General features: G+C 34.6%; 5 protein-coding genes across 5 annotated transcripts; 3 read left to right on the plus strand and 2 right to left on the minus strand.

The window, feature by feature from the left end:
• Positions 1 to 355: 355 nt before the first annotated feature.
• On the plus strand, positions 356 to 15,759 carry LOC113397121 (uncharacterized). The gene is made up of 4 exons (XM_026635279.2): positions 356 to 669; positions 11,455 to 14,467; positions 14,766 to 14,827; positions 15,169 to 15,759. Exons 1-4 carry the CDS (start codon positions 655 to 657, stop codon positions 15,205 to 15,207), a joined length of 3,129 nt encoding a protein of 1,042 aa, XP_026491064.2. The 5' UTR covers positions 356 to 654; the 3' UTR covers positions 15,208 to 15,759.
• LOC113397516 (monocarboxylate transporter 9-like) lies at positions 15,720 to 22,985 on the minus strand. Its single transcript, XM_026635905.2, has 6 exons — positions 22,645 to 22,985; positions 22,148 to 22,418; positions 21,154 to 21,492; positions 20,397 to 20,993; positions 17,948 to 18,139; positions 15,720 to 15,893 (listed from the first exon to the last, which is right to left on the minus strand). The coding sequence occupies exons 1-6, from the start codon at positions 22,720 to 22,722 to the stop codon at positions 15,766 to 15,768; spliced, it is 1,605 nt and encodes a 534-aa protein (XP_026491690.2). The 5' UTR covers positions 22,723 to 22,985; the 3' UTR covers positions 15,720 to 15,765.
• A 6,934-nt stretch (positions 22,986 to 29,919) lies between these two features.
• LOC135194234 (uncharacterized) lies at positions 29,920 to 42,670 on the minus strand. The gene is made up of 7 exons (XM_064219470.1): positions 42,523 to 42,670; positions 36,278 to 36,388; positions 34,103 to 34,229; positions 32,458 to 32,601; positions 30,704 to 32,239; positions 30,435 to 30,626; positions 29,920 to 30,340 (listed from the first exon to the last, which is right to left on the minus strand). The coding sequence occupies exons 2-7, from the start codon at positions 36,383 to 36,385 to the stop codon at positions 30,198 to 30,200; spliced, it is 2,250 nt and encodes a 749-aa protein (XP_064075540.1). The 5' UTR covers positions 36,386 to 36,388; positions 42,523 to 42,670; the 3' UTR covers positions 29,920 to 30,197.
• Positions 42,671 to 45,624: 2,954 nt separating this feature from the next.
• LOC113397167 (monocarboxylate transporter 9) lies at positions 45,625 to 97,580 on the plus strand. The gene is made up of 8 exons (XM_026635390.2): positions 45,625 to 45,992; positions 73,306 to 73,442; positions 80,950 to 81,220; positions 89,725 to 90,008; positions 90,430 to 90,786; positions 91,023 to 91,392; positions 92,097 to 92,288; positions 96,688 to 97,580. Exons 2-8 carry the CDS (start codon positions 73,329 to 73,331, stop codon positions 96,822 to 96,824), a joined length of 1,725 nt encoding a protein of 574 aa, XP_026491175.1. The 5' UTR covers positions 45,625 to 45,992; positions 73,306 to 73,328; the 3' UTR covers positions 96,825 to 97,580.
• Positions 54,337 to 57,903, plus strand: LOC135193910 (uncharacterized). The gene is made up of 2 exons (XM_064218349.1): positions 54,337 to 54,869; positions 57,897 to 57,903. The coding sequence occupies exons 1-2, from the start codon at positions 54,337 to 54,339 to the stop codon at positions 57,901 to 57,903; spliced, it is 540 nt and encodes a 179-aa protein (XP_064074419.1).
• Positions 97,581 to 102,859: the final 5,279 nt, after the last annotated feature.

The following is a 102,859-nucleotide window of genomic DNA, read 5'->3' on the forward strand; positions in this document are numbered from 1 at the left end:
TTACCTAACACCTCATAAAAATATGACTTTTAATATATTTTTATTTGCAAATATTATTTAGAAAGTTAATATATTTAATTATCGTATATGATTTACAATTTTCTACTTAGTAAATTACTCTGGCGGTTTTCTGACGTGATCAGCGTCATTTCAATAAATAGCGCACATTTAAGTAAATTCTATGATAATATATATAATTAAATAAATGATTTATTAGTTCGTCTAAAATCTACAAAAAATTTTTTCGATATTTGTAAGGCTGCCGAGGTTCATGATTTGTAAATAAATCGTGCTGGACGAAATGGGTCAGCAGGTAGGTAAACTCCCGCTCCACCGTGCGCGCATCGTGCCCGCGCTCATTCGCTTTTTGCCCACCTTTCGACTCGCGCGCAGCCTCCACCATTGTTCACTCGAGCATTTCTCTCACGTGGGAACCATTGACTTTTTCGTGCTTTACCAGAACGCTTATACCTCCGCAACTCCGGGAGCGTTAACACGTTAAAAGTCGATTATGGGTGAACGTTTTTAGTGTTATGTGATATGAAAACTGGAGTGCAGTATTGTAACATTGGAATCGTCATTGGTGATCATATTTGAGTGATGATCAAACAGACAAAGTGATTATTATATATACCTATCAGATAATCGGAGATAATGGCGGTCGCGCCGGTGAGTTTTTTGTTGACCTTACTTCAGGAACTTTTGATGTACCTTTAGATAAGTTACTTGCCTATCTTTGTTTACATTCATTTTATCTTCTATGGGCATAGATAATTTCGTGCTTCATATTAACATTGTGGATTATTAATACTGAATTTTAAGATTTATAAGCGTATGATGGTAGACGTTACATGTACGTTACCTGTTACATTTGAATGAGGTTCTATAAATTAAATACCAATAACTATATTAAATAAAATGTTAGAGCGTTTAGAATTTTACTAAATTTAAAATGTATGTTTCTACAAGACGACTTCATTCTGTGAAACGTTTTATTTGCAAACCTTTTCTTAGTAAATAAATTAAGTAAGTTTTATTTCTCGTTAGAATAAAGTTTTTGTAACGAGTACCCCAAGCAACCCAAATCCTTTTAAGGTGATAAGTACAGTATTGTCTTACAACAGTAATTTATATCGGTTTCCATTAGACTTTTAAAGCGACGCATTCTGTGTTTAATGATGGCAAAGTTTTACTTCCTAAAAACCTAACACTTAAGTTGATAACGATAAACGAGGGACGGACAATGAAAAATATTTATAGTTTAAAAGTGGTTAAAATGAATCAAAACAAAAGTTGTCGAGAAATTGACCGAAATTATGACGAAAGTTAATTGCTGATTCTCTGAGAAATCGCTTCAAAACAATCTAAAGGAAATGATGACGCTTACCAGGCTTTTGCATGACCGAAGTATTTTTTTTTGTAATTCCAATAAGCGACGTAAACGCTTGAATAAAAAGCAAAGCTTGCTTAGGGAAACTAATGGCTCATCTCGCAGCGATTTCGTGGAGATGATTTGACGAAATTTCATCGTTTCATGATTGTATTCTGACACTAAGAGAAATTCGAAAAAAAAAATGTTTTCGTTTAAACGGACAAGACGTCGCCGTCGAGTTCGTTTAAAAGAAGGAAAAATCAAGACGCATGCGTGATGCAGTAATAACACGTCTAGTGTTATGAGGAAGTTCGCCTGGATTGTTTGGAAAATGAAAGTATTTAAAGTGCGCGGCCGGTAATCGTGAGTTTTATTCAAATTACAACTAAATTAGCGGTAACTAATTATTATTATGTTTACAGTTTTATATTTGTAGTCTCGTTTTGTATGAAAAGCATTGCTTTTTTAATTATAAATCCTAATTAATATTAGGTATAAATGCGAAAGTAAGTTTGTTTGTTACGTATTAACTACTAAGCCGATCATGATGAAATTTTGCATAAATGTTATCAGCGGTATAGTAGAGGATATTAAAGGGTATCTAACGCATCATTCACACGCGATCGAATACTCGGGCAGAAACTAGTTTTTCTATAAATAATCTCGTAAACAAATTGTGAGTTTTCATTATTACTAATATATTAATTACGTAATCAATTAGTTGTTTTTTTTTTCTAGTTCTGCAACAAACTACAGTTTTATAATTGGTAATATATTTCGAATAAAAAAAACGAAAAAAACGTTGGCAATATTTACGAGTACTGGTAACCATTGTTTTTTTTTTTAAATTAACATTAAACCAAGTAGCGTAATGGTTACAATAAGCACAAATAAATTGGCATATATTTATTGTGTTTTGAAAATTTAATACAAGAATTCTTAAATCCAAGAATCGTTACATAATCCAAGTTATATTATTTAATTTAATTTATAATAAATGTCACCAATAATAATATTTCCTATCGATTTTAAGTAGGATTAAGTTTTTTAATTAAATTTGAAATGCGTTTGGGTCCGATTCATTTATTATTTACTACGTGCGCGTCTCACTTTCGTTTTCGACTTTGATGTTCGAGACACACAGACATCGAGACGCTTGAGACACACATTTTCTTTAACAGAATACACTATTAACTTGTAATGTTCTTATATTTACAATACAATGTCACCTTGACGAACTAATATTAAGTTTTTTTTTTTAATTTGATATCGGTAATCAAAGGGCGTAATTATTGTGTTTTATGGATTTTTTTTAATTGTGTGGTTATCAAATGTGTGGATGGTATTTGGTCTTTATCGTCATTGCCATGATGACGTGACGTGATAGAGACATTGGCATAGAAAATATTACTATATACACCATGAATGCTCCCGGAATGGGAACTAATACGTTATGTCCCCTGTCTGTAATTATAAAAGCCTCAATCACGCTATAAACAGAAACACAGATATATATGTTTATTGTAATAGATTTCTGGAATTCTATTTCAATATTTTAGCAGTATTGTTTTGAACAAAAGCTAAATAATCGCTCATATACGGGAATTCATTGACATGATCATTTGTCATCAATTTTCTAAAACCTAATACGGTTTATTGGGACTCTTAATGTGAGGATCATGTCCCCAACATTAAACGGCTCATGACCATATCTCACGACATCCGCTAATGTCACTGAGCATAATACATCAGTGCTCTTGAACTAATCATTGTTCCATGCAATTGTTACGTCTGGGAATGTATTCTTTTAAAGTTCGTGAAAGCGTATTTTCTCACCTATCACTATAGAGCGGTTGTGGTGCTTATTTCGTAAAATCCCACGAGTTGTGTAATTGTGTTGTTGATTGAATGAAACCATCCACTTAACCTTTGGATTTCGATGATCATAATATGAATCACAAGTTTATAATTACCATCGGGAGTGTATATATGAAAGTTCATTTTAATCTTTATGTATACGACGCGTTATGCGTTAGTGCTTCTTCTAAATCTTTAAACATATAGTTTAAGTGCGTGTTCGTAATCATTCTGTTAAATGGATTGACAGATTTCGGTGATTTTTATTTTGTGAGTGAGCGGTTCACCAGGTTTCGGTAACGTGCTGCCACATCCTGAGGATAGCTTTCTCTTCGTACTATAAAAACATCTGAGCGCTTAACTGACTGATTAATCTCTCATTGCTTAAAATTTACCCGACAGAAGTTGGGACGGACAGCTATAAAATTATAAAACGAGTCAACACCCTTGTTGTTACTTATATTTGTTCAAATTACATTGGACAGTTTTATGCAATTGTACGTAATGAAAAAGAGTACGGAATAAGTGCATTTAATGTAAATCAACACGCAGTTGATCACGATAATTACTCGCCGGCGTTAAATCGCATTCAATTAAAATTGCGCGATGGTCGTCGCGCTGCAGTTATTTCAATAATACTTTAATGCGATATTATGTATACGGTATTACAACGATATCAATGAAAAGTACTGAGTGTTCTTCAAGTGAATTGTTAGTAAACAGAAAAATAAATAAATAATTTAGTCTTTTTTTTTTCGTATATTTCGTATATTTTTATTTCACCTGGATTTCCGTAAATCGGTTCCTTTATCCAAGGGACGTCAGATTATTCATCGACTTAATGTACAGCTCTATATTGTTAACTTTTAATTTAAGAAATGCAATGATCTCGACTTATTTTGCACTCTGACCGCACAGACAGTTCTATTCCCAATTCGAATATATCAGTTACTATGAAATTATTTACAGCTAAGTTTAAACCTATTTTGTTACATAATTTAAATAAATAAAAACCACGATTACAATTTTTCATCGTATCGCTTTCTTAGTAATGGTTCATAATTGTGACATTTACGTATTCTTAAGCAATTTGAATCATTCGTTAATAAACGTTTTGCTCTGACATGGTCATCTGTTGAATTTCTCTTAAACGATATTTTAATGTCTTGTCATTTATTGTTGGATACGTTAAATTATTTGTTCTCTTCATTACGAAACATAAAAATAAACGATGGGTTCCTCCCTCTAAATTACAACGGTTTATACTTTCATTTTAATTAGTTCTTTGACTAGCTATTAACATTTTTAATTGTACGACATTTGAATTGCCGTAACTTATAACATGTACTTGTAAGTTTTATACATACTCCATTGTAAAAGAAGAAGTTAAAAAAGAGCAAACCTTAGATTTACATATTCCATGAGATTTTCTTATAGCTTTATTGTATTATGTACTAAAATCTGAAACTGAGCTGGAATTATCTCCAAATCCTTAAGAAGGGAAAATATCTTAGTCAAGCAATTCGACATTCACAGGTTGTAAGTTTATTTTTTATTTGTGCACAAATAATTCATAAAGGCTTTTTTAAATGTATGATTAAATATTCATACCAATTAATTTTATTAAAATGTATTACAAACTACTTGTTATAACTGCCTAACACTATATTGGCCAAGATGTAGACAATATATATTTACTGTATATATAATGTTTTTTTTGTGTCTTTGTCACCGTAAACAATCTTGAAACACATAAAAACTAATGATAAGTCCTACTAAGTAATATAATAATATGAGATCTCAAATTATCAGAGCAAATACTTTTATATGGGGTGTTTGAAATGAGTTTTGCTTGCAAAAGCATAGAGGTAGTCTAGACTGGAAACGTATAGTTATCGTCATTATAAACAGTTCATAATATCAGCGTAATATGTATAATAGACTTTATTAATCTAAGTTACTTGGCATATAAATTACAACAGTATTTGTAAGAACTTATTTCGTATAGTATAATCAACGTCGTATATAACTTGTTTGGCCTGACGGTACTTTGATGAGATTTTAACTTCGTTTGCGTAATTTTCCAAAAGTTTTTAGTGTGTTAAGAATATATCAAATCACATTAAAAACTAGTAAAATTGTGTATATCTATATGTCATTGTCTATGATGGTATCTATAATATTTGACAGTACGCCAGAAGGCAATGTTTGGGTCTACATAATATGTTATAATACTTATATAGTGAATAGTAGCAGCTTTCAAGTAGCTAACACAATAATTAATATAGCATTAGCAGCCTGTAAATTTCCCACTGCTGGGCTAAAGGCCTCCTCTCTCTTTGAGGAGAAGGTTTGGAGCATATTCCACCACGCTGTTCCAATGCTGGTTGGCGGAATACACATGTGGCTGATTTCGTTGAAATTAGACACATGCAGGTTTCCTCACGATGTTTTCTTTCACCGCCGAGCACGAGATGAATTATAAACACAAATTAAGCACATGAAAATTCAGTGGTGCCTGCCTGGGTTTGAACCCGAAATTATTCAAAATACATAATGAAGGAAAGCATCAAATCTGTAGCAGTAAATTTATAATTCGAATATTGTAAAAAAACTATATCTAATCTTTTAGACATAAGACACAGTATCCGTGTGAAAGACGATATGGTTAGAAAGAATGTTACTTGTGAGATGACGTCCGACAGAGAAGTATGGAAGAGGAAGAAATGCTGCGCCGACCCCAAGTAAAATCGGGATAAGGGCAGGAGGATGATGATGACACAGTATCCGTGTGATATATAAAACAGGAAATATTATGAGTAGTTCTAGTTTTACCAGGGTTATAGTTATAAATAATTCATTATTAAGGTATTTAATTATGAGATGAAAGACGCGGGTTCACCAAGTTCGCGCGGATTGCGAGCTTATTATATTATATAAAATTACCTAAAATGTATTTAAGACGTTTATACTTAATCGTTAAAAAAGATTTTCAACGATTTCTTCCTCTTCGCATGACGTATGCATAAAAACAAATTTACTTATTTCCTGAGTCTCTCGTTTATCATCTGTGATAAAACCGGTTACCGGTGTTTGAGTTGAACTTCAGAGTATGTATAAACGTTTACTTTCAATTTTACCGCTTTGTGATGCAACTACGATGCATGTATGTATAATAAGACCAATTACAGTTTATAGTTCAAATGTATTTATGAACCCCGACTCTTGGTTAAGAACTAAAGTGATTGCAGACGTGTATGTAGATTTTACACATACTATAACATGTCCGTCTGAATAAAGTGTTATCAATGTGTGTACACGAACTTAGTTGCACTCTTTATTACCTTTAGTCTATCGTGGGAATATGTGGGACTAAACAGCGCTAAGTGCGCCCGAATGGCCTCCTCCCATCTGTAAATCAGGGCTTGCTAGATCAGAGCCCTGACTCGATCCACCTACACCTTGAACGGCCGCCGCTTGACCTCGCTTCCAACCTAAACCTGGATTAGTGGCGTGAAGTGTTGCCGTCGTTCACGACACCGTGGTGTAGCCTCCTCTAACAACTATGACTCTCTGTGGACTCGGCAGAAGAGCTCTATTGCGAGCGGTCGGGGTTCTAACCAAATGGGTGAACAGGTAAAATACCGGTATGGTATTTTCAGCCCTAAGGCACAGGACCCTGTCAACTTCCTTACTTTAACATTAAGATTTTCAGAAATGCTTACTCTCAAGACCCGGTTTCATAGTATTGATATAAGAAAGTGTTTTAATATTGCCAAATGTATCCATATATCTATGTATTTTTTTTTATTACAATTATTTTATCATATTTTAAAGAAATCCGAAATTAGGTGTCATTATGAAAAAATAGGAAACGCTTTATTAAATATAAAACAAAGAGGATATCACTCAAGTTGTTATTTAATGGTTTGTAAGAGTTTGTAAGAGTCATACAGCGCGGCCCAATTATCCGACTCAAAAAGCAGGAAGTCATCAATTGGGCCCTTTTTAAGTATTTTCCTGCGATTATAGGTAATACTTATTTTTAGTACTATCACTTTCCCTTTAAGTAATAAGGCACTTGTTCTCTGCTCCGCACAACTGATTTAGCTCAAATTTGACGTTTGGTTTGGTGACAATACATTTAATACTCTAGATTTTTCACATATATATTATATGGATTTTATTATAGCTTGCTAACTCTTCTTGCTCATTCTAGTCGAGATTTTTTCACGTGAAATTCCACGATTTGGTTTTTTCGAAATCACAATCTTAAAACCCGCGTGTTTTCGGTGTCGACTAGCAGCTTATCGTTACGGGTAGAAATTTAGTTATATATCAACATAAACCTTCCTGAGTCGGCGTGATCTTTGGCCCTTAAAGGGACTGGTGTTATCGTACCATCTTAAGCACTGTAGGGTCATTTACCTTGGTCTGTTTATTTTTATTCTGAGGAATTATAAGATAAACATTTTTGAAGAGTTTAGATTTCAATTGATGTTTCGAAACTGAGTGTTTCCACTGTTATTCAATATATGTATATAGTTAATATATAATATTTTTATTGATATGTTTTTCCCTTTTTATATTTATTACACAACCGTAGCTTTCGTGTCAGATTTAGGTTTCCACCACTATATAATATGCAGCTCCACTATAATAAGTAGCTCCACTATAAGAGCTCAATGTCCGGGCTTCTTCGAATGTCCCCTGCGAGTACCTACTGTACACAAGCTGTAGATCTTTTCTCTAAGAATCTCCTGTCTCACCGCAGAATATTAGTGAAATGTCAAAAAGTAATATACGCCATTGATTTAAAGGTACGTTTACTTGGTATTAGGGCTTCGTGCGAGCCCTTCTGGGTACATTCATCATAAGTTCTACAGCCAAACAGTAATACTTAGTATTGTTGTGGTCGTTTTGTAGTAGTGCGTCAGTGTAGCTATAGGCACAAGGAACAACATCTCAGTTCCTAAGATGGCGCATAAGCGATGTTAGGAATGGTTAAATTTTCTACGGCATTAATGTCTAAGGGCAATAGTGACCACTTAACATTAGGTGATCCATATACCAGTTCGCCTACTTATGATACAAAAAACGATAACGAAATAACTTTCCACCGTAAAGTAAGTCGGTGTTTTTGACAATATTTTACGAGTTCTTACGAAATAGAACTATATACTGTTGTTTATTACATGAAACTATTTAAAAAACGCTTTCTTCGCATTGTTTTCTATTACTACAATGAAATAATATCGCACACTAAGTTTAAGTTTATACACATAAACATTTCGTTTCTTATATAACTTATATTTTCAATCGAATTTGAAAAGTGTGATTTCTGTTGCGTGGAACATTAGGCGGGAGTTCGACTCACACTGGATCGGTTTTTTGAAACAAACCAATATTAGTCATTCCTTTTATTACTACTTCTATATTTCGTTTTTCCTTCGCATATCAAAAGCTTTTGTTTCGTTATAAAATGCGTCTAAACATCTGCTTTAGTGGAAAAGAGTCTTTGGTCTAATTGCGGAACTTTGCTATCTGTTTTAATCACTAAAAATCAAAATATACCTTATCGACGTCACTTCACCTTCGCCTTTGATTGCCATTTAATAATTTTACAATTCAATTGTTAATTAAAATAAAAGTTACTCGTACTGAAGGATATTCTACAAGGAAGAACTGTCAAGACTCAGTAGTGAGATTTTCAAAAATTAATACATGTTATTTATCAAATACAATTAAATCGAATACGATCTAAACGCATATGTTTTTATCGTATGTAATCTTATATCGAGCGAAATTTTACATGCGGAATTTGATTATAGAAACGAATCTTCCAAGGAAAGGATGAATAACAAGCGGAAAAAGAAACTCGATGCAATAATATCATGCCTCGGTAATTAAATTAGATTTAATCATAATATTGTAATCGTTGTTTAACGATACGCACCGTATGATTTATTTATTATCAAGATTAATTTTGATTCCTGAAACTAAATTATGAAGTGTTAAAAAAACCATTTATAGACAAGATTGACTAAATGTTAACAATAGTTTTATGCTAACGTTTGTAACTTTCACTATTTAAATGACCCTTGTACATTTTCAATGTTCGTGTCATCGTAGTGAATGTCGGTAAATTGCGTTTCACTAATATGTAATATGTAAAACCGATACTGCTGCTAATTTGTATGTTTGTGACACTGTGTGTATGTTAATTTATTTGTATCATAGCAATATAAACAAGAACACTGTTACATTACCAAATAATGTATTTAAGCTTCTAATAGAGATAGACAGAGATGAACTATGACGATTCAGAAATGGTTTATTGCAAAGTTTACTGGAATATAACATTTGATTGGGTTTGATTTGATTTAATAATAATTAATTATTATTGTATTAATTCTTGTTAAAGAAAATTCTTAATATTTTTTTTTTATATGAACCGACTTTGATGATTATTTATGTGTTTGGGTTCAGTATAGCTTCTGTTTTTCGAATAAGAGCATTCGAATAAATTACGATGACCTTTTTTTTTATATTGATCTTTCTCAATTTCATTTAACTGAAGTATTTTACTATATTACATATTTATTTTTAACCGACAAGCTATTAGACGAAGAAAATTTATTGACATAATTTTCGTTACATTTACTAAAATATATAATTTTTTTTAAAGTAAATTTCAACTCTTTATACTTCTAGTTAGGTCTCTTTATTGTTATAAGTTATAATGACGATTGTAACTTTTTATATGAGGTTTTTTAAATAGGATTCCATCTTATTTAGCAACGGATCGTAAGACAATAGATATGCTAAAATAAGTTGCCAACAAAGCAAAATGACGAAATTCTTTATACGACAATTGAATCGGTTATTGCTATAAATGGTGACACTCAAATTCGTGTAAGACATATTAATTAAAGTTTATGCGCATACAAGGCTCTTCAAGAGACTACACATTCAGTTACGTAAGAGTATCATCTGTTTCTACTATAATTGCGACTTCAAACTTTTTTAGTTAGTAAAAATATTTAACAGACTAACATACTTACTACTAACAAACTTTTCATTGAATTCATGAATGTAAATGTAATAAGACATTTTAAACTGTAAGATATTGTCAGTTTTTTTTATATCTGAACTTATTAAGCTCGTTTATTTAGTGTATTTACTGATACAAAATGTAATTATATTTTCGTTTTTGGTCGGTGAACAGTTTATTTAATTAAAGAAAAACAAAATATTTTTTATTTAAAATTAATCAAACATTATTAAAAATAGTAGTTTATCAATTTATATATTATTATATCTTTGGACACTTTAATACTTTGTATTCATTGTGAATAATAATATGATATGAAGTAGGCACTTATATAATAATATTATATACTGAATCCAACTGAGAAGCACGCAGCATCTTCTAGTATATACTCTATTCCAACCATAAGAGGAGAAAAGCCCAATAAACCACATTTGACAGCAAAATGGACGCGATATCATTGGTCGAGAGCTGGATTAATCTATGATATTCACTATGGTTTTGGCGTTTTGAACGACGACGAAACTGTTATCGGAAGTTTGGAAATAAGTAGTTAAGTGTAATAGTGTTCTATTATAAATAAATATATATTAATCATAAACTCCTAGTAGTCCACAATATAGCGGAGTTATTAGCAAATTGCATGAAATACGGTTTGTTTCTCTTTTTTCCTACTTCCATTGGAATAGAATATACGTTAAGTACGGTATACGGCAGTATTTTCAATTGGACGTTACAAAAAAAAAACGCAATAATTTATTGGTCTAGATACTTAGATAAGAAATGATATTGGATTTTCGGATTTTTTTTAAATTCATGAATGAGGCATGAATGAGAAAAGAGAAAAGTGCTGGAATACTAGTTCGTGGGAATTGGACACAATAGTTTGTGCTCGGCGGGTTTCACTGTATTTTCTAGCTAATTACAGCTACTAAGCTGCGCGTAGTTAAATGAAATAAAATTACAAAAATAATTATCATCAGTCAATTGTTATGTATATCAGATATTTTACATTATTGAACTTAGATTATAATGACAATATTAGTACTCATAATGAGTTGGATTAAAGAACGTATTCCTAAAGCATTTCTGTCATTGTAATTTCTTAATAAAGCAATAATATCAACCGAAATGTTTATTATGCTAATTGAAATGTTTCTTTGTATGCTTTCAGATACTTCCGGTTTTATTGATCGCAATACTAGCCAAATGTCATTGTGAACCAACGAATATATACAATTATAACAGTAACAATGGAAAAACTGCATCACATTTTGGAGACATATTGAAGCCGCCGCCGCTGTTGCCAATATTACCAGTACCATTCCACGGAGGAACGGGGAAAATACGACAGAATAATGACTTCGGATATCAGTACCAGCCCCCCCCGCCGCAGCCGCCTCCAGCGCCTCCTATAGCACCAGCGACAGATTTTAAATTCCCTGCGCCATTTTACAAGCAGTACAATTTTAACTTTGTACCGGCACCTCAGCCATTTACGACGACACCATCGCCAAATTTATTCCAAAAAGTTTCTAGCTGGCTTTTTCCGTCTCAACAAACAGCATCCGAATTAGAACCACAAATAAATTACAATTATAACATAGCGCCTTTAAAGAAAGACTGTAATCCATGTAACTTAGTGCCCTGGATCCCGGTTATACGATATGACTTAGCATCCGATAGCGGACGTCAAAGTAATAATCCTACTTACGGACCCCCAAGTCCAACAGCCAAAGCTAATGCTTATTCAGGGCAAAACGTACCAGTACCCTTCAACACTCAGAATAATAACGTTAAACACGTTCAAATTTCAACTGGTGTACCTCATACCAGCTACGGACCACCAGGTCTGTCTCAATTTAGAACTCCAAGTTCTACTTACGGGCCTCCAAGTCCTACCCACACTATAAATATTGCTAGTCAAACTCCACCAAGTGCTCCATATTCTGATAATTCTTCACACGAGCCACCAAATACATCTATCGGTTCTGGTTCGAATTTCCAACTACATAATTCACCTTATAGTACACAAGATTCAGCACATCAATCATCCCCTTTCATATATACAAGTCCTTCATTAAATTATAGAAATCCCGTACCATCAACAACACACAACCCAGTTTCAACGGTTTATAATCCCGAAATATTAAATCAGCATTTGCCGGTACAAAATAATATAGATGAATTTAGGGAAATAGAACCAGCTACAGAATTTCAACTTCCTAAAGTTACACATCCTACAGGTTTTAGAAATTCTTATGGAGAACCTATTGTCAATACGTACCATTTAGATTATCCATATTCCGTGTCAGCTGCTGGTGCTGCATCCTCTAAGATAATGACTGAAGTATTACCTGACATATTTACAAAAGCCCAAGGACCAAACACAACTATGGCATTATCTAACCCTGCACCATTTAGCCTAAATAGAGGAAGAAATATTCACACACTGCAACCAGTTGCATTACCTAACCTCAGTGTTTCGCCGCTACCTCCAATTTTTAATGCACGACCGTTTCGGACAGTATCAACAAAATATCCCCCAAACATTGTTCAAGGTATAAACCATTTGCAGTCTGGACAAAACAAGGTTAACATAGCGAAGAGTGTTCCTATTGCAGAATATACACAGACTATAGAGTATCCTACAACTTTTATTCAGTCACCGGTTATTGATATCGATCAACTTAGAAATATGAATCAGTCTAAAGCTTATAGAAACATAGCTAATGGGCATGAAATAGATGAAATACGGGATATATCTCCTCAAGCTTCCGAAGATCACATATCAGCAGCAAAATCAAACCCAGACATGAGTTTTGAAAGTATCGGGTTTACTAATGATTTATATGATGCGAGTGTACCTTTCGACTTGCAGCAATCTTCCAAAGTTCCGTTTAATCACAAAGTTAGCTTTGCTGATTTGCGAGGAGTTAAAGATGAAGATGTAGACAAATATCGCACTGAGAGCAATTTGCAATACATCGATTCACCTCTACTTTATTTAAAGCCTAGTGCACCACATAAAAATTATAAAAACTTTGCATTTTCGAGAACAACTCCAAGTAAAGAAAATGAATATGAAATATACGATGATATTCCAACAACGTTATCACCAACACAAACAACTTTTTTAAACACTTGGGATACAAGTAGGACACGCGACACTGAAGATTTATCTCACGCAACTGCCGAGGAGGAAAATAAAAATCATCCTAAAATAGTTCAAATTATAGTGCCTTATACGAACGGTAAAAAAATATATGATGACATTAAAAATAATTTTTCACCTAATCAGATTGATTTCACGAATAACGACCAGGAATATCAAGCTAGAAAAATTCAATCAAATACCGAAAACAGTTTCCTTACTGTCGCAACTGAAGGCTACAGCAATACAGCAACAACTGAGACACCGATGGCAACTATGACCGACCATTATGACACAGAACGAATAAATACACCAGCTATCGATTTTTATGATGTTAAAGAGCCACCGTTTGACATTATAAAATTACAGCATACAATAGATGACTGGACGGAACAAGAGTATTCCAAGCACTATAGCATCCCGCAGAAAACGCGTTCCAATGAAAAGTATGCGAAGCAGATACCTGATGAATACTTTACAACAATCAGTCCTGTTACAAACTTCGATACTGAAATTAGTAATTATAATTTTGATTCTTACGATCACGAGGGTTCGAGCAGTATACAATACACAGTCACCGAAAATCGGACAAATTCTTTTCCTATTAAACGTAAAGAATATAATGTTATTGAAATGACAAAAAATAGTTATAACAGTGACAAGAACGAGGTGTCAGAAGGTCCTAAAAAGTTACATATTTATACGGCTGCTTCTACTTTTCGGAGCGCAAAGACCACGACCCCGGCTCCATGGGGACATATTCAGACCTCAATATCACCCTTGACAAATGAAAAAGTATACGTCGTTACATCTAAACCATGGCGGGAAAATAATATCACAAAGGAATATGATTACGGGGGTGAAAATTTGGAATTAAAAAAAGAGGAATTCGATGATGACTCTTCTTTAGATGATCTATCATTTCATTCACCTCGCTTTTCTAACAGACCTTCGTACGGATTTACAGCAGACTCAGTAGAATCTACTAAGCTTGAATCACCGTATGGTTATTCTAAAGGATGGCATCGAAGAAGTAAGTAAAACATAAAATTAGTAAATGATCTAGAATAACTAAATTTCGATCGTATTACTGGCAGTATTTCAATACAATCATCTAATCAGTTCAGGCCAAAGTGCAATTTCTTCGCTATTTTTTGTATGATAATCGTTCTGGTTTCATTACACACAATCAACGTCACACAAAAAAGGTAATGTTGACGTGAAGCTTATTACATAGACTAGTGATAGTATACATATATTGAGAATTTCGCGATTGAGAGTTAGTCTAAAAATAATATTTGTCATATATTTTAAATTGTATTTTGTTTCAGTAAATAACCTGGAGTATCCCAATTCTTCATCATTCGAAGAAGACTCAGATAAGGAAACTAAGGTAAGTTCATTTTAATTTGTCTACAAATAATTTTTTTGATTGATGTGAGCAGGCATAATTTAGGCAGGTTATTTGATTATTGTTACTTGACAATGCAAGTCTATAGGTACCCAGGTATCATCTATGAACCATCTATGAAGTAAAGATAAATCTTAAATAACTTAAAAGTTTCGTTTCGAGCTATTTTAAAAAGTCCCGTAAGTATCTAAAGATAAAATCTTATTTAACAAATTAAAGTTAAATCTAAAAAAAAAGATTAGGTATAATTTATTCATTCTATGACACTGTTTATAACAATGATCTCCTTTGTTAATTAAACTAAAATAATCCCCTCATTTCAGGAGGAAAAATCTTCAAAAGCTGATAGTGTTGACGAGTGAATGTGAAGGACCTCATCAATGGTAGCAATGCCATACAGTGTTTACTGCTATATTTTATACAAATAAAAGACATTTATATTTAATTATCACAGACTGATTAAATAGTGGTTAGTCAAGTAGTGCAATTATAATAGACACATGAGCAAATTATGAAGTATACGTAGTTGTTTCCTTCATAATTTGATCAATTAATAGTAAATACATTTTAAAATAACATAAACCAAAGTAAGGTCTTTGTCTTCGTTTTATTTACCAAACTGAAACTTATAGAAGCTTTCCTTAAGTTTAAGGTTGTTGCTATTTGGTATCCAAAATGTAATAAACCGATTATCATAATTACTAACGGCCCATAATTGTAAATATACTTTGTAAATAAATGAGTTTTTAGGTTTAAAATTATTGTATTGTACAATTTATAATACGAACAGTTTTGTACATAAGTTATAAAGCATGAAGTGATGTATATCTTAGTGAATAATATTTACATCGTAACTAAAACATTTATGTATAAGAAGCTAATGTAACATCCAACAATAAATCATTCTATTCAGATATTTGTTAATTATTTCTGTTCTTTATCCTGAAGTAGATAAACTCTGCACTCCACAAGATGATTGTTAAAAACGTAACAAAATTCAGAATAATTATGGGCATCCTGTAAGATCCAGACAAGTCACGGAAGCGACCTGGAAAAAATAAAAAGATTGTGTTCAATAAAGTATACATTTCATTAATTTATAATAAATTATATCAGAGTTTGTTTGCGCTAAATGAGGATTATCAGAGGATATTTAAAAATATTAATGACAATTCCATCTCATATAATATGAAAAACAGATTTTTGTATTTTTATTTTAATCAAAATCCATATTGATTGACTCGTTACTTGCTGAATTAGTGTTTTTCGGTGAAGGAAAAGTTTGTGCGGAAAACCTGCGTTTGTTGGATGATATTATGTTCCATGTGTTTCTATGGCCTCTGCACAGCACTACATTAGATGTACAGTGCAAATCACAAGCAAATATCACGGGCAGTTTAGTGGTGGACGTTGAGGAAAAGGATTCATGACGATACGGGTTTGTATTTATTTATTTATACCTATTTTCTAGAAGTGTGCAGTTATACTTCTAGAAAATAGGGCAATCAATGTTAGTACAGAAAATGGTACGTTTATTTAAATTTGTCTTAGATTTTTCCAAAGTTTAAGTAATAAAATCGTTTCATAACATACATAAACTTTAGACTAAAAGAATTACAAATATGAATATAATAAATAAATATGTTTTAAAATATAAGTAGATTTTTCATCCATACGAATCTCCGGCGTCTGTGTTATGTAATTATAACTTCTAATATATTTTTATGAGCCGCTATCTCGACCTCAATTTATCTGATAAAACATTTATGACAGATAATTGTTTGACGATAAAATTCGCTACTGATGTGTCGCACTTCTTTTTATAAATATAATTGTTTTCTTATTACAAGCAGTTGGTAGCAAGTACTTTCAGTTTTGCGTTCAGAGCTAGGCCCAGCGTCGGCTAGTCTAATTAACATTAAACAACAAAGTCTAAGAGAGACTTAATGAATTGACTGTAGATGTAACATTTATTTAATCCGCATGACAACAGACGGGAAAATATTATTTTTATCTTAGGTTACACGATTCTTCAGAATTACTTTAGTTTTATCTCTGAATTAAATTAAAATAATTTTATTTTTATGAAGTATTGATAAAATATGATGGCTTCAGCTTGTGGTTTTTAGAAACAATATAGGGTATCCGATGGGACGAGACAAACAACACTACTATATACATTAACATTTTTTGTACCTAATAAATATATATATTGTATTATCATTTTTATATACATAAGTGTTCATCACCGCTCATAGACACAGTAAGAATTGTTTACCATAGAGTGGTTCGTACCTGCCCAGACGGGCTTGCACAAAGTCCCAACACGAAGTACGTCAGTAAGTAATTATGGTAATTTATTGTATTAAAATTTAATCAGATTAATGCTATTTTAAACTCGGCCTCATGAGTAAAGCAAATGCAATATAATGTAAAATGTAATCGTACAAGATAAAAATATCAATTTAAAACAAGATAATAAAAGAGTACGCTTAACAAAATGACTTAATAATTAAATATATATAGCATGTAATATAATATCTCTTCGATTTTAACATATATTTATTAATTATATTAATATATATATATATGGCATAGCATTTTACGTATCATATACATAACTTGAATGGCCAATTTTGTAATTTGGTAATTCGTGTTCACACATATCATAAACAAAATAAATTCAAAATTAAAAATGTATATAAAATAAAGACAAATATATATATATATATATATATGTAATATGATACGTAAGACAAAAAACGCAATTTCTATTTCAGTATTCAATCGTAGTATTTTTTTAAACATTTTAAATTAAGATCTAATAATAATAATAAATACTATAAAGTAATTACAAAGATTCCTTTTTTCCTCAATGCATAAAGTTAGATCGAATAACGGACTGCACCAGCTAATGTCATGTTTTAACTTATAACAACAATTTTAAAAGACAAGGAAATGAGTAACCGTTGGGCAGAGACACCTTCTCTCCGGAATAATTAAAGCTAATTGCTCTAACAGGGATTGATGGAGTCACATGCATATTTTCAAAAATACAAAATACAAATATAATAATGAAACATAAGTTGAAAAAAAACGTACCTAAGAGTGAACCGATGGTGGTTATAACGATCCCATTACAGAGCATTTGAATTCCAGAAGCGAAGGGCAGCCGCTCCAGAGGCACATAATTCGGGATTATGATATTCATGTACACGGTTCGTATACCCTTAGTCACTCCTATCAAGAACGCTACAAAGAGCATGCCGCTAAACGTCGTCGTGAACAGCATTACTGGAAATAAAAACATAAACAAATTTAACAGATTATGTCAGTTTCGTTTATGTGTATTTTAGAATTTTCGTTTGTGGGATTTATATTAAATTCATTAAAACCTAGTTCTGATCGCTGCATCGAAATTACATACCAGTATATGTTAATCGGGTTGATAATCTAAATCATCTGAAGATTGTACCGAGATTGTTCTTATGTATTCTTTATACAGCGTGTAGAAATAAATATATTTTTTATTTCCAATGTTTACAATAGTTTCTTTAGATAATTTTTTCTAACGTTCCGTTTTTATTCTATTCGTTGCCTCAAGAGTTAGTAGAAGAAATCACATATATCATATATTAGGCAAATGTTAATTATTGTATATAAGACTTATAAATTACTTTTTAGATTCAAGTTAACATATTCTTGTTACAATTACATAATAAATACACATTATCAAAATAAATGTTTTGAGTATTAATTATTAGGTATTATTAATATTATTTATTATTGTTTTAGCAAATAATGCAGACGAATAAATTGGTTTACTGATGTTGTGAGCTAATATAGAAATAATTATTGATGTTTGGGCGTAGAATAACTGATAATGATATCAACATCGTAAAGCTGAACTGGGTCAGCATAGCAATATGATATAGAAATTAATTGATAATTGATAATTAATGAAAGTTAATATTAGCCCTTGATTTGGAACACAAACGTTGCCAATTATAATTGTTAATCCGAATTATGATTAGCAAGAGTTGAATCAATCGAGAGATACTTGTGATATTACATAATATCACAAGTAGTATCATCAATAATAATTAATCAATCTACTCGAAACACAAAGGTAAACACAAAGCACGAATTAGAGTTCGGGCTTAAATACATAAGGGCGTAAGTCCAGAAAATCTAAGTCATTGCTAATCAATTGTAAACATTGTATACATAAATATATAATCTAAAATAATTAAACTAAATAACTCCATCCATGAGGGTACTGAACCTGGTCTGAGGGTACTTTGTGCGGCGTGTAACTTTTATGGATATATCAAAATAAACTGTCGGTTGCGCACCAGCTCGGTTAAACCTGTGCATGTATTCTCCGCGCTGAGCTTCACGACATGTGCATGTCCTGTAGACTTTGTATTACAATGTTTCGTTTCAGATAGTTATACTTGATTGTACGGCTTTATGCAAGCCCATCTGGTTAAGGGAGCCAGTGTAAATTTATGTAGAAACATGACATATTGGTTTGCAAGGTTAGTGCAATGACAATGTAAGGGATGGTTAATATTGTTAAGTGCCAATAGTGATGACCACTTTGTTTACCAGCTGTTTTAAGTAATAACAAAAGGCACGGACACGTATTTATATGGCACACTTAATTATTTTATAAAGTTTGTTTGGATTTCCCTCACCTTCGAACGTCTACAGGTCGGATGTAATTTGGCAAAGAAGTCCACAACAGTGAAGTTGGCAACTATTTATGTATTTATTAATTAAATAATAATAAATTTTATTTTATTTTAAATCGTCAACGCTACATAAATATTTATAGAAGCTGATTGCGTCGTGTGTATGTCATAAAATACTTTTTATTATTAATACGTTTTAATTTACGTCTAGCGAAGAGTGATACATATTTCATCTCAGAGAATGATTTCAAATTAAGTATTTTCTAAGCGACTACATTTTTGCGCAGACAATTAACATAATTTCTTATTTAAATAATTTTTATGTATATAATAACAGCGTTCATGCCGAGTGGATTTTTTTTTGACAAAAATAATATAATACACCGTTGCCAATATATGTCGCGAATTAAATGTATTAAAGTAATTATATAGTGTTATAATTAATAAATAACTTTTTTTTGAGATTCCGATGTCATAAATATGTAATAGCCGGTGATGTAGAAAAAATGTACCGAAATATTATAAAAAATTAAGGTTTTTAGAGCAGGCATGGGGTAAGAGATGTTTTACTTTTCTGGAAACAGATGGTTAAATTTGATTGAGGGCATCAAACAAATGGGTAGCCCATGGTAAGTGATGACCACTGTCCATAAAAATTTACGTTATGAGAAATATTAACTATTTCCATCAATAGTATGCTGTCAACCTTGGCAACTAAGATGTTCCTTGTTACTGAAATTACACTGGTTCACTTACCAGTCAAACCGTAACACAACAATACTAAGTAAAGTTAGCAGTTTTCCTGTTACTTAGAACAGTTAATATATTATTTTAAAATGACTAAAAGTACTTACTTGTTCTCGTGAAGATGATTATCATCAGGCATACTAGGTACATAACTCGAGGAGGCCTGTGACACCACTCTCCGATGAACGCTGATACAAGCCGAAACAGAGTGTCGGAGAACCCTATTACGGCCATAATCTTAGCAATATCGGACGTCTCAAAATTCAACATATCTTTGAGTATAATAGGCAGCAACAGGGAAAAGTTTATTTCGACGCACGAAGCCAATGATAACCCTATTAGTATATTTATAAATATTGGATCTTTCAGAAGAGTTAGATCGAAGAAATCTATAAATTTTTGTACAAATCCTTTCGATTTTTTTTCTTCAGACAAGTCTTTTGTTAATTCTTTCTCCTTTTTATCATATTCTGTTTCATTGAATATATTTATGGAGCTACCCAAATTAATTTCTTGAGATTCCCACCACTTATATTTGGATTCGGCAAGAGGCATTTCGTATGTTTCTTTTCGTATATCGGGATGCGAAATCGCATTCCTATTGATAATACCGTTAGAACCACTTAAAGCTCGCATAGAAACACTTTTGGGTGGTGGTAGACCATTTTCAATAGATTCGTCTAATTTAGGCAGTGAATGAATTCCTAAAAGAAGAAATAAAACAGTGTTTTCATTAAATATTAACAGATTATACAATTCATTTAATATTCCTATAGTTGGGTGATAAATATCACCATCATTATTTTCTTGCCCATATATTTGGGGTCTGTACGAGGATTACTTTAATTTGAACGAACTCCTTACCTTGTTTAGACGATGTCGTAAAGCTGCCATTTACTAGCTCTATGCTAAGATCTTTGTTTAATGGAACCATTTCTTCTGATATTTGGGGATCTTTTAAGTACCACTTAGCCGGTCTAAGTAAACATGCTGCTAGGAGGGAATGAAGACATATTGCGCTTAAAATTAGAACGGCGTATCTCCAACCGTACGTATAAATAAGAACGCTCATTAGTAATGGCATAAAAATAGCTCCTAATCCTGTTATGGACATGCCAATGCCAACAGCTCGTGCTCTTTTTTCTTTAAAGTACGAATTTATTGCTAATGAAAAGGCTGCCATAACTGCTGCAACCCCCATAGCTGTAAATGAAGAGTCAGGGAATAAATCTTATGCTATTTCTCTTTTGTAAAGCAGGCGGGCAAGTCATAGAGAGTTAATTATTCATTTACTTTTCGAGGAAAACATACAATTTAATCACAAGTAATAGATTAAATATATATACACAAGACAAGTACTATATATATAGTATACTAGTGCGTTTTCATTACTTCATTTTGCCTCGATATGTTTAAAATTGTGACTTTATGAAGGAGTCGACTTGATGTAGTCGAAAATTGAATTTGAGTTGTTTAAGATATTATGAAACATAAATCTACTTTAAATTTCAAGTATTAGTATCTTTGCCTTTTACATAATTATATATTGATTATATTATACAAAAAATCATTTGTGGCATGCTTAGTTGACACACTTGTAAGGCGAGGCGCGAGATGATCCTTTTGTTCTAATATTTGTTCAAATGTCGGTACCGATTATTATCATAGGCATTTTCTTATGATAAAACTATAAGCCCGAATTAATGTATTGAAAAAAAAAATTGATGCTACTTATTTTTGTCTAGTTCAAGAATATCGGAGCAAAACGGTTACCTTAGGAAATATAGTGAAATGCTATGAGTAAAAAAACAGACTTCAATATCGAATGAATGTATTATTGTGAATGCATTGTACTTACAATTAATAATACTGTAAGAGATTATAAACAGCCAGAAGTTGGTCGCAAGGGCAGTTAATATAAGGCCGGATGAGACCAATAAAGCCCCGACAACTGCTACTTTTCTGTACCCAAAGCGATAAAGTACGGGTCCTCCGAAAAATGACAGAAGCATTCCGATTCCATGGTTTAAGACGATAACGAGGCTCCCCTGTGTTGCAGACAAGTCAGTTTCATCAAAGGCTTCTTGAAAGACCAAGCCGAAGCTTACTATAAGAGGCAGTACCACCACCTACAACAAAAAAAAATATTTTTGTATAAATGCTAGAAATCTCGGAGGTAAAGATAATTTAATAATATTTTTTTATAACGTTTCATGGTCTAATGACCACATATAATCTTTTTATAAGATTCAATGCACATCTGTATTTCTCACAATTTAGGAGACAAGAGACGAATAATTATCTCAGTTTGGCCTTAATTTTTTTCAATTATACGATTTATATATTCACACTTACATTATTTAACGCGTAGGCGGAAGTGACGACCCATCCGTACCCCCCATCGGGTGGCACTTTATTCATTGCACGAGACATTTTAACGAAAGTGATTCCGGGTGGGAAACCGTCACATTTCTTGAACAATAAGAGTTGTCCACAAAGTCCGTCTTAAGTCGAATCACTTTCACAAGCTCACTCAGCCGCCATCACGGCGTTTATTATTAACCATTATTCGTAATCACTACCCGTTCAATTTATCTTTTCTATAGAGGATCTGATGGCACTAAACACTGTATTATTTCGTAGTTCGTGGTAGGCTCAGAGCGTACCCGCACGTATTGTTACAAGGCGACGGCTAGTAAGTAACTATACATTCAGACACTTGTTATCAGAGCGACTAAAATGTCCCTGTTATCAAATAACGTACTATTGGCACTAAGACTAACATATTTACATAGTCTTTTGTAATAATAAACATTTTTCACACAGATGATAATTATATTTATTTTGTGAAATTAATTTTTGATACACTCTCGATTATTTAAAACATATCATATGTTTTTTTAATTGTTTTAGCATCGAACCAATAGGCATTAGTTAAACAAAATATGTGTCTATAAATAAAAATATATTATTTATTAATAAATATAAATTAGTGTTCCTCCGTCCTATGCGTTCTATTAATAGTAACAAGTTTGCACAGTGTCGAAAAAAGTTTAAGGTTTTGTAATATTTGCTCAGCTCAAGAAAAAAGCTGTTGAAACAAAACAGGTGAACCATTAAAATCAAATCAAATCAAATAAATTTTATTCAAGTAAACTTCACAACGAAGCGTTTTTGAATCGTCGATTTTAAAAAACTACCACCGTTTCGGAAAGCAGCCTCCAGCTAGAAGAAACAGCAAGAAACTCGCATAGTTGCTCTTTTCAAATAATAGATTTATTTATTAGTGTCCTGTGATGGAACCCGAGCCTAAATCCAGGCGTTTTTTTCTAAAAAGTACTCATTTAATGAATAATAAGACTTGTTTATTAATTTAGTCTTAATAAACTTTTTAAATTTCGTAAATGGTTTCCCGGTATCTTATTATATACGCGTATACCATTGCCCAAAAACGTTCTCTGCACCGCATGCAAACGGAAAGTAGGGGTTACAAGTTTATTCTTATTTCTTGTATTAATAGTATGTATATCAGCTTTTATGGAATACTTTTGTATATTCTTCTGTATAAACATTATATTATCATAAATATATTGTGAAGCAGCAGTTAATCCACCTATTTCTTTAAATTTTTCGCGTAATGATGTCCTAGAGCTAATATTGTAAATAGTTCGGATAGCTCTTTTCTGCAGAATAAATACTATTTCAATATCTGCTGCATTACCCCATAACAACATTCCATATGACATAAGACTGTGAAAATTACTAAATTAACTAGTCTAGCAGTACTTATGCCCGTGAGTTTTCTCATTGTTTTTATTGCATAAGTGGCACTACTTAGTTTCCCTGCTAGAACATACAAATGGGTGCCCCACTGAAGTTTGGAGTCAAGGGTTATCCCTAGAAAGGCCGTCGACTCAACAAACTCAAGCCTTTCATTATTCAAAATGACGGCAGAAGAATTTGATTTGACATTTGGCAGAGAAAACAATATACATTTAGTCTTTTTGGCATTTAGTACCAAATTATTTATGTCAAACCAACCAAGAACCCACGACAGAACATTATTATTTTTCTGTCGAGTTTAAAAATAAGGGATGTATCATCTGCAAACAGTACAATGTCGCAAGTCTTATTTACAAAATAAGGTAAATTTAAATATATATAGAACAGGAGAGGTCCTAAAATTGAACCCTGTGGTACACCCATTTGCGCCAACCGTTAACAACAACCTTCAAAATTCTTTCATTAAGGTAGGAGAAAATTCAATGCAGGGCCCTAGATTCCATAATATTTAAGTTTTTCTAGAAGAATATCATGCTTAACGCAATCGAAAGCTTTTGATAAGTCCCAAAAAACTCCAATAGCATTTTGTGACTTCTCCCACGCATCATAAATGTGCTCAACAAATGCTATACCCGCATCAGAAGTCGAGCGACCTTTAGTAAAACCGAACTGTTGAGAATGCAATAGTTTATTCGAGTTAAAGTATAACAACAATTGATTAAGCATGATTTTTTCAAAAATTTTACTTAATACAGGCAAAATAGAGATCGGTATAGACCGATCTCTATTTATATATAGACAATTCAACAATTCTATAATTGTTTGGGTCATTTTTATCACCGGACTTAAATAATGGGATTCCTTTACTTAATTTTAATAGATCTGGAACAATACTAAATTGTATACATTTATTAAAGATGATAGCTAAACAAGGAGCCAAGTCGACAATTACGTTGTTAATAATTGTAACTGATAGATCCCATAAATCGCTGGTTTTTTTAAGATGAAATGTTTAAAATTATTTTAATACATCGTACGGAGTTATCCTCTCAAAAGAAAATTCTAACTCATTCTGGGGAACGTAACACTTAAGTAAGTCTAAGGCGTCATTTGGTGACGCATTAAGTCCTTTAGTAGTATTCAAAGGAATATTAGAGAAATATCCTTCGATTTGGTTGGCCACATCCAAATCTTCACTTACAATATTCCCTTTTATATTAAGGGTTAATTGCCCTGCATCAAACTTCATTCTGCCTGTCTCCGAACTTATAATATCCCAAGCAGTTTTCATTTTATTTTTAGATTTTAAGATTCTACTTTTAATATGCAACGAACGAGCTGTTTGACAAACTTGTTTAAATAACATGGAATATATTTTAACACAATTGAGAAATTTATAATTACGATTATATTTCTTAAGTTCATATAGCTCATATAATTTATTTCGACTTATATAGATACCGGTAGTGGCCTAGTCTGATAACTGTATTTGATCGTTTAGATAAAAAGATTTAAACTGAAATATTTTATTAAATTCGTTATCAATTAATGTTAAAAGTGAATTATATAAAAAGTTGGGATCGTGTGAGCTAAAATTCAAATTTCGAAGGTTGCATTGTATAGCGTTATTGAAGGTAATTAAGCCTTTGAAAGTAATTGGCCTACAAGTGATTTTCCGTTTCTTTTGTTTTTCTTTTATACCTATTGACACCATTTGGCCACAGTGATCCGATGTTAGGTTTGACAAGATTTCCTTATTAATGGCCTCACAATTACAAAACACGTTATCTATACAGGTTGCGGAAGTTGCCGATATTCTTGTAGGTTCAGAAAACATATTATTTAGATTGAAGGACCGAAATAAATTTATGAACCTTGTACTTATGGAAGATTGCACTAAAATATCAATGTATTTTAACATCTATCTCCACAGATAACACCATTCTTTCGACCAGTACAAACTCGCTTAAGGGCATCCTCCAGGACACATTTAAACAGATTAAAATCTGATTGTGGAGGTCGGTACACGCACATTGCTATAGTATGCTCGAGTTCCACACATGACAATTCAATAGTGCGCTCTATGGAAAGATCCACAATGTCTTTTTGGTCTTTACAGTTTATATTCTGCTTTGTGTATATTAATGATCCTCCATGTTTAGCTGATTTTCTAAAGAACGCACTTGTCAATTTATAATTGTTAATAATAGGCGGTAGTTGATGTAACAAGATCCAATGTTCTGTTACACAAAATATGTCAATATTGAAGTACTTTAAAAATAATTCTATTTCATTTTCTTTGCTGGATAAGCTCTGTATATTCTGATGTACAATATTAATAATATATTTACAGTGCTTATCCGTTGTCTTATTACCTAGTTTTTTAATTTATTATTGTTAGTAGCACAACTACGTAAGCGGACTGGCAATTACAATTTATTGGTTTATCATAGATAAGCATTTATTTATTAGAATATCTATTCGAATTTATGTAACATATGTTGATGCTCTTTGCACTGTAACCGATGAACCTTAGGTATTTAACCTAATTGCTAAGCACACCGCTCTAGACTACGTAAGCATATAATTATACATTATTAATTATAGCATTTATAACATTAGATAAAGATATAATTATAAAAGGTTAATTTATCCAACTGGAAAATATTGATAAAAGAAGATCAACTTGATACATCGACGTGAAATGTAATTCATATATATTCTAGTTACTTTCTTGTTTGAAATTTAATTTTACGCATAAACTAGTTTAGTAATTTTTTCAAATTTAAATTTTAGTAGTTGTAGGATTATTTAAATATAATAATATATTCTTCTTATTTTTAGTTTCATATGATGATGTTATATTTAATATAGTATGAAAATATAGAGCGATCATTGGGTAAATATTATATGTACTTGTAACCGTGAAAATATATAATGAGAATATTTAAAAAAGTTACGGCTTATGTAGTTGTACGATACTGAATATTAATTGTGTCAAAGATAACAGTTTATATAAACAATGAGTGATCTAAATAAAATATTTATTGTAATAAAAGTATCATTATAACAGCAATAGGTATCTGTTTAAGAACATATTTAACGTTCACATATAAAAAAATATATATTATATATTATCATATAAAAATTGCAGGACGATTATAATTCATAATTGATAATAAAATGTTGTTTTTTGACTAACAAATTTACATCGAACCTCATTTTTAAAATTGTTTCTTAAAGTTAAAAGAACATAACTATTACTGAATGAAAATTAAATTAAATTATCAATCAATGAGCGCTTAATCTACATATGGTTCACAAAACAAATGGTTTTAATTATTTACGTACGAAGCGAGATTACATGAATTGTACTATTGATGTAGCGCTTGGAAATCACGTAGTGATAACTAATGGGAACAGGGCTTATGGAGAAAACTAACGTACATAGTTACTAGCGGCGGCGCAGTGTGTTTGATTGTAACGAGTAATATCGGAATCCAAGTGGGAGTCGATGTGCTTGCGCAATGAGGTTTCCGTACAATATTTAAATTGATTATTTACAAGATGTTGTAGTACAAACAATAAAAACGAAAATCAATAATTATTTTTTTTAAATCACGGTTTCCTCGTAAATTATCGCCACGGCGTAGGTGCGCAGGTAATCTTTCAGATCAGCTGCCGATGAGATATTATAGTGTACAAATTTGTTTGCAAACTCAGGTGCACTTGCTATACCCACACCCTCGTAGTCCTTTGTAACAACAATCTGAGACGCCCCGAGAGTCTTCAGGTGCACGGCCAATGGTTTTAAATGCTTTCCGAGGGACGGAAGTGTAACATTCTCGACTTCTTAACTCTGGCCGCTCCACGTAGCATATGAATCTGTGACTTTCGGATTTTCAGCTCAATAAGTAGTTAAAAATATAGACATACCCGGCTCATTAGGGGAACCGGGCAGTGTGGGATTTTTACCCATCTTCGATACGGATCGGGGAGCGGACTCTCGGCTGTGGACCCCAGAACTCAGTTCTGCATCAGCGGCCCTTTAGTCACTGCTATTGTGTTGTTCTACAGGTTTAGGAATCTCGTTACCTTCTCGATCCTGGAGGTTGGCTCTAGCAAGTTGTCATCACTATTAATATATTTAATAACTATTACCTAGAACCTTGGAAACTTTAGTATAGCTATTTCGCAGTAGAAGAATTAGAGACTAACGAACGGTAATAAATAAAGGTATCCGTAGATAATCGTTGGCCATTAATTAAAAGTTTTATCCTTAAGAAACCCTAAAAATATATTTAAATCGACACAACGACATTTTAATCTACAAAGTATAAAAATCTTATCAAAGATAAACTGGTCACGCAGTGGATTAAATTTATCGTTAAAATGATAACATCGATCGGATTATGAGAATTTAAGGCAATTAAAAAAATTAATTATTTTTAATGTAATGCATTTATATTTATGAGTAATACAGGCAGTTGACGATTCATATATCATTCGTATTAAAAAGTAACTTCCGAGTTTCTTTAATTCCGATTTTTTATCTACAATTTACAATTCTAACCGATGGTAGCCTTACACTTAAACATAAAAGCAAAGACAACTTTTTATTTTTATTTAACGAGATTAACATAGGTCCATTTATATTTGAAATAATGATGTATATATTTACTTTATCTCAGATATTAAATAATATAATAAATGCACACAATTCAATTCAGCGCTAACAATCTTTAAATACTGATAAAGCAAATAGAAAAGCAATGTTCATAATTCCGCTAATCTAAAACACAAATAAATATAATATACCTATACCTAACTGCACTATATTGTCATAAAGTATAAAAAAAAAACAAAAGCTTTCACTCTTGGGTTCATTTTTCGATCCTAAATAGCTATTTTAAATAAAGAGTATAAAAAAGTGTGAATTGGAAAATTCGTTTCGTGGGATAAATTATAAAGTGCCCTCGTAAACAACTACGCATTTAATTATTTCATATAAAGGTGTTTCATAAAAAGACAAATACAATTAAATAATGATATTTAAAAGTTAAACTTTAATTTCATGTTTCGTATATGTTCTTATAGTTATAATAATTACTGGAAAATAGCCTTTGTAGTAAGAATTTACTTAATTTTGAATTGCAATTAAACGAAATGGTCTTATTTAGTTTGCTCGATGTGTAAACTAAGCAAAACGTAGTATTGCTTGTAAAATTTAACGAAATACACCGTACATATTGCATAACATATACCTATAATAAAATATTTTCCAACGAAAAAAGCACAACGGATTTTATTTTTGGATTATATTTTTACGTACTTAGTTTATTATTACTTTTATGAATAAATTTTTAGTAACCTATAATTATTTTTTTCATTTACATGAATGTTTGTTTATAAACATTTTGCAATTAAAATAATATGTATTTAAAATTGCAATTTAAGCGATAATATAAAAATGTGTGTGTAAAGATACTTGTATAGAGCTGAAGGAATACACTTTTAACAGTTCGAGAAGGATCAAGCATCGCTGTTACTATTATTTCTACTTTAACACATTACCTCAATTAGCTATTAATTATTGTAAGGCGCTTTTAAATTTAATAAAAAGTATACATTTGGGCGTTATAACTTTCGTTAAAACATACTCGTGCTATTTGTTTTAAAATTGTCCCCTAAATACATAAATATATTTTCGTGAGGTACTTTATTTATCCACTACATACATTTTGAATATTTTCCGCAGATAAAATTTTTATGTCACTAAAAATTTACGTTTATTTTACACTTGTCACTTGTTCTAGAAAAATGCAGATGTCAATGAAATTCAGTTGAAACACTTAACACTTTATTGAGACGCTAACGACAATTTATAAACAGATAAAAAGTATTAATAATAATATTGATAGGTGTTATCGCGACACATGTAACGAAGTTAAAGCCGACACTGACGGTCCGCTTGACCTCAACAACCCGGCCTCTGTCGACACTGCTAATCGACATCATTGGTTAATAGGACCCATTTATTCGGGCATTATTCACTTAAACTTTACAACTTATTTTGAATATTTATATTGTATCTAACTATGCTTAGGGCTGTTAAGTGTTTCATGTCACGCTTTTATCGATGTAGCTTCGATTTTCTGTTTTCTCACTATGAAGTACTTCTCTATGCCCCAGGAAATCGCAGTGAGCCATGTAAATATATTGAGACAATGTAATATGACAGTCGTGGAAGCACCATCCTTTATCCAACCTAGAAGAAAGCAGTTTTGTTATTACACCTTTTTAAATTCGGTATTTTATAAACAAAAAATATGTTAATATTTATATTTTTTAGAAAATCTTACCAACAACTGGTCCCAAGGTTAAATAAACAACTCCAGCTGTTAACAGTTGTATGCCGGTAGCACCTGGCAGCTTATGTAGAGGTACATGGGTAGGAATTACAAGAGCCATAAATACTGTTCGAAGACCCTTTCCAAAGCCAATGATTATTGCCACCATAAGTACTACGCTATAATCTTGACAATAAGCTAGTACTGAAATCGTAAAAAACAGTTCTTAGTATAGAGATTTGGCTTAAAATTTTATTATTAATTAAGAAAAATATAATTACCTACTCTACCCATGGCCATTGATAAGACACCGAATAAGAAAAAAGAATTGTTATCCCATCCAATCTTCCCAGCTACAAATGGAATACAAAATCTAACGCAAATATCTACTCCCGCTAACAGTGACATGAAGAAAGCTACTTGAGGTTTGGTCATCCCATAGTCGCCGAGTATAAACGGCGTCAGTATTGAAAAGTTTAATTCATTAAAGTTAGCCAACGTAATGCCCAACATTAGGTTAATAAATGTAAAATCTTTAAGAAGATCCAAGTCAAAGAACATTGCAACCTTTTGGCAGAACGTTAGTTCATGGTCTTCGGCTTCTTGATCTTCTTTTTTTGGCTCAACTTTTTCTTCGAAAACGTCATCCTCTGAAGGACTATTTACAAAAAGTTTGAACTTATTCGATTGGTAATCATCTTCACTTTCTTTTAAGTATTGCTCTAATTTTAAAGAGGCTTGCTTAAGCACTTCACTTTCATAATTAAAGTTATTAGATTTCCTTCTATGCTTCGTGCGATATGACTGGTTGCTGTGATTGTCTTTTAGATACTTTCGTTCTTCTGATTCAATTTGATTCTTTAATGATATATTGCTATGATTATCCTTGTGATATTTTTCGCTATATTGTCCATCCATTTTAAAAGATTTGAGACTTTTTGTTCCCGCTAAATGCTTTTCTGCTTTATCTGCAATATATTTTGCTTTTTCGGGATCTATTTTTTCTACTACAGCTTTTTCATCTGCTTTTAAATCTTGAGGGGCTTTTAATGTTGGACAATCTTCTATTTCTGATTCTTCAATCTGAGTATTAAGTGTAATTGAAGTTTTACGTTTGGGCTTATTTGTTTGTTTGGATTCTCGATCCTGCATCAGAGCGCCTAGATTAGCGGAGGAATTTTTTTTAGATTCATTTAGATATAATGTTGATGATTTTCTTGATCGATTTTCTAATAAATTAGACATAGATGGTTTTTTTGAATTAAGGCGAGATGTTTTAGCAGATCCTTCTCTGGAAGAGAGCTTACTTCGGGATTGTCTTGATTGACTAAAATAACCGTCATTTGCTCGTAACATCATCGGCACTCCTGGATCAGTTATTTCATACCCAGGCGTCACTGGGTCATCTTCATTATACAGATACTGACTCGAAAAAAGACTAAGGTTTTTTATCTTTGATACTTGACTGAAATATCCACTTTCCTCAACATTTTTATCATTAGGTAAATTGTCTGTTTGTGGATTTGGAGTTATTAATCGCTCCTCATCTTGATCTTTAGAATCTGTAGATTTAGAATGCCATTCCACAGGCTGTAGTAAAAGAGCGCAAGCCACTGAATGTAACGCAAATCCACTTATAATAAAAATCGTCCCCGTTTCGCCAAAGGAAGCAAACAGTGCAGTTATTATATGCGGCCATACTATTGGACCTAGGCCTGTCGTAGTCCATGATAATCCCGTAGCTAATCTTCTTCTATTTCTCCAGTAGGTATTTAGAGCTAAGGCATTGGCGGAACTGCTTATACCATATCCAGCACCTGAAAATGTAGTTAACATATTTTAAATTAAATATTCGACGCTTAAGGTTTTATTAAACGTTTATGATTTATTCAATGTGCAGGTATGAATCCGAATCCAAGTGTTATTTTACAAAAAATAGCATTCAATTTATTTTGTAATAGAACTTCTACGTTATAATTTTAGTAAATAATATATTAATAATTAGGTCATTTGTATTTTTTTGTTCTGTACTTACCATAGAGAATTGAGAAACATATCAAATACGTGATAAAATTGTAGGAAAATGCGGTTAATACTAAAGCTATGAACACCACAATCGTTCCAGTTAGTGATACTTGTCGATAGCTGAAGATTTTAAAGACGGGGCCATTAGCTAATCCTGTAAATAATACATTGTTTTAAATATAAAACGAATAACTAATAAACTATGACCGGAAATTAAAATTATAACATAAATTATTTTCATTTAGTTAGAGTCAGAGCGTATTAAGCAAATATCAGTAATTTGATTGGTAAGCCGCATGATCGGGCTAATAAAAATCTAAAGGTTTTTAGATTTGTGTCTTTAAAATTCACAATAGCATCGCCTTGAGTTTGCCCTCATAGGTCATATTTCCGCCAGGGCAGTTATTGTATGCAGTCGGAGATTTCGTTTGACGTTACTTTTGGCATTCTTATAAATAGAAATGAACTATGCGAGTTGCCGAAGAAAGACCACAGTGGCGTGCATTTGGAAAGGCCTATGTCCAGCAGTGGACAAATATCGGCTGATGATGATGATGCACAATAGAGGTTAAACAATGTGTGATCATTAAAACACCATGTTAGAAACACAGTATATTATCATAAGTGTCTCTCAACCCATAGCTATGAGTGTGACTCATAAGTACTATGATTAATTATTTTTAGAATTCAATGTTAAAAATAGTAAGCAATCATATTACATGTCAAAATAACTGAAGTCACATAGAGAACGAGATAGACCACAAGAATAAGTATAAACTGAAGATCTTGGGTACCATTCCAGACCACTTCCAATCAATTTAAACAAAGCTTCATTAGTCTTTATAAGTCATCTCGAGCTCGTCGGTGAAGGACAACGTCGTAAGGAGACCAGTATCGTATCGTATGTATGCGCATAATATCCACCATATAATTCATACAGAGTTGCGTGGATGAATATTCTCCAAAACTTCATTTTAACTGAAGTGAAGGATTTTGCCCTCCAGTGGGACAAATAAGAGCTCTTTCTGTACATCTAACTGTACTGTAACTCTTAAAACTGATGACTATGATTATGTGAAATAAAATTGTAACGCAAAATGGAACAGCTACTTAATAAAAAATGTTTATAAATATATATGTGTTTATAGATTACATGAAATTGATATTCGCTACTATGGCTGTAGCAGACCTAATGGACAATCCTCTGTTCTGATGACCTTGGAGGACAAGGAGAGTCTATCACGATACGTTTTATGCTATTATTATTCATTTTTATGTTAATATTATATGTAATTTAAATACTCATTTTACACTAAATTGAAATGTTTTAAATAAAAACGGTTTCAGTAAATATTTTATTTCAAAATAGTTCATGATATAATGATAAATTAACGTATAACAGGATATTTTTTAAAGTTAAAATAAACATTTAAAGCCATGTTTATTTCGACTATTTAATACCTAGTTCATTATTTATGTGCGATTGTTCTAGCTGGAATCGTAGATTATTATCGACGTCACAATATCTAAAATTGTGACTGAAGAAATTCTACATTTAGGTACGGTCTACGTATCTTTGGCACAATGCCCGATCATTAAAACACTGAAGTGCCGGTATGGTATCAGAGAGTTACCATGCGAGGCGCGTCACGCACCGACGCAAGAGGTCAGCGCGGCATTCATGTTGATGATGGTCGTCGTCTCCGAGCTGGTGATGCCCAGGCGGGAAAATTTGTCCCGGAACAGCAACCCAAACTGTTGTAGCATAGGCAGCGTTGATAACTAAAATAGTACCATATTAAGTGTTAATTACTTTGCTGAATAAAAAATGTTTTTTCAATTAAAGTTTAAGTTTTTTTAATGTACTTAAAAGTAAAATGACAAGTCGATGGACTGGGATAAAACACTTAAGTTTGACCTCAATTAGGATTGTAAGATGACTTTTCATTGCCAATTTACTATTTAACAATAGGAAACAAAGATATAGATTTTTAATTTTGTATTTTATCATTATAAGACTAGTATTTAAATAAAATAAAATGTAAATTATCATCATCATAAAGGCATTAGTTAAAATTTGATATTATCTATGATTTCACGTTTTGTTAATTTCAAGGATAGCCTAAAAACGAATTTACACATCGCCCTTAAACTTTACATCGCCTGCTTATCATTTATCAGTAAATCATAACAAAAACAACGTCTAGACACTTCTAGACGCTGTATTTTGCATTTATGATACCTCACATCGGCGGTGAAGGAAAACATCGTGTTTAATAAAATGCCACATCCACCAAATTTAAGGGGAGCATCCAGCAAGCGTGATCCTAAACTTTCTCAGCGGGACCGCGGAGTTGTTATTATATTTTTCATATTTTTATTTAATTAGATAGAATTAGACTGACTTTTGTCAGGTACTAACTACGTTCCTGAAGTACAGATTTAGAATAATACGTCCAATAGTTTATTGTACTTTGTATATGTTTGTACAAACATAGCAATTTAAAGCAATTGCTTTGTTCCATAAATATTACACGTAGAAGTCGAACCTCTTGTCTAATACGCGCATGTCTGATAGATATAACTAATATATTCAAGAGCATTCTATGAATTAGTTGCTCGCAGTCGCATACTGATTTTAACTAAACATAACTATATAATATAATCAATGGAAATATTCAAACGCATATATAAATGAATTTAAACATGTGTTTTTTAAGCCAGGTTGAAGATAATTTGTATAACTATACAAATTTATCACGAGAATATAACTTTTGGAACTACACCTTAATCTTTATATCTATAGAATTTATGTCGCGATTGTTAATTTTTATGGCGTTTAATAAATTTTTTGTAATTGTACGTGCATGTTTGAAATGACTCAGACACGCGTCATTTTAGTTCGTGTTGTTAAAACTTTTAACAATGAAAGAACTTTACAAATAAGTATTATATTATGTAAATAAATAAATACATCAACAAGAAAACTTGTCGTACATATATTTAATTTATTTGATTTTTGTGCGTCCATCACGTGAAAACTACTGAACTTATCGGTATGACATTATGGCCAATCTACGCGGAATCATCCATAGACCGTTATAGGCTATAATTTTTTGGAATTTGTTGATTCTTCCCCCCTTTTTTATTTAATATCCAGCGAAAGTATAACACCTAGTCCTGTTAAAGAATAGGCGTATGATGTGGCTGCGTTAGATAATATATTGTTAAAAGTTAAATAAATGACCAGGAACACAACAGAAAAAACGATCGAAGAGCAACTAATCATCACGACTAAACCACGCTGTAGGTATTTACAATGCGTTGATCCATAAAACATTAGTTTTTATTATATTACCACTCGAGATAATTTTTTTACGTCACCTTGAACGTTTTTACAATTTATTTGATATTTCATATTAGTACGTCTACGGTTGTGAGTTGTGACACTTAAAGATAGGATTTATTAATACATTAGAACAGGCAATGAACACTGCGCTTTTCATGGCCAGCCATGCTATATAAACTGAGAGTTAGTTTAGTCAAATTTCAGATTTCATATCGTGTTATTGGAAATTAAAAATCATTTTATAAGTTTTAGTAATTGCATTAAACTAAAACAAAAAAAAATTGTATTATTTCCTAATTTAAAAATTTCCAAAATATTATTTAATATTTTTAAGAATCTTGTTTATGTGTTTTGTTATGAAACATTTAATTTTAAACAAATGTGATGACAATTTATAAGCCAATATAAAATGAGAATGATTAATATCGTGAGATTTTTATTAAGTGAGTCATTTGACTCTAAAACATAGACAATAACTTACGTTAGAAAATCCAGCTGCAATAACGATCATCCATCCCCAACCGCCATCCGGGGGAATGAAATCTCCATCTTTTTTTATCTTCAAATTCAATTGTTTCGGTTTATTCATCGTCTGTAATTTCGTAAAAAACACTAATGTAATTAATCAAGCAGGGGACATCGATAGTCTGTCGACTTGAATACAATACATCTACTTCAAACCGATACGAGCCGGTTTGTCAGATCTGACTTGTAGAACGTAACCGTTTAAAATGATAAGTATTGATTGTACGCGTTTATTAAATGGGACAATTATGATAGAGATAAATAATAAATACTATACGAAGACGGTTAATTGGGGTACTCGGATTCTAGAGATAGTCTTTATTTGTACAGGAAATTCTTATCTCTATGACATTTCCATGGTTTGTCTGTTTGTACGTTATGAAAATATGATATCATTTGAAAAGATGTCGGATTATCTTGAATCTTTTAATTTATTGCTTATGCATATATTGCATTAAGCATACATTACTAAATAAACAACAGTGACGTACACGGCTCAATAATGACGGATCAGCATATAAAATTATCAGAAAAGGTATTTTTATTTCACGTGATAACAAAAGCAATAGTCCAATCAATCAAATAATTATTGCGACCTCGTCATGTGCCGCATTTGCAGTTTCGATTCATTTTAAATATTAAAAAATTAATCGGTTCGAATTCTATTTTTAAATTACCTTGAAAAATTGGAATTTTCATTCTAATTCATTTGTTATCATATATAATCATGAACTGTGAATGACAAAACATTCTGCGGTCCCCATCGGTAGCAAGTCCCAGCCCTGGTTTGGTCGTTTCTGAAAAACGGCTTCACGCCGAAAATGGGAACGCTATCAAGACTGGGCTGGCGCATCGGCGTCTCGTGATGTAAATGCCAGCGCATTTAGAAAGGAATATAACTCTGCCTCTAGATCGTAGAGTAAAGTATCGATAGAGTACATTGGCAGAATTGGCGAGAGACTGGTGCGCCTCCCTTCAGGAACACGTGCGTTCTGGTCTCTCGCTAAGGCTGTCTTAGGGAATTTCTGTCAGCCCTCTTTTCCATCTTTGCACAGAGACGGTGAGTCATTGGCCCATACAGCGAAGGAGAAAACTGATCTTTTAGGCTCTCTCTTCGCTGCGAACTCGACTGTGGATGACCGAGGAAAGTCACCACCAACAATCCCACGGTGTGATACCACGATGCCGGAGGTTTAATTCCGGCAAAGTGCAGTTCGTAAAGCACTTCTTTCCTTGGATATTCATAAGTCGAGTGGATCCGATGGCAACCCTCCAATCGTGCTACGGACTTGTGCTTCCGAGTTGGCGCCGGTCTTAACGCGTCTTTTCCGGCAATCCTATGCATTCGGCGTCGTCCCGAACTCCTGGAAGACTGCTTTGGTGCATCCGATCCCTAAAAAGGGCAACCGCTCAGACCCGTCCAATTATAGACCTATAGCCATCACCTCCTTGTTCTCCAAGGTAATGGAGTCCATTATAAACTGCCAGCTCCTGCGGTACCTAGAGGAGTACCAGCTGATTAGCGATCGCCAGTACGGTTTCCGTCGGGGTCGCTCAACCGGTGATCTTCTAGTTTACCTTACTCATAGATGGGCGGAAGCAGTTGAGAGCAAGGGGGAGGCATTAGCAGCCAGTCTGGACATAGCCAAGGCCTTCGATCGCGTGTGGTACAAAGCGCTTCTTTTGAAGCTTCTTTCCTATGGGCTTTCCGGGAAATTACTCAATTGGATTACCAGTTTTTTGGCAGATCGGAGCATCAAGGTCGTTGTCGACGGTGCATGCTCCGACTTAAAATTCGTCAATGCTGGTGTTCCACAAGGCTGCGTTCTATCACCCACTCTGTTTCTTCTGCATATCAATGACTTGTTGCAAATCAGTAACATTCACTGCTATGCAGACGACAGCACCGTAGACACCTCATACACCGGCCGTGTTAATATTTCTCGGGAAAACGTCGGAAGAAAACCGGAACAAACTTGTGTCTGAAATTGAGTCTTCGTTAAACAAAGTCACGAACTGGGGTCGGCTAAACCTAGTCCATTTCAACCCCAAAAAGACGCAAGTTTGCGCGTTAACTGCTAAAAAAACACCATTTGTCGTATCTCCACGATTCGAGAACATTCCGTTAGCCGCCACAGCTAGTATCGGAATACTTGGCGTCGATATTTCGAGCTTCGTTCAGTTCCGCGGTCAATTGGAAGGCAAAGCCAAATTGGCATCAAAAAAGCTCGGTGTACTCAGCAAGACAAGACAGTATTTCACGTCGGCCCATCGTCTAAGACTATACAAGGCGCAAATTCGGCCTCACATGGAATACTGCTCTCATCTCTGGGCGGGTGCTCCCCAGTACCAGCTCCTTTCATTTGACCGTATCCAACGTAGAGCGGCTAGAATTATTGACGATCAAGCCCTTTCCGATCTGCTTGATCCTTTGGCTTTGCGTCGAGATGTTGGATCGCTCTGCATCTTCTACAGAATTTATCACGGGGAATGTTCCGAGGAATTGTTCGGATTAATCCCGGCTGCTGAATTTCACCTTCGGACATCTCGTCAAAATTCCAAATATCACTCGCACCACCTAGATGTCCGAAAATCCACAACAGCGCGATTTTTAAGACATTTTCTGCCTCGCACACCACTCTGTGGAACCAGCTTTCGCCGACGATTTTTCCGAACCGATACGACTTGGGAACCTTCAAGAAAAGAGCGTACTCTTTCCTGAAAGGCCGGCAATGCACCTGCAAGCCCCCCGGTGTTGCAGGTGTCCATGGGCGGTGGTAGTCACATTCCATCAGGTGAGCCTCCTGCTCGTTTGCCACCTATGACATAAAAAAAAAGAACCTTAATTTTAAGCATATTCGAACCAATTAATTAAGCTAAAATTTTGCACTTACTCTTTGTACTGATGGCAAAACGATATAAAATATATTTTTTTTGTTAATTTAATTTTAAATTTAAGACGTTTTATTCTTGACACGTTTTAAAAACTTCAAGTAATTCTTCAGTAACTAAAAATACATAAGATCAAACGTGATATCATGGAATACAATGAATAAAAAATATAAATAGTATGTTTATTTTATGTTTATAAACACTTGTCTGTATCATATTAATATAATCAACACGTACTTCTCTATTTGTAATATAGACGTTATGGAACAATATATAATAAGCTATGTATAATTAGATACACTAATTTGAAGTCCAAATAACGCATAAGTTAAACTTTGATTAGATAAAAATTGTCACACTTACGACTATCAAAATGTTTCAGACAACAAACAAATAAACTCAGAGAGCATACCGCGAAGGTATTTCTTTCTCAGTAAAAAAGCTGTTAATTGCATACAAATTTTATTATCTTATCGTATTAAATTATAACTAGCTAGCCCTTAGTCTGCTAATATGACGACACGACACAACATAATGTTCCGATATCGTGTTGCTCCAGATGGAATAGCCACGTGTTTATGGGCCTTTGTTTTATATGTTTTGCTTAAATCGACATAAATTAAACATTGTGAAAAGGTAGAATGGTTACAATTATCTTTATTTTAAAACAATAGCATTGTTATTGAGGTTAACCGCCTGACTAATTCTGGGGTCTTGCGGCGGTATGGCCGTGGATCTGGAGCTGTTTGGTTAGATCGACGAAAAAACGTTTGTTAACAATTGTCTGTTCTTGACAATTAACATTTGCAGTTGTATGTTGCGATGCAGACAATTCGTGTTTCTTTTTTTTTTATTATTCCTCTGATGGTACCTGACCGAGGCCTACAGTCATTCTAACAGTTCACATTCTCACGTTTACCATCCCCGACACGTCTGCACACCAACCGATTAAGATCCTTTATAAGCAATTACACTGACATAATTGAAATTAATTATGTTAATATTATATTAATTAATTAATGCGCAAATCAAATATACAATGTATTCGTTCTCATGGCTAAGCGCTAATCAATATTCCCGATGTTTATAGAATATATGTTGATATGACATTTCGTATGCTATACGTGAGCATCATATATCATAAATTGTGGAATCGCAGTATACGTATACATTTTGTATCGAGTACCATGTATGAGTTGTAAGTATATATATTTATTTTTGTGTGGGATTCGATTTTCAAATAATTCGATATAAATATAAATAGATTATTACGTCTGGTTGAGTTTAATAGACTTTGAACTTTGATCGATCATTATGAAAGCAAGCAAAAAATATATGTATTTTCTTATGGAAAAAATTGGGACTTGAAATCTTTATCATCTAAGGAGCACCATTAATTAAAGGACACTCGCAAAACATACACTAAATTATACATTTGGATTAACTAAAGTTGCATGAGGAGTCGGCCCCATCGCTATATCAGGAATCACATCCAGACAAGCTTTCGGCAGATAAGTGATTGTAATATATATATGGGAAGGGGTACAATGATTTTAAATTGTGAATACGTAATATACTGCATATATACGTAATATTTCATAAATAATAGGTATTTACATATTAAAATAACGTGAAAAATGTTAACAACGACAAAGTTTAATTAGTAATAATAAAACAACAAGTTATAATCCTTAATCATATTTTAAAAACGGTTAATTGATTGCACAACGCACTAGAAGATAATATTAATCTTGTCAATCTTACTATAGCTAGTTAATGATTCTCAAGGATTAATGCTACCCACGTGATAATAATAATATATTAATACCTATATTTAATTTATTTTATTGAAATGAATGATTCAATTTTATGATATATGATATTATATTATAAATGCGAAAGTTACTCTGTCTGTCTCTACGTTACGCTTTCATGTACAAACTGAACAGAATTTAATGAAATTTTGTTCGTTTTTCGCCTAATATGTGAACGAAGCTACGGGCTACAACAAGTTATGCTATACATCTATTCATTTATATATGTTCGGGTTAATGCGTTTCTTAACTAAGCAAAGTCAAAATCATTATTATTGTTTTTTAATTCGATACCATTCCAGTGTTGTACTTTTATACAAATATCAATAACAATGTTCATAGGAAATTAAATCGTATGAACGATCCGTGATCCGCAAACAATACGTACAAAACAAGCATAACATTTCATATTTACCTATGAATAACATTACCACCGGTTCGGAAAGAATCATCATATACCTGAGATCCAATTCTACTTATTTATAACTATTACGACACGCTTCCGATTCTATTTCGATTCAAATTCGATAAAACTGTAACTGGATCGTGTTAGTAGAATAGGAAAACGGTTATACGGTAACGAATACGTTAAAATTGATTAATTTCGTCCAATTATTTCCATCGAACAAGATCGTTTTATTTAAGGATTGTCATCTTTAAAGTAGTTACCATTCATCACAAATTACATCGCCAACAACAGTAGGTACTTAGTATTTAGTGTCCCGGTTTTAAGCGTAAGTGTAACTACAAGGATGAAATTTGTAAGGGATGTTTAATATATCCTACAGTACCAACAGTGGCAGTGGTGATCACTTAACATCAGGTTACCCATTTGTATATAAATTGTAATTGACAGGTTATTTGAACTTTACAGATTAAAATATTTCACCGTTTTCTCGAATCCTGTTGTAAAAGCGTAAACATTATTGGTGGTAGGGCTTTGTACAAGTCTCTTTGGGTCGGTAACAAACACTTCCGGTTCCGGTTTGAAGGGCGAGTGAACCATTGTAACTATAGGCACAACGGACATCTTAGCGCCCGAGGTTGGTGGCACAGTAGCGATACAAGGAATGGTTAATATTTCTTACAGCGCCAATGTCCCGTCCGCCTACTTTCATGCACAAAAAAATACATTATGCTACTAAAGTACTAACACCGTCGAGAAGTAGCGGTTGAGAAGTAACGAATTCTTGCAGATATTAATAGTATCTAGAATAACTTATTAACGTACCAATACTAAAATTCTAATAAACTAACTAAGAATCTTTCATATGTTTCCACGCGATAGATCCAAATGATTCTAAATAATTTTATGATTCATTTATTAAACATTTAATTCGTGAATAAAATATTGTCATTGTCGGATGCACTCGGCCACGTAACGAATAGATTTTTTAGCATTTAAATATTATACATAGTTTTTAGACTTTAAATCTTATTCCATAATGAATGTGTGTGTATGTAGAACATAATAAAACTTTTGCAAACAACGTACCTTTGTCAATAGGGTGCTAGCTACATAATTTTGTTGGCGTAGATTTTATCGTTGGCAAAGCACGCTAACCGGCGCGTGATCTCATACTGACACACTATGGAAACATACTCGTTAGTATAATCAGCGTTTAATGCAACAATAAAATAAATACAAGTTTCCGCTAATAACTTAATCATTATTTTATAATAATCGATTAGTCTTTAATATCTATATAATAAAACTCTTGTACTGTCTCTTCGATTATAACGAATATCAATGACGTAATTAATTAAAGGTAATTAAGTAAATATAAAACGGAGTAATATCACAGACAACATATTATAATAGTTTGATATGACCACTAACGTAAGTATACTGTCCAAAAAGTAGTATATTGATTTTAATTAATTCATCGCAGTTTAAAATATTAAGTGTAATACTCCTTATCAATTTAGGTAGCTAAATTCTGAACTATAGTGTAGCATTGATTAGTTTTTTCGTGCATAACTTTATCAATGACCTCTTGTTATTTTGTCATGATATGACAAAACATTAATACACCTTAGCAACTGCCTAAAGATCTTTTATATTCAACTCCTTAAGAGCGCACTTAAAATAGTTTTACAGTTCCCGTAAAACGTTTCGTTTACGTTACTATTCAACTGAAAATTATATATAATTCTATAAAAAAAACTTCCAAATAACACAAAACTCTAAGATGAAATAGAGCAATAAATTATTAATCAGATTCGAGCTCATAAAATGTCATTCTATATTTTTTCTTAAGTCAAAATACTTAAACTGCGATCATTAAGTTCAAATAATTTATATACAAATAAATTAAGTTATACTACGAATAATTTTTTTGACCATGGAACTCTGTCGATACTTCGGACAAAATAATTAAAGTTAAAATCCGATTGCAATATTGAAAATATTATTTAAAAAATAAAATAATATGAGCCGAGCCGCTGTGAGTTCGTAAAATAGGTCTAAGACTTCTTTATAGATTTGGGTGAAATGTGGCAAAGTATTATTTTATTAGAATACACCATTCAAACCGAAACAAAACCATACAAAAGATGAGAGTGAAGAACCTTCTGCTATGTGCTATAACATAAGATCTTGCAAATTGTATATACTTAGGTGGAAATTTAGTTCTTTTTGTTTATATTTCAAGCCACACTATAAGTATACACGGACATTTCGTATTCAATTATATATAATTTAAGGCATATAATTTAAGGCGGAGAGACAAACCTACGATATTTCCGATTTTATTCAGGCCATGGCCCATCGACCTGCATTAAAGCAGTGAGTTGAAATAAGATCAGAGTCCGTGATTTATGGGCTTACTTATATTTTGTTTAATATTATTTTATTATTTAAATAGCAATATTAGAAAAAAACATATTTGCAGCAATGTTTATCAAAGGCGACGAATTCAAACTACAAAACCAGAAGTTAATGAATATTCTTTGTTGAACTTTCAAAGAATATTCATTAGCTTCTTCTAGCTAGAAACACGGCTAAAGAAAAATAGAGAGGTAATTTCAAAAAGCTTTTACTTCAATAATCAAATGTGTTGATACAATTTTGTAAGCTAACATAAATTAAAAAAAAAATCATAATTAAAAGTGTATTTATGGTATGTTGCTTAACCAATAGTTCTATAATACCATTACTGTCGTTGTAATAAAAAAGATTATACTTAATAACTGATTTCAAAATTACGAATAATATATAACCACTCGTTTTATTGCTGATTTTTAGAAATTGAGTTGTAGATGACATGAGAAGAGAAAGATGACAGATGATTGCATAAAATATAATGAAATATTGAATTCGTTGTAGAAATAATAAAGGAACACGTTAAATTATTATATTTTTGCATATCATTTTATTCTTACACGATAGTGCGCTTTTGCTGGCGTTTCCGACCCGATAAAACATTGGAACCTTCAAGAAAAGGGCCTTATTCTGGGAGTTCTTTGAGCCCCTTACGTCATTAATACGTCATTTACTGTTACTTCTATTATTCATAGTAGACTCAGATGGTACATGGAACGTTTTGATACTCAAAATTGTTAACTCCTTCTTAAAGAGCATTCCAACAAGCAGATCTGAATTAGACGGGCTGGACGTAGTCGAAGATCTTTGCTATCTTCTAAAAAAGTTTTTTTTAGGGTTGTTATGACTACACAACTGTCCTTGACACCCCACGCTCTGTTTATACAAATAAATATTATGTAGAGAGCACAGATCGTCAGTGGAAAGGAGGAAAAGTGAAACCACCGAAGTGATACTTTTGAAAATTAGGCTTAAAGATGGCAATATGTATAAATTACTTTACGGTATACGTTCTTTACATCAAAGTGTTTTACGTTTATTACGTTTTCATATGAAATGAGACGTGTTCAAAAAAGCCAGTACGTCATAAATAAAATACTTGTAATTGGTGGACTCATTTTGGTATTTTGAAAGGCATTTTTAGATATAATTTTGCTGCCAAAATTTTCATTTCCAAATTTTTCTTTTATTTATTTATCTTATTTACATTTTATTTTAGAGTGTAATAAATCACTTTCAAAATACAAGAACTTATATTAATAAAAACTATTCTTCTTAAAATCGATTATTAATCGATTTTATATAATATATTCACATCAATTGTTCATTTACCTGGGCTACTAAATAAATTCAAACATAAAATATATTTACTTAAAGCCTAAATTGGTAGTAATTTAAAGACTAATTAAAATAAAATCGTGTAAAAAATCGATTGCTTGTTTTTAAAATTATTGTGATCATTGCAATTGTTTCTAATTATTTTACTTATAAATTATAATTTGAGATACTTTATTTTAATAATTCAATATGTTTAGGAACCGGACATTAAAATGAACTGCCGAACGTTGTTTATTCGCACAAAATAGTTCATAAAAGGTATAATGACATTTTTTAAGAAGATTTATAGTCAATATCGTTTATCACTACATTATAAATATTCTCGATAAGATATTCAATCGATTTTTTTCGTTCAATTTTATACTCACTAGATTCACATCTCTAGAAACTTCAAATCCCAAACGTCAATGTAACCATGCTACGTGAAAAAGTTTTTGTACTGACTTCTGACATCAAATGTGCAACAAGGATAAATGAAAACATATGAGAGAGAAATAACAAAGAGGTTATGGAAACAGAAACAGTTAGCATTTAGTACTCAAGAGATACATAACAGTGTCATCTTTTAAAATTTTAGTGTTCAGATTCTTTTTATTTTGTGAACGCGAAAGTATTCATTTCTTATCAATATATTTTTTGAAATTTAAAAATTATCAAAGAAATGTGTATTAGTTGAAGTTATAATAAAAAAAAGTTTTACTTACACTAAAGAGAAATACGTTTATTCAAAATAATTTAATTGAGATGGTGTTTTAAACTTATTTCGCAACGACGCTTATATGGGAAACATATTTCTTGAAACGGTAAGTACCCTTTGTTTACCGTATTTAATTAAAATTTAAAATTCGCCGATTTTACCTTGGCATATATTTTGTGCTGCACACATGTTTTTGTTACGAATTATTTACTAAATAAGTAACAAGAAACTTTATTTCAAATAGTATAATTCTCGGAAAGTTCATTTTTAAAAATCTAATGAGCGTTTTCAATCAGAGTTGGTGAAAATTTGCTTGTTTAAATGCAAATTTATTCTGTCTCTTACAAACTTGGATTTATCTAATAATAAGAATATATAATTATTAAAGTTTACGGTTAATGTATACTCATATTGTATATTTATACTAGTCAAAATATCTTAAAATTCTGGTTATAATTACTATTCGGATTATAATACATATAAAGTGTTATAAAAAATAATATCTATCTCCACCTGATTAGAAAGTTTTGTTGAACTAATACAGATAATCCAAATAAAACAATAAATAGAGATAACTTCTACTGGAGATAAAGATAATCTTGTTTTGTTTTAAATACTTTATCGATAGTTGAGTAAAGTTTTGCAACTAAATATAAAGGCCCACAAAATTAGAAAAGTGTATTAAAACATTTGAAATTAGTAATTTTGAACAATTTGTTTACAGAAATAATTGTAATTTCATAATGATGTATTTATTTATTATTATTTATGACATTTACACCTTTGAATAGAGGAGGGTAAAAACCTCCTCTATTGTAAGATTGCCGGGAAGAGATTGTTGTCTTAACAATAAAGCCTTCATCTTATTTGGCTGTATTTTATTATTAAGTATTTATTTGAGTGTAATCAATTAATATTTGCTACCCTTTATTAACACATTTGAGGTTTTCACAATGTACTATACTCTTCCTTTAATTTCAAGTGTTTTTTTCGTTCTTTATTTTATTTTCCGAGGAAACTACTTTAAAATGTTTTCTTACATATTCATTTCACATTCAATTCGTTAATTAGCACTGTTCTTATTTTGCATAGGTGAAATTGTCATAATGGTACCTCTCCCTTGTTAAGTTTAAATTTCCAAAAATCAGTTCCAAGTCAATATTTATTCTATATAATAAATCTATGTTCCATATTTAAACTTCCTATATTCATCAGGGCTATGCACTTGTTGTTAGTCAGGACAATTTTATGACTAAAGATAATTCATAAAATAATTGTTAAAGCAAACTAGGTGGTAAAGTAAATAGTTATCATTTATATATATTGTATACAATGAAATTTATTAGACCTTTAAAACATGAGTTCCGGTCAAAACAATAATTAACACAGGAAGTTGTTGATAAAGTAATTAAACTCACTATTTAATATATGCGTATACATAGAATATGACTAATGTACGACACGAAATTATTAATTAAACTAGCAGTATGTTAGTTTATGTAAATTCATGATACATTTAAATGACATACCTATATCTATTGAGAGGTGTTGTAATTTCCTAATTATTACAATATTATGGTATTTAATATAACAGATAAACATGGAATAATTTTAAATATTAACGGCATATTTGACTTGAGTAAGGTTGAGGAAAGTATTTGTATTGAAAGTCAAAGCTTAAACATTAATAAAATATTCATATTTTAGCTCAAAATATAAAAGCTACTATGAACTTTTTTTTTCACAATTTTAATCTGAAAATGTTATATGCGAAGCCTCAGTGTATGTCATACAGGCTTACATTGTTTTTTTATTATATTTTTATAACGGCAACACATCTGCAAGCCCTCCAGTTCATGTAGTACCAGGTAGTGGTAGTCGTTTTCCATCAGGAGAGATTCCCGCACGCCACCTAGACATTAAAAAAAAAAGCATATAGACATTTACAGTTACTTCTAGATTGTCCTACCCTACTTGTTTCCTTTATAAAGTAATATAACACAAAAAATATTCTATTCATTAAATAAAATTACTCTTAGTAGTTTTGTTGCTTATCTAAATGTTTTCAAGACAATTTATTACATCGAGTTTTATTCTAGTACGACCTTATACTTTTTAATTTCGACGTTCATTCTAAAATACAGTTCAATTAAATTATACGCATAGTTTAAAAACATTCGTGATTGTTCTTCATTATTTGTGATCAAATGTTGCGGTGTGACGTCATCGGAACAGTTTCATTGCCCCCGTTCCATATCCACTTCTAAAGGACAATAATAATGGTCGGAGGTGAGTAATGAGACTGTCGGAATTTGTAAAATATACAGCCATATCACTTAATCAGAACAATGGTATCGGAGTAGGAGCTGGTATCTGGCTTCAGGTCCTCATCTAATGGATTCAGGTATAATATAACAGAACTCGTAAGAAAAAGAAAATCAAAATTATGATCTAGTTACTATATTATTGGCATGAAAATAATTTCGAGAGATTTACACCCATGTAATGTTATAATTATATCCCTTATATAATATCGTTTTACATAATTTGTTTGTATAAACGGTTACAAGTTACTTTTAGTTATGAGAAATTATAATTATTCAATTGTTATTTTTACGCTGTTTCGATAAAAGTAAATTAGGCCAAACTCATTTCGTCTTTGTCTTTTCCATTGAATTATGCACACAAAGAGGGTTGTGATGCGAATCATCTCGTTGTTAGGAATACTGAATAACTACAAGGGAATACTAATTATACACGTATAAAAAGAAGCTTTACTGACAAAATTAATTAGTTATTGCAATTGTTTTGTTATCGGTTCGTCTATGCCATTTTGTTTTCGTAGAATATGTTTTTGTTTGTTCCCAAAAAATCGTCTTATATAATCTTCGGTTATATAATAGCTCTATACGGCTGCAAATATCGAGATCCTTGTATAATTTTGCGACCGTGGTGTCCAATTATAAAGACTACGCGGGAAATGCGTCAAAAATGTGTACACAGGTGTACTATCTGTTCGTACCTCTTAAAGTTCGTCGTTGTTCATGGGGATGGCAATACGACACGCCGGAAAGAGATTAGGCTCGAGACCAACGGTTTTTCGTGATTTCCAAGGCTATAATTCAGGTCTGTTATTGCGAACAGAACTTGAACCTTCATATCTGTTAATCAAATCAAATTATACTTTATTCGAGCTGTCTTTTACAAGCACATTGTATTGTAATTTTTTAGAATTGTTTAAATGATAAAGCTACCACCGGTTCGGAATGTAAGATATACTGAGAAAAGCCAGCAAGATAATCAGCACATACTCTTTTTGAACATGTGCAATCAATCCAATTGACTAACGGAAGTTTTTATTTGTTATTATATTATTCTATAGATATATTTTAGATGCATTTTAATATATCAACTGCAACTTGCGGATGGCTAAATAATATAGCCACATTTAGTTCAATTGATTATAATTAGTAAATTTTTGAACGGCGCCGGAGAAAGTGAAAATGTTAAAAGACACACATTGTAATAAAACATGAAAAAAACTCTTCCTTTTCTTATGTCGGCTAAAAATTTCTTTCAACCTCGATTTCCACTACCAAACCGGAAGTGAAATTTACTCTAGAAACAATTATCTTGTGCAATACAACGATATTTATGATTAGGTCTGCATGATTGTTTTAATCTCTGAATTTTCCAGTATTAGGAATGTTTTGATTATGCGTAATTACAATGTTGTAGGTGCATTCATGTTGTTTTCAAGCGAATGTAGTGTTATTCGATATATTGAAATTTGAACGGCAACAATATGCTGTTCTGTAAGATGACACGATTTCATAGATTTATTGGTATCGTAATTTCATTTACTTCTATATAAACCGTATCTAAAGGAATTTAAATATATGATGGTTTATTATTTTTACAGTATATTAAATAATTTAGTAATTCTAGAATGTACTCGAATAACATAGAAATTCCATTTCCGATTTCAAGAGTTAGCCGATAAAGTAACAGGCGTGAGGGACGTACTGTCTTATCCTACGTTTGGAGTAGCATTGGCGGGAGCCAGGAATGTCATGTATGATATATCCTAACAACAGTCCGGTGTCTATGGACTGTGTCCACTGCCAGTCTACCTGCCTAAATTATTTAAGTCTGGTTCTACATAAAATGTTATAGAGAGTACAGAGTCGAGACGGCCCATAAGAATCGTTTCTGCAAAGTGTTAGACTATCAGTGGCATATTTACTTTGGTGGTAAGTTGCAACATCGCCTGTGTAGGTACCACTTACTCATCCCATATTCTGCTGCCAAGCAGTATCTCTTATTGTTGTTGTGTTTCGGTTTGTAGGTTTGTTTTCCTAAAGGATATTACAACACTAATGACTTTTTAGTTGACTGCACACCTTGCGAATGAAATGATCGCCTCCAGGCTGTTTCAAATAACTAAAATATAATTATTATTGTACATGTAACATGGAAAAAAAATATATATCCCGCTGAGTTTCTTTCGCCGGTTCTTCTCAGGTCCGAGGTGTTAAATTCCGAACCGGTGGTAGATTTTTGACTATCAATAAGCAAGTGTAAACACTTCTATATTGAATAAAGATTTTTGACTTTGACTTTATAGGCTGAGGAAGGCAATGTAACTACAGGCACGGATGTTTACTGTTTTTTACATTGCCAATGTCTTTTGGTAGTGGCGACCACCGACTATCAGGTTACCTATATGTCAGTCTGCCTATTTTAAATAAACATATGTGACCTACAATCGTTTTTTTATTAATAACTATATTAAATAAATATTTTACTTTATTGATAGTTTATACATATAGCTAATAGATAATAAACACAAACGAATTAATATTGACACGGTAACGCAATCGTAATGTGGGTTATAAAGCATCTAGCAAAAAAATTCCATGCGGACCGTTTGAGGAGTCGTATGTCATTTTTACGGAGAAAGTATACTAGAAACTATGAGTCCTAGATATACTGCGGATGCAGTTTTCGACATGACATTGAGTTGTGTCAAAATTGACAACTCGATTTGAAGTATTGAATAAGTTATAGAGCTTACAGTGCAAAGTATGCAAAAAAAATGTTTATTGTTTCATATTAAAAGAGGTTCGCTTTCTCTCTGCGAATAATAGGAGACTATATATCTGTTACACGGATTAAATATAACCTGCAACCATAATTATATTAGTTATGCCATTATATGTGACAGAACCCCCGTTATATGACTATATATTTTTTATTTTAAATCTTGTCAACTTATATCAGTGGTTCAGTAGGTTGGTGAATTTCGACAGGCTTGCTATCTTCTAAAATATTAGAGATATCGCATTTTCTCACTGCACATTTTCGCTTTACTTTTGTTTATTTTAATTAATTTCATCGTTTATTTCATATTTTTTCATATTTTTTGACATTTTAATTTTTCTATTTAATTTCGCTAAGTCCTATCCGTTACGTAATATTAATCTTTTTTCATATAAAATTTTTGTTCAATTTTGACCGCAATTTTTCGTGAATCCTACTCGGATCCACCCCCAGATCATCGCCCCGCACTCGTTTTCTCGATTTCCACTCGGGAAATCGGAAAAGTCACTCACTCTCAAAACCGAGGTTACCTAAGCGATCGTAACACGGTCTCCTTACAGGCTTGCTATCTTCTAAAATATTAGAGATATCGCATTTTCTCACTGCACATTTTCGCTTTACTTTTGTTTATTTTAATTAATTTCATCGTTTATTTCATATTTTTTCATATTTTTTGACATTTTAATTTTTCTATTTAATTTCGCTAAGTCCTATCCGTTACGTAATATTAATCTTTTTTCATATAAAATTTTTGTTCAATTTTGACCGCAATTTTTCGTGAATCCTACTCGGATCCACCCCCAGATCATCGCCCCGCACTCGTTTTCTCGATTTCCACTCGGGAAATCGGAAAAGTCACTCACTCTCAAAACCGAGGTTACCTAAGCGATCGTAACACGGTCTCCTTACAGGCTTGCTATCTTCTAAAATATTAGAGATATCGCATTTTCTCACTGCACATTTTCGCTTTACTTTTGTTTATTTTAATTAATTTCATCGTTTATTTCATATTTTTTCATATTTTTTGACATTTTAATTTTTCTATTTAATTTCGCTAAGTCCTATCCGTTACGTAATATTAATCTTTTTTCATATAAAATTTTTGTTCAATTTTGACCGCAATTTTTCGTGAATCCTACTCGGATCCACCCCCAGATCATCGCCCCGCACTCGTTTTCTCGATTTCCACTCGGGAAATCGGAAAAAAAGCCCTCCCACCCTCCCATCTGTCATTTGGTATATCGACTCAAATGACCTTGTGAAGGACATCTGAATTTTGTTCCATTTCTTCCAAATTAACATCTCGTTTCGGTTACACATTAGGCTAATTTTTAACTTTTAATAAGGTCATTTTCTTCTCCGGCTGATGATCCTTACACAAAAATGACGTAACAGCATTAACTGAACCTATGGACCGTACCTGTCGTGCGGGATAATCTAGTCTGGGACCAGATTTGTTAAATCCAGATGGACTCGGAGATGGAGACCGCTTCGGAGGCCTCTGTCGAAAAACATCGACCGCTGGAGACGGACGACTCCGACTCTGGTAACGAGGGAGTCAAGACGGCGAGACTCGCTGCCCACCGCCGCGTCGAAAGTAAAGGTAACGGCCTCACCCGGGCTAGGGCCGAATTAAAGAAAAAGGAGGAGGAGGAACGGGAAGTTGCCTTCGAGAGGGCGCTCCGCAGTCGTGCCTTTAAAAAGGCACCAACCGAAGGGAAGGACGCTGTAGTGCCGTCATCGTCGGTGACAAGCAACATGGCGGACCCAGCGACGCTCGGAGCGGTGGAACTGCATGCGGAGGCGGAGCGCAACGTAGCCGCTATTCTCATGGTTGCCAAAAAATCGGGCAACCTCAAGGGCGGCTACATTAAAAGCCTCAAGGAATCGGCTGCCGCCCTACAGGCGATAGTCGAGGTCCTTTCTTCTCGCACCGAGGCGGAAGAGACACGGCGTCTGCAGGCGGACAATAGCCGCCTTAGACGGGAAGTTGAAAACCTCAAAGAGGACCTGAAGGCTCACAGGAGGGAGTTCGCCGACATGAGGGCGATCATGACGGCTTCGGGTGGGCCTTCTGCGGCCACTTCATCTAGCGTTGCAATGATCGATGAACTGAGAGAGTTCATCACGATCTCGATCGGTGCGATGCTGGACGCCAGACTCCCTCTCCCGAGAGTAAGTAGTTCACCAGCTACAGCCGAAGAACTGGACGCACCGAGGCCTTCGATGCCACCCACGGCCACTGCTCCCAAAAAGCAGAAACAGACCAAAACTAATAGGACAACTCCGGCTGCAACGGTACCACCGGCAGCTAGAACGCCCGTCCCCCCAGCCCAAGCTGGTACGGGACAGGAGGAAAGTTGGGCCACTGTTGTCCGGAAAGGGAAAAAGGGCAAGAAACCTTCTCCACCAGTGGCAAGCAAGCCCACAACCACCCCGGCGGTAGCATTGAAGAAGGGCAAAATATCCATGCCTCGCACCGCTGCCGTCATCATCTCTCTGCAGCCTGAGGCAGAGGAGAAGGGAGTGACGTACGCTCAGGTACTAGAGAAGGCCGAGCAGAGCGTCGACCTGGCACAGCTGGGCATAGGGGAGGGCATCAAGATCCGCCGCGCTGCCACCGGTGCTAGGGTCCTGGAGTTGCCCAAGTCGCAGAGTCAGGAGCAGGCTGGGCGACTGGCGGATAAGCTCCGCGTCGCCTTGGATGGCGTGGCCAACGTCGTTCTACCCGTGAGGATGACCGAGCTGAGGATCACGGGGCTGGACGACTCTGTCACAAAGGCCAAGTTGGCTGCAGCCATAGCCAGGGTTGGTAATTGTCCCGTTGACTCTGTCCGGGTCGGGGCTGTCGGCACAGGCCCTGCGGGAGTGGGCATGGCTACAGTAAAGTGCCCAACGGCGGCGGCTAAGACCCTGGCCAACAGCGGCAGGTTCCTAGTGGGATGGAGCTCTGCTAGGGTCAGGGTACTGGAGCAGCAACCTCTTCGCTGCTTCCGGTGCTTTGGCCTCGGGCACACGAGAGCCCTCTGCCCGTCAAAGGTAGACAGGAGCTCGTTGTGCTACAGGTGTGGAAATGCGGGACACCTGGCACCGTTGTGCTCTGCAACAGCCCGCTGCGCAGTCTGTGCAGAGGCTGGGAGGCCCTCAGGGCACTCGATGGGTGGAAGGGACTGCAACCCTCCCCACACGAAAGGCAAGGCGGTCCAAGGAATCAGGACCGCCCCGCGCGAAGAAAGCCGCCAGGCTACGGAGGGAGCTAGTTCGACTCAAGGATGCCAGAACAAATAAGCTTCCTCCAAACGAACGTCAACCACTCCGCCGGAGCGCAGGACCTACTGCTGCAGTCCATGGCGGAGTGGCAGGTAGACCTGGCGGTGGCCTGCGAGCCCTATTTCGTCCCTCCCCTACCTCACTGGCTGGGGGACTCGGACGACACCGTGGCGGTCCTCACGAGGAGCGGAACGGGCCCTCCCCTCTCACTCATCGAGAGGGGCTCGGGCTACGTAGTGGTGGGGTGGGGGGAGTACGTCGTCGTCGGTACGTACTTCTCCCCTAACCGCAGCCTGGCTGAGTTCGAGACTTATCTCGGCTTAGTCAGAGCTGCGGTGGCCAGGCAGTCGCCGAAACCGATAATGGTTCTCGGCGACTTAAACGCGAAGTCGCGTGCCTGGGGCAACCCCGCCACGAATCCGCGAGGGAGGGCCGTCCAGGTGTGGGCCCTGCTCTCCGACCTGTCCCTTCTCAACAGGGGGCAGGTTCACACCTGCGTGCGACATCAGGGGGGTTCCGTGGTGGACGTTTCGTTCGCCACCCCTGTCGTAGCACGCAGAGTGGTCGATTGGAGAGTGGAGGAAGAGGTGGAGACTCTATCGGATCACCGGTACATCCGATTCGAGATCTCCACCTCTCGCAGGCCGGCGGAACCCCAGAGGGTGCCGACTACGCTGCCGAGGTGGTCTCTCGGCCAGGTCGACCGAGAGCTGGTCAAGGAGGCCGCCATCGTGCAGCGGTGGGGTTCCGCGGGGAGGACGGAGGGCGCCAGCGCAGAGGAGCTGGCGGGCCGCATGCGCAGTTCGCTCAAGGAGGTCTGCGATGCGGCCATGCCTCGGACCCGGCGCAGGGTTCCGCGCCGGCACGTCTATTGGTGGTCGCCCGAAATCGCCGACCTTCGGGCGACGTGCTGCCGGGCGCGGAGGGCCTACGTCCGCTGTCGAAGGCGCAACGGCCTCGACACGGACCTGGAGGGACAGATGCTGGACGCTTATCGCCAGCTGAAAAAAGATCTGCAGCTGGCGATAAGCAAGGCCAAGGAAAAGGCCAGGGAGGAGCTTCTGGCGGGTCTCAATCGAGACCCGTGGGGGCGCCCGTACCGCGGCGTACGCGGGAAGTTCCGCACCCAAGGCGCCCCCGTCACTGAGACGCTGCCGCCGGAACTCCTCCTGCGCCTGGTCGGGGAACTCTTTCCCCATCCAGGCGAGCATGTCCCTCCGCAGATGGCCCCCCGCTCCGTGATCGAAGACGCAGTGGCTCCACCACTGATCACGGAGCGGGAGATGGAGATGGCCCTCGGCCGCTTGAGGGCCAAGAACACGGCGCCGGGTCCGGACGGGGTTCCAGGGCGTGTTCTGTGCGACGCCCTGGAATTCCTGGGTGCAAGGCTTCGGGAGCTGTTCGACGAGTGTCTGTGCAGCGGGCAGTTTCCGAAGCCTTGGAAAGAGGGAAAATTTGGTCCTGTTGCCGAAGGAAGGTCGGCCGATGGATTCCCCTTCGGCATACAGGCCAATAGTGCTGCTGAACGAGACGGGCAAACTCTTCGAGAAGGTCCTCGCAGCCCGTCTCGTTCAGCACCTCGAGGAGGTCGGTCCGGGTCTCTCAGAGGCTCAGTACGGGTTCAGGGCGGGCCGGTCGACGGTCGACGCCCTGGACGCCCTGAAGACTCGGACGACGGAAGCGGTGGCCCGGGGGCAAGTCGTCCTGGCGGTGTCGCTCGACGTGGCGAACGCCTTCAACAGTCTCCCTTTCGAGACGATACGGGAGGCACTCCGATACCATGGGGTGCCGACCTATCTCAGGAGGCTGCTGGAGGCGTACCTCCAGGACAGGGAAGTCCTCTGGGCGGGGGTCGATGGGAGGCTGGTCCGGCGTCGGGTAGGCTGCGGCGTTCCACAGGGGTCGGTTCTCGGCCCAATTCTGTGGAACGTCGGTTTCGACTGGCTCCTGCGAGCTCCCGTCCTTCCCGGGATGGGGGTGTTGTGCTACGCTGACGACACCCTCGTCACGGCGACTGGGCGGGACTTTCGGGAGGCGGCTCGCCTCGCCGAGGTCGGAACGGCTCTCACCGTGGACCGTATGGGAATGCTGGGCTTGAGGGTCTCCATATCCAAAACGGAGGCCCTCCTCTTCCACGGTCCACGGAAAGGACCCCCACGAGGGGCGAGTATCACCGTCCAGGGGACGGTGATCAAGGTGCAGGCCCAGATGAAGTATCTGGGCCTCATCCTGGACGGTCGATGGAGCTTCGGGCAGCATTTTGTCCATCTCGGCCCGAGGCTCATCAACGCCGCCGCCGCTCTCGGCCGCCTCCTTCCGAATGTGGGGGGGCCGGGATCGCTATGCCGGCGTCTCTACTCCGGCGTAGTGAGGTCGATGGCGCTGTACGGTGCCCCGATCTGGGTCGACGCCCTCACCGCTGACAACCGGGCCCTGCTGCGAAAGCCGCAGAGGGTCATAGCGGTGAGAGGCGTCAGAGGGTACCGTACGGTGTCGTGGGCTGCGGCGACACTTCTCGCGGGCGATCCGCCCTGGGAGCTCCAGGCGGAGGTGCTCGCGGAAGTGTACCGGTTCCGGGTCGAGGCGAGGAACCGCGGCGACCGTCCAGGGTCGGCGGAGGTCGGGCGGATCAGGGCTCTAGCCCAGCGAGCCCTGATCGCCCGATGGCAGGAGGACCTGGGGTCACCCACGGCGGGCCTGGCGACAGTGGAGGCGATCCGCCCCCACTTGAGTCGCTGGGTCGAGAGGAAGAAGGGCACACTCACCTTCAGGATGACGCAGGTACTTACCGGGCACGGATGCTTCGGTAAGTACCTGCACGGGATAGCGCGGCGGGAGGTGTCACCCTCCTGTCACGAGTGTGGTGCGCCAGTCGACACGGCGCTCCACACCCTGAGTGAGTGTGCTGCGTGGGGGCCCCAGAGGCACACCCTTGCGGCGACTATGGGCGGAGACCTCTCGCTGCCGAGCATCGTCAACGAAATGCTCGGTAGCGAGACGTGTTGGTCGGAGATGCGCTCCTTCTGCGAAAACGTGATGTCGCAGAAGGAAGCCGCGGAGCGGGAGCGGGAAGAGGATGCCGCTGCAGACCCGCTCCGCCGAAGACGACCGGGGAGGAGGAAGAAGCGCTACGCGCACCTTCTCCCCCCGCCTCAATAGGCGTCGCAGGGACTAGGGGGGGTCTCAGTACCCCGAGAACCCCCTCTAGGTGTTGGAGGCCCGCATAGGCGGGCCGACCGTCAGGGCGTCACGGTAGCATGCGCAAGCGATCCCGTGGCGCCCGCCGAAAGACGGAGAGGGTACCGCTGGTTTTTTAGTGGGTAAACCCGGCGTACCTGGGCGCACTCGGCGTCCAGGGCTCCGGGGAGTCCCACACACCCCCCCACCTTCCATCACGTGGGGGAAGCGCGTAACGCGTTTTTCCAGCGAGAAAAAAAAAAAAAAAAAAAAAAAGGTTGGTGAATTTCTGCACACCACACCCGAAATCACACGGACCGTGTTTAGTCCGTGTTTAATTTAATTTGTATTTTAAGAAAATATACTTATTTTGTAAATGTTTGTACGTTAGGCTTAAATTGACCCGTTCGAATTTGGTAAGAATAATCTTTATCTATGATATAATCACAAAAAATTACAGTGATTGATCCTCGATCATGTGTATTACGAAAATCCTAAAATCGTAGATTTATCTTTGAGTGCATGTATATGCAATTAAAACTATAAATATCCAGTACCGTATTTAATAAGTGCTCTTGCGCTAGGAATGTTTACATAATTTTTTATATGTATATTTGTTAAATCATAATTTCAACTTTTGCTAAAACTGCAATGTTGACGGAAGTGTTTCCGGTTCGTCACAAAGAAAATAACCTTAACCTCCTGTCAGCCCACTCGGTTCTGTTACCGGAAGGGTTTCCGAGTTATAATAAAAAAATAAACATACAACAACTGGTGTTGCATTTCGTTTCGCACATTTGTACTTGTTTCGTACAACTTTTCTCACCATCAACAGAATTGCGTTTCGTTATACGGCTTTTTATGTACTTTTAATGTGGCAACAATATTGTCTTAATTCTTAACTTCCTTAAAGTACTATTTTATATGAAATTACTGTCAATAGCTTGTAAACGAATGGTTATAAGAGATATATTTTGTAATACTCAGTAAATATATTTTGGGAAGTAAGTATCTAATGTAATAAGTAACAGTCCATTGGTGTCTCACTGTGTTCAAAGACCTATGCTTCTAAAAATAAAGTACGAAGCATTCCGGCACCACAAATTCACTGCTGAGTAAGATTTGAATTATGAATACAACACGCCGTAGACATTTAATCCCTTCCATTTTATTTATTTTTATGCAAAGAAAATTTTAGAGTTTCCTGGAGAAATCCGGCGTAATCGACCTCCCCCGGTCGTTTACGCCATCCATCTTAGACAATTTACTTCTAGATAGAATCATAAAACCGAACCGGTGAAAGCTAAATTGAATTTAATCTCGATTTAAATGACGATATGAAATGACTTGTAAGATATAGATAACGTTGATACAAACTCAAAAAAAATGTTGACTGTCAAAATTAGGTCCTGATTATAACTGTAAATAATATTTAATAGTACTTACGATAAAAACGGAGTGTTTACTTTCAAGTATGTTAAAAATTACTAAATTCATTGTGTGATTAATTGCTAAATTCACTTCATATAATTTATTCAAGGAAACTGTAAAATCTATATTCCTCGAATGTATGGCCTCCTCTTTTGTCTAACGGATAGTTTATAAGGCTGTAGATTCTAAAGTTCTCAGTACTAGCTCGTACTATGAAAGTTATTATAGGTAGCTTTTCCCTTCCGTGCCTGGAAAAGTACAAAAAACAGTACTGCGCCTATTTTTTTAAATTTTCAGTATCAGCTTTGCCTACCTATAGTTCAGTCGTACAGTACAACCTAATAACAAATCGGAAGGGAATAAGTAAATTTTCGTTATATCAAGTAATTCGTTAAACTACGGTTTGTTACGTTGAGGTTACGTTGGTCTAAAAATCGTTATAAAGAGGTAAAAAAATAGTTTTATTCACCTCAACTCCTTATAGCGAACTTATCTCCTTATAGCGAACGACTTCTACTAATAAATGATAACACATTTTTTTATCAAATATCTATATGTATTTTCTATTTAAAAACAATTAGGTAGGTAACAAAGATTTTTGTGGTATTTTTATATATAGGTTTTGCGTTGACAAAATTCACTAATTTTACAGGTATTTATAATTTTTCTTGCTAGTTGAAAATTCGTTATAAAAAGGTTGTTCGCAAAAAATTTCGTTATGTAAAGGGATATTTTACATTGACTCTTATGGACAATTCAAGGGGATTACGAAGAATTTGTTAAATCGAGGAATTCGTAATATTGTGGTACGTTATATTAAGGTTGCACTGTTAGTTGGGTGAAGGTATATTGTGAGTGGCTAGAAATGGAAGGAATAGTGGATGTTAACATAAAATTTAGTGCACCGTAATATTTTCTTTGAAGTAGGTTAGTTTCCCATGAAAATAGGGCCGTGGCAGAAATCTATCAAGAGCTCATCACTTTCCGCAAGTCTTTAAACATATCAACGTTAATCGTAAATAATGTTGTACTTAATATCTCGAATAAAATATCTGATTAAGATAATACAATGGCATTTTTATTTAACTGCAATAAAAGTTTCATCGCTGTTAGGCAATGACGTAAGTTTTTTTATTTTGGGATTCGTTCGACATAAGTCGCACCACCTATATGTTGATAGTACTATGCCAGAAACATACAACACCCCAACGACACGACGATCAAAGGTTTTATCCCACTCAAGAGAGACAAAATCGGTATTATAGAAGAGGAAGAAAATCATAAAAAATATACATCCGTATTCTGATCTTTTTATGACTAAGATATATCCGTCATGCTTTTTTTTTAATTCCGATTTTTTTGGTTAATTGACTCCTTGAATTTACGGGGACCGAATATGTGTGAACAAAACTATTGTAAAGTATGAATTCGGTATCTTGTAAAACTCTAACATTATAAATATAAGGATCAATTAGTATCTTAAATATATTATAGAATTTATCATAAGAGTTATGCCTCTGATAATTATGGAATTCATAAAATATTTATTAGTCGTATAATAATATTTTGATACGTATTGCGAGCGCGTTATCACAAACGTTACGAAAGTCAAGCACACTTCACGTGATACACAAAACATAAATGTTTTACCTTTGAGAGGAATGTAGAAAAGATCTATGAGCTGCTTTTGCGGTGCCATATGAAACCATCCTTACAATTTCCATGTGGTAACTACCACTGGAATATTATATGTAGCCTATTCCAATGGAAATAGGAAAAAAGATAAACAAACCTTAGATTTACGTATTTCATGCGATTCGCTAATAACTCAGCTATATTGTGCACTACTAAGAGTTTATGATTAATGTATCTTTATTTTTAATATAAGTCTATTACATTTAACCACTTAATTAAACTTTAATTTCACTTCCAAAATTCTGATAAAACAGTTTCGTCGACGTTCATAACGCAATTTTTTCGCAAATCCATAGTGAATATCACAGATCAATGAAGATCTCGACCAATTATCGCATCAATTTGCTGTCAAATGTTGTTTATTTGGCTTTTCTTTTATTGTGGTTGGAATAGAGCATACGTCCTATGGTGCGTAAATTGTTAATTGTTAATTACTGGGGGTGGATAACAGTTCAATACTATCTCAGTATTTTTGGTTAATTTAATAGTAGTAGTCCATTGATGGAAATATAATAATAATAACATCGACGAAATAAAAACATTTGACAAAATAGACAAGTTTACGGGAGCAAGACAGACTTTTTAAAAAAAGATATAATATTTGAGTTTTAAAATATTTAATTATAATTAAAATTGACACGACCGAACAGAGGTTTATGCTCTAGTCGAATGTTGTTTCCTTTTTACAAAATCATTTCCCAAGACATATGATCCCAAAGCATAGAATGACACAATGACTTACATTCTGCTGATTAAGCATTTACTTCTATTGTCTTCATGCTTTGAGCTAACATAACTCCTCCCCCCTTAAGTTCGAAACCGTCAGAGGCATCTGGATTCTGAAGGTTTCGACCCTTACTTAAGAATTTATCTTTTAACTTTTTTGAAATTAAAATTAAGCACAAAACAAGTAATATTAAGTATATAATTAGGGTCCCTAAACTGACACTATTCACTTTTATTACAGATTCTATTTCACTTTCACTTTCACTTAAACTATTTATCTTGAAAACCGCAGTAAGATATTTTATATCATCCAAATTTATTCCTTTAATATCGATCGGCTCGGCAGAAATAGATATAATTTTATTCTTTATCTCAGGTAAATTAATAATGGGTGTCATCTTGTATTCAAATTTTTCCAATATATGTTGAAAATAAAATAACCGGAGATCGCCGAGGATGACCTCACAGCCAGGATCGATTTGTACGAGATAAGTTCCAATCATAGATGTTTTTGTTACATCGTTTCCACACTTATAGGACATTACTTCTTTATCTCTTGAATATATTATCCAACGAGCAGCAGAAAGACGTTGTGTTTTAATTTTTTCTATAAGAACAACGCGTTGATGACATTGTGTTAGATTACTGTGAAACTGCATCAACTGTTCCATACACGTTATCGCTGAGTAGGGTACGATATTATGTTCAGTGCATATGTACTGGTTATCGCTGAGAATTTCTTGACACGGAGACGCGACCGGCAAGTATTTTGAACCTTTCACCATAAGGAAGGGATATTCGGGAATAATAATAAAAGTTTCGTTTTTAACTTGATCCAAAATAGGTAATGAATACATTTTATAATAATGAAATATACTACTATCTGTGAGAGGGACTTCCATAATAAATGTAATCTGGTTTCCTTTTACATACGCTTTAACACACAATGTTCGTTCTATCTTAATCATATTACTTTCAGTTACAGGATACATTAAACTATGATATTTTTCTATGGAAGTTAATATGTAAAACAATTCTGTTGTATTAATTATAGATTGATGTAGCACAGAAACTTTACTAAAAGCTAAGGCTGTTTCCATCTCCTCGAGCGTTATATATATTGAACGGAAGTTATTAATGAACATGCTATACATACTCAAAATATAAGTGGAATATACTGCATTTTCTTCTTTGGTTGCTATGTCCTTCAACATTAGTTCTACGCGTTTTAAACGTTCGTTAATGATTAAAGAATTGTTATATAAAATTTCTGTACTATTAATAGAATACTCCAACATTTTGGAAACCAGTGTAATTTTGTTATCAAGTAAATTTTGTTTGCCATTAAATTTATTAATAAAATGATCATAGCGAAGCGCGTCTTCGTGATCTAAGTTACCAGTTATTGATTTTATAACAGAACCCAATGGGTTAAGCAAACCTCTACGAAATCTTTTAGTTGGTATAATTTGTTTTACCTTTTCTATAGTTATATCTTTTAAGTATTCTACTTGTATTTTCGTGTTACTAAATTCGTGCATATACGGCGTGTCTGTATTAATTAACTTATTAAAATCACTATATCTATTTATATTAAACTCTAAATCGGCAAATATGGAACTTAAATCTATTATTTTAATAATAACCCATTTATTTTCCTGTTTATAAGCCTGGCCCTGTTTGACGGGTAATAGGCCCGGATTACCTTCAATCTTTTGAAGTCGAAGGGATTGGGTGTTCTTCATCATCGCCAGGGCGATTACGCACCACCTGTGGAGGTCGTTTTATATTTTTAAGCGGGACTTTAGTTTGTCGCTCTCTAATAGTTACGGGTACTACATTACGGGAAGTTTCTCCTCTAACAATTGCCTTTTGATAAGGAGGCTTATCCTTACTTTTTCTCGTGTTAACTACTTTCGCAATTATAGTTTTATCAACGCTTAAATCTATTTCTTGTTCACCACCTCTCCTTTTTCTTTCTTTATCTTTATTTTCGTATATCTTATTGGAAATATATTGATATAGGTATTTTGTGCGTTTTATATGATCTTTAAGTAATTGTTGTATATAAAATTTTTGGAAATCGACATCAAATACATTACTAGAATCGGTATGACCAAATACTACTTCGAAAGGCGTTAAACCAGTGGCACTATGAATAGTGTGGTTGTATGCCATGATAGAGTAAGTCATGACGGAAGCAGCGTCCGTGAACTTATGTTCGTATTTGGCTAATCTATATATCTCTATTAACGTAGAGTGAAACCTTTCTACAATACCTGTAGAATTTGGGTTATTAGGAGTAGTGATATGTAGTTCAATCTTGTACATTTCAGCTAATTCTCTCATTAACTCATTATTAAACTCTGTACCTGGATCAGAAGTTATCTTTTTAGGTACACCGTAATAAGAAAAGTATTTAATTAACGCGCGAACTACTTCTGGGGTGGATCTGCTACTGACTTCTATTGCTTGACCAAGTTTACTAAAAGCGTCTACTAATGTTAAATAATACTTTCCTTCAATGTTAAATAAATCTATAAATATTTCCTGAAACGGGGCATCTTGTGTTTGGGTTAATTGAAGTACGGGGTTAATAGGTCTCCTATCATATTTTACATCTACATCATACACATAAAATTTTTGAAAATGATTACTATTGAACGTTGGCATTAAAGGAATGTTAATAGTTTCATTATGAGTGCTGGTAGCATGCGTACTTATAACTTCAAATGGTTCATATGAAATAAAATTGTTGAAATAGTAATATGCCTTTTCAGGGCTAATGAAAGAACGCGTACTTCCAGTATCTATCATAAATTTCGCATCTATTTCTGGGATATATATATATGGTAGTTTTAGGTGTTTTTCGCAATTTAACTCTATCGATTCTGTAGATTTGAGGCTACTATTGAAAAATTTTCTACCTTATTTTCATTATCAAGGTCACTAGAACTTTGTTTGGTAGTGTTTTCGTCTGTTTCTTCATTGTAATATGTTATGTCATTATAGTTATTTTCATAGGACTCATTTTCTGAAATGTAGAGGTCAGGGTCGTAATAATTTTCATTGTCATAGTAATTGTAGTCATATGCATAAGTCTCATTAATAGGGAAAGTCGGTTTATTTTGCACTACGGTTCTCATAGATACGTCATTTTGTCCTGTTCCATCTTGATGTAAGTTAGGCCTATAACCAAACTGTGTTTGAGGTCTATAATTATTACTATTAAAAGGTGGACGGTAACCTAACTGTTGCATAGGTCGGTGTCCATATTGAGGATTAATTCTTGGTGGTGGTATTTGTGGTCCTTTAGCAATTCCGAATCTATATGGAGATAAATTTTGTCTAAAACCTGTAGGCATATGCATATGCTGTCTTTGGTTTACGTGCGGTATTCCGAATTTAAATTGGTGTTGTTGGTTGAAAGGGTAATTCGGCATAGATAAATTCGGTTTATTAGAAAAATTAAAATTATTATTAGGCTTAAAATATGTTGGTTGATTAAAAGAGTTATTGACCTTTGAATTTGACACTTTACTTCGTTGATTGTATTGTTCGCGAAAGTTCACCTCCTCCAACACAATACTTAACGCACTCTCTAATGTTGTCGGCGATTTTAATCTAACTATTCTGACAATATTCTCTGGTAAATTGTATAAAAATACATTTAGTGACGTATTATTATAAATAATTATTTTACTCTGCTTAATATCTTCGTTTAATATTTGATTGACTTTTGATAAAAGAATTGAACGTACCGACTGAATTCTATTGCAAAAATCGAGGTAACTTTCTCCCGAATTTATTTTTAAATTTTCTAATTCTATGGCAATACACTCTTCACTTCGCGGGTCTCCAAAGTGTTGAATTAACAAATCTTTAAATTCATCCCATGATATAATATCCTCGCGCTCGCTAATAAGCGACGCGGCCTTATCTACTAAGCGACTAGTGATGCTATGCATAATGTATATATTTTGTGCATCACTGCCTTGAAACTTACTTATTACATATTCGCATTTTCTTATGAATAAGTTTAATTGGCGTTTATCGCCACCAAAAAGTGGAATTAATTTTAAAATTTCGTTAGGGATCAGAGTTATATGATCCATTTCGATTTTATAAAAAAAAAATTTAATTAAAATTATTACACACTAACTTAAACTAGCAATATATATATTTATTTTTTAAACAATATAACTAAATGATTTTTTTACTTATTATATATATTTCATTAAACTTTCGTTAAGACAAATTCACTCACAATACAAATTCAAATCCTTAAATAAAATTATATAAGAAAACCAGAAAACGTTATATTAGGAGAAGTCTTATCCCAAAATAACAAAAGGCAAAGGAAGGTGAAAAGTTTTACTCACCAACCGGTCGCCAGCATCGTCTTCGCCTGGACTCCTCACTCACTGTCTTATTTCTTTGGTTCTGGATTGTTTCTTACAGACCTTCAAAATCCTAACTATTCACGGATTTTGACGAAAATTAATTAAGATGAAGGCTGTAATTTATATGAAACAATCCTACCGGCTGCGCCAGACAAGTTTACGGGAGCAAGACAGACTTTTTAAAAAAAGATATAATATTTGAGTTTTAAAATATTTAATTATAATTAAAATTGACACGACCGAACAGAGGTTTATGCTCTAGTCGAATGTTGTTTCCTTTTTACAAAATCATTTCCCAAGACATATGATCCCAAAGCATAGAATGACACAATGACTTACATTCTGCTGATTAAGCATTTACTTCTATTGTCTTCATGCTTTGAGCTAACATAACTAAATAAAAAATATTGGTATTTATGTTTCGTCATGTGTTGACATTGGCAATACGAACGTAAACTCTGAATCATGTATTTCATTCAATATATATTAAAATATAAATTTTATCTTTCTGAACTACTTTCCTATGTAAACTTTAACAATGGCAAAACTCAAACTCCACCGAGTGCTCAATACGCTTTTAAAATTTAATATACATATAAGATTTTTTCTTGTATTCTTTTTATTAGGACGACACAGTTAATGAAACACAATTGAGTTTCTCTGTAAAAAGAGATTTATTTATTTAATTTTACAATAAGAAAGAATAAAATAAAATTTTGTATTTACCTACGAATTTTTACAAAAATAATATTTACATACCTGTAAAAAGAGAAACGACATTTAATGTTTATTTATTAACAATGTCTGTTCCTAAATCACAAGATACTTTATACTTTACTTTATACAATTACGAGATTGATAATATTTTTCATAATTATATTTTTTATAATTGAGTTGTCATGTCACTGCGCATTCGATGACGGTTGATGCGCGGAATTCAAATTAAAGAATAATACATTTTTTCTTTACATACATACATATGTATTTAAGTTTTATTCATATTATCACACAAATTGAGATTCGTTCAAGATTTGTATAAGTATTGAGTACATTATCCTACAGACCACTTCAAAGGCGGAAAAAGCTATCTAAACAATTTTAACCTTGAAATTATATGACATTGGAGGTTTGTTATTTATTAGCAAGGGACTGTATGATTTGCTTAAGTATCAATATTACTTTAACTAATGAATGATAAATGATATTTAATTTTATTGAAAGAATATAGGCATGATCTAACATTAATAAAAATTGTAGGTAGTATTTTTTTTGTAAATATATAATTACAATGTATAATAATTACTTTTAACTTATAATTAAACTTCATTGCATATGTGTCAAATCTAATAATATCCAATATCTAATCTAACAAATTCATTATAAAGTCTTCAAATATGTCCGTTTAACTTCTTTTTATTCCATCACTGTGACGCAATAATATGTTCAAGTGAATGTCAAATCGAGAAAAATGGCGTTACGAGTTGTTATCGAAACTTGATTAAATTTAAAATGGATTGTGTTTTTAATTACAGCTAAACTACTCAAAAATTGTTTGGTAATCGGTAATAAAAAGAGCTGTCTACGTCTAGTAAATTGCATGGATTTTTCATTTATTCAAAAGAAAATATATTTTTTATCCCATCAAATGTGCGCAGAGAACTACAATTGCACGATAGCATATCCCATACAGTAGTTGCAATGTAGCGCCATACGGAAGTTCGTATTTCTTACCAACGACAAACACTGGCGAAGAGGGCACAATGGCGACTACCTAAGATATTCTGATAATCCAGAAGATGATCTGATTATACAGTGTACAGATAGGCCGATTACCAGACAGTCGTAGGAATCCAGAATCCCACCTAAATATACTTTCTGAGACTGTGAAGATGTAATATGGAATCTATGACTGATTCATGTTTATAATGCATATGAATACCATCAAAAAATATATTAATACTTAAAAGGCACGGTCCAAAAAAACCAGAACCCAACAAAACTGAGCGTTACTGCTTGGTGGTAGAATGTATGATAAGTGGGGGGCACTTACCCAGACGGGCTTGCACAAAGTCCTACCACGTTACCACCGGCTTAGAATGTAAATTCTGTTTATAAGAACCGATTAGAAACCAAATAGTTAATTTTTTTTTATAATTCTGTTATTGCTGGACGAGTGCCAGAATACCTACTAAAACCAGTGTTTACCTTCAACGTTGTGTTACATCACGGTATCGCTTGCCCATACTACCGTATCATCTCGAAAGTTTAAGTCGTTATGGAAAGACAAGTCTCAAAATGAAAATAATTACATATAAATAAAAATATTAACGATTTCTTACACCGAAAATGCGTCGCCAAGCACGGGATTCAAGGACGGTTCCGGTTCGTCTTTAAAGTGAAAATGTAAGATTTGAATTTGAGCATTAGCATGCAGTCCAGTAAGTTGTTTTTACAATGTCGGACAAATTCTATAATTACAGGTTGCGCACTGTAACGTTCAGTCTTCTAAAGGCTCGTCGTTAAAGGCTCTCGTTGAGTGACCGCCGAAGATAGAGCCTCGTGTTTGTTATTACTGGCTCGTTCCCCCTTTAAAGTGGTACGCAATCTTCGACGATGGCTAATTGATAAGCGGTACCCCCCAAAACGAGTTCGCACAACGCTATATACCCTATGTAATTAGCTGTAATTTTATCACTTGTGTTAACGATATTGTCCTCTACGGTTTATATTTTAATAATTATGTACAAACATAACTGCGTTGCTGTTTTATTGTATGTATACATGATTATGCAGTCCGCAGTTGTTTACATACGTCATCAAAGGTCATTGGCCTCTAATATCGCGAGCGATTTTTGGCGCTGCTATTATAATCACATCGAAGAATATGAAAAAAAACTTTCAAGCTATATTGCATATTTGTGATTATGCTATACTTATTATTCCTTATGTATTAGTCAAGATTATATGTTGCTTTACAATTTGAGTATTAATATATTACCGTTTAATTGGGTATTTTTTACAATGTCTAACTAAAGAAACTACTAAACCAATAGACAATACGTCAAAGTTGTTCCAGAAGTACCAGCCGGTTTTGGTGAAGGTTTTAGTATATAAAATTACTAAATACGAGGTACGGTTTTCCTCTTCATTTTTTATATTTTTAATATTAATTTCGGGATGGACATTGGAATAAACTATGTATTAATTATTCTTTGTTCATTTACTGATAAAAAAATATGGCCAATATGTTGGTAATTTGCCAAATGACAGGCAATATCATAGCTCGATTGTATGACGTCATGTAATGCGAGTCGTGCGGTATACGACTGATATTTTGGTTTTTTTTTCGTTCAAATAACCTCAATATTTTTGTGGCTTTGTGCCTTGGTCATTTTTATATGTACCTATATACTTTGTTATTTATATAACTAGTCTTAATTATTACAAGACATACTTAATTATGTTATTTACTTCTGAGCACTCAAAAGACATTAAAATAGATTTATAGGTACTTAAATCCCGATAGCGTCTTTTCTTAGCGTTCTTAATGTTACTAATATTTTAAATGCGAAGATTTTTTGTATGTTTGTTAACGGATTTTCATTAAATTTGGCATTAAAGCAGAATATTGCATTCGATAGTCCGTAATCTTAAATATATATTCGTATTCTACGTGCCAAATCATCGTACATCAGATTGTACAGTTACTGTTGGTACTTGCGCGAAGATTTCTGTCATGTCATTAACATAACATTGCATGAAATAGATCGGGCGCAAGTCGTATCTGATGATTATTCTTTAAATCAATTTAATAGTCAATAAGACGTTTTCAAATGTAAGCTTTTATTTATATGAAATTTCGCTGTTGCCCGTTAAGGAGTTTCTTCTCGAATCCTGGGAGTAGAATCCGGTCATACTTATAGTTCTGTTCACTCACGAACGCGCCCTTCTATCTTTAATTATTATTGGCAGGCGTATTATCGTATGTTTGGGTGAGACTCGTGCTTACAATATATTTTAGTGTGCGTGAGACGACTAAGAGTACAGACAGCAAAAAAATAGAAAACGGATTATATTTGTTAAGTTTATTTTATTAAGGTAATTGAACTTGGAGTGGCAAGCGTCGTCTCGTAAGTGCACTGGACCACATGCAAAATTTTAACCCTGTAGGAAGGAGTGGAGTAGGAGGAAGTGGTTCTAATACAGTAAAGATTGCAAGATATATATTTATTGGTGGTAGTCACTTTCCATCAGGTGAGCCTCCTGCTCGTTTACCACCTCTAACATAAAAAAAAAAGATTTGAACTAAACAATCATTGCAAGAGAAATATAAGCTTGTATAAAGACGTTCGCAACGCATATCGAACTTTATCTAGTTATCAATAAAGAAAACATTAATAATGAAAAGTGTTTTTCATTTACGCCGAGCGAACCAGACGGGTGACTACCGTTGAGCCGTTGACCAAGTTCACGTTACTTTGTACCTTTGTCTTACTATTACTGTTGTTAATATTCAACAAACTTTGCTTGCGTCTCTTAAAGTACAGTGCAATTCTGAGAGAACTCACTTCGGAAATGTTCAAAACAGACTTACGATGATTCATGATTTTGATTCGTGTATCATCTAATTCTGTTGTAATTATTGTCGTCAATGTCGCTGATCACTTTCGGTCATATCACGAACGTGTTTTGCGGTGAGTTTGGAGTTTATTCTCATAGAATTATCATTCCAAAATTAAATTAGCTATGCTAATTTCCAAAGTGATTCTGTAGTTGAATATTAAACATTTTTTTTATTGTTGGTAATATATACCAATGCTTTTAAGTATTATAATGTGATATGGATAAGCATTAATTAGAGAGTATTAATTAGAACGTAATTTTTAACCAAAGATTACTAGTTTGTGCAAATACCGTGAAGTGGTGATATGAATGAACTGACGAGTATAATTAACATACGACCGTTTCCATTCTCAAGTCAACAGTCATAAATATAAAAATAATGTTAATTGGTTTCTAAACAATGAGTACCTACACCTTTTAATGTAGTGCTTTAAACGATGACATTGTATTTTATAATATACGATAACCGTTGAGTAATATTATCGCAAAGTAGTTATTAAAATTTGGTCTTCATAATAATTTTGCATTTCATGTAGGTACTTAAACATAAAAGTTGAAAGTCACATATTGGATAATTATGTGTTTACCTAGCTGAGTGATTTTAGTGAGACGTCGCCGTTCGTCCACCTGTCAGGCTATAATTTTATGGTATCGTCATCGAGCGACTGACTGTAATCAAAATTTTTAATTTCGTATTGTTCGTCTGTAGGTAACGGAATAATATTTGTTTTCGAATCATATTTCTTTCAATTTAATAATTTTATATGCCATATATTGTATGTTAAATCTTACTTATTAATTTTGAGACATTATCTGGCGAATCAAACGTTGTTACCACTTGTTTTAGTCATTGCTATTGATGTAATTTCAAAATTGGCACAGATTCGGACTTGATTTCCCACGTCTATTTTAGTGGCTATTACCGCTCAATTTTATACAGATTCCTTCATTCGGAATATTATTGATGATTAAAAGGTTATTCAGAAGTTAACCTTTAAATATAATGGCGTTTTACGTATAAGACAAGAATATCATTATTATACATGACCATCAGTATTCAAATAAAATATAAATGTCACGATAGTCGCCCTCAGTTCAATCGAAAAATAAAGAATTTTATTTGTGCTCAATTCTAATTTTATTGGTTTTATTCATTATTATTCATTGTATAATAGTTAAAAATTTATTATACTTCTTATTTTTAATTATTGCTTATGTTAATTCATATTTTCAATAATTACATTGTCTAATATGATAATGCACGGTGAGACTACCTGTAAGTAGTAGAACTTTTGCCTGGATAATTTTGAAATGTAATTTTTTATTTTTTATTTTGGATGTGATATTGTGTCCACTGTTGGTTGTCCTAATGAAAATAAAATATGAAATACACACTTGTCATGTCAATAAAGCGGGGATGCAACTGCGAAGCTCAGCTATTTTGTATAATAGAACTTCCAAAACGCTGCGTCTTGTGGTGTAAGTATCGTTTTTATAAATCAGAAGAAAAAAATAGATTTTAATTGATACTTTTTATTTAATAAATTTTTGAAGTTGCTTTTTTGACTTATTTTGAAAAAATCTAAAAAACGTGATAACTCAAAAATGTTTCACTTTTGCATCATGCATATGGAGGTTCAAATAATCGCAAATAGTCACTCCTATCACCGCCTAACGGGAATACGTCGAATTACCAATAACCCTGTATATAAAGTAACAAAAATATTCAAAAAGCATTTCTGATAATAGCAATTTTTCCATTTGAAACAACGATACAAAGGTACACCCACCTATCGCATTTTCAATGGAATCCTTTTTAAAATAATTCAACTTTATAAAGTTAGATAGAAACAGATTTATTCAATGAACATGAGAAACAGTTCAAAGTTGTATACTGTTGGCCCATTTGTGTTCCTTTGATAAGCATTTTGAAGAGTATTGTGACAATGGCTCCACTTGATTATTATCGCGTGTGCTAGTCGTAATATCGCAATCGCTTAGGTACTTTAGCTATCGATACAGAAACACGAATGTGGAGGGCGAGTCGTTGCTCTCCAAACGCTATCAACCGCTGAATCTATTGACATTAAATATATTCATTTTATAAATAAACATTTATCATTTTTTTTAAATCACTAAAAACAATTATATGTACGGCTGAATACGCCTTTACCTGTGTCATGTCTGATGTTTTCCACAACGAAAAAAAAAACTTAAAAACTTAAAAATATGTTGTTATCATGTGTTTGCTTGTTTATATTTTGAGAAATGTAATTAATAAAATATTAAGGAATGATTATAATTAAAGTATTTATTGAAAATTCGGACTCTTAAGATACAAATATTTTAAGAGCATGTTTTGACCTCGCGCGAGACGCGTCGCACGTGTTGCCGGCTCGATGTGGACCACGTGTTAGTTGCGTGATTTTCTCTGCCTCTGTCATGCTATACACCGAGATTTGTATTTATAAAAGTGTACCACTGTGAGCGTGTGCCATGCTTGCACGTTAACATACAATCGCACATTTCGTATCGCGAATGTCGATAACTCTTCACTCGTAGGCTTTTTTAATCGATTTCTGATTGACACAGCTGAGAATTGTTATTTATTTTATATCTATTCGATTGTTTTGCTTTTAAAAACATTTATACAATCTAGTAACGATATAAGTTTTTAAGAGCTTGATTATAATAATTATTGATTTAATAGTCAATTCTTTGGAACGAGGCCAGTTGCTATAAATATGTTACTCCCTAGAGTTCTGTAAAAATAGTAAGTTTTTAAACCGATGCTAAGTGTACTTTCACGAAGGGGGGTTCGTTATGAATTATAAATTTATTTAACATTTATTTAAACATGTTTTTGTCGATAATTACTTTTTGTTGAGTCGTGGTTTCTGGCTTATATTTAGCCGGAATTGATTAAGAAACAAGCGTATATTTAATTACGTTTTACTAAATGTATAATGTAAGTATTATTACTTGTTACAGATTCGTAGGTGACAAAGGCCAAAATGACGGTGGAGAAAAGCAAAGGGACGGAAAAGAAGGCCCCGCCGGCGACACAGAAAGTAGCACCGGACGGCGGCTGGGCGTGGATGGTGTGTCTGGGTGTGAGTTTAGTTAATGTGAGTATCACAATTATAACACTAGCTTTGACACGCAGTTTCACCCATATTTATATTAATAATATACAGTATACAAGCTGCTTTTCCCGACTTCGTCCGCGTGAATTTTATCGCATCGCCAATTACCGGATGTAATCTTAACCATCGAGGTAAAGCTCAAGTACAGACAACAAAGTTATGGAAATCGGTCCAACCGTTCAAGAGTTCAGTAACACACACGTACAGAAGGTTTTTATTTATATAGTGTCGCTGACGTATAAACGTACGAAACGTACGTATACCCCTAAGGGTTGTTAAAAAAGTTATGCTGAGTTTCTTCCGCTGGCTCTCCGTTCCGGTTGTATTTTTTTCTGAACCGGTGGTTTGACTATGAATAATTATGTTTCATTAAGAGGAAACCTCCATGTGGTCGAATTTTATTGAAATTCTGCCACATGTGTATCCAACCTGCATTGGAGCGTGGTGGAATAAGCAGACCTCGTCTTTTCCACTTTACATGACAGGTCCAAAATACTAGAGCATTTTTGTTTAGTATATCTGTCTCGATAATTATTAAATTAGGATAATAAGTATAGAAAATTAAAAGGACTTTTATTAACAAGGGAGATTAGCAAAAGCAATCGATGTTTTTCCAAAAGTCTCGTTCGGTTTGAAGACGAGATAAATGTAAACAACAATCACGTGACGGGTCAATTAGGATTAGCGTTGAGCGCTGAGCGTAATGTAAAATATAATGACCTTTCTGTAAATGACTAAATTATATCTATATTTGTGAATTCAGTACAAAAAAAATCAATTTTTGAATAATTACTTTTGCCCGAAACTAATTAAAAAAAAAAAGAATGGCTTTGTATAAGCCCGTATAATAAGGTACCATCCACTCATCACATATACTACCGTAAAGAAGTTAATGTTAGTATTTTTGTGTTCAAGTTTGAAGGATGAGTGAGCCAGGGTAAGGTCGGTGACGTATTAGCCATCCAAGGGATGGTTAGTATTATACCAATGTCAATGGCCGTTGGTGACCACTTACCATTAAATGGCTCATTTGCTAGCCTGCCTATCTAATTTAAATATTTTTCTTTTTATGATATTTTAAATATGATATGTTCTTTGTTATATTTATTATAGTATAAAGTCAATAAGATATTCTATGTTATATTTATGATATATTATTTTACTAATAAGCAAAGTCAATATTAATTTGATTGTATATAAATCTGGATCAATTAAAGCATATAATTAATAAAGATTAAAAATATCGAAATTCACACAGACCACAAATGTCTAACGCGGGGAGCGATAAAAAGATAAAAAATAATAATATCTGTCCATTTTATATCAGTCTTGAGTATTTTTGTTATAAAAGTCACCTCGGTCTACATATTTAAGATGTTCCCAACGCTGTGTGGGTCTCTGTGCCAAAAACGTGATCACGAATCTATTATGGGGCACTTAAATAGGTACTTTATAAAAAAATATGTTAAGTTAGTTTATATTGTTATATATGAACATTTAATTGTTTTAATACGTCTATTATGTATAAAATTAGGAAACAACTAACGTTTTCACTCTTGACTGCCTCAGAGGGAGTTTGTCGACTGTATGTTTATTTCTGCAGCACACTCTCTAGGTTAATGGATGGACGGTATTTTTTTTTTTTAATTGGGAGCATGATAGGGAATTGACGAAGACAACGATTATAAGAAAATTGTATGTCGGTTATAAACAGTCATTTGGTTTTTCTTGGTACAAACAGTACCAAATCGTATCGACGGATGCATAAAAAAATATTTAAAAGTCTATTGAAATTTTTTTTTTAGAGTACGTAGGCGAAAGTGCAAATGAGCCATTTGAGGGCATGTGGTAACCACGACCCGTTAAGATGGGTGCTTACGTCAATGTGTCACGAACCTGGGAATGTAGAGTAGCTTTATTCAATTTTATTTTGTAATATGTCGATTTAAAGTACTTATGTTTATTTAGATGGTGTATAAAAAATAAACAGTAAGGTTTATTTTTTAAGGTTATTGCTGCATTTTAAATATTTTTGTTAAAGTTACAAAGTTCTTATTACGTTACTGAGTCACGAATTTTACAGTAACTACTCTTTCGGTTTTATATCGACGTAAAAGATTTTAAATTAAAATAAATTGTTGAAAAACCACACATGACTCCAACTTGTTGTAAATTTTAAGGTTTTATTTTTATTTTATTAAATTTTGGCTGGCAGTTTCATAAATGGGCCACCCGAAGGTAAGCCAGTGCCTTGTGCCTGTTTGGAACACAACAGTATAAGTAGTGTTGTTTAGAGACAGAATATGACGTGATAAGTAGGTGGAACCTAGCTAGATAGCCCTACTATCGAATAAATTCCAATAGTTCCCTAACTGCAAAAACGACTTAACCAATATACATATAACTCATACTAAAAGATGCAGTGCTTTTTGGAGGTTCTGGTATATAAAACACGTAAGACAAGCCGCCGGTTTTCCTTTTTAATTTATACAAAATTAAGATCAAATATCTATGAGTTCCAAACATTTCTTATCCATAACTGACTTCAGTTTATAGATAAAAAAGTTAACTACAAAAAAAGAGGAATTCTAGATTCGTATGATTGTGTTGCCAATATATTATATAACTCGTATACCTATTGGATCGGCTTCGTTAATGTGACGTATAACATACATATAAAGAAACATCGGAATCTTCCACAAAATTCGATTCGACATGACGTCACTGCGCTTCTCTCAATAACTTGAAAATGAGTTGAGTATATTTTAGCCGACTTCAAATAAGAATGATGTTGTCAATTCGAATGACTTGTTTGTGTTTTTTTAACAAATAATGTTGAATGTTATATGAGGAGAGTAGCATACTTAAAATTTAAGTCAAGGTAAATCTGTGATGGTTATTTTTTTTATAAAAAAAGAGTACTAATAGAATACTTATTCATCGATTAGTTAATATGTTCCTTTATTGTTAGTTTCGTTATAGTGAAACTTGGCTTAAATCATCTTGTTAACTTAAACATGAATTACTTTTTTGATTGGGTAGGTATCACCCACTCATCAAATAAACTACGGCCAAACAGCAGTATTCGGTATTGTTGTGTTTCTGTTTGAAGTGTGAATGAGCTAGTGTATAATATCTTAGTTACCAAGGTTGGTGGCGTATTGGCGAAGTAAGATATATTCCTATATGTCTTACAGCGCCATTGTCTATGGAAAGACTACTTACCATCAAGTTACATCATAAGAAAAATGACATAGATACGCGGACTAAATGTAAAATTATTTTATTGTGAATTGTGATTAGTTCGTAATAACATAGTACGTATACACATCAAATAATTCGGAACTCCGTAAGTAAATTAAATAGCAAGTATCCGTGAAATTAATTACTACATTGTAGCGTACAATTAGCGTGGTAAAACAAGTCGATCCTAGATAATGGTCCGTGTAATCGTTGTCAATTTAGTTACGTTGCGTACGTATTTTGTGTTGAACTTCCTCGCGTGTCCGCTGTCTATCAAACTAATAATAATGACGGTTGCTTAACCGCTCGTCGGCTTGGAGTCATGTGTTCCTCAATGACACAATTACTACTTATACGAATCGCTATTGAACCATCTGTTTTGATGTTCACTGATTTTATCATTGATATCACGTGGACTTATCGATAGAGTGCTTGTTATTGTTTTAATTTATCAATATACTGTATATATTTGACACGACCTAGTGGATAGATTGCGTTAATTTTAAAAGAACCGCGGGTTTGATTTCCCGATTTCGCTATGGATTATTTCATGCTCAAAGATGAAGGTAAACCGTGATGAAACCTCTATGCGGATTATATTCTCACACACGTACTTATATAATCTATCATCAGCCCGCTCTTAGTAGTCTTCGTAAGAGTCCTTTGCTTTTAGGTAATGCAAGAATATTAAATTCACGTTTGTCGCTCCTTTTAAATTAGAACCTTTTCCGAAAAGCGCTGCTTTTTCAGATATATGGTTAGTTTGTATTTTTTTCTAGTCTTTACAGTTTGGCATTACAAAGAAAACGTACTGGTAAATAGTATAGATGTAGTAGAAACAATTTAAATGTCTCGGACTGATTCGTAAAGTCATCGAGGATGATAATCGTATACGGTACCAGCTGTCTGTTTTATTCGCGTAATACTTTTTGTTCGGCACCAATTTATCGGATAATAGATATATTTATTTTTGGCAGCAACGCCGTCGATTTAATCAGTTTTATTATTTTAAAAACTCTTTCTTTTAAATGAAATAAAATAATCGATTTTTTTTAACAATAATCGGCTTAAAGAATAACGTAATGAATCTTCCTCTAGTTCCTTTTAAAGTTGTCACATAAAGGATACGCAAATCGTTATTAAATAGTATTTAATCTTGAGTGTTTTAATCAAATTATTTTTGTAATATCTATAACATTCCGCAACTGTGTAGTAAGTAAAACTACTGACTTTAACGTGGGTTCTTCTGTACTCGGTGGTAGGGCTTTGTGCTAGTCCGTCTGGGTAGGTACCAACTAGTCATCAGATATTCTACCGCCGAATACCAGTATGTGTTCTGGTTTGAAGGGTGAGTGAGCCAGTGTAACTACAAGCACAAGGGACATAACATCTTAGTTCTCAAGGTCGGTAGCGATGTAAGGAATGGTTAATATTTCATACATCACCATTGGGTATGGGCGGTGGTGACCACTTACCATCAGGAGGCACATTAACTCGTCCGCCTAACTATATCATCAACAAAAAGAATCGACATTGCGAATCGGTAGTAGATTTTTTATTAAAATTTAATTTGTAAATTAACGATTTAAAAATGCTCGTAGGAGTCTATTTGAATAAAGTATATTTTGGATTACTCACTATACGATGTTTCGTTACCAACATAAGTATTATCTATCCCATATGAAACATATCAATACAACCGAGTCAACTGAAAAGTTTTATTGAATAAATCAATATCGAAGAAACAATAGTGATCTTTTTCCAATATATCTTTTCCCAGCCATTGTTTCTATTAATAGCATTCGTCAAGTACAACCTTCTAGTTAATTAGTAGAAATTATTGTAATACAATATTAATTAATTCGAGACACTCGTTTGATCTTGAATTTCGTCATTAAAATACAATCGATGAATTTATTAGGCTTAACCGATGATTCCGGTAACGGCAAGCAGTGGGCTGATTTTTTTATCGTTTGTCAACCGAGATGGCCCAGTGGTTAGAACGCGTGCATCTTAACCGATGATTTCGGGTTCAAACCCAGGCAGGCACCACTGAATTTTCTTGTGCTTAATTTGTGTTTATAATTCATCTCGTGTTCGGCGGTGAAGGAAAACATCGTGAGGAAACCTGTATGTGTCTAATTTCAACGAAATTCTGCCACATGTATATTCCGCCAACCCGCATTGGAGCAGTGTGGTGGAATATGCTCCAAACCTTCTCCTCAAAGGGAGAGGAGGCCTTTAGCCCAGCAGTGGGAAATTTACAGGCTGCTAATGCTAATTGTCAACATCACTAAATGACAATTATATGGAGGATACTTGCACAAACATTAGATTTCTGTTCTTTAACAACCACATCTAATACCGTTGTGGTCTGGTCTCCGTACGTTTTTGGTAATATTTGTTATGAGTAACGACTCCTGTGAGGCGTTTCGAATTTATCATTACAAGCGTACGTTAATTCGTACTTGGTGTGTATTTACATTGTGTGTTGGAATGTACAAATATGGTAGTAATTTGCTCCACTTGTACAAATATGGTAAATATATCCTACAATTTTGAAAATAGAATCTCCTGTTTTCACTTTTTGTAGATATTTAATTGTTCATTAAATGAGTCCAGTAAAGCAAACATTTGATTTATTCATGCGATGATATGCGAGCTCAGTCAATGTGGATATGCGAGGACGTCCTCTTTGCGAAAACACCGAACATTTGGTCTACCAATCCGACGCTATTTTGCTGACTGACCTTTTACTCGAAATTAATGTCGTATTAAATCATTGTTATAATTTTAAACGACTGTTACATAGCTTGCATAAGATATTTGCTTTATTTATACTCCAGTTCGTAAATATTGCAATGGGTTAACGCCCTTGGGGGCGTCCTCCCACGCCAGCGGAGAGTGAAGCAACGCAGCCGTGACAACAGATTTAAATAACGTAATCGTATTCGTAACTTTATCACGAAATAAATATTTATTTTGGAGTCCATTGCCATTATTTGGACATTCATATGTAACTATTGTATATACGAATGGTTATCTGTCTTTACCCAGTTGCACGTGAATGATTGGGCGAATTCTAATCAAATCAAATTATGCTGTATTCGAATAGGCTCTTAAAACCCTTGAATCGTCGTTCTGTAGAATTGAGTTATATGTAAAGATATCAATTCGGATTGCAATTTCAGATAACCTCCAGGAAACTCAATGGTCACTCTTTTTTACAAATAATATTACACAGATCAGACTTAATATAAAATTAACTGTACATACCCTGCCTGGAAATAAAGAAACACTATAGCCTTTTTGTTCTTGGTGTTTTCTCCCTCTCATCAGGTATGTATTTTACCGCCAAACAGCAATACTTGTTGTTTCGTTTTTCTTGGTGAACCAGTGTAACTACAGGCACTCGTGACATTACATCTTAGTTTCCAAGATTGTTGGTGAGTTGGTCTAGTGGTTGATCTAGTGTCTATGGGCGGGGGTGACCACTCATCAGCAGTTTTGCCGAGTACATAAAAAAATATAATGTTAATTCGATAGAATAATGACTGAAGAAAACGATCATTTAGTCGCTAAGGAGGTTTTAAAAGATTCATAGTGAAAAGCTGTTCTAAAAATATAAATAGAAGTGATTGAATCAGGTGCTGTGCAGTCGGGTATAGTGAAGATAAATAGAGTATCTTTTATTGTACACTACGCACATAAAAGGATACAGTAAAGTATAAGGGGACTTTATCCCTTAATTGCGATTTTTTCCAGACGACCTTAGGGTTAGAAATTTGCATAAAAAGAAATAGGCAGAAGGTGCAATAAGAAATATGAATACTATCCATAAGTACATATAAAATGAATAAGTATACGTGAAATTACATAATGTACAATAGATATCACAGATGTAACTATAATTTAACAAAAATTCTAACGTTTCTATGAATACAGCCACTACAGGTTCCATTGACTTGATGTTTAGCATAGTTACTTCTTTCGCGCCGTAGACGCACGAGATCGGATAGGATCACTATGATAGGATCTTTGACGGACTTAAGGGCGGAAACGGAGGGGTGAATTTTGTATGAATTTTACTGTAGAAAATCAGAACGGGCAGCTAAGAATAATATATATGAAATATTATTTTGAAGTATAACGTTGAATACGAAGATACAATTTATAAAGCGTTATTTAAGAAGACCACGTTGTAGCGATGTTTTTAAACACAAGTGTCGTTTTGTATCTGTTTCAGTTTTCAACGCGTTCCCTCGAGCCGTCCTTCGGTTTATTATTTAAGGACCTGCTGGACGACCTCGGCGTCCACACGACGGGCGCGTCATTTATCGCCAGCACGCTCGACTCCGTGGTGAACTTCTCGGGTTTCTTCGTGGGCCCTGTGATAAAGACATTCTCTTATCGGAAAGTCTGTTTCGTTGGATCGACGATATGTGCACTGGGACTTCTCTTCACCGCTCCAGCCAACAGTATAGGACATATATTGGCCACGTACAGTATACTGGGAGGTAACGTTTATTTGTATACATTATATACATTATATTATACTTCACGTCATGTCAAGAAGTGTTAATGCGTTTTTCATGTGATTTCATATCAAAGAAACGAAAAAGGTTTTAACCTGCGCCCCTTATACGTAAATAAGAAATAGTTCGCAAAAGTGTTATCGCTCGTTTTATAGCCGTATTTCATAAACAACGTTCGGTGAGAAGGTTGGTTGAGAAACTGTTAGGAACAGTAAAAAAAAATCATTTCTTGATATATGTTAGTTTTAGTTCATTTCTATATTTAATCAAAATATACTTTATTCAAGTTGGCTTTTACAAGCACTTTTGAATCGTCTTTTAACAAACTATATTAAGTGTATCTACCACCGGTTCGGAATGCAGATTCTACCGAGAGGAACCGGCAAGAAACTCAGTAGTTACTATTTTTCAACTTTTTCAAAAATACAAAGTCATGTTAGTTAAATATAATTATATAGGTATTTACATATGTAATACATCCTGCCTGGAAGTTAACAAGTATTAGCTCCACGCTTTTTTAACATGTATATAGTCTTGTATTAAATAATATACCGTCTTTACCGATGTATTTTTTTACAAATTATTTCAATTCATGAAACGGCAAAGCTAAAAATGTCGGCGGTATTTTATTATAGAAACAGATACCTTCACCCAAGAAGGATTTATTGAGTTTGCGGAGTCGGCAACTTGGCGCCATAAGCTTAACCTTACTTCTCGTGCACATACAGTGATTATCACTGATAATATCAAATTGATCAATGTTACTTTTAATATACATAATATTGTTGTAAATATATTGTGACGCAACAGTGAGTATTCCTATTTTGTTAAAAACGTTTATATATGTAACATTTAAAATGTAACGTTTCTGACGCTATGTTACTTGAGTAAACTATTTACGATATAATGTCAAAATCGATGACTTCTAAATACAGCAAAATATATTTAATATTATACGAGAAATAGCTTTTTTTTCTTACTCGAGGTAAATTTGATTCCCCGGAGCCTGATCGTCTGTCTGTTTGTTTCTAAGAATTACTCCCTAGTGTAATTTTAGGTACAGCAGTGAAGTCATATGTGTTGAACTGTGGAAATATTGGATATTGGTTAATGATGACTAACGTAAGCGTCTGAGATACAATAAAATATTACGGTTATAAACGATCAGGGAAATTAAACATTAATTAAATTAAAACAACTGAAGTATACACCAAGGACACAGGACAAGGCGTCCGTAGATATTTGTTTCTTTATAAAAAAAGGAATAAAAATTACTAGAGTCAGTGAGAGTCGATGAGCGATATCTAGCTATAAACTTGTATAAGCCTTTGTTTTGTCATTCTAAAATGTACCTAAAAAGAGAGAAAACCTCTCCATTTGTTATAAAACCTCGTGAATATAATATTCAAGGTCAATGAACCTAAAAGAGACGAGAAAAGAGCCGAGATGGTCCAGTGGTTAGAACGCGTACATCTTAACCGATGATTCCGGGTTCAAACCCAACCAAGCACCACTGAATTTTCATGTGCTTAATTTGTGTATATAATTCATCTCATGTGCGGCGCTGAAGGAGAACATCGTGAGGAATTTCAATGAAATTCTGGCACATGTGAATCCACCAACCCGCATTGGAGCAGCGTGGTGAAATATGCACCTAACCTTCTCCTCAAAGGGAGAGGAGGCCTTAGCTGATGCTATATCTGTGCTCTTACAAAACCTCCAACCTTCAACATTACCATTCTGCTCGTAAGTCCGCTAAATTACGGAGAAGTTATTGCCGGAAAACAGTGAATAATTTTAATTGGTCCGGCTCATTCGAACTCCGGACCATGGAATCTGCAGCCGTTTATAAGCTTTCACGTGTCAGTGTGATGAAAACGTTTACACTCAGGGTGCAGAGTCCAGTCGTAGTACGGGGACGAAATAAATCAAGCTATACGCGTGATTCATGCACAGACGAATAAAATTTTTAATTGTATATTTGCCATCGGTATCGTTATTTTTAATATTATCTTTAGTTTCAACTCCTTTGTATTGTAAGTATTTTGTATAGCTTTAAATCTGTTTAAATACCGGTTTATCAATTTTATTTTAATATCAAAGAAAACTATCAATATATTTTTTTTTATATTTTAGTTTATATTTATATTATTAGTTCTGTTTATATTTATCTTAAAAATCTTTCTAAAATTATAAAAATCGATCGGATCGAAGTTTCCGAATGAAATTTAGCAAAGAGATAGACTGTAGTCTGGAATACCACATGGGTTACTTTTTAATCTGTAGCATTACAAATGATCTGTAACCTCACACCACACGAGGGCGGTATTTCGTACAAAAAATAAATTTGTAAGCATTAGGTATAATATGAGGAATATGTTACGCGATTGTTATATATAAATACACGATTCACATAAATTCCTCGAATACCACAATGCGTGCTCATCAGTTATCCTCATGTTCCGGAAACTATTAATTTGTATACAAGTATTCATCAGCTTAGTATTTGTACTGCGAACATCGCATCGTAGTCCTCGGTTAGCCTCGAGTGAAACTCGGTGGCATCTAACTTCTAAGGCATAGGTTATCCGGATCACTCGATAACATGAAAGTTATATTTAAATTTTAGTCATAACAATACTTGCACGATCAATTAATTTTCAATATCATTAAAACTGAAATAGATATTTTTTTAAATACCACTGTAGAAACAAAACAAGAGTAATTTTATCTTCATATATATTAAGAAGTTGCACATAGGCGCCCAGCTGTTGTGGCGTATAATAACTACTCGCAATGATATTTGTATTGGTGATTTATATACCTATATACATCATATTATTAAATTACACTGTAAAAATTAAATTAAACTAAACTTTACTAGTTCGGAAACTGACTTCCGATTCATTTTTGTATAAAATAGGAAGGAGCGCATTCTTTTTTTAAATACTTCCTGGAACAAAGTTACACTGTCAGAATATTATAATTTGAGTGTATTAATTATTAGACTGTTCTTTATTTCATAAAACTTACAAGTGTTAACAGATAGATTAGTTTGCCGTTACGGTGAACGGCAAGACGCTCTCTTATGCCGTCATTGCCCCCTTTCCCCAACCTATCTTATATATCAATAGCATAAGCCGAGTTTTGTCCCAGTGAGTGAAAATCGGTTATGGTCTCATTTTTAAGAGCTCCATAGATGTGCAGAAAATTAATGAGAATTCTTGATAGCAATTTACTTAATTGTAAGATTTGACAAATAACTAATTTAAAGAGTGAAGAAACGTTACTGGCCGGCTAGAGCGCGGGACTGCAGCTGTATTAGAAACAAAAAGGAAAAACGTAACCAACATTAAAGAAAATTGTTTTCTGCATACTCCAATTCTAACTGATTTAAAAGAGGTTTAATCATTTTAGCGCTAAATGTGGATGAGTTACTTGCAGTTTACGATGAAATTAAATCTAAACAAAATCTGTCATTGGTTTCGAAATTCCTAAAAATCTTTTGAATAAACGCGAAGTTTCGCGAGAGACCCACTAGTGTAATATTATTGTAAAAATAAATGAAGTATATTTTCTAATATCGGTCAGAATCATCGTCAGTAGAATTTTACACATTTTCGAAATAAAGAAAATTTTAAATATCTTAAAGGTAAATGTTACATTTTCCTTGATTTGATTCGCAGCGTCTATGTAGGAAAAAATGTTACAAAAGGGGTTTCATTACTTGAACGTAATTAGCATGGCACGTTTTATTTGAGTAGACTGTTCTGTCTGCAAAGTAAGGGAAATTAAAAATGCTGAGTACTAAAAGATTTGGAAAAGAGTCTGTACAAACTGGGGCATTTGTGTTATTATTTCTGACTGAGATTACAGGATTAAGATACAAAATATTAAAATGAATAAAAATAACGCACCGTAGTCATGGTAACCGAAAAATCTTCACCGTGTATATGAATTTTCTCTTTTTATTAAATGTGTACAATTTCGCTTCGTCTGATTTTTGTTTTTGTTTTGGATTTATTTGCTTACCTGTTTTAGGCTAGACTGATTGCGGAGACACCCTGTACAGTGGTTTATTTTTATTGATGTTATGTCAATATTAAAAAAAAAAAAAAAGCCGAGATGGCCCAGTGGTTAGAACGCGTGCATCTTAACCGATGATTTCGGGTTCAAACCCAGGCAAGCACCACTGAATTTACATGTGCTTAATTTGTTTATAATTCATCTCGTGCTCGGCGGTGAAGGAAAACATCGTGAGGAAACCTGCATGTGTCTAATTTCAACGAAATTCTGCCACATGTGTATTCCACCAACCCGCATTGGAGCAGCGTGGTGGAATATGCTCCATACCTTCTCCTCAACGGGAGAGGAGGCCTTAGCCCAGCAGTGGGAAATTTACAGGCTGATTATGTTTATGTGTATGTCAATATGATATTTACACTAATAAAATGAAATAAAGTATCTGCGTTAAAAATATGTCCCTTAACATATTTAATAATAGCTATTATTGAGTATTGTTCTAGTACTTTTCATAATGATCGCACTCCGCTAACAGTATGTAATATCATGTAATTGAGAATTGAGATGAAACAGGCCGACTTTTACACTGAATACTAGTCTCAGCTCGGGCGTGGGGTAAGGGGTGAGGAGCCCCACGTCCGAACTTTCTGTATCCTTTAAAACGTGTATGCAAAGTTTATTGTAGATGGATCGAGTACTTAAGACTTTAAAGCGTATGAAACATACTTTCGCTTATATAATATTCATGAGGATATTAAATATCAACATGAAAGAATTGAATTTCTGATTTTGATATATGTTGCATTTTAGGAGTCTCGGTAAAATCTCGCCATTGTATTTAAAGCAGCGAAATTGTTATTTTATTTTTGAATTTTATGAATCAATGTCATTGGATGTCTACTCGATTACATTTGGCTGAATGTCCGATTGTGTATCATATTAGATTTTATCATTATATATATTCTTTGTTATGCAACCTAAATTCATACTAAGATACCGCAACCCGTGATTCACTTGCAATGACGTACGAAGTAAACGCGGAGTGATTTCGAATCGTTTTTAATTGATTTTTATCAAAATCGTACTTCATAAATGTTATAAATATTAACAATATCTCACTAGTTGATATATTATGTTCGACTTCAGAGATAAACAATCAATACAGATAATATCATATTATAAAGTAGTATTCTTGACACACAAAAACGTCCTCCTTTTTTGACATATCACTCGACGGCTCCAGTGATTTCTCGCACGAGCTACATACGTGCCGATTAGATGACTTGCGAATATCGATATGTATTTTAATTTCTTTGAATTCGATATGTAACTGGATAACTGAGACGTCATACAATAGTGTGTAAATGACATGCCTTCTTAATACATAGGTACTTTAAACTGTTAGTTTACAAGTACTTGCAGTACTGTGCAAGACCGGTCTGTTTCGGTTTCTGGGTGGTTCCGGTTTGAAGGGTGAGCGAGTGTTTAACTACAGGCACAAGGGACATAACATTTTATTTTCTAAAGTTTGTTGCGCATTGATGTTGTAAGAAATGGTTAATGTTTTTACATTTCCGATGTGATGATCAGGCTATAATCATGTAACACATTTGCTCGTCCGCCGACGTATACCATAAAAAAAATGTCTAGTAGGAAAGTACGTAAAGCCAGAATATAGATTGCTGCCGCATCAGATTGTTAGAATGAGGGAATAAAGAATGCATCTATGCTGCGTCGGTACTTTTGTTTAGTTAAATAATATGCCTTACGCACCTAGACAGTCTTAGAGATTGGTCGTTAAAAGTTTGTGAAATTATAGGGTTCTCATAATCTGTAATTTACTTGGCAAATAAATGGCATAGTTTAATACTTAATACTTCAAATAACTCCAAAGGTAATTTAAAAATATGAAATAAAGAAAACTATGGTCGCAACGTTTAAGATTAAATATCTTGACTTGCTTACAAACAGTACTCCCGCGCCGATGACTAGTTCTTGAAAAGCGGGAATTTCGTGGTCAGAATCAATCAAGAGAACATTATTAGTAAATTATATAACTTGATTATTTAAAGATTAGTCTAATAATGACGCTCATCGTGCGATTGAAATGGTCGAATTTGCACGTAAATGCAAAGTAGTTAACTTTGTTTTTGTGAGGTTGTGTGACTAGGATGGATATAACACAAAACACGCGAGAGAGAGGGAGCAAGCTGTACTGGTAGAAAAACGAATGAGAACTGATTATAGATCCATTCAGTCACGAAGGTATGCACTTCCACGTTAAAATATTGGTGCTTAAATAAAATATACTTAGTAATATTATTGTAATTTTTATTTTTTTGCCGTCAGTCAACTCACGCACACTAAGACATCTAATTAGCACGACCGTTACTCCTTCTTACCGAAGCGCCTTCGTTACCGAATAGTTGCTAGTGCTATGGTAGTGTGTATGTGAAGTGAGTGACGAGGCGAATGGTGAGTCGAATAGCGACACGAATGTGTCAACGGTAAGCTCATCACTCGCCTCGCCACTTATCACGTCGTTTGTGACGCTTGCGTCGGGAGCGCTCTTTGGACGCGAGTCAAACGGTGGAGTGGCGATCTTTGACAGTGTATCCGTTGTGATTGTTCATTGGAGAAAAATTGTTTGAAATAATCTAGATGTTTCTACAATCTTGTCCTCGTGAATTGACATTAATCTAGAATTTGTATCATTAATTTAAAGCTGATATAGAATAATTACATTCGGAAATATACATAGATTAAATTATATTATTAAAGAAATACACCTCGGATTAGGTTAGAGAACAGACGTTGTGCATTGTTTTTTTTGGGCACCGATTAATACACGGCTTTGTGTAAGCACTCACTCTTGTCTCCTTGAATGTTCATCGTACGTTTAATAGAGCGGCAAGCCGTATCGTGAACGCAGGCGTTTTGAGGGCTAACTGATTGTATCAAAACAAATATTATAAGAGCAAGGGCATGCCACTGATGATGACAAAATTGATACTAATAAAAATTTTTTTTTTATTATATCTAACATAGTATATACTATACCCTGTTCAAGTTAGCTTGATGTTTTGGACAGACAGAAAATATAACATATATAACAGTCGATGGAACGATGGAATGCGTAATTCAAATTAGAAGCGTCTAATATTTTCAGTGTTTCTATTTAAATTTTACTTTGAAGCAATAATAGATAAAGTCTTAAAATTTTCGGATAACGCTTGAATCTTGAGGAACTTTTGTATTATATGTATTTTTTTAAATATTTTTACAATTTTTAAAATCATTAAATACGAACATATTATTTTCTTAATAATATGTTCGTCATTGCAAAGTTATGTAGATCAGAAAAATTTACATCTGTCAAAAAGATCAAGCAATCTTGTACAGGATATAAATGCAGACTCCGCACTGCATGTCTTGAATCTCAAAGATTTTAAGGTCAAAACAATTGCTTCTGCTGCGTAATGAACACCAGATCCAAGCTTCGAAATTAATGCCATTAAACTCCGTAAAAAAAATTACATGAACAATTCTGATTAAACTGGGCGAACTTGAATTATTATATATATATTATGTATGTATGTATAATGAATATATAGCAAAGCGATATTGGTTATATTCTGCGTCCCAATAAACAATAAATTTATCTGGACCAATAAAAGTATTCTTGGAAAAGTCTTAACTGCATCTCTGTGTTCAGCGACGCAAACAAAATATTCATAGTTATTGAATACAAATACGGTTAAGTAATAATCGCATAGTATTTATAATTTTAAGCTATTCATTCGAAAGATTGAAAAAATTAGGGTCACGTCGAGGATACTTTGTCATTATTAACCAAAATCGAAAAAAACCGCTTTGTATTGTTATTGGAAGCATGAACGTAAACTATGAATGTTTCATATTTAATATGTATATATGTGTGTGTCAAACACACCCAACACAACACAACGCATAGCAGTGTGTATGTTGTTTATATTAATTTAGTGCACAACATTTCTAATGCATCTTACATCAAAAAATTAACTTTCAATACTCCTCCACCGGACGCGTAATTTTAGTAAAAAAGTGGTGCAAAGTTATTGCTTCAAATATATAAAGATGTTTTCAATGTTCACATATTTAAACGAAGATGCAACCGAATGATATTTATATTAAAACACCAACAGTTCGACTGTCTGCTTTAAAACAATTTTGTGCATGTATTGATAAAATTCATGGGATTAATTTGGAAATTACATGTATATTGCTAGGACATTTAATGGATAAAAATAGGAGATGCTGTTATTACTAATTAAGTACTGTTATAATTAAAACAATGGTATTTTATCGACTGATAAGAAAATGGCTCATGAGGATATTCGATTGAAATCGATCCATAGCAATTTTTACATACATTGTTACAGTATTTTAACAGTATATTTAATTTCAAACATCTTTTCTTCCAGGGTTCGGCGTTGGTTTGGCATCAGCGTCATCGTTTGTGTCACTCAACCATTATTTCTCGAAGAAACGTGGGCAGGCTGTTGGCCTGTCTATGGCTGGTACAGGGTTCGGTCTGATGGTCATGCCTCAACTAGTCAAACTGCTACTGAGTGAATACGGGTTCAGATGGACTGTTATTATATTGGGCGCTCTGGCCTTCCACGCTGTACTTGGTTCATGTTTACTTCAGCCTGTCAAAAGGCATCTTATTGATGCGCCAGTCGACTGTGAGATGCAATTAGTAAAGGTTAGTTCTCTAGGTGCTCTAAATTCTATCACCACTAGGCTCATATCGTGTACAATAATTTATATATTTAACTTGGTCTTTTAGTAATAATATTGCTAAATAGGTCCTCATATAAAAAGGTAACAGTTAAAGTAGAAGTAACGTAAAAGTAATTTGAAAAAAGCAAACCGTATCCATAATATATCTTTATCAGATCCTTATACATAATAAGAATTTTGATTTACATAAAAATTCATAGAATCAGTTCACGATTAACAGTTAAATCAGCGTATATCAAAATAAATTAAATATATAATAATCAACAATAACATATAAACTCCTACTGTTTGAAGTTTGTTAATTAAATAAATAAATAACTAAGTACACATATTCTTAAGTACAACCAACAGTCACTTTCATTATTATTATTATTTATTCTTAGGAAATGGAGTGTATACACGAAAGTGACGAAGAGGCCGATGATAAATTCGAAATAAATCCGCTCGTCACGCATCCGATGCCGAAGTTGACCAAGCAAAGGTCTAACGTCAACATGAACCATCCCTCAGTCCGGACCGTGGGTCTCCCTCGGGCGAAGACTTGCGACAAGCCCCTCCAAGAGTTCGACGGCTCGGCCAACCCGATCGCCGGGCTGACGACCGCCGCGTCGGTGGCCGCCATGCAGCGCGTCACGTCCAGCAGCAGCATGGCCGAGGCGGCCCGGAAGCGGAAGGTGTCCGTGATATCCAATATATCCAACATGGACTTCACCGGGAGTTACTTGCAGCTGTATCTCGACGTAAGTATTACCTATGACGGACTGTAGCCATACTTATAAACATCCCACATAAAACCCGTTTTAAATTCAGCTTGATAGCGAGATACTAGTGTAGGTTTCAATATAAATCCTTAAATCCTTATCCACTATTAATCAGTCCGGTGTTGCCATTAACCCAAGAATGATAATTATATTACATATTTTTTAGTATGACTATTAACTCCTTGAAATTCGTAATTTTGATGTATTTATTTCAGACAGTAGATGACGACACATTACAAATGAAAGCGTTTAAGAAAGTCGAGCAAGAAGTACAAAAGAAGCAAGGCTTCTTCAGGAAGTTTATCGCGTTGATGGACTTGGATTTATTAAAAGATTGGTCCTTCTTAAACCTGTTGCTGGGCCTGTCGTTGTTCTGGAGCGGGGAACTACAGTTTAGGATGTTGACACCATTTTTTATTAGGAGCTTAGGATATAATATGAACGAAACTGCATTCTGTTTGTCCATGACGGCCATAACTGATATCGGAGTGCGCTTGGTATTGCCGCCGATATTCGACAGGCTCGCGATCACCAAGAAGATGATATTCTTTATTTCGGCTTTCTTCTTAGCTGCTACTAGATCGGGTGAGTTCTTTTTATTTATATAAGTAAGGCAAACTGGCATGGGCACCCGAATGACTGGCACTAAGAAATATTCATTCTACCTCACAATGCCAACCAATGCGCCACCAACTTTGGAATTATGCGTTTTTTCAACTAGTTTGATATATTCCTAACACGACCTGGATATTTTAATCCTATTTCGTCCAAAGACATTTCACTTTAATAAATAACTATTATTTATTTAAAAGCAACTGTTAATGTGATTTGTGTAGCTACAGACACACGGGATAACATCTCAGTTCCCAAGGTGGCGCTTAAGTGCGATATAAGGAATGGTTAGGCTGTGATATATAAAAAAAAAAACAAATAAAAAAAAAACTAAGGAATAATCGTGTTCATAATTCGGGTCAAATGTGAGATTATAATTTAGAGAAAAGCGAAAGTTTATAATTTATGCGGCGCTTAAATATGTTTTGGCGCAAGGCTTCTCGCCCGTTACGGATGTTCTATTGCAAGTTACTCTATTTCTATTAAAAGAGTAATGTTAAGAAACATTATGCAAAACTAGTTTGCGCATGCGGCGGAGAAGGGGCAGGTGATAGTACCGCGGTGAACGTGCTCTCATTATGATCGGTTGAGTACGTAAAAGCGTAACAAATAAATGGACTCATTTTCGTATTTAAAATACTAGTTAATAATATGATTTTGACTTCGTCTCGCTTCAGTTCTGGCCGAGCAGTCGGAATGGGTGCCGCTGATGGTGTGGCTGTCGATCTGCGGGTTCTTCCGAGGCATGTGCCTGAGCAACTTCACGCTGACGATATCGGAGTACTGCCCGCTGGAGAAGCTGCCGGCCGCCTTCGGCCTGCACATGGTCAGCAAGGGCGTCTTCGTCGTCATCATCGGGCCGCTCATTGGTGAGATACTAAATTCAAAAATTTTGCACTAATGAAGGTTGTCATTTCAAACCAAAAACTCAGTTTCCTAAATCCACAAATGCAATCGAAACCCCAAACCTCATCCCTGTCTGTTAAATAGATACTCCAAGCAACTCTTTAGAGTGACCCGAACGACTTCAACATGAAGACCTTGAAGGAAGGAAATAGACAACGAGAAGCCCCTCAAACCTGCTATCCAGTCACTCAGCCATATAATGGGTCCCGACAACGACGGTCTCATCAACATTGGCGATCGAGAGTCTTTCAAGTGACCAAAAAGGTGTAAACACCCAAACAATAACTGCGAGATCCAAAGCGGACATGGGACAAGTCAAAGCGCCATCATTCAAACAGGTAGTTAAACCTGTAGATCACATAGCCAACGTCTTCGTCGCGTATGTGGCAACAACAAAAGCAACAAAAATCTCACAACAACATCTCATGATATCTCATCTCATCTCAGGCTCATGACAATCAGCTAGAAGGGCTGCTTAAGGTGAAAATCGAAGAAACGGAAGTTTATTATCTATAACAAGGACACCTCAGAGCTCATAAAAGGAAAAAAGATGATTTGCTATATGGCAGCCTTTAATGCGCCTGGACGCATCACAACCCTAGGCGAAGATGAAACAAGGTGCTCGGTAAATCAAATTCCACACCCCAGAAAATGATTCAGGCTCGCTTAAACTTAATAAATGGCGGAAAGCGATCCTCCCAAGAACTGGTGGAAGTGCCAAAGATGACGCGAGTAAACGCAGGTAAAAACAACTTGGATCAAATGCAACTTTAATATTAAAGAGACCATTATAGCCCCCACCATAATAGAGGCGAGGAAAGATTTGAGAGATGAGAGAATAGCCAGGCGGGATCAGACGCGGCGAAGAAGATACAATCGCGAGAAGATCCTCGCGAATAGCATAATATAGCAAGACCAAAAACAGTGAAAATAGCTTATAGTTAACGAGGCATTAATGGACCACTTATAAACCATCTTGCTCATATTACGTATCATCGAAGTCCGTGAGTCCGCTAATATTAACGGAGACAATATCTTTAAAATGTATTCAGCCAAATTTCTTGTAAACCATCTCACAAAACTGTGCACACACACATGCCCAATGGATGTTAAGTACTGCGTACTGAATTCTACGGAGGCATACATCCAGAAAAGTAATCATGTCCCTGCATCTAAGCCCATATATAGCGGTGTTTCTATTCCCAAGCCTAAATTCTGAACATACATCCAACCAGAGAAAGCATACCAGTCCAAGGGCACGGCATTGGAGAAGGATCCAACAGTCACGCAATACTTGGAGCACAAGGACTGGTTTACGAGACGATTTGGCTACAAATTCCGTGCTGCAGCAGATCCCATCAGCAGATATAGTAATTCTTGGCGATTTAAATGCTGACCATGCCGAATGGCTTGGATCACGCACTACCGATCATGTGGGTAGATCTGTTCTCGACTTCGCTTTAGCATATGATTTGACACAACAGGTCACCTCGCCAACGGGAATACCAATAATAACAATATACGCTCGAAAACAAACAAACAAACCTACTTGTGAGTAGGTTTGTTTGTTTGTTTTCGAGCGTTGTTGCTGACTCTGTCGACGATGTTGTGCTTCAGGATATAGAACTGTTTATTCCGTATTCTGCGGTGCCCATCGGTTGCAAGTCTCAGCCCTGGTTTGGTCCTACGCATTAGGCATCGTCCCGAACTCGTGGAAGACTGCTTTGATGCATCCAATCCCTAAAAAGGGCAACCGCTCAGACATATAGCCTCCTTGTTCTCCAAAGTAATGGAGTCCATTATAAAGTGCCAGCTCCTGCGGTATCTAGAGGAGTACCAACTGATTAGCGACCGCCAGTACGGTTACTATCGGGGTCTCTCAGCCGGTGATCTTCTAGTTTACCTTACTCATAGATGCGGCGGAAGCAATTGCGAGTAAGGGGGAAGCATTAGCAGCCAGTTCGGACATAGCGAAGGCCTTCGATCGCGCGTGGCACCAAGCTTTTCTTTCGAAGCTTCCTTCATATGGAATTCCCGGGAAATTATGCAATTGGATCACCAGCTTTTTGGCAGATCTTAGCATGAATTTCGTTGTCGACGGATTTGCTCTGACTGACTGAAAATTCGTCAATTCTGGTGTTTCACAAGGCTGCGTTCTATCACACGCTCTGTTTCTTCTGCATATCAATGATCTGTTGCAAATCAGGAACATTCACTGCCATGCAGACGACAGTATCGTAGACACCTTATACATTGGCCGTACTAATATTTCTCGGGAAAACGTTAAAGAAAACCAGAACAAACTTGTGTATAGAGTTGTAATAGACTCTTCGTTAAACAAGGTCTCGGACTGGGCCGACTAAACCTCCACTTCAACTCCAAAAAGACGCAAATTTGCGCGTTAAACGCTAAGAAATCACCATTTGTCGTATCTCCACGATTTGAGAACATTTCGGTAGCCACCGCTGCTAGTATCGGAATACTTGGCGTTGATGTTTCAAGCCTCGTTCAGTTCCGCAGTCAATTGAATGTTAAAGCCAAATTGGAAAGCTCGATGTGCTCAGCAAGGCAAGACCATGCAGTGGTTGCGATTTCGAGTCACACCATAACATTCGTATTTAATACGAACACTGGTGAAGAGAGCACAAATGGCGACTACCAAGAAGATTCTAGATTACAATCTAAAAATGGTTATCCACTGAAGAGATGACCCTATAATGAGCATACTGGCCGAATGCTATCCAGGCCGCATAAGGAATCCAGAATCCCACGAAGACTAATAACACTCCTTTACTTCTAATGCAGAAAAATATGTACTTTATGTTTTTTGACACTAGTGTTTGGAAATTTCCGACAATTTCAAAATCCCGGAACTTCTGGACTTTTAAAATTTTGTTATTTATTTATTTTTTAAAGGGGTCGATTTTTTTTAAGAGGGGTGAACTTGTTTAAGAGTTTGTTTTTTGTAAAAATCTACATTTTTTATAGAGAATTTATTTATTTCCCGAAAATTCCCGGCACTTCGAGGTACGAATATATAATATATTTCATACGAATAACATATATTGATAAAAAAAATATCCTAAAACTTATAAAAGTAAAAAACCTTATTTAAAACAAGCCTTTATTTAAATGCGCTAAAAAGAAAAAACTTACGTACGTGTATTTACGAATATGAAATTATACAACTTTAAGAACAAGGATAATAAGCTCAATTCAACACACCTTGGATTTGCAACCAACCGGCCCATTTATGCGATGGAACATTTGTCGCTTATGAATAAACAACTGCATGCAGCTACAAGGATAGTCGCAAAGGAGAAAAAATGTGAGTTTGTTTGGATACGCAATGGAAAGATTTTCGTGTGCAAGAATATTAAGTCAGAGGCTAAAATAGTCAGGGATAAAGGCTTTTTGGAAAAACTATAAACTTATTAACTTAACCAATCTAAAGCATGTCTATTTATGTTGTTTATTTTTATAAAATTCATTTTAAGTATTTATTACCAAAATGTAAGAGGCTTAAGAACGAAGGTAGAAAAATTTCATTTACCTGTATTATCTAATGATTATGATATGATAATTTTGACCGAAACGTGGCTAAATGAATCTGTATATGATTACGAGGTAATAGATCAGAGATGTAACATATTTAGGCGAGATAGATGTTCCTCCTCATTTTCTTCTCACAATAAAGATGGGGGCGGTGTAATGATTGCTGTCTCAAAGAAATTTGAAGTTATTCGAAAGTATGAGTGGGGGTCGGCGTGTGAGGACTTATGGATTAGCGTGAAATTAAGAGGGAGCAGCAGTATTAATATATGTGTTGCTTACTTTCCACCGCCTTTGGATCGGCAATATGTTGACACATTTCTATGTAATATATCGCGCGTGATAACCAGAGTAAGCGAAAATTCATCCATAATGTTGCTGGGGGACTTTAACTTAAGTGACCTATTGTGGGAATATATTACCATCGACATCCGATGGGTACGTAGTAAACAGCTTTCTAGACAATATTACATTTAATAACCTACACCGATGTGACTGTGTTTCGAATGAAAATGATAAAATGTTAGATTTTAAATAAAACCTTGTTTTAAAAAGGTTTTTTACTTTTAATTTATTTTTACTTTTTAGTAATTTAATTCGCATCCGTATTATCAGCGAGCCCTGTTACTCGATACCCATTTTGTGCAGAGAGCATTAAAAACAATTGGTCCACCAAAAGACGCTTCGTAAAACTCGACTGCCCGGTGTACAGAAGCTCGGATAACATGTGCGGAGCCACAGACACAACAACAAAAATGTCCCATAACAATTAGGCCCTTAAATCCGTGGACTAATGCGAGGTGCCCGCAGGCTACGTGCGCGACTACACGGGCAGCTTCGCGACGTGCATCCACGTGCAGAATGCGCTCATCATGTCGTGCGTGCTGGTGTGGGGCGCCGAGTACGCGCTGGCCTCCGCGCGCCGCCGCAAGGTCGTGCAGATCTAGGGCTCGGAGGCGGTTGCTGTTGGGCGTGACGCCTCTCCTGGCTTCTTAGTGTTAGGCTCAAAACTTTGCTTTTTTTTAGTTCCACTGGCCCCTCTGTTAGATGACGTCTACCTAATTTGACATTTTTTTGTATGTTTTGAAATGATCTTCGTGGCGAGGTCTTAGGGTTTAAAACGATTCGTTGTGATTCCATGACTCGTTGAATTGAGTAGGCATTTGTATTTCTCTTTTTAGGAACATTTTAGATGACTTTTCTAGGTATTCATTTTACTATGATATTTTTAGACGACTGTACGTAGTTACGTAGAAATTTAGATGACTCCCTGTCTGTCGTTCAAATAATTCGGCGCCAAACGATTGTTTCAGTAAAAAAAGCAAGTGAAAATGTAGTGGGATCCTATGAAATATTATTGAAATTTGTAATTAAACGTCCTTTAAAGATTTAAAGAAACAGTCCAGTAACGTTCGATGAAAAATAAAATAGTTACTACTTTTTCATAGTACTTTCTTTTACAATCGTTTCCGTAGTCGACATACTTCCAACCAGTGACATTTATCAGTAGTAAACTTCTCTCTAATCGTTGACAACTTTTACGAGTAGTAAATTAAGACTGTAGAACGAATGAGTGAAAGGAGTGAAACAGCAGTGTTTCAATCCTGTAAAAACCTGACATAAAATATTATATTTTTTATCTTTATAAAAGGCTATTCACAATCTGTGTTATTATTACCAGAATGAATTATTTTTTAATTGACTTTTTATGCGTTGTTTTATTATAAGATCTCATTAATTGCAAAATCATTAATTGTGTTAATACCACATTTAATTTTATTTGACAAAATGATTTTAAATGATGCGTTAATATTAAGTTCAATTTTAGGCAATTAATTTGTAGTTTAATGGGCGGACTAGTGTAAGATATCATATAAATAGTAAAGGTTTATTTGTTTTTTATCGATAAACTATGAATTACTGAACCGGCTTTCATAATTTCTTAATAATTGGAAAGCTACTTACTCCAAAAATGGCATAGGGTATATTTATTCCATTACGAATAAGATTTATATGCGTATAATATTTATACAACATAAACTGGATTTCACGCGGGCGCGGCCGTGGGCAGAGCTATATGTTAATATTGCGTCGAATATTCTAGCACAGTACGATCAACGTCGTATCGAAAAACAATAAAAAACATTTGAAGTGGCATTATAACGCCGCGCCTTTGCCGTTGATAACTTTTTTTTGGGTGTTGCTGCTTTGCAATTAATGATTTCTTGCAGTACGCCGCCAATTATATAATATATAATAATTGTTTTCATACTGTTAATACATTGTTTAATTAATTGGAAAATGTATTAAAACAATAATTTTAATTAAATATAATTAATTGCAAATTGAAATGTAATAATAATCTGCCAAATTTTTAAACTGTTTAGTTAAGTTCTTTATATTCATGTTATAAATATGTAAACAATATTTTATTGTTATATTTCAAACTTTCCGTCTTCCAAATTTTTTTAATATCGATGTATCGACGTGGGCTTTTCGACATGTGATTTTAGCGACCAAATAGTATACTAACTTTTGATAAATGTGTTATTGTACTTAGAATATAAAAATATTATATGCCATTTTGACATTTGATCTGTCATTTTCATATTAGGCATTATATATAATCTGTACTTATTATAATCATGCAATCAATTAATGAAATGTGTGTGCCAATCTTTGTAAATAATAATACTTATATTCAAATGTAAACTATATATTTTAATATTTGTATGGTTATACATGACATCGTGAATGGGAAGGATTACATAAGTCATTGAATTATTATTTCAGTGACTTGTACGGTTAAGCTGTTTGCTGACGATTCGTATTGTATTGAAATTTAGGTTTCGTTTCTGTATTAGTGTCAGTAAATGTCCATTTTTTTCTAATTCTAATGTATTTTTTAATACTTAAGCTTGTCACCTTGAGAAGTATTTATATAATGTTTTTTTTTTTTAAATTATGTTTTCTTAATGGACTTATAAATCAGAAACATGTTAGTACTAAATTAGAAAACATATCAAGTAAATAAATACATATGTTGTTTTTGTAAATATTAAAAATATTTATCACATCAATTATGTAAACAACTTAACGTGTAGTTTATAACATTTTTGTCATATATTTCATCCATGAGGATGAAATATTCGAGAATTATAACGATCAGTAACATGGAATTTTAAATTTTATTCTATTTTAAATCATAATAGTAAATTAAATGGCCATATCCTTAAACGGTAGTACGTTATTTCGAATTTTAAATAGTTGTTGTAAAATGACAACTAAATTATTGCCACTTAAAAAAATAGATAGTGTTGTTATGTAATAATTATGAAACAGTTAATAATAAAACGAATATTAATATGTTTTTATTTCTACTTCTTACAATATTTTCAAGTAAAACTTCCGTTATTATTATTAAAAAATAAACTTAGTTGAATTAAGAACGTTATTATGTGGTTAGTGATATTTTAAATGTCAACATTGTTGATGTATTTTGTATGAGGGCGAGTTTTAAAAATCGAATAAATGAATATGTTTTGTTTCATTGAAAAAAATGCACTAATATTTAAGTGTTGTTATTGCTATACACAATGTTATTTATAACAGCCGGCTTGTTTTATCTGAGCTTAGTAACCAAATCATATTACAACATCTATTTATTTTAGAAAAAGCGTTTTTAAGAAATGTATGTAGTAACTGTCAACTGTCTCGAAACGTATGAATTAATCTCGGTTTAATGGGTGAATTCGAAATACAGTTTCGTAGTGATATCTCTTTGTCAAGGTTAAATTCATTGGTGACATTGGCGAAATAATCTGTGCCCTGTCGGCACAACTAGAAGCCGTTAACATGGCATAACATAACATAACATAATCAGCCTGTAAATTTCCCACTGCTGGGCTAAGGCCTCCTCTCCCGTTGAGGAGAAGATATGGAGCATATTCCACCACGCTGCTCCAATGCGGGTTGGTGGAATACACATGTGGCAGAATTTCGTTGAAATTAGACACATGCAGGTTTCCTCACGATGTTTTCCTTCACCGCCGAGCACGAGATGAATTATAAACACAAATTAAGCACATGTAAATTCAGTGGTGCCTGCCTGGGTTTGAAACCGAAATCATCGGTTAAGATGCACGCGTTCTAACCACTGGGCCATCTCGGCTTTTTTTTTTTTTTTTCGTTAACATAGAAATATATGTAATCGAATACAAGGGGTGGTGAAGCGATAGTGCAATTTATTTAATTACATTAATCACTTTCGTCTAGTTCAGATATCGTTGTCTCGAGACGGTTGCAGTTCAGTCACCTCAAAGGTTAATGAATTATACAGATAACTTTACATTGGATGGTGCGTGCTGCGAAATTGTCTGTCTAGATATCCTACAAAATATATAACTGTACAACTCTTGTAAACTAGCAAGACTTTTATAAAGAATGACTTAATCTATTAAAGTACTTATTGGTTACCTTTAAATCTGTTTTATTTACCTAATTATATTAAGTGATAAGTTTTTTGTTGAATCTATTATCTAATGTCTGTATGGTACGAGGGTGTGTCTGTGGGTAGAGGATTCTTATTATATAATATAACATATAATTTAAGCCAGTCGCTAATAAGATTCAAGAACAAAATCTCGATTCTGTGCATAAAAAGTGCCAATTAAATTAACCCTTATCGTAGGAACCGTTTTGCTTTTTTGTTTTTTGTTAACCTCGTATAGGTTTTATTTAGTTTAGTTCCCGATGTTTTACCGATTCAGCTGAAATTTTGCAAATACATATATTTTAATCGCTTTACAATGCAATATTATGATGACATGGTGCTGATTTGATTATAGAGCTGGAAGGTGGTCATAGGAATTTCGCATTCGCAATGAAACGACACAATCGCATCGAGTTTGGGCTCGTTTGAACCGAGTTTACGAGTAGTTTGTCTTTCAATGGTAACCAGGGTTTGATGATGGGTCTGTGGGTGGTCATAGGAACTCTGAATAAAACCACATGGAGTTTCGGCCTGTTTGATTCGTCTTGACGAGTACTATGTTTTTAGATGGTTATCAGTGTCTGATCTGGGGATGAGGCTGGAAGATGGTCATAAGAATTCAGTTAAGAAACGATGGAGCATCGAGTATGGGCTCGTTTGATTCTTGACGAGTACTTTGGATGCTAGATGGTAACCAGGGTGTGATCATGGAGCTGAAAGATGGCCTTATGGCCAACTGAGTTATTATTAACTCAGTTATTAAACGATACAACCGAGTTGCGTTTGATTCGTCTTAATGGGTGGTGAGTGGTGGTGGTTTGGTGGACATGAATATGCAAACCATCTTTGGGAAATCGTTTGTTCGTTCCGTTTGTTAAGATTGTGGATTCTGTCTTTGATTAGATGGATGAACCAATGCCAAGGAGAACACGTGCCGAAGGCTGTAGGGTATGAGGGTGTATAAACATATCATTTTGTTAACGTTGCGTCTCAGGGTACCAGAGTGAACCCTATTGTACTGAGGCCCTTATTCCCCTACCATGAACCTCTGGGGAGGTGCACAAAGTAAGACACGTTTCGAAGATTGTTAATATTAGCGATGTCCGCATGCGATAACGCTTGGAAATAACACGTTTACCAGTAGCTATAGTATATATCGAGAATTGATAAAATTATTCACATCAAATTATTTAACTTGTTTATCTACAAGTAAATCTCGAAACAAGATTTTATATCATATATTAAATGTGAAATGACGTTATAAGTTAACCTTTTAGTGTAAAAGGCTTTTTTTTTTAGCGCATATCAATAAAAGCTTGTTTTTAATAAAGGCTTTTTACTTTTTAGTAATTAAACTCTCATTCGTATTCTAAGTTAGCATTGACTCCACGCTTTTTTATCATCTATATAATCTTGTATAGAATAATATGCGTTCTTTACCAATGCATTTTTTACAAATGATTTGAATTTATGAAACGGAATTACATTACTATTAAACGGAAGCTTGATATTGAAAAGTTACACGGCTGTCACTTGTGATATCTATTCCTAATAGACGTTGTTTAGAAATTACGAAGTTATATGCGTTGATAGTCAGTTTGTATTTATAACGCTGGGACATTGCCTTTTATTAATTACATATATGATATTGTTTTATAATACAGCGGTTTTGTTCGTCTCTTTTCGCCATTTGTTATCATAATTGGAATGAGAAAACAAGAAATAATCTTTACGACTGGATACGAAGTAATAATAGTATATGTATGTATTTTTATGTTTGTACCGGTAGGATTTATGAAAATTTGCAAGACGAAGAAGATTTAATATTTCGTTTTATATTTAATAAAATATTTAACATTTCTTTTTATATTTAATAAAATAATTAAATATATATTTAATAATTTTTTTTTTTTTTTGTTTTAATACAATCACTAGGAACGAAGCAGCAAATGTACTTAAACTAGCAATTACATTCTTGAAATAGTTATTTACAACTTAATAAGCTCACATCATTCTCGCAGATAACCTGAATTGTCAACTAATATGAAAAAAGAAACATACTCATCAATTACAATTTAGATATCTTTGCAACTGATAATTTTATCTTAATCTATTCATCATTTAAAACATATTTTATGCAACTTGTTGATACGTTGTAAATTCAATGATGATGTAATCTTATGCAATAAGACTAATCATAGGTCTTTAAAAAATCTTTATCATTAGCTAACAAATCAACTCGGTAATTAATTTCGAAGACGGTGGTTAAATAAGCGGTACACGTACATTAACATTGGTGTACAGTAACATCCCAAGTTTAAAAAACTGACGCGTTAAAACACTCCTTTGGATATTTTTTCTTCCTATCTTCCTGTCAATATATGATATTTTAGTGTCCGATGATTTTGGATGATGATGGTATTGATCATCTTCATCTCATTCTAGTAATTTTTTTAGTCACACCACCTACCACCTGCTCTGCTCAAGAAG

Source organism: Vanessa tameamea, chromosome 3 (genome assembly GCF_037043105.1).
Source record: "Vanessa tameamea isolate UH-Manoa-2023 chromosome 3, ilVanTame1 primary haplotype, whole genome shotgun sequence".
In the NCBI taxonomy this organism is placed as follows: Eukaryota; Metazoa; Arthropoda; class Insecta; order Lepidoptera; family Nymphalidae; genus Vanessa; species Vanessa tameamea.

Excerpts from the sequence above, each read along its gene's own strand:
- LOC113397121 (XM_026635279.2), top strand. Across the intron at positions 14,468-14,765 it reads TAAAGGATGGCATCGAAGAA|TAAATAACCTGGAGTATCCC; the intron begins GTAAGTAAAACA and ends ATTTTGTTTCAG. Across the intron at positions 14,828-15,168 it reads ACTCAGATAAGGAAACTAAG|GAGGAAAAATCTTCAAAAGC; the intron begins GTAAGTTCATTT and ends CCCTCATTTCAG.
- LOC113397516 (XM_026635905.2), bottom strand. The coding sequence starts at position 22,722 with ATGTCTCGTGCAATGAATAAAGTGCCACCCGATGGGGGGTACGGATGG. Across the intron at positions 22,419-22,644 it reads CCGCCTACGCGTTAAATAAT|GTGGTGGTACTGCCTCTTAT; the intron begins GTAAGTGTGAAT and ends TTTTTGTTGTAG. Across the intron at positions 20,994-21,153 it reads TACGACATCGTCTAAACAAG|GAATTCATTCACTGCCTAAA; the intron begins GTAAGGAGTTCG and ends TTCTTCTTTTAG.
- LOC135194234 (XM_064219470.1), bottom strand. The coding sequence starts at position 36,385 with ATGAATAAACCGAAACAATTGAATTTGAAGATAAAAAAAGATGGAGAT. Across the intron at positions 32,602-34,102 it reads CGCGCTGACCTCTTGCGTCG|GATTAGCTAATGGCCCCGTC; the intron begins GTGCGTGACGCG and ends TATTATTTACAG. Across the intron at positions 30,341-30,434 it reads AACCTTGGGACCAGTTGTTG|GTTGGATAAAGGATGGTGCT; the intron begins GTAAGATTTTCT and ends GCTTTCTTCTAG.
- LOC135193910 (XM_064218349.1), top strand. The coding sequence starts at position 54,337 with ATGGCGGAGTGGCAGGTAGACCTGGCGGTGGCCTGCGAGCCCTATTTC.
- LOC113397167 (XM_026635390.2), top strand. The coding sequence starts at position 73,329 with ATGACGGTGGAGAAAAGCAAAGGGACGGAAAAGAAGGCCCCGCCGGCG. Across the intron at positions 90,787-91,022 it reads ACTTGCAGCTGTATCTCGAC|ACAGTAGATGACGACACATT; the intron begins GTAAGTATTACC and ends TATTTATTTCAG. Across the intron at positions 91,393-92,096 it reads CTTAGCTGCTACTAGATCGG|TTCTGGCCGAGCAGTCGGAA; the intron begins GTGAGTTCTTTT and ends GTCTCGCTTCAG.